The following is a 144,179-nucleotide window of genomic DNA, read 5'->3' on the forward strand; positions in this document are numbered from 1 at the left end:
GTGAGGAGAACATTCAAAAGCTTTTCTTCTAGCTATTTTGTAATATAAAATAGCTTACAGTTAATCATCATCACCCTGCTATGCAATAGAATAGAACTCATTTCTTTTATCTCATTGTAACTTTGTTGGCCAACCTCTCCCCATCCTCCTTTCCCCACCTCCCCATCTCTAGTAACCACTGTTCTACTTTCCAGGCAGCCTCTCTTGATGATCTAATTTGACTGTGAACTCTCCATCCAAGATTTTGTGCCATTCTTATTGTATATTTTCTTAAATTACACTCCTTTGCACTCATCTTGTTCTCCAATATCTCATAGAGATGTGTGTTTTTATCATTATGTGTGCGCCCTTAGACGGCAAAGGAGTTGTTTTACCCATGGTGCCATTACTTGATGAATCTAATACAGTCATTTTTCTAAGTAGATGCTCAAAAATTATTGTTAAATTGAAGAATTATAACTTCTTCAAATTTGACATTTTTCAAGATCTTTTGAATTTTAACAGACTGCTAGGTCCAGTAAAGCATATAGAGTTGAGCAAAGGGCTAAAGTAGCAAATTTTTTTTGAATTCTGAGTGCCTACTACAATGCTTTGATATTCAAATAACTTTGTTGAATGAATGAATTCTGCTCTGTCTTTGTAGGTCAGAATTTCCTAACCTAACACATTCAAAGTAAGACATGCCTAAGCAAGACACAAACAATCTGCAAAAATCTTGCAAGAGAACAATAAACCAGAGTAAAAGTGGTGGCAATTCTCTAAAATTGAAATTGAAACCTTGAGCAATCAAAAGAATCATCTTGAGAGTGTTATAAAATATATATACAGAGAAATGCTAAAGCCCATTCTAGACACACTAATTACAATCTCTGAATGCAAAACCAAACATCTGAATAATTTACAATCTCAAATGAGACTTTTTAGAAACCCCTCTTGTAGGAGACATGGCTGAGCACTGGTCCAATTTCTTACCAGTAGATAAGATCTCTATACTACATCCACAGTGAGAGACCTCTTTATCTGGGTGTTTTTGATCATCTCATTTGAATAAGCATTTAGGAAATATGATTAAAGCAGTGCAATTTAACAAATCTGCAGGTCTGTGATAATTATAGGTAAGTATTTTAAAAATATACAATTTAATGTGTATCTATGTTATTTTAAATAGATTTATATCATGTATATAATATAGTTTTGGTATATGAAAAATAATTTCCAATCTAGTGTTTTTTCTAAGATTGTTGAATACAAAAAGACTAGGAAATGTGAGTTAGTATGTATTTGATATTGTTTGTTCTTGGCTTGTCATGCAAAATTGTGTCATATGAATAGGTCCAAGCCAAGTAGAGATAATTTAGCAATGTAAAAGTAGCATGACAGCTAAGAAAGATTATTTAAGGTCACATAAGATGGCCAATTGGAATTTTTGTTTGTCAATCTTGGGGTTAATCACAGTGAAATAACACTAATTTTACTTAGCTAATCCACATCTCTTCCATTTGCAGATAAAGCTAAGCAACCACACCTTGTTCTCAGAAAAGATTTAATAACTGAGAACTGAAGTGAGACTAAAATGTCAAGTAATATTTTTCATAATAAAATTAAAAGCATTAGATAAGAGGCAAAACACTGGACATTGTTGAGTCAACTTATTTAAGTTCTTATACTAATTCTACCACTAAACTGCTATGGAGAAAATAAAAGCTGTCCTTTTAAATATGCCTGTCTTAAATTCTGACAATATTTTTAAATCTAAATGTTGTTAAGAATAATAATAATAAAGGACAAGAGTAAATCTTTGTTTCGAATGTGGTAGGCCTAGGAAACTCTGACCTATAAAGACAGAACATAATTCACTCATTCAACAAAAATAATTTGAGTATCAAAATACCATAGTAGGCACTTAAAACCACCCTCCCCCCCCCAAAAAAAAAATGCCACTCTAGTACTTTGGATTCATGATTTAACAGAGAAGGCAGGGATATTAGAAGATAAAAGTGAATATATTTATTAAACACTTACTGTGTAGATATCTGATATGAGTTCTGTGGGCTTTTATAGCCATTAAAAATTTAAGGAAGAGAAAGAATTTAATTGGGCTGGAATAATAAATAGAAAGATAAGGAGGCATGGGGAAGTATTCTAAGAAGTGCTCTGATCTGGTCAATACAGTTTTTTTTTTACTATCACAAGACTGTGGGTCTATTGAGAGTCATGTGATTTTCACAAGCCAGTTAGTCTTTCTGAACCTCAGGTTTCTCATGTGAGAAATAGGGAGAAAAATAATCCCACCTATCTCTTATGATTATAGAGAAGATCAAATGAAATAAGCCTATATAAATGCTTTGGAAACTGCAAACAGCCATAGATATGCTCCGGGTGTTTTTAGTGGGGGAATGATGTGGGTCAAGGCACAGCGGCCCTCATGAGCCCGGTGTACGGAAGTGGGAGTGCAGACAGTAAGAAAGCTAACCAGGTTGGAGTGGAAGACTTATCGGACCCATGTGAAGTCGAGTTCCATAGATTTAATTAGGGGCAAATGATTTTGTTTTCAATCTTGAAAAGATGTTCAGAGTTAGGTGAGTAGGCAACATAAAATCACTCTAAGCTCTTGCAGTTGGAGAGAAGGGAGCAGGTCAAACTGCAATATTGTTCTGCTGAAACTATGCAGATGAAGCAAAAGTAGAAAAACAGATCAAACACTAAATGCCTATAATGTTTCAGAAATGATTTGATAACAATCTATGCTACAATATTGTCTAAACAATGAAAAGGAAGGGGTGGGTCTGAAAGGCTTTGTGAGGACAGGATTAATCTGGCAGAGTAGCTGGCCTGTTGCTAAAGACAGACATTCCTCCATTTCCATCCGTATTGCTGCAAATGACAGGATTTTATTCTTTTTATGGCTCGGTAGTATTCCATTGTGTATCTACACCACAGCTTCTTTATCCATTCATCCACTGACAGACATTTAGGTTGATTCCATAGCTTGGCTGTTGTGAGTACTGCTGCAGTAAACATGAGAGTTCAGGTATCTCTTCAATACACTTGTTTCCTTTCTATTGACTCTGTACCCAGCAGTGGGATTACTAGATCATATGGTAGTTCTATTTTTTGCTTTTTGAGAATAACAAGGGATCAGCTAATGGGTACAAAAATACATTTCGACAGAAGGAATAAGTTCTAGTGTTCGATAGCACAATATGTTGGCTACAGTTAACAATAATTTATTATATAGTTCAAAATAGCAAGAAGAGAAGATTTAGAATGTTTGCAACACAATAAAAATGATAAATGTCTGAGGTGATGGATATCCCAATTACCCTGATTTCATTATTACACATTGTATGCTTTTTTTCAAAATATCACATGTACTCCACAAATATGTACAACTATTATGTATCAATCAATAAATAAATATGTTCCATGAGTATACCCAAGATTTCATACTGTTTTTATGCACATGAATAGAAATGGAATATAGAAAAAAAATTATTTTAAATGTTTAAGAAACTGGAAAGCCTAAGAGATAGGGGAAAAGGAGAACTGGCAAGGTTTGTTTTATCATATTGAGCTACCTGGAAAAAGGAATGTAAAATTTGAATTAAATAGAAATACTGATGTCATGAATGCAGAGTTGATACTGGAAATGTAAGAAACTTTGACTTACCGGTATGAGAAAGAGAAGCATAGGATATGCCAGAATGAGAATGCTTAAGAAATAAATGAAGGATGAGAAAAATTTTACAGTAAGTAAAATTACTATGACTACTCTTTCAGTTAAGAGTTTTAGTAAATGCAAATTTCTTTTACTTTTTTTGTATGTTTATTCATATATAATAATTATACAGATTTATGGCATAGATGTGATATTTTGATACATGCATACAGTGTGTAATGATCAAATCAGAGTATTTAGCATACTTTCAAACATTTATCATTTCTTTATGTTGGGAATATTTCAAATCTTCTCTTCTAGTTATTGTGAAATATACAATAAGTTGTTAACTATAGTTCTCCTATTGAAAACTAGAACTTATTCCATCTATTTAACTGTATGTTTGTATCCATTAACCAACCTCATGTCGTCACCCCACCTTGCTGTCCTCAGGCAACTATTATTCTATGTTCTACTTCCATTAGATCAACTTTATTAGCTCCCACATTTGACTTTCTTTGTCTGGCTTATTTCACTTAACATAATGTCCTCCAGGTTTCATCTATGTAGCTGCAAATAATAGGATTTTATTCTTTTTGTGATTGAATATTATTCCACTATGTATTTAACCACATTTTCTTTATCCATTCATCCATTGATGGACACTTAGGTTCATTCCATATCTTGGCTGTTGTGAATAGTGCTGCAATGAACATGGGGTTACAGGTATCCCTTTGACATACTGATTTCCTTTTTTTTTTTGAACAAATACCCTGCAGTGGGACTGCTGAATCCTACGGTAGTTTCATTTAAATTTTCGCAAAACCTGCATACTGTTTTCCCTAATGGCCATACTAATTTACATTCCTACCAAGAGTAAATAAGAGTCTCCTGTTCTTTACATCCTCACCTGTATTATTATTTTTGTATTTCTGGTAATAGCCATTCTAACTGGGTAAGATGAAATCTCATTGTCATTTTGATTTGCATTTCCTCGATGATTAGTGATGTTGAGCATTTTTTTGTATACCTGTTAGCCATTTGTATGTCTTCTTTGGAGAAATCCCTATTCAGAATTTGCCCATTTTTTAATGGGATTGCTTATGTTTTAGTTGTAGAGTTGTTTGAGTGCCTTGCATATTCTAGATATTAGTCCCTTATCAGATGAATAATCTGCATATATTTTCTCCCATTTTACAGGTCATCTATTTACGCTGTTGATTTTTCCTTTGCTGTGCAGATTTTTAGCTGATGAACATTGAGTGTCAGGCAGGTGGGAGTGGGAAGGAGGGGATGGGTATATTCACACCATCTGGGAGAGGGACACACTTGAAGCTCTGACTCGTGTGGGGCAAAGGCAATATATGTAACCTAAACATTTGTACCCCTGTAATATGCTGAAATAAAAAATAAAAAATAATAATAAAATAAAAATTTGTATGGAACCACAAAAGACTGCATAGCCAAAGCAATACTAAACCAAAAGAATAAAGCTAAAGGCATCACACTGCCTGACTTCAAAATACTGCTGACCCTTAACACAAGATGGGTTTGAATTGTGTTGGTCCACTTATCTGTGGAGTTTTTTCAAGAAAATAAGAATTGAAAATACAGTATTCTTGGGATATAAAACCTCCATATACGATATGGAGGGCCAACTTTTTGTATACATTGGTTCTACAGGGCTGACTGTGGTACTTGGGCATACAAAAATTTCGGTATACATAGGGGTCCTGGAACAAATCCTTCACATATGCCAGAAGACTACTATATACTACAAAGACATGGGAAACAGAATGGTACTAATATAAAAACAGACACACAGAACAATAAAATAGAACAGAGAAACCAGAAATAAATCCACATATTTACAGTCAACTGATTTTCAACAAAGCTTTTAAGGCATACTACTGTGAAAGGACACTATTTTCAATAAATGGTGCTAGGAAAACTAGATATTCATATGCAGAAAAATAAAACTAGATTCATATTTCTCACCATATACTAAAATCAACTCAGATTAAAGACTTAAATATAAGATACAGAAGTATAAAACTACTAGAAGAAAACATAGGGGCAATTCTTCAGAACATTGGTCTAGACAAAGATTTTATGGCTAAGACCATAAAAAGTATAGGCAGCAAAAGTGAAAAATAGGTAAATGTAAATTTTTTAAGTGTTAAAATTATTTAAATGTTAATAATTAATGAAATGAAGACTTTGAGTGAATCTTTAAAGGTATCATTGTAATATCATTGTTTAGTGTGTTTGTAGACAGAGAGAAGGAATCAGGAAAAATAGGAAATTAAAGAAAAAAGTTCCCAAGAGGAACTCACTGAAAGAATGAGATCAAAGACCTTTTTATTTTAGGATATAAAAATTCCCTATTTCTTTCTCTTTTTCCTGACAAATAATACCCATTTTTCACAGTGGCATCTTGAGGTGGAAGGAGCCATTTGAGGAAGAAAAGAAAAGCAGGCATTGCAATCCTTCTTAACAGAGTGGTGCAAATCTCCAGTGGGCATAAGGACCATTGCTGACTGTGGAAGTCAGAGGACTCTAGGGAACTTGGTGAGGTGGAATTTGGGACTCTTTCACTAAAGATTGGGTATTTAAGTGGGAGTAGAACTACTTTTTACTGAATGCTTATTAGACAGCCAGCACTATCCTAGCTGCTTTACATATATCTTAGTGAGATAGATAGTACTATTCTCATTCTTTGAAGAGCCTCATAGAACTTAATAATTGGCCGAAAGTAAAATAGCTAATAAGTAGCAACACAAGGATTGAAATGTGGATATGTGGAACTCAAAAGCCTGTGATCTTTTCCTACTTCACTCTTTCCTTCTCTGCAAAATGAAGATATGGAACTAGATGTTCTCTAAAGTTCCTTCCAACTCTAACCTTCTCTCTATGTTAATTGTGTTAGTACTTTATTGGGCAACTCACCTTACTCTTTCATTGCCATCAAAGCATGGCTCTAAAATGAACTCTCTGACTAGCACTAACAATGCCTGCTTTTCCCCAACTTCCTCTGCTTGCTGAACACCTAATGCCCCATCTTCACACTTCTTTAATTTAAATTTAATTTGGTAAATATGTCATATTTAATTTTAGAAAAAAATATTCCCTGTGTGAATTTTTGCCTTTTCTCTGAAAGGTAGTAGCAGAGGTGAGATGTTAAATAAGAAATGATCTAGATAGTGATGAATATGTGTTGGGAAATTGAGGTAATACAATTTCCTCTTCTACTCCAGAGGCATAGAACACCAGAAGTGCAGCTTTAGAAATTCTATATTGTTCAATAAAATTGTAAAAATGATTCATATCTACCAAATGATTCATGAGAATCTATGCTGACCTTACGTTTTACAGATGAAATGGCCAAGGCCCCAAAGCATTAAGGTAATAGAGTATTCAGTAAACACATGGATTTGGGAATGAGATTGGCAGGATTAAATCTTGGCTCTTAATAGCAATGATTTCTAGGTCTGATTTTCAATTAACTCATCTGTAAAATGGGAGTATTTATACCAGGGAGTTGTTGAAAGGATTCAATAACTTAATGTATGTAAAGCAGTTGGCACAGTACTTGACCCAGAATAATTGCTCAACAAAAGTTATTGTTATTATTACTATTATCTTCATCATTGTCAATATTATCCATATCATTATCATGCTCACTTGTTACTCAGGGATAGTCAGAGAAAACACTGGAACCCAGGCCTCATGAGTCCTGGTGTGTATTCTTTCACATTAGTTTCACTCCATGGAATTTCAAGTTAACGACAAACAGGACTGAAGCTTGAAAAGTGCCTTCTTCTTGGGGATCTTTTTCAACATTGGAAATTGTTTTAGTAAACCCTGCCACATATGTACTTTTCTCAACCCAACCCTTAGCAAAGTGGATTAGGATGAATGCCCTCATAAAAAGCAATTATAACTCTTCATCACAAATAGCAATATTACAGAGCTGAAACAATTGAATACACCATAATTTGGAGGCAAATTGAAGTTGATATTTTTCATCAGTCTAGCTGTTTGCAGCACAACTATTCTTTTATCCTCCCACATTCTTCAGATAGTAGTAACGATAACCCCCATTTGCCTAGCACTATGGTTTATACAAAAGTCTTCACTTGCATAGTTCCATTCAATTCTCACACATTTCTATGCAGTAGACAGAGTAGGTATTATTATCCTAATTTCATAGGTGAGTACACTAAAGCTAAGAAGTAACTTGTTCAGGGTGACCAGGCTGGTAAGTAGCTGAGCCTACACTCAAACCCCAAAATTCTGATTCCAAGTAAATATGTGCTCTTCCTACTATGGAAAGCATACTCCCCTGAGCTTGATTTCTTATATATATAGATAATTATTTACAAGATAGTCAGAAACTGATTTTTATTTTCAGATCCGATTCAAGTATGAAAGAGCTGCTAAATGAATTCTAGAGTGATTAAAATGCACTCTCATCCTGTGAAATAAGTTAATAGACCTACAAAAATAATCAGTCTGGTCTTCTGGAGGGTCAGTAGATTTACTCCTGCCAGAGAGAATTATCTACCCGTAAAGACAGAGCTAAGAATCTTTCTTTACATCCTAGAAGTATACTAGAAATAAACTTTCTAGTTAAAAAAAAAAAAAAGGAAATCTGACAGAGCAAGAAAGCAATGATCATCGTTCTAAGTTGTTATCAAGACTTCTGTGCAACATCTGATTCTGCAATCTGTCATTACCCAAAGCCAAGAAATAGAGACAGTGGGAGTCAAGTCCCTTGTAGAAAGCAATGAAGTTGTTGGGGGCTTTGTTCCCTTCCTTGTGCCAAATGGAATGGGACTCTGGCAGCAACACTTAGAATAAATCGTGAAAACAGTTCTGAGGGCCAAGAAATTACTTCATAAGGGAGAGGGAGGGAGAAAGAGAAGGAGGCGCTGGATCCCTGGAGCAATCAATTTATGTGCTGTGGTATGAGATTTGATTATCTTTATCTGATTTGTATAACTTCAGATGCTGTTGGTCACAAAATACCCTGAGTTTTTAAGATCTCTGACTGATTTTTTAACCTGGTGACCTGTCGCTACATACTGGTTGTGAGTTCCATTTCCTCAAGTAATTTAGTATGAATTAGCTTCACATTCCCTAAGAGTATTATCTTGTCTTTTAAGTAGCATTAGTTTTCATTTTTGAATTGTGCAATTCTAATTCATTTTTCAATATCAAGCTAAAATAATAACAGCAGCGCATAGTGAAAAAAAAAGTTGAATTTGATATACAGAGATTTGAATTGAGGTCCTGGTTTTGCCATTAAGTAATTGTATGACATTGATCATGTTATCTTCACCTCCCAGGAACTCAGTTTTCTCCTTTGTTCAAAAAAATATTTATTTTCAATTTCTAAGGCCATAATACATCCTAAAGTTTTACAAATTTTTAACTTCCAAACAATCCACAGGAATTCCCATGGTGCCAAACACTGAGGTAGTATTTCTGAGAACAGCATACTCTCCTGGCACTCTGATAAGAGAGTGAAAAAAATCTAGAATCTACATGGAATATAGCTAAAGCCATGTTTTATTCTAAAGTTTTCCAAGAATTAAATAAGCAGAAACAAAATCAGTGAAGATTTTATATATTTGTTCATGCCTTGCTTTAATTCACAACTTACATAAATATATAAAATAATATGGAAAAATAAAATATCAAAAAATTAAAATAAGAAACTTGTGAGTAGAATCAAACACTAATACCATAAGGAAAGACAGAATAAAGATATTATATCAGTTGAAAGGTCTTATGTAGTTGTTAACATTGGACTTCACGTCAGTCCTCCGATCATGTTTTTCACATTCTTAAATTTCACAAACTGTTGTGTAGGGTAGCAAAATTATATTTATTATTTTAAAGGTCATATATTTTAAATATTTGTGGTCTTTTCTTACAAAATAGCTATCTCATCCAGAAAAGGCCCCATCTGTCACACACCTTTGTATTTGCTGGGACCTAGATAATATTTGAATCATTGGGATTCGGCAATTCTACATATCTTATGAAAATCATATATTCTTCATACTTTTTAATGCATATATCTGATTCATACTGAAATACATTTCAAATCCAAGGTCTGGATCTTTATCGAACTAGTTTTCAAAATATACTTCTCAAGTGTATATTACTATTTGATTCTTGTGACTGCATTGTCAACCCAGAAGATACAAATCAAGTAAAAGCTTGATCATCTTGTGGGGATCTTAAAGAGGACATTCATGCTGGGGGTAGAGTCTTGCTTCTTTTCATAAGGCTAGGGAAAACTGAGTGTGGACTTCAATCCCGCAGACCAGTTCTCAGGCGTAAGACAGAATCCAGGAGTCTGGTTGGATCAGATTTGTTTTGCAGAGCACTGCAGAGCAAATGTAAGCCAAGGATTAGCACTACTATGATCACAGGAATTACTGGTGACTATCAGAGGAATATTATTGAACAGAAGATACAAGAAACAAAACGTAAAGATGTAGACAGGAAATGAGGCCAAAGTTCATGAAGGAGTCAGAAATCAGAGAAGGAAGTGACATGTAGTGAAATGTTCATGATATTGCTATATTGGGTGTGGATAAATGAAGTAAGGCTGCCAGAGCCTTTTTCTTTTTCTCGTGAACGGCAGGTAGATCAGTCAGGTTAAAGGAATATTAGGCTAGATATTTCCCACCACAGCTATCCAGTAGAGAAAGCATCTAAGTAGAACTTTGCACCAAGAGAAAAATATCAAACTCTCTTAAAAAGTCCTGGCCCTCTTGAGCCCACCTTAGCACCATTTCTCTGGCAGAGTATGTAGTAGCCTTCCTTCTCAGACCACTCGATAACTTAACTGTAGGATATCTACAGGAAAGGAATTTTTTATAGGTGTTATTTTAACTTTATTCTCATATTAAATTCACAGGATCAATAGTTGCTAGCGCCGGGTCCCACCGTCTCATGACAATCCATTGTGTGCATCTTTTCCCAACTTCACGGTCAATGATACCCATTAGTTGCTTGATACTGACTATGTTAAGGGTATTTACACTATAAAAATTGACATATACTAAAGATCAGGGCTTTTAATTTTTGGAATAAGGATTTTTGTTTTTTTATATTTCAGTTGTTTGGGGGTTGTTTTATGTTTCAGTTCATTAGTTCAGTTTTTTTGTGGTAAAACAGTTGTTAAACATTTGTCAGTAAATCACTACTGAAAAGTAATTTATTTACTGTCTTTTAATCCATAAATACAGACCTAAAAATGGAAGAAATGTGGCTTCCAGATATGTATGATGGATAGACTACCTGAATTTACCTTTCCTCCTTTCTAAAATATCACACACACACTCACACACACCCCAAAGTAAAAAAATAAAAGCAAAAAAAGAACAGAAATCAAATCAAAGCCAGAGAGATGTCAAAAATTTTCCAAAAACACACAGCAAAGGGATGGTAGTAACTTTCCTAGCTGAGTGGAGATGGCAAATTCAACCATACTCAACCTTTTAGGTTGACTTCATTGTGCTGCCTGGAGTCCTGTTGACAATAAACTTAAATTAGATGCTTTATGAGACAAATTGAACAGATTTTGCCCTAGCTCCTGTTGATCAGATTAATCAGAGTGGTTGATCGAGTTGCCTAGTCATAGGAAACTTCCATAGACACCAAAATGATGTAGAGAGTGGATATTATTAGGAGACAATTCTCCATGAGTCTCTTCCATTTTTCCACATCTGTGAGCAGAGCCACTTTCTGTCCTTTTCCTAGATTATCTTTTTGAGGATACTTGTAACACAAAGAGCCTGGGTATATAGAGACGGTATCTCCCACCAAGGGGAAGGGCAGGTTTGCTTACTGTCCTGTGTAATAAAAAATTATGTCTATCTTCAGACAGGAATGGCTACTGCCCATTATAAAAGATTTTGGCTCTTTAATCTCAAGGCCCTTCTCCTTTAGTATAACCATGTTCAGGCATTACCTAATTCTTATTTGCACTGACTTATGGAAACTGGGGTACGGGAAATCAGTATCAAGGAAAAAAGCTGATACTCTAGCTATGGCTATTGCTAATAATAACATCCTTTGTTTCTGAAACAAGAATCTTATATCTTTTGCTAGCATCCATGAAATGTTGAACTTGTTAGCATTCAAGCAGTGTCAAATCTCATATAGGATTTTTTTAAAAATCATTAAAAATAGCTTGCATGTAAAAGAACTATGTTAACAGACTCATCTCTGTTAATTGCCTTCATGTGATAAGTGATACTTAGATTTATCATAGGCTTAGGAGAATGTAAATGGGTGGACTAACTAATGTATGTGCTTCATATTGTGTTTGTCTATTATAGTTTAGATACCAAAAATACTGGTTTTATATAACTTCACTTTCAAAAACCTATCATACCTATTAAAAATAAGCCCACTGATATGTAAAGATACATTGAGGGCATTATCTTTATCCTAAACCAAATTTCCTCTTAGTTGATAGAACTTGGGTTAAGAAATCCTATGACTTTGACTCTGAGTTTTATCTCAGTTATCCTTGATCTCTCCTCCAATTTACGCTTAGTTTTTATTTATTTCCTCAGGATTTTCAATACAGTTGCAAGTCTCAAATGGTACTAATAATTTATAAATGAATTATACTGGCATATTGTTTTTGGTTATCATGTCTACATTTAATTTATTTGTCCAGGGCAAATAAAGCCTTTTATTAAAAACTTTTAAGCCTTTTATTAAAAACTCTAGAGAACATGAATCATGTCTTTATGGTACTCTTTATCGAGGTTTCTTAGAATTAAAACAAATATCCTTTCTTAAAGAATTTTTAAATCAGCATTATATCTAGATCGGGGCAGTCACAAGCTAGAATATAGCTTGAGAAAAATGCAGATGGAGATGATGAAGGATCACAATATGTAAATGAATATTAGAGAAGAAACAAAATGTAGGAACTCAAGTAAACATCAGACAAAGAGGAAAAAGAGGTCAATACGTTCCAGAGAAGTCCATGATGGGAGGAGACCAAAGTGGCAGGGGTAACAGCGTAGGTGGAGACCTGAGGCAGACATGCTAGCACACACCAGGCTTGGATTATTCTGTTTTATAATTTTAATGCTCTGAACAACTCCATCAATACAAATGCACCACTTCAGCAAATCTTCACAAACACTCAGTTTCAGTTTAAATACATCACACAGATGTTTACATTCAGTAGAGAGAGAAATTTGAGAATTTTCATCAGGATATATAAAAATTGAGTCTGGAAGTTTGTGGTCTAACAAGTCCTCCTACTCAAAAGCAAAGACTTTATCATGAAAAAGGCTGTTCAAGCTGGGACAAAAAGACTGAGAGGTTTCGGAGACAATGGGAAATAGTGCACCCACCCAAACTAATCTATGCTGTCTTTCTGGTCACACCAAATTGGCCAAGGCCAGATTTATGTGCTTACTCAACTTAGTGTCACACAAAAGATGAATTGTTTATTTCAATAACTGCACATTGGAATTCATGGTTTTGGTATTTTTCAGGACTTCAGGATAGGGCTCTGGGTAAGCAAGTTCTTATTTCTATCAATGGAATTATTTCCCTAGAGTTTATGACATTTTAAACCATAATTTTCTTTTTTGTTTAAGTTTTTCACTCTCTGCTATTTATGCAATAAAACTCATTGATCATCTACTATATTTAAAGCATTGTGCTCAGCATGGGTACAAAGAGATGAATAAAACAAAATCCCTGCCCTAAAGGAATATAAAGTAGGCAGTTATCTTTGGAAACAGACCATCACAGAAGCAAACACATATTGCCACTCCAACAAAAATATTTAGGTTGTTAGTTGGTTCAACTTGCTGCATTTATTAAGCAATTTCACCTACCAGAATAAAAGATATTTTATAAATATCTATATGTATAATATAAATAATTTTACTATACTTTTGAAAGTGAAGCAAAGTTACAAGTGACCAGGCTCATTCCTTTCATTCATTTTTATTAAATTATAAGGTACTAGAAATATAAAAATTAGACTGGATTAAAAATTAATAATGATAATAACTTGTGGTTTTTCTATGACCACTATAATCCTCATTCTCTAGTCATGCATCCACTACTTTGACGTGGTCATTCTGTTCTGCCTGTGTAAAGGAGCTGCTAAGTCGATCTCATTTTATTGTGAATTCACTGCCATCATAAGGTTTGTATTTTTTAAAAAAGTGAATCCAAGGAAAGCTTCAGACAGCATGATCCCAATAAAAGATAAGATAAGATGTTGAAGATTCATCCAGCTATCATCTCCAACAACATCTGATAGTCATCTAATTTATTTGTTGTTGGGGTTCATCCTAATAACAGCCACCTCTGTTTTCACACACAGGATAATTATTACATTGAGATATCAGGCCACAGACAAACTGCAACTAAGAAATCTGCATCAGATGTAAATAGGTGATCTTAAACCACATGGACAAAAACAGAAAGACCATATTCTATAATGTATTGTCCTTTGCTTCAGACAGTAAAGCAACTTTATGTTCATTCATATATGATCTGTACTTAATATGTGGAGCAGCCTGAGATGGGAAGAGAATAAGTATTAATAAATGAAATCTAAAAACAACCATCTAATTTTCACCACTTTTTACAAATCTTATCGTCTCTAGACTTATTTTACAAAAGCCAAGATACTCAATCTTCAACCAAATCAAGGTCCCATCCTTTCTCTCCTAGAATATTAACTATTCCACCCCATATGCATTGTTCCAGTTGCTTCTTTACACAGTCAATACCCCTATAGTCAAACACTTTTATGTTTTTGCCAGTTCACGGTCCCTGGTCCTTTTGCAATGCCCAGTTAGAAACCCTCCAAATTTGTTTCAACCCAAGAAATCCACCTTTTTGCTTCTTACTCTCAGGAAAGAAGGAGAAAATCATTTATTGTGAAAATTGTTTCCCTGCAAGTTTGTGGTTTCTGGCCTCCATTGGGCCGAAAATGTTTCACCTGACCCTTGTCTTTGCCCTCCCTCCTGCTTGCTCATGTTGGCCATTTCAAATTTTCCAGCTTTTCTTAGGCAGATGATTTCCTCCTAACCACCTCCCTACCATGGTCTTGACTGCACGTTTCACAGAAGCTTCCTGAAATGTAATCCTGTCCTCCCTTTGCTTTGTTACTGTTTGAGAGAAGTCAGTGATCATTTCTTTCTTGGATTATTGCAATTTTCTAACTGATCTCCTTACCTAAGGTCTTGTCTTTCCCTGGCATCTGTCCCTTCATGTGCAGCCTATCCATTCACTCTAATCCTAGCTCCATATGCTGTCAATTCCCAAAGCCGTATCTCCTATCCTGACTGATCTCCTAAAATACAGGTCCATAGTTACAACCACTTCCTGGAGATCTCCAAATGAACGCTCTGCAGATTTCACATCCCTAATATGGCAAAAACTGAATTTTTAATTTCCTGCCCTGCAACTTACTCTTCTCCTGCACTAAGTTTTTGAATCAACAGTGCAAGTTAAAATCTGTTAGTCATCATGGGTTGCTTCCTCTTATTCACCACCCTCCCCCAAACATCAAGTATAATTACTAAGCATTGTTATTGTACTTGCCAAGTATCTCTTGCATACTTGATCGTCTCTCAATGGTGTTCAAGTCTTTGTCATTTTCGGTTAGGACCATGAACATAGCCTACCAACAATTCTTGCTTCCTTGTCCTCATACCCCATTAATCCATCTTCCCTAGCAACACCAGAGCAGTATTTCCAAAATATACATAGAGAATTCAGTATAAAAAGGCTGGACGATCTCTGATAAAGCTTCTCACTATTTATATTTCTACAAAAAATGAAAAGATGACATAATACTGGTAATTAAAATGGATAGTAGGCCAGGCGTGGTGGCTCACGCCTGTAATCCTAGCACTCTGGGAGGCTGAGGCGGGTGGATCGCTCAAGGTCAGGAGTTCAAGACCAGCCTGAGCAAGAGTGAGACCCCGTCTCTACTAAAAATAGAAAGAAATTATCTGGCCAACTAAAATATATATAGAAAAAATTAGCTGGGCATGGTAGCGCATGCCTGTAGTCCCAGCTACCCGGGAGGCTGAGGCAGCAGGATCGCTCAAACCCAGGAGTTTGAGGTTGCTGTGAGCTAGGCTGATGCCATGGCACTCACTCTAGCCTGGGCAACAGAGCGAGACTCTGTCAAAAAACAAAAACAAAACAAAACAAAACAAAAAACCTAAGAAAACCAAATAGAAGGAAAAAAAAAATGGATAGTAAACTAACACCAGAATTCAGGAAGCATTCAGAAATAATCCTTACTGATGCAAAGTCAATGGCACTACCAAAATCTGGGGAACCCTGCCCACCAGAAAGGAGGAAGGAATATACGTGTGTTGAGTACCTACTGCATGTCAGGTAATCTAGTAGGTACTTTAGATAGGAAACTAATTCATCACAACTCAATGGATCAGAAATGTACTATCCAGAGGGAACCACCCTATATCCTTAGTAGTTAGGATAGATTTGGGAGGTAGATAGAGGGTTTCTTCTCACTTCCACCTCCTAATCCCACCATTAGGAACCCCACCCCACTGTCCACCTCTGTTCCAACCTATCAAATTTTAGGAAACTGGGAAGGAAATAGCAGATGGACATAATAGTAATGGCACATTTAATTCCATAACATATACTTCTTACAAGTGAGTCATTACAGACATAAGTAGAGACAAGCTTTGTGGAAGAAGGCTATATTGAAGATTATAGTTTTTAACGTATATGGTTGTTCAAAATGGCATATAGCAGTCAGCGGAATGTAAAAGTAGATCACATTTTAGATAATGACACTAGATAAACAATTGCAGATAGTAATAGCTGGGAAATAACTCCATGCACCAACCAGCCACTATAGCCACCGGCCTAAGCAGTAGACGTAACCATCACTAAAGTAAACAGACTCTGAAGACAAAGGGAAATGCACATATTCAGTGTGTTCTCAAACATCAAACACGAATAAATAGAAAAATAAAACAAATAATAAAGAGAAAGGCTAGACATCTAAAAAAATAAATAAATAATGACAACCTGGGGAAGGTTATATTAAATTGAAGTTAGAATGGAAGAAACAGAACTTTGAAAAAAATAAATTTAAAATGTATACATTTGGTATATTACCAAGAATTATACAAATATAATAACAAGAATTTACAACAAGAACAATAACAAGAACAAATAACACGAATTTACAGCATTTATAAAATAGAAGAGAAAGCCATAACAGTAGGATGAAAACCCAGCAGAATCACAGAAAAGAGATACAGATGAAATAAGGAACGACCGCTTTCTTAAGGTAAAATGGAATAACAGTGTTAAAATCCACAGTAGAAGGTGTAAATGACCCTACTAACACTATGGGAACTCAAACAAGTAATGCAGTGAGAATGTTTAAAATATTCTCCCAAAATACTGTAGAAAAAGAAAAAAAAAAAAAAAACCCTAAATGGTAGATATATAGGAGAAGTAACAAAGATCTAAATAAGCAATAATACTTAACACAAAGCATCTTTCAAAGCACTTTAGATACACTTAAAACATTTAATTTCCTCAAACAAACCATCCTCATATTTGTAGATATAGAAATTGAGTAGAAAAAGGTAAAATGGTTAGCCAAGGTCAACAAAGCTAATAGAAAGAAAGAAAAAATTACAAACCATTTGACATCAAAGTTTGCTGTTAGTAACTATGCTATAATTTCCCTCAAAAAGAACATATAGGGGAAAAAAAGCCAAAGAAAGAGAAGAATATAACTGATAAAGGACTTGAAAAGTTATACCAAATGTCAGAATTAATCCATAAAAATAAATACAAACTAGACAAAAATTTTATGTGATGAAAATAAAGAAAAACAGCTTACATAGCTTTTTTCTGCAATAATAATTGGCAAAAGCTGTTGAGAGAAAACTTTTTGAGCCAATAATTTAATATTCAGCCAAGTTATTATTCATCTGTGAAAGCAACTGAAGAACATTCTTAGATACTCAAAGGCTCAGAAATATACCACTCTTGTAACATTTAGGAAAAAAAATAATGACATACTCAAAAAAAGTTTGCATTATACAGTTGTGTTATAAACAATAAGTATTAATATATAACATTGTACCCTATAAATATATACAATTATTGTCAGTCAAAAATTTAAAAAATATAAAGTAAAATAATATTTATTAGGCCATTCTTTAAAAAAATATCTATCTTTACAAATATATGAATTAAAAATACCTAAAAGTTAAATGCCAAAATCTTAATATATATGAAAAGCTTTGCTTTTGTTTATTTCGGGGGATTTTGGTGGTTTTTGTTTGTTTGTTTGTTTTTTTGAAACCAAGAAATGAATCAAAATTAGGAACTTAAGAATGGACAATCATAAGATTAAAAACGATGATAAATGCTGAACTGTATTAAGCATAAAATCAAGTTGAAATACTTGATAATAAAACTAAATGAGAAAACACAAGGAAAATAATTATGTGCTAATAATAATCTAGTGTAAAATCTAATTTTAAGAAAAATCAGTGCCTCAGTAGCACAAAGAGCTAAAGAGAATAAAATATTCCCATGCATTTCATCATACACGTGGGCCCAAATGATATCATGAGAAAAAAATAAAAACAGGCACTTTTAGAAGAAATTTTAGTGGCCAGTAAACGTGGAAAGCTATTTGTCACTCTTAATTACAGAAATAAAAATGAAAGCAACAAAGAAATGTTATCTTTTCCATATGAGCTTGGCATAAAGATTTATAATATACAGCACTGTTAAGAGTATAGGTACAAATGATCACAATAAAAATCCGTAGAGATGATGAGAAATGTAGGACTTGGAAGTATCTAGTAAAATTTACAATGTGCATAACATTCCACCCCAGCTTTCTCACTCATAGTATTTCTCTATCCCAAAGAAATATTTGAATGTGGGAACATAGAAGCACTTACAAAAATATTTATCACAGCCTTATTTGCAACAGTAAAAAATTGGAAACACATAAATGTGAGTTCAAAGGGCAATAGAATAAATCAGTGTGGTACATCATGATGGTGACATCCCAGTATTTCACACTATGGAATGCTGTGTTTACAAGAACAAGAACACTATGTACTGGTATAGAACAATCTCTAAGATCCATTGTTTAATGAAGAAATAAAATTGTAGGAAAATGCATACAAGATTATTTCATCTATAAAAAAATTCCATAAAGCAAAAAGGATACATTATCTATCTTAAATATATATGTAAATATCTATTAAAATATGGGGAAATGGAGAAAGGAGAGGACGTGAATTTTTTTTAATAATTCTTACATTTTTATAATTCCATATAGAATTTATTTAAAAATAAGTAGATATCTCTCAAAACCCAGGTTTCCTAGAACACTGAGGCTAAGGTAAAACTTGGAAGTCAGTGCTTTATTGGGAGAAGAGGCGGTCTTGGGGGAGGGTGTGTAATCCTGGGAGCCTCAAGAGTGAGAGAAATAGGAAACTGAAGCAGGAAAGCAAGGAAAGCAAAAACAACGTGGGCCAGTATAGAGCTGGCATAGCTTCACCACATAACATAGCTCGGGATATATAGTTGCGAGCCATATGGAACGCTTGGAAGTGGGATAGGGAATGGATTAGGGAACAAGCCCTGTCATCTCCTATCCTCATTGGTCAACTTTTTTTCACAAGTTAACTCCCCTGACCTTCTGTGTTGGATTAATCATTCCCTCCAGATAGTTGTGAAAGGCAAAGCTCTGGCCCACTGCTCAGTGATCTGAATGCAGAACCAGTGGGAAGAAACAGAACTGTCAGGCATTCAGTTGAGTTGAGCCCAGTTTAGATGCTCCTGGAGGTCCTCCTTTCATCAGGTGCAATAAAGCCCAACTTCTTGCCAGGAGAACCTGAGACAGCAAGTGATATTTGAAATGAGGTGACCCCACAGTGAGACAGCCAAAGATCTCCCTTGAGCATGTTGCCAACACCTGGAAAGCAGGTGGAGTCAAGTGGAGCCGGGAAGGTCCATATATGTTTCATTCTATGATGTGTTTATTAAATTATGAAAATACACAGGTTTTAGAATTAAAAACTGAATAAACAAAAGTTGCTAATATATTTTTACCTTCAATAATAAAGGAAAGAAGGAAACTAAAAAGTTTTTGAAAAAATGAAAGTTTTTCACTAGTAGAATTAAAAATGGGATACTTACTTTCCAAGTTCCTAGACAAGTAAAAACTAAAATATAGTTCATAATGGAAATAAAAAAGGACTTCCAGGAAGCACAAAAATTAGGAATCATAAAACAAAGTACCAAGAAGAAAGATCAGACATTTCAATTATGCTAAGTGGTTAACACCCCATCGGGAGACAAGGAGACGTAGATAGTATTAAAGCAAACAAACAAACCAATATCCAAGTATTTGTTGGCAGAATACTCTTCATCAGTTCTTTTTTTTTTTTTTTTTTTTTTTTGAGACAGAGTCTCACTCTGTTGCCTGGGCTAGAGTGCCATGGCGTCAGCTTAGCTCACAGAAACCTCAAACTCCTAGGCTCAAGGGATCCTTCTGCCTCAGCCTCCCGAGTAGCTGGGACTACAGGCATGTGCCACCATGCCCGGCTAATTTTTTCTATATATTTTTTAGTTGTCCAGCTAATTTTCTTTCTATTTTTTAGTAGAGACAGGGTCTCGCTCTTGCTCAGGCTGGTCTCGAACTCCTGAGCTCAAAGGATCCACCCGCCTCGGCCTCCCTGAGTACTAGGATTATAGGCATGAGCCACCGCGCCTGGCCTCTCCATCAGTTCTTATACTTCTCAGTATACAAACTGAGATATTACTTTCATCTAATGCAAAGTTTCTCTAGTTGTCAATAGAGAGCTCAAGAAGGCATAGATGAATACAAATGAAAATTCTTAGAACCTATTCAGAAAATCTGATGGCCAGAGCTGAGCAACTTAGAAATCTCAATCTAAATGCTTAAATTATTTGTAATGACACCCAAGTTAACCACAGCAGTAGAAATATGAGTCCACTTCCTTGGTTTCTAGTGTGGCGGGGAACAAAAAGCATCATTTTCCAAATCACAGAAACCATAGTGGCATTGGGATTTTTTTGTGGGGTGGAAAGAGGAAAGGTGGAGGAAGAGTGTGAATCCTAGTGCTTAAGAAGAAGATTCTTTGAAAGCTTTACTTTTTTGTTTTTGTTTTGTTTGTTTTTGATTTTTAAAATTTTGGCACAGGACTGAACAGAAATAGAAAGACAGCAAGAGAACTTCACCAATAATAATTTGAATAAGACTTTTAAGAGACTATACTATAATTAATGTGCCTCTGCATCAACACAGCTTTTTTTCCTACAAACTGTTTTTTAATATTTTTTGCATTGCTATAAATAAAACCTAATTTTTGTTCTCTCTAGTTCAAGGCTCCTTAGCAAAATTTTCAAAGTCAATATCTAAATGTTTGAGATAATTATTGCACTTTAGGAATGTACATATGCCTTCAAAGTCCATCCCATTTATTTTTAGAAAAATTTGCAGTTAAAATGCAAACAGTTATTTAATTTTTTCTCTTCTTTTATTTTTATCCTTGATATGAACTGCACCCAGAAGCATATAAAATATAAGGAACAAAAACCATACACTCAGGAAAAAGGCAGCAAAGACAACTAGAAATTTTTCATGGTTATAAGTAGCTAACATTTTATTATGGAGACTATTCTATGGCACTATTTTTTCCCCAAGGAATGGTCCCACTGGCTTTATGTGTCTTTGTACATAAGCACAACAGCTATAATGTGTTTAGTTCTAGATTCTGAAAATAATTTTATGACATTTATATCTCCTTATTTCAGGAGACTTAAGCACTAGCATTATCAGTCATCTATTTTAGTAGCTCCAAAAAAGATTTGAGTTCAGTAAACACACACAACAAACACACACACACATCAACATCAGGTATTTAAAGAAAAAGAAAGAAGGGGAAAAAAGAAGGAAGAAAGGGAAAGAGAGAAGAAGGAAGGAAGAGAGGGAAGGATGAAGGGAGGGAGGAAGATTTATTGAAAAGGAAGATTTGACCACAAAACAACAGTAATCCAGGGCAGAACATGATAGGAAAAGACAAAAGCAAAATTCAAGTGAAGTTTCTCTAAAAAGGAAGAATCATTCCTATAGTGTGTTGAAAAGGGACAAGGATTGGGCCTTGAAGAACATATAGGGTTTCCATTGTTGTAGACAGAAGTTAAAGAAATCCCAGGAGAAAGAAAAATACAATAAAAGGAACAAATGTTGAAAAAGCATGGGAGTTATTTGGCAGAAGTATATGTAGTCCGGTTGTGCATGTTTAGTGATGATACAAGTATATTAAGAACAAAATGCTAGACTTCCAGTATTTCTCCAGGAACGACTGGCTCATACCCAGAATTTCAAGACATGCTTTCATACAAACCATAAACTATCTTTATAGAAATATCATAAAATTTAGACCTGGACCTTCTAGTTCAACCCTGTTTGAGTAGAATTGAGAAACTGAATTTCGAAGAGGTTAAGTGGTGTTTCCAAGTTCACACAGTTAATTAATGGCATCATTGAGATCCATATTGGAGTTGGAGTTTATTATTCTAGTCTGGGAGGAAGGTTTTCCCTGGCCCATAGCTACTCTCTTACTCCACACCTTACTTTTCACTGTCTTCCCTTCGTGCCAAAGTGTGCACTGGTTCACATGCTGATCCAAGCAGTCTGTGACCAAGAGAGAGGATATATTTTCTCTGTAAAATGCTAATTGGTTCACAGAGGGAATCAGTCTCTACCTTGGCTTCATTAGCTCCAGGTTCTAACTAATTCCCAGACTCGATCTTTATTAACTAAAAGAGTCAAAACAGCTTGTCACCAAGAAAAGAAATACACAAAAAGAACCAACAGCACTTGAAATGCATTAAACATAACTTTCTAAGATTTGACTCCCTCTAGAGTATGTTGAAGGAAAAGACGTGATCCAGTAAATTCCTTTTCCATACACATTTTAAAACATGGAAGGTTCATGCTACAAAAGTATCCCTCCTCCCCAAAGTCTACAAGTTTTTCTAAAAAGAAAAAAAAGCAATAACAATTCAACATTTTTTAATGGATAAAAATTAAAATGTTTATGTTGAGTAAACTACTGATTTATATCTCTAACTCATTCACCTACTGGTGCCAGGACTAGAGCTCTCTAAAGTCAAGTCATTAAATACTGGCCCTGTGACTTAAAGTATTAAAATTCCAAATTTATAGTAATAGCTTTTGTATGTGTCAGATGGTCTTTGTTTTTTAATGAACTACCATTTAATAAACATTATCAAATCAAATAAATATATCATAGAGCCTTTATTTCTACAATTTAAAGTTCACTAACTGAATTCAATGAAATTCATCTTCTCATATCCCTGATGAAAACGTATTCATTTGTAAATGTGCCAGTGTTACATGTTTCTTTATGGCAGAATACACATGTATTAGTTTCACATTGCAAAAAAGAAAAGAATACAAAATCAAGAACTTACCTAATTCTCCTAAAATGTTGACACTTGAAAACATTTGAGAAAGTTGTTTCATGTGTTTTGCATTTACAATCTCAAGTAGACTTATTCAACATAATAAAAATTTTCTTAATGTCACCAAAGCATTATGGATCCTACATACATTATAATAGAAGTATTTATGAAATCCATCATAGGAATAATACCCATTTTAAGATAATCAAGTTACATCAGATCTTTTTTGCCCATTTCCATTCTAGTGTGGAAACTACATAAACTATATAAACACACACACACATAAATACACATATATGATGTTTATCTACAATATATTATGTATTTGTGGATTTTAGTGAGCTTTGTTTCATGAGCTTCTGCTATCTTATGTTACACTGATAGACCCTATTGTAGTGGTATTTTAGTGTCTACCACCCCCAAATTTAAATAGTTACATAAAGAAACTTGGAAATAATATTGAAAAAGAAACCAAAAATCTTAATTTGAATAACGTCTTAACCCTCAACTCTATTTATGCAGGAATTCTTCTTTGTAAAAAACACATTTCATTTTGGGCAAAATGACCCCCTATATTATTCTTTCTCAGTAATGCTCCTCCCAGTAAAGAAAGCTCTTGTTTGGTCTTGGGTCTCCAGCTATTAGTTGATTAATAAAGTACTTTGGCTTGTCTGCTAGTATTAATAATTAACTTGTCTGATTAATGTACATTGAAGTGATAAAGGAAAGTCATGCTGGAGGGAATCTATAAGGGATTGGCTATTTATTTGAACACTATGATGCATTAAGGGTTCATTTTGACTTCTATGAATTCTGTAGGGCAGATAATTGCTCACCTTCTGCAGGACTGAGAAAAGAACTCCAGTTTTTCACAAGTTGCAAAATATAGTGACTAATCCTTATAATATTGTATTACACAGTTGTGTGATGTCTCTTGATGTCAATAGACCATTTCCCATTCCACAGACTGGACTCACTTGACTTTCTGTTTATTTAAGTGACACTTGTTTGAAATGCTGGGTGCTTCTTATCCCTTTGAGTCACACACTGTGTCTGGGAGCCTCTCTGCTCTGGCACTTTTAGCACCTCATTAATTACCAACTCTAGCAAAGTCCTGCTGTTTTGCAACTCCCTTGCTTTTGTTGGGAAATCACAAGCCCTTGCTAGAATGAGAAGGCGGGACAATAGTTATCAGCCAAATGTCCAGTTTGGGTGCATATTACAAAGGCTAATTATCTTAGGGTCTTGTAATTTTGCTAGGTATTCAGCTAGATAAGATAACCCATTGTGTCTCTAAATTTCCTTTAAGTTTAGCACCAGGAGAAATCCAGGAAGCACTTTTTTTTTTCTGTAGCATTTGCATTCCGCTAACCAATATTCCGAGAAGTTAAATAATCATTAAAGTTTTACAGTGAAAATTGGTGATGAAATAAAAAATAGTCTTCTAATTTACACAGTTTTAGAGGGGGAGCACAGAGTACAATATTCATAGACATAACAGCACTCCTCAACTCCTATGGCACTTACTGTCTGAATCTCTCATTGGCTATCAATATATATGTGCTCCACTGTTATTTAAATTTTGGGCATAGAAGTCATGACATTCCCACCCCAAAATAAATTCTAAGCCCTTCAGAAGCAGGGGTTGTATCCCCTAATATTTTCTATCTGTAGCACTTAGCAGGTGTTCCACTTAGTTTTGCATGTAGATGCTTAAAATATGGTGGTATTTCTCCCATTATGAAACACAAATAAAATTAGAAATAATTCCACAAATCAATGCATGGTATTAAAAAATTCTTGAAAGACAACTAGCATAATTTTATACAAAATTAATGTGTCAAACCAACCTGGTGTTCTATGTCAAGACAGAAGATACATTGAACAGATGCAATGAGTATAATCAATACCAATCTTAGAAATGTGCTGTTGCTCTTTGTGTCACATTTATCAATAAAGAGACTACATATTCTTGAAATCAGTATTCCTCAATCTGAGGATCACATACAAATAAAAGGAATCCAAAGGATGGATTCCCACAATCCTGAAAAATACCTACTCATTCACTTCTTATTGAACCAGAGGACTCTCTGTCAAGTTAACCATTCGATTTGCTTTCTCTCTTCCCTCAAAACCATGGTTATCTTCCCTGAAATGTACCCTTTCAACATCAGTCCTTTCCCAAACAAAGAGATTTAGAGTTGTTGAGAATCATTCACTGATTTAAACGCAGCAGTGGCTCTTGATAATGACAAAGGGATTTGGGCTTATTTGAGTGCCACCTCCACCTCTGCCCCCGTCCTATCAGATATTTTAGAACCTATGTCTCATCCCACATTCTCTCCTTTCCGTGTTTGTCTCCCTGTTTCGGGTGTCTACTGCCTCTTGTCATCTGGTGAAGGATCTAACAACACTGAGACAAAAATCAGCTCCCACAAGGTCACCGGATGAAAGGAATGAAACCTGAGCTGCTTGTTAAATATACAGATGAACAGCTTTCTCCCCTGGAAATTCTAATTTCTGATACTGTAGACTCTAGACTCTGGAATCTACTTTGTTAACAAGGGCTCTAGGTGATTCTTATCTTCAGGTCTTTTGGGAAACAGTAGAACAGTGTGTCTCAACCCTGAGAGCACACTATCATCTCTTGGGGAGTGTTTAAATCACACAGATACCCCAATCACCAGAGATTCTGATTTAATTGTGTTGAAATAGAGCCCATTCAACTGTCCTTTTAAACACTCCCTCGATGATTCTATCTTGAAGCAGCTTCTCAAACATTAATGTACATACTAATCACTTAGGAAAATGGTTAAAATGATTGAATAGATTGTGATTTAGCAGGTCTTGGGTGGGGGCTGAGATTCTACATTTCTAACAAGTATCCAGATGATCTCAGTGCTGCTGCTTTGAGGACCACCTATAAGCAGCAGGGCCTATGAAACTGAGTATCTTTACGAATGAGGCCAGAGCCGAAGCCAGTACTTGCTCACACACACACCCCCACTGCCCATCAACACACATTATGTAAATACTTCAGACTCCAGTGGTGAGTAAGATGCATAGCATGGAAGAGAAGGTTGAGAATAAACTGCCAATCTACCTAGATGGAAGAACTCTTAGGTGCACAAATGGGACAACATGCCATAGTACCTTGCACAAGGCCTGGAACATGAGCTCTCAGGAATTGCTGCTGAATGGGAGACTGAACATTTTGAAAGGGCATATGCAGAGAGTGGGTCATTTAATTGGTCTCAAAAAGGAGAGACCAAATTAAATGGCCATCCTACCTACACCTTTCCTCGAACAGTAATACTGTCAACACCTAACCCACCCTTTTGCTGTATCTCCATCAGATTTAGACTTAAGTTGCTTCAAATTCTGGCCTACCACTCAAGTCATCAAAGACTGGCACTTTAACTGGACCGACCTAGTTCTGCTCCTTTCTCTGTAGTCTAAGAGTGACTTTTCTCTAGTGATAATATATATATAATAACATTTTTATTGTTGATATATTTCTTTAGGTCTCCTTCATGACTTAGTTGTGAGCTCCTGGGGACCTGTGCCCTTCATTTCTTTGGTGTTATTCTCACTACATTTAATAAACTTATGTCTGTTATCCACAGGATAGGTAATGTGGCATGCTCACTGACAATGTGGAAGTAGAATCCCAGTGATTTTTAAACAGTGCAGCAATTTAAAAATAAATGAATAAGTTTCATCATACAAAAATAGGATAATACATAAATGCATTGCCTTATTTGAGAAAGGTGATTTTATTCCTTAAGTGTGACTGAAAAAAAAAAACCTAGGGTCAGTTTGTGCAGCAAATTCATATGGATTTCCCTAGTTATACAAACAAATATTGATTTCAGTTATCAAAGTAAATGCAGAAATATTAGGGCTTCTTTCTACTATATTCAGAACCCCCTGACCCTAGAATTTGCAAATAAGAAGTACATGAAAGTCAATGAAGAATTATTAAAATAAGAATTAAAATGTTTAACCCAAGAAGTAGATAAATTCATAATTGTTTTAAACTTGCTGAAGGGTGCTTAGTCTGCAATCATAATGAGGACCAAGGACAATGCCCCAAGAAGGTAGGTACTAGAGGAATATTAAATAAATGTGAGTAAATGAAAGGATGAGTGAATTGGTGAATGAATGAGCTATTCTCAGACTCCACTGATATGAAATTAGGATATGGATTTCTAATGTAGAATGAGTGATTAAACACTGAATACTGAATGAAACAGCATTCGGAATCCTAGTTAGTCTCCGTGTTGCCGGTAGGAGCTTGGGCAAGTCATTTACTCTTTCAGGTATCAGTCAAAATACAATAATATATACTAGATGATCTCTGAGAGTACTTCCAGTTCTAGAAGACTGTAAATTTTGTAAGTCAAATTAAACTAGAACTTTCCTTAAGAATCAGAAGTTTTACCAGTTTTAGGCAAAGATCCTAGTTTGCCTTTAAAATGTCAGTTCAGTACAGAAAATTTATGCCAGCATAACCTGCCATTGGAGGGAAGTGAAATTTGTTCTTGTGTATAAAAGCTTCTAAAGAAGATGGGAAATTCCTTCCCTGAAAAGTTTTTAAAAACAGTATACATCTTTGTCTCTCAAGGATGCTTTAAATGTTCTCCCATGTCAGGTTCAGGTGGCAAACAGGTTTCCATATTGTATTCCAGCTCCCATCCATTGGCAGTGACTGCATAGAGTGCTTTGCATAAAGGATTCTGAAACCCCTAAGGCGTTGGTGGCCCAGAGGGCCAAGATCACATCAATCATGTGCGCTTCAGAAGGAAGGTGCTATGGTATCAGACTGAAATATTTGCCCAGTGTGAGAAATTAGACTAACCTCTCTGTCAAGGACCCTTCAAGTTCTCTAAAATATATATTTCTCAACTTGGTATTCAAAGTAATCATTCTTTAACAGTGGACATAAAAGAATCCATTCTTATATTTAACTTTTAAATACCTATTAATTCAGAGACAGTCTCTTATTCCAGTGGACTCAGCTGCTCCATTTTTCCGTCATTCTTGCCCACTATCAATGAGGACCTACTGAATTTACTCTGTAAATTATCCATTACTTCCTGCTTTGGTATTTTGATGGAAATCATCTACCTTTATTCTCGTATCTATTCCTCTTCTGCACACATATTTTGATTTATATATGTGAGGACCGAATCTGACTGAAGTATGTGGAATTTGACTTAAGGGCAATCTCAGTTGTGTTTCTCACTCATGTTATGTGTACAGCAGGGGCTACAGAGGGAGAGGCTGCTCGCTGTAGTCACTCCGAAACCTAGTGTGATGAAAGCTTCCGTGATCACAACAGCACTAGAAAAAGAAGGTGTTAAATTCAACCCTGGCTCTTCAAACTTTTATTTTGAAGTGACTAATGTCACTTCTGATCTCATTTCTTTCAACTTAGATGTCCCATGCTTAACTTTAAAAGGGGGTGGGGAGAGGCAGGGAAATGCAATCCCTGCATGTGTCCAGAAAACAGAGTGAGAAGAGAGACAGAACTAGTTGCTGAAATGCCCTATGGTGACCACACGAGGCCATGCCAGGGCCAGCATTACAGGAAAAATTCCTTTGGTCACTTCTCACCCATATTTGAGTATTGTATAAGATGTCTCTGGCCCCAAGCAGATCTGCCACTGAACAATTATATTAGTTCCCACAAGCACAGGGATGAAGTTCAGTTCATCCTCTGATCTTTGATTATAAGTTTGTTATGGACATTTTATACAAGGCCCTAAATGTGAAATCCCTTTCTCTCAGCAGATCCGTGGCAAGACTATTATTACTAGGGTCTCATGGAAGGCAGCTTTGAAACTCAAGGCAGAATATTAAAATTGTACTATAGGGGTTGTCTGCCTTTACCCCAAACAATAAATGCCCCTGATTCAATGGGTAGAGTAGTATAGAGCAACATAATTTTCACAGAATGAAAAATACATCTGATTAGCATTTTCAAAACTAATTCCTTCAAATTAAGCAATGTAGAACATTAAACTTCAGGGATAAATTAAACAAAATGTCTTTCATTAGGTGGGGTGGTCTTTACATTAGAATGTAACACAGGTACTAGTATCCAATCAAACATATCTATGTTGCCACTGAAGTTTTCTCCAAGGAAGAATTTAGAAGTTGGGCATGCAGAGAAAATCCTTTCAAATAATCCTTTCTGACAGGTATCAATAATAGCAGCAATTTTGATAACAATTTATTTTAAAAAGAAAATGGGTGAAAAGTAAAAATGGTATATGTGTTTTGCCTAACTTCCTTGTGTTCAATAGTATATATGCACTCACTTTCAATCTCCAGTGCAAATTCTGAATAATTTTTCTTCTTTCTTATTTATGCCAATCTCAGGTGAATCTATGTCAGGGAATTTTAAATTATTTTTACAACAATCCATGTGTAATCTTTGATATAATCTCCCCATAAGTTTAGGAGATTGCAATAGGTGTCAAATTTAAATTTATATTAATGTTCCATAGGGCCATCTCTAAAAAATAATGTTCATCCCTGGAACACCCACACTTCCCCTTTTGCTGCTGCTTTTTCTTGCAGATTCTGTTTCTGTCTTTACTTCTCCACCTCCCATAGTTACTCAGCATCCTTATTAAACACAGGTCTCCTTCAGACTCACATTTCATAATGCCCTGCACAGATCAGAACTTCTCCCCTTGTAAAATGTCAAAGATTTGTTAAGAAGAAAACAATCTAATTAAAATAATTCACTCATTCTTAACTTCCTTGGGAATATTTGCATTTAAAATAAATTTCTAAATGTGATGATTTAAAGTAGTATGAATAGTGATGTGAATGATTCCATCAATGAGAACAGAAAGAGGAAAAATATAAATACACATGCACACCCACATACAGAGGAAAAACAAGCTATCTACATAAATATAATTATCTGGGGAGAAATAATCAAGGTATTACTTATCTATTAGAAAGCAGGCTTACCCTGAATTTCTGACTATTATACCATGTGTCTTGGTTCATTGGGGCTGCTACAACAAAATACCTTAGACCAATTGAGTAATTTATAAAGCAACATAAATTTGTTGCTCACAGTTTTGGAAGCTGAGAAGTCCAGGTCAAGGCACCAGCAGAGTCATTGTCTGGTGATGGCTTACTCTCTGCTTCAAGGGTGGTAGCTTCTTGCTTCACGCTCACATGGGGCAAAGGGTAAGGGAGTTCCCTAAGCCACTTTTATAGGACATTCATCTGATTTATGAGGGTGGAGCCCTCATGATTTAACCAGTTCCCCAAAGACCCCACATCTGAATACAATTGCATTGAGGATTAAGTTTCAACTTTTGGGGAGATACATTCAGACCATAGCATCATGTATTTTTATAAAAACATAAAAGACACAATATTGTATGAAATTTACAATATTTCTTAAAACAAGTATTGATTCTTATGACTACAAATAATGAAAATTCGCCATAAAGTCATGAAAATCCAATGTATCATTCTTAAGTAAATCAGAGAATCAAGTTACACTGAGGAAGTAAATCCATTCATTTACTTGTCTTCTTTCCTAAATCTTTAACAAAAATTTATTTTGTAGGGAAAAATGATTGTATCTCATTTCATTAAATTATAGATTTATAGAATTTAATGAGATAGTGCTTCATGTTTCTGCACACTAAAATGATAAGTCCTGCTGCCAGTGGTAGTAGACAAAAGGAAGGCCCCCCCAGCAAGGAGGCATTCACTCAGGGGCTCTTTTTAGAATTATGAGGCTTCTTGTTGTATTCTCAAACCTTAAGTAATGGTATCCTCGCTCTTAGACAAGAGAAAAAGGAAGGCAATAACAGATTGAAATTTTGTCTGCACAAGGAAAACTTTTGTGACTACCCCCAAAATGATAGTACCACAAAGATTTTTCTCTGTGAGTTCCAAACCATAATTGCTTTTTACTTATGGATCTAAAACTGAAAATTTGTCCCAGAAATGGCCAATAACTTTGTACTGCTTTGATATTCAGAAGCTTCAAGTCTAGAATTGAAACTCAATTCAGAGAAAGAACTGATCTAGAACCTTACACTCTCCACAGGTGGTCAGATAAAGTATATGGTCAACCCCAGTTTTGCTTTCTTGTTTCAATTCAGTGTCAGTTTTCTGACTGGCCATAGGGTTCAAAAGTTGATTCTGTACATGGGTCAATCACCTGATCATTAGTTCTTTGATAGATTAAAAATAGGCAATAAATCTTTGCAATTCCTCATATCAAATGATGGGGTCTGTTGGGTAAACTCTGGAATCTAGGCTGGCCCTGTAGCTTGTTTTGACCAATAAAATGGAGTAGAAGAGACACAGGAGAACTTCCAAGGAGATTTGCAGCTTCCCCTCTCATACTTCTGGAACCCAGAGAGTTCCGTGCCCTGAGGATGAAAAACCACCTGGGAAGAGTGGCCTGCTATCTCTGCCATCTCAACTGAACCAACAGCGGGATGGAGCATATGAGAGAACCTGGGGGAGACCAGCAGAAGAATATATCAATCTACAAAGTGGTGAGAAGCCATATATAGTTGATATTTTAAGCCACAAAGTTTTGTAGTGGTTTGTGATACAGCAATACATAACTGATAATACATAATACATAACAGCAATACACAATCTCTAGGAAGAGCGTCCTTTGTTTCCCTCTGTATTCTTGCAGAATTCTTCTCACTGAGGCAATCTTACCTATAAACATAGAGCACCACCTGCCAAATTTGGGAGTGGTAAGCAGGCTGGCAGCCATGTGTCAGGACCACCAGCCAGCAGGAGCTTTATCAATTCCTCATAATGGCTTGAAATCTCCCCCATCTGGAACATATGCCACAGGCCAAGTGAAATCAAAATATGTTTCTGGAAAGAAAGGATTATATGGGGGAAGAGAAGGAGAGAAGGGCAAAGCTAAACTAGCCCTTTATCACTAACATGTGAGCAAGGGTTAGGATTCGGAGTAGGGAGCTTTTAGGGTGGGGAGAGCTGGAAAGCTGAGTGGATAAGACTCAGCAGGGGACTTCGGATAAGGCCTGGTGCACAGAGCACTGTCTGGGAGAACGTGTTCCAAAGGGATAGAATAGGCTGGGGCAGGGAGGTGGGGCAAGAGAACCAGAGCAGCCAGACTCCTAGGAAGGCCACCCTCGTTCTTTGGTGGCTGCTCTAAATATACTCAAACCCTTGTAAGAAACAGAAGAAATGGAATGTCATTTTTCTCACATGAGAAGAATCTGCCCACATTGTCGCTACAGTAAACTGGTCAAATCATTAACCTACATAGACCCCCACACAGGTATCGCCATTAACAACACTCCCACACAGTCAACACTGAGCCACAATGAGCTGCTAGAGGAGGAGGGGGAGGCCTGATACCACTCTTGAGTGTGGCTGCCTCCCTAGCAAGTAGGTAGCCAACCGTGACTACTGACCACCACAAAACAAGACAGAAGAAGAGCTCACCCCTCCATCTCGAAATCGGGGCCAATTAGAAGCAAAGGAAGGAATCCCTCCTTATCTGTATTAAGATTCACCCTAAGTCCTTTAAATGCTGTCCATCTTAGACACAGAGCTTAGCTTTTTCCTCACCTCCCCTTGAGCATTGTTTCTCTTTCCTCTTCCCACAACATACCACAGGGCCCTTATCGTATAGCACTTATCACAAGGAAACTTTGATGGTTTATGTGTCTGCCCCCCTCCCTGAGGGTGTTCACCTGGAGGGCAGGGCCCCAGTCCACATAGCTTTATATCTCTAGGGCCTAGCGTGGCGCTTGCCACATATTCAGTGAATATTGAAATCACAGTAACCAGCTGACCAAAAGTAGCTGCCCAAATGCATCAGCAGTAACCAATGGAAACCATAAATGACAGGTAAGTATATAGGTGAGACAGGTTTTGTTCTATTTCGTCTGTAAATATGGCTACTTTGAAAAGATGTTTCCTAAAGTTTGCTTTGAGTGTGCTCTGATATGCCTTTATATGCCACTTTGTTTCTGTCATAAACTATAGTATTGCTTTTAATCAGAGCACAATACAATCCATAAACTCATCCCTTCAATATTCTTGCCTTAAAGGCCATGTAGAAAACTCTGCTTCACTGTCTAGCGTTGAGTCACTCACAGTAGGCACCATCGACAAATATTTGTGGGATGCATGGATGGCAGATAGACCTTAGCTTCCTTCCGCCTTCCCTGATCCCCTCCCTTCATCCAACTCAGTTTTAATCAGAGTGCATTCCTCTAGAAAGGCAGGATGACATGGCAGGAAAAGCACTGGTTTTAAATCAGATTGCCTGGTTTCAAGTCTCAGCTCTGACACTTAGGGACTCAGCATGAGTTTTTGGAAGATAAATAGTCATATAAAATGGCTACTTTAAATAGTCCAGACAGGATTAAAGAAGCCAACAGGAGATATTGAGGCACCCAGGAACTAGGAAAAGTGGGAGGCCATTTCTACTCCTAGGCCCATAGATCAGGGGAAGTAAATGGTGGTATTAACTCCTGGTTGAGGGCGGGAGTCATGAAAAAGAGGCTTCCTGGCAGAGCTGTAGTCTCCCAAGGAATATAACCACCTCCAGAATGATGCCAAATCAGGGAGAGGTGGCATCACTCTTTCCTCCCATGCTATGATCCTCTGCAGTTGGGGGGCTTTGGCCGAACTAACCAGAACCCAGAGGAAAGGAATTCTGGTGATGGCATCCAATCCATGGAAGTCAACCTCCTGGCAAACAGGGAGGGCAGAGAAAATAAATCTTGAGTTAATACAAAATATCCAGAATACTTTCTATGTAAGCCTAGGTGAGTGACTACCTTTCTGGCTTCAGCTGTCTTATCTATGAAACAATGTGTTTTGAGGCTATTTTGAGATAGATGCAAAAGCAATTGCAAAAATTTACTCATTAATATGTACTCTCATCTAGTATTCCAGATCCTAAAATATTTTTGTCTTTGATAGAAATCCCTCAAACTAAAGCTGTAACGACAGCCACTCAAACTTCACTGTTGATCTTCTGAAGAGGATCCTGGGACAAAAGAGACATGGATAGAAATCCTTATCTGAAGAGATGAATAGGAAAAATAAAAAGTGACTTTTATTTCCTCTTTTTATTCCAAAAAAGAAAGTAACAGCATGCAATAAAAATAATCATCCTCAGTCAGTGAAATATCTAATACATGTTTCTCCCTCACCTATGAATCCTGTAAAAAAACCAAAATGAGTGGCATTTCCAAGAGATGCAGAAATCCTTTATCCCTACTCTCTCTAGGAGTCTGCTCAGAATCCGAGGTTTAAAATTTGGTCTTCCTTGTTGCCCCAAAGTCTACTGACATCTGGACAGATTAAACTAGTCCTAGATTTATCCTGGCTGGGCCAGAGTCATCTAAGATTCTTGTAATGGGTTAGGCATTTCCAGAAAATCAACGAACTTGAAATCAGTTTTCTAAATCTGGACCCATTCAATTAAACACAATTCCGTAAGTGAACGCTGTGATGTCACACAACTAGAAATAGCTTTGACATTTGCAATTACAAGTCTGTCTTTCTTTTTTGGAGATATTACCATTATTTTCAGAGCTAAAAGGGACTTTAGAAATCACTTAGTTGAATTTCCTCATTTTTCAGATGAAGAAACCTGGAACACAACAGCGTAAATACAGAACAAAGACTCACCTTGGCCCTCAGGTTCCTAATCTAGTGCTTTCTTACGGCCACACACAGCCTCTTTATATTAAAGCTCTATAATCACACAAAGTTTTCCAAGGCGTTAAATTCTTTATATTGAGTATTAATAGATATTCACATTTTAAATGAGGCCAGCAATCAACTGATTTGTGAAAGAAAGGAGTTTTAAACATAGGCAAACCAGACAGTGCTCACCACAGTTTTACAAATGTCCCATAACCTCATCTGGGAGGAAGAACATTCTTACGTGTTGACAGCAAATAATCGATCATGGGTCTCGATTTTCTCATTTTCTTAATGCTATATAGTCATTTAATCACTTTATAACACATTAACTGCCATGAGAGTTGTATTTAACTCACTCTAGTTTTGACCCCAGGGTCATATGAAGCATATATAAAATCTTATTTGTTGATTTTCTTGTTGTTACAATTAATATTGACAAATTAATTCTAAAAATATGGATTCAATAAATAGAAGTCAATAAATTTCATTTTTCTATTTATGTTCACCTTTAAATTATACTTGAAGTTTTTATTCTATTTTCATAATGAAACACTGTGGCCCCAAAGAAAAGTTTCTGGGGTTTTTTTTGTGTGTGGCAGTCAATGTGTTAAATTGTTACAATAATTCTGTCTCCTTTCTTTCTCTAAAAATAGTAGTTGTCCTTCACTTACTAATTTCAATGGCTTTCAAATACTGCTGTCTGCTCTGTATTTCAGGGATGACTTCTAGCTGCATCAGTCACACAGACCCCGCCAACAGTACCCTGTTTGACTTACTGACTCAGATGCCTCCAGATCTCAGCAACTGGAGAGCTGAGCATTTTCAGAATCTGCATATTAGCTCTGTGGTATAATGACTGATGTCAGCCCTGACTTTGCCAAACATCTCTCATCACTACTGGTTATATCCCATTCCAAACTATTGGGCTTGCTCTCCCTTTCTGGAGCACACCCCCTTCCACATATTTGCAGTATGGATTCAACAATATGACAATCATTTTCATTCCTTAAAAGTGCCACTGCTGCAATGGATAAAAATAACTTTTACTGTTGTCACTGCCTGGTTGGGAGAAATGGTAAAGGAGAGAGGAGAAGTTGTAGTAACTAGTATGGGTATGTTTCATCTCCTATCTTTGTCCAAAACTATTCTATTCTCCTGGCCTGAGTCTCCTAAACTCTTGGTTATCCACACTCCCTGGGACTAATGTTTTTTGGAGAAAAATACCAAGCAAATGTTGACCTTCTATGCTAAGCCTATGGTTTTTAACTTGCTTTAGGCTTGAGCTCTGCAATCCACAGGCAGCCACAGGCTTCTGTGAGTGTTATGTTTTTGATTGAAGAAAAGAAAATTGGGGGAGAGCATAGTATGTTGCACAAAATATGCCATGGCATGCTTTCCATAAGCTTCTAGGACAGTTGAGGGAATGTAAGACTCAGCCAGGCAAGTAAACACACATTTAATAGTACGGCAACATGGATCAGGAAAAAGTTATTCTAAAGCATAGCGTCAAGAGAGAAAGAATACTCTCCCCTTTTATGTAATGTTTTCCTTATGTTTCCTTCAAGCAGAGCTTATTCCTTGACAAGCTTTTCCTTCCCACTGCAGCTAGCACTTCTTTTCTGGGATGGCTCAAGAATTGTAGCTTCTCACTGAGTTTGTTTATTTATTTACACTGCCAGTCCTGTTCTCATCCAAACTAACATGTGTCTGCACAACACACGGTAAAAAGTAAATGTCTTTCTTCATGTTTATTTCCCTGAAGTTGTTCACCAAATTGCTTTTTTACATCCCTTTTGCAATCTCATCCCATCCGGCTCAAGTATCCCAGATTAGAAAGGCTGTCTCTGGAGTCCTTTTCAAAGGGAGCCTCCCATAGCCTTTAAATCCCCCATGTTTTATGGCGCAGATATTCAGGATCTGAGGTATTAAGCAAGAAGGAAAGCAAAGCTGATGGGGACAGGCACAGAAAAATAGAGTGGCTTCTTTTTTGGATAATCATTATTGGAATTGTCCTGTTATCTGTACCTTTTCTGGTTCAAAGTGATAAACTCAGTCATTTACAACTAGACATTATGCAACAGATAAAGGGCAGAGAGGCTCTGTGTGTGTGTGTTTGTGTGTGTGCACACATGCACCTACAATGTACAGAAAAAGACTGTTCCACTACAGAAAGAGCAATGTTGTAAATGAGAACTCCTAAAAATAAGGCAAAAATCATCAGGTTATTCCCTTCATCATAATATCAAACCTAAAGAAAACTATGCCTACTTTCAACATTCCAACACACATATACAAAATAATAAATGATATTTAATTAAGGAATTAGCATTGAAAGGCCAGTTTCTCAGATTCTAATTTTTAGCACCTTGAAAAGAATGCATATTTCAGGTTCCCTTGCATGCAGGCCATTGTATCTCCTCAATTCTACTTTTGGGATGTATGTAACAACCACACCAATGAAGGACTCTAGAGACATGCAACAATCTGTAGCATTGCAAGCTTCCAAGATGGTATGAATAGGGACAATAACTTATTTTTCTCCCCTAACTTATCAACACATAAATTGAAGGCAATCTAGTAATAAGGATTACAAATAGAGGCTGGAAAGAGAAATACAATTCTTACTTGTTTTCCCACAAGGCTTTAGTGATTTCCTAAACCAAAATTATGTGAGCTTAAGAATTAGCAAGGTGTCTATGAATGGGGACTTTTTCAAAGTGGCCTCCGAGAGGTTTGCTGCTGCGCAAAGCTGTAGCGCTAACAGAGTGTAGTCCTTCAGATATTTTGTTAAATACAACACATAGGACAGGTTTATATAAAAATCACTTTGTGAGCTTGTGACTTTCAACTAAATACTTCTTTCAGTAACTACTGAAAGCTCAACGGCTTGTGCTACTGGCGAAAAGAGGTGGTGGGAAGCTCACCATTGACTAACAGCCAGGGTGTACACTGCTCAGAGGTGCTGGCCCTCTGTTCTCAAACCCCTGGGTGGGCCAGTGAATCCTATTCTCTGCTGCCATGGGTCCCCAGTTGCGCTAGGAATAGAAGAAAGTCATGGACCTTCCCCTTCCTCCTCAAGACTGGAAAAATCTTTCCAAATATTATTCCCAGTCCCCTAGATGAGAAATCAAAATGCACAACAGATCCTCTCAAGAACATTAGGAGACAGAGAGGGTCAGAGAGAGCGCGCCAAGCGATGGCGAGCTGACTACGGAGGGAATTGCCTAACGGGAGGAGGAATCTTCCAGAGCCACAGCAAAAGCTTGGTTTGGAAGAAAGCCCTAGCACAATTGCATTTCCAACCGAATTATCCTGAGCGCACACACCTCTGGGTCCTCCCTCCTCAGAGCAGGTAAACCGCGGTGGAGCTGACTGGTAGCGCCCATTGAGTTTCTTCTGGACGACCAGCACAGCGACCAACTGCAGCTACTTTTATTGAAAGAAAGAAAGGCAACAGAGGAGAGGGTCAGGAAAGCTGAGAAGGAGTCCGCAGCCAGAAACCCTCCAGCGATCTGCCAAGGGGGCGAGGAGCGAGCTGCCCTGGGGCCAGTCCTTGCGCCCTGGCTTTGGAGGTGGAGGTGGGGGTGGGGGTGCAGGGGAGCGAGGGTGCTCCGCTACCAAAAGCTCGGGGCGCCTAGCCTGAGGCCGCGGAGAGGAGCCGGACGGGGGGTCGAGGGGGAGGACTCTCGCCCGCTGAACCTTCGGCCTCAACACTCCCAGCCCCAGCGCGCCCACTCTCCCCGCCGGAGCTGCCCTTCTGGGGACTCTTCGCCCACTCTCCCAGCTCGTGTTCTCCCGCCGTCTTTGCGGTGTCCAGAGATGCTCCGCTGCAGACCCAGGACCCCTTAGGCGCCTCTTCCCGTCCCTCTGCCAAATCGCAACGCCTGTACTTTTCCAGCTCCCTCTTTCCCTCTTGAAATTGAAAGTTATTGAGGTCGCTCAGGGTTGTTGCTCCAGCAGTTTCCTTCCCCGCCCCCGAGCTCCCCCCGCCCCCCGCAGCCATCCCCCCCTTCTCTCCCCCTCCCTCCCCTCCTCCTCCCCTATGGGGTGCTCCCGGGAGCCCAGCCCAACACTGGTGCAGCTCCTGCTCGCGAACGCCAGAAGCAGTTCGGGGTCTCTCCGCCGCCCCTTGGCCATGGCCGCGGTGCCCACGGCGGCCGTTCCCCTGCGCTCCCGGGGCCCCCGCCGCTGCCGCCGCAGCTTCTGAGCCCAAGGGGCCGCCGCCGCCGCCGCCGCCCGCCAGCCCGCCTGGATCCCTCCTGCGGCCCCTGCCGCCCACCATGCTACCTGCGGCCGCCCCGGCGGCTCCTGGAACGCTCCTTCGCGGGGATGACAGCCACCCCAAAGAAGCCGCCGCAGTTCTGTGCTTGGACAATTTGAAAATACAATAGTTGGTTGCCCTGTCCACCCGCCCCGCTTCGCTTGCCATCACAGCACGCCTATCGGATCTGAGTGGAGAAGTCCCGCTGCTCGGGTTCTCTACATATACGCCTAACACCTACATATATTTTTAAAACATTAAATATAATTATCAAAACTATAAAGGAGAAAAGGAAGGGAAACATTACTGGGTTACTATGCACTTGCGACTGATTCCTTGGTTTTTTATCATTTTGAACTTTATGGAATACATCGGCAGCCAAAACGCCTCCCGGGGAAGGCGCCAGCGAAGAAGTAAGTGCAGGGTTTTTACGCATTTGCTCCCTCCCGCCGCGTTCACCTGTCGGGTCGCTTTGCCTGTCCTGAGTCGGCTCCCAGAGGCGGCGGTCCACCCGCCCTGCACCCCACGCCTCCCAGAGGAGATAACCGTTTGGGCTCTGGGGATACTGGCGGCGTCTTCCACGCCTGCCTCTCCGCGCCCCTCTCTTCCCCGGCATCCTGGTCGGGCAGACCCGGAGCTCGTGTGGCTCCTGCCCCCTCATAACTCAGGTTCGCGGGAAAGTTCTGTCGGTGGTTAGACTCGCTCTAGGCATCTGTGCTTTCCTTTTGAAGATCGGACGGGGACCTCGAGTGCCCGGGGGCGCGGCCGGGGCAGCAGCTCCCCTTGGGTCGCCGTCTCGCGCGAGGACACCTCGGCTGGGCCCTCAAGCTGCGCTGGGATGGCCGGCGAGCGAGCCAGCGCCTGCGCGGCCGCATCCCCGACACGCACGAGTGGAGCAAAAGGGCGCGTGAGGCGCTGGAGGCTCGCGTGTCCGCGCGTTTGCTGAGCCGCCCGACGTCCCACGCTCGGGGGTCTGAAGACAGCCGAACCTCAGCCGCTGGGAGTCGGAGGTGCCGGGTTTCCAGTTACTCTGTTGCCTGTCACGTGTGAGCGCTCTTACCATCTCAGGCCCTTTCAAGTGTGTCCCCTGAGACACACACATACTGAGGGTGGGGTTCCCCCTAGACACTCATGCTCGCCTCCTCCCTGTCCCTTATCCTGTTACTTGGAAGGTTGGCTTGTGCAGGCTTCTTAAGAAGTGCCCTAGCTGGGATTAAACGGGCACCCCCAACCAGTTTTCGTGTGTGTCAAAGGTGGCATCTTCCCGAGATAAGAGGACAAAAGCGAGGGTGGCACCTCACCCTGCTCCGGGGTAGTCCGCTGCGCTCGCTGCTCTAGTGCCTGTACTCGCGTGGGGAGTCCCTTCGCAGATCCCAGAGCCCCCGGGAGGCGACCCTGGCTCCATCGTTGGGGACGCTGTTTGGGAGAGGGAGGAATAAACCTCTTTAGAGCTCTGGAGGCGCAGAGAGCGATGTTGCTGCCTTGGCCCCTCGGACCTGGCGGGGCAGCGCAGGACCAGTGGCCGCGCCTCGTCCCCGGCGCGGAGCCCTCCGAGCGCGTCCCGCCAGGGAAGTCCCTCGGGGCAGCAGCAGAGGCAGCGCGGAGGACACAACACGGGCTTGTGTAAGCTGGAAATTTAGTAATCGCTTCTCGGCCGCTGTTTGTCCCAGCCCTGCTCCTGGGCATGAGGGTCCCCTGAAAGCTCCCTTTGTACCGCTCGCCTGGGCCAGACAAGGTTTGATTCACCTGATAATTGCCTCTAAGAAACGTGGCCCGGCCCGAGCGCCAGGGGCTCTGGTCCGGCCTCGCCGCCTCTAGATCGCGTAGCAGGGGGCAGGAGAGCCTAAACTAAGTATGTCAGGGCATCCGATTTATTATTCTTGGCCTCTGAATGGTGTGTATTCTCTGTAACTCCCCCACCCACGCTTTCATTCAGGCCATGAGGCCCCCTCGCGGAAGGAGCGGCCTGGGGCTCAGCGGTGCCCTTGCGCCTGGCGTCCCTGTCTCCTCTCCTCGCAGGGTCTGACCTGGGGAATTGAGTCGCTAGGGAAAGGGGAGAGGGCGGGCAGAAGCCTTGCCTGCGGCTTTCTGTCTGCTCTTCCAGCCTGTGCTCGTTGACACCTACAGCCCACTACCTCCTTCACTCCACGGAGGACCCCCAGCCGGGAGTCACACACTTGCCGGGGCGGGGCAGGGTACTGAGTGTCAAAGTGTCAGAGGCATCTCTGTTTGCAGCTTTGGGGCCCCTGTTTCTGAAGGAAGACGCCGGAAAGAAAGCTTGCTGTCCATTTGTTCCCACCTCCCCCAGCGAGGACCAAGGTCCAGGAAGCTGCCGCGTGAAGCTGCCCGGGTCGCTGGGGCGCAGCGGGAGGCTGCACCTCTAGGCGGGGACTGGAGAGGAGTCTTGGAGTCCAAAGGGAAACTGCTTTTCGAGCTGTCTTAATCGTGTCACGGCCAAGTCAAAGGCGCCCTCTGGTTGCGTTGAGGGGATGAAAGAGGGAATGGGTGGAATTAGGCTGAAATTCCAGTTATTCTGTGGGAGTGGGTTTGGGAGAGAGCGCCTGCAGGCGATGCTCCTTCTCACTTGAGTCTCCTTTGGCGGCTTGGTTTGCTGTTGCAATCCTGGGAGAGGGGCGACCCCTTGCGTCCTCCGAGGAGACAGACGACACTGTATTGGCAGGTGCAAGATGACTTTTTGGAGAATAAGGAAGGGGTGGTGGTAAACGCCCAGAAACTCAAAGTCAATCTGCATATGCACAAACTCGTATTTATAATTTGTTTGGAAACCTCTTAAAAATGAATAAAAACCTTTTTATCAAATAGGAACTAGAAAAAGATTTTAAAATAAAAAAAATAAGGTATCGGTCAAACATATTTTAAAAAGAGGACGATTTTTCTATTTTTTTCTTCAAGAAACAACCAAAGTGAATATTTAAGAATATCCTTCTGGCCTGTAGATAAATAGCTTCACTTTCCCAAACATTTAAAACCACCACTAAAGATATGGGAGGTAGAAAATTAGGGTGTAAGAACTGTTTTTCAAGGTTTTTTTTTTTTTTAAAAAAGAGATCTCTGATTGTTTTAGTAGAAAAGTTTCTTACAAACTAAGGTAGATATTCATATGCAGTGTTATATGTTGTCAGGTCTAAATAACCATGGCTCATCCTTAGAAAGAGCAAATAAAGCAGCGTCAGTATTGTCCTGTTTCCTTAAAACAACCGTTATTCCATTTGTCTCTACTTGGTTACAAACCAGTGATCCTAGTTGTTACAAACTAGTGTTTCCTCATGTAAAAGAAACAACAATTTAAAACAGGAGTCTTGTGATTTTTAAAAATCTATTAAGTTATGGGTGAATAAATACACAATAACTTTTTATCTATTTGAATTAATATACAGCTCCTAGAGATGACAAAATTGAATTTATTCAAGACAAAAATTAAATATAATTTTTATTTAAAACTCCCCAACTAGCAGTGTTTTTAGGGGCATGCCTTAGCTTTAAGTGTAGCATCCCAAATCAAGAACCTCGAACTCAGTTTTTGTTTTATTTCCAGCTCAGCCTTTGCAGCTTGGTAAAGTCAACCTCTGAATTCCAGGTTGTGTGTTAATAAAACTAAAAAGCATCTCTGCTGTAATAATAACTATAATACCTTCTTGGTGTATCACGTTTTCACTTGTATTATTCATTTGGGCCCTGAAGTAGCCACCTGAAGTGTAGAGGCAGGTATTCATCTTCCCATTTTCCAAAGAAAGGGCCTGAGAAACAGGAATTAAGTGACCTACACAAAGCCATACAGCCAGTAAGTGGAACTTATCTCCTGCCATGAATCTCACAGTTATTTATATATTTATTTTATATGCTGATCCATGTCATAGAAATGATATCAGGCTTATTAAGTAACAAATTTGATTGTCTCCAGACCATCATTTAATACAATATGTTTAGAGAATAGCTGTTCTCCTTGACTGGAAATTTTTGAACTGATATTTATATGTATTATGTATTGGTGACCAATGTCAAAGAATTAAATATCTAATAATAATCATAAAGTTTGCTATATAGAATATAATATTATTCAATTATCCAGAAGATATTGTAGGATCATATTGTGCCAGAAGGCTATTGTTAGAAACATCAGGTGCCATTTAGGATCCTTTTTACTTGATGCCAGCTATTACTTGGGTTTTAGTTGCTCAGATTCTAGATCAATGCAAGCTTTGAAAAGCCATTTGTGCATCATAATTGAAAAGTGCCCATTGTGTAATCTATAAAACTTTTAAAATTCTTTCATAAAGAAGTCTGGGAAAAGAGCAAGAATACAAAGGAAATAATATTAATGCTAATAAAATAAAAACAGACTTACTGGAATATACTGGTCATTGCTCATGACATTTTTTCAGAAGTTGAGCCATTCCTTGAAATTATGATACACGCTTGGTGATTATATTGCTAATCCTGGAAAATAACAAGTTAACTGATAAAATAGAAAAAATCTTTAATTCTACTATGCATTCTGTAATACTAATTTTGGATGAAAGTTGGGTTTGGATATTGACTACAGTGCATTTTTCTCACCTGTCTACATTTGTCACCAGTTTATCTTGTTTTTGAGAGAGACATTGTTTTACAGATAGAGACATGGACAAAATTTGCTAGAGAAAGTATATTCTATTACATGTCATGTGAATATCTGCATAAATCAAAGACAAATTCAAACTCATAGTCAGTAGTGGCAACATCTAACTATAAGCAAAAACTCTCTGTAATTCTAATTTAATCATCATTATACTATCAGGGTTGTTTCTTAAAATGTCTTTGGCTTTATACTATTTTAATTCTTTGTTACAAATACTTTGAAATACTTTGAAATACTTCAATAGAAGGATTTTACCAAGATCATTAGAAATGATCATTTTAAAATCGTCTTTTGAGTCCCAAGTTACTCTCTAAGTAAAGTAATTGAGAATATAAGAATGAATGTGAAATTGGTTTAATGTCATTATTTTAATATTTCCCTAAGCATGAAATATGAACAGTATTTAAACTTGTAAGTAGGTAAGCTTTGCTAAATTATTTCTCCATTAAATATTTCCCTGGCATTTAATATTCTACAAATTAGGTCCCCAGAAAGTGGTGAATGGAAATTACAACGTGTAGTAAAATTTGATTTTCAAATTTTTATGGGGTGAACCTTGCTACACTACTACAAACTGAATTTAGTTGTCGTCTGATCCATTTAGATGATTTGAATCTGGAAAGACATCTCTAGATTGCTATTAAATGTCTAAAATATTTTCTAGTTAAATGGTTACTCTATTTTTAGATGCAATAGTTCTTTTGAATTTTATGTAATGTTGATAGAATACTACGTAGAGTTGTCAGAAGCCTATGAAGAGTTAAGACCTAAAGATCCTTCTGTAATTATAAAAATGAACTATCAAAAAATAAAACCCTTCTAGATATAGTGATTTACTAAATCATCTTTTCCCCTTTATCTCTATCCAAATGTTTCATTCTGGACATTGCCCTAACCTCTCTCTCCCTCACTGTTCATTCACACAACCTATCCCCACCCCCAAAAAAATTCTTTTCCAAGTAGAGAATTCTTGAAATGCCATCAGAGTGGATATTGTGTTTCATGAAATGTAAGAATCAACTTTGGTTACCATTAGGAAAACATCATTCAGTTTTGAGAGCATGGTAAGGATCATGCAAGACAGTGTGTTGAAATTATATGTTTGATTTGGTTAGGACTATTTCTTCTCCTAACTGTGCATTGTATGTTGGCATTCTTTTTAGAATGATAATTTGAGAAAATGTTCCATCATAAATTATAAAGGCTTTTTTGTCTTGCATTTGATTGTGAGAGATGTAGATTGCTTTCTTGATTTTGGATTTTTCTCAGGGTTTAATATGCTTGAATTATCTTAAAATTTATCATCTGTTGGACAACCTAATACATTTGAAATGCTTTGCAATTATACCTTAACAAAATACCTAAAGTATAAAGTATACGTCTGTAAGAGGTGCTGCCGATTTTTTCTGTTTCTTTAATTCTGACCATCAGATCTTTCCATTCAGGAATATTAGTAGCATTCTGATTAAAACAGTCATTAAGTAATACTGAAAAGAATGGAATGTTCCATTCTCAGAGATGGTGGGGGTGCTGAGAATGCTAAATATGTAAGTGTCGTGAGTGCTAAAAAATCCCATTTTTTGCTCCAAAGGTTTCAATAACATGAAACTTTTAAGCAAAATACCTTAATTATTTTCACATGTGAACAGTTTGAATAATTTTAAAAATTCAGTTTTTTAAAATATGTTTTCAGGTGCCTCTTATCTGATAAGAGCATTTCTGCCTTATTTATAATCTCGGCAAAGGACCTAGTTACCATCTGCTGCAGCTAAAATTCTTCTGGAAGTATTTTAGGGAAAATTCAGTGGTACTAAAGAATATGATGCCCAATTACATATATTGAATAGCTTTTAACTTTCTTTATATTTTATGTAAAAATCTGATCTAGTCTTTAAAACACCACCTTATTCATGTTCTATCTGACCATTAAGAATTTCATTAATAGCAGGTATCATAAATTTGTGGTAGAGACTGAGACCTGAGAAGGAAGACTCTCCAGTGTTTGTTGGGTAAAGGCAGCCTGAGAAGTTGAAGACCTGAGTTCTAGATCCAGTGCTGCTACCAATGTCTGGCTAACCAAGGCATTAACCCAGGCAAGTCTCTAACCACACTAGGCTGACAGTTCTTCTGGAAAATGAGGAGGTTGATCAAGAGTTTATATCTAAGTGACCCCTATAGTCTCTTCAACTTGTAATCTTTTGGTATGAGAACAGTAACTTACTTGCCTTATTCAACTAAGTTTAACAGATAAAAATTAGGAGTACAAAGAAATATAAGTGTTCATTTATTATAAGTAAATTCGTCACATAGATATTAACTAATGAGTGATATTATCAATGTGAATAATTAATTTATTATGATATGCCCCATCCTTCACAATTTTTAGTGTCTGAAAACCATGGCCACATCATCAATCAGCATACTAGGTCTATAAGCAGGTTTTGTAGGAAATCTCTTTTTCTTTTGAACTATCTTTACTTTGAGGAGTCAGAAGAATGTTTAAGAATTCAGAACTAGTTTCAGAGAGTATCAAGGGCTGAAAACGAGTACTTCAGAGTCACCTACATAAAAGGGATGTTTATTATTATCAAAAGTGTTTGCAGTGCCGACATTGAGACTCACTCTTCTTGGTAGTGTAAAAATAATATTAATTACATTAAGATTCTTTGTCTATTTTCAATAGTTTAACATATCATTCTGAACTATGGTTTCCCATTTTTATAGTACTCTCTGTATTACATAAGGGAATGGTCACTGGTATGAGCTATAGATGTTAGTTGCCAAATCTTGCAGCTGAAGATTTATACTTAGAAGTCTCATTGCCTGTGGAACTCTGTTACCTGGCCATAGATCATAAGGAGACTTGAAACACTTTATGGTAATGAAAGGCAAGTTTCCATAAGGTGCAAAAATGAATTTTTGAACCATTCAATTGGGATCTAGTATCTATTCATAACAATAGCATTCTACTTTCAAATGCTGTCTCTACAAAATGTGTTCTCTTAAAAGAAGAGAATCTTAGGATAGGCTAAACTCCAGTCCATCTACACAGTGTGGGGATTCCCTCTACAACATTTCCACTGAGTAATTTTTCCATCCTCAGTAGCAGGGAGGCCCCAAGCCCGCGCGCGCGCTCTCTCTCTCACTCTCTCTCGCTCTCGCTCTCTCTCTCTCTTTTTCTTCTTAACCCATTTTGGAGCTGCTGTACCAGAAGCAGTTTATTCTCCTCCTAGTCCTCTTCTGAGCAGTTGGCATTGGCATAGGATTAGATTTAGTTCCCTTAAAACACCTTTCTAAAACAAATACACAATAACTCAGTGTACTATATTCACTCCCAAAAATTGTCCTCAGAAAACTAGCTGGTAAGCATATTTATAATTATACCCCAATACAAAGCACATTCCTGAGAGTAAGTGGTAAAGCAGCCCCCATTTTATAACCACATTATACAAACCACTACCACACAATATAAAATAACAGAATTTGTGAGCTGCTTATTTTAGAACACTGTTTTCTTAACATATGCTCAATAAGTTGGTAAGAAAAAGACCAGTAGTTTCTAGGGATCTTATGAGTATGAGCAGAGTTAACCTGACGAAGGCTGTCATATAAGTAAAGGAAATACCTGTCACATTTTGCTAATAAGAAAGAGGTAAGATAATGTGCCAAAGTATGTGTGAATATTTCATGGCACACGACAGCTTTGTAACTCTAGGGCCCCTGTCCTATTTATATACATTTTTATCTTAATATGCATATATGTTTGTTAAATTGAATGTTATATGATAGTAATAATTACTTAAATAGCTCCCATGTTTTAATCACCTGTGAGTGCCAGACCCTATACTTGATGTTTTTACAAAAATTATGTCATTGAATCTTTACACCCACACCTACCTGTAAGGAATGTGCCAATAGTCCCACTTTAGTCTCTCATTCAGGGAAGATGCGATGGACCTGGAATTCCAGTCTAGGCTTGATTCCAGAGCCCAGGTCCTTGCTTGAGTTCTTCACTCCACCTTAACTATTGAGATTGGTACTTGAGGCAATCACGGGGGCCTCTTCTGAAACTCCACCTTACTTTTTCCTTTTCTTACTCTCTTTTCTTTCCTCCTTCCTCTTTTAACAAACCACAAGTTTTTTTTCAAACACTTACTATAGAGGTTGCTTCTGGTATTCGAGTATACCCCCCACCCCAAGATCGCCTTCTTTTTTCTACCCATTGTCCTCTCTTTCTTTAACCTACTCTATTGATGGTTTTTAATAATAAAAAGTTGCTGATTTTTTTTTATTAGAAATAATAGGATTGCACAGTTTATATGAAATACTCTAAAATTATTCTTTCTATCTACGGTGTGCACATCCAAGAGAAGATTAACATAGGCATGAGGATGTAGACAAAGTCTATAATTTTGCAGTTAAAAATCAAAATCTTTCCATGTAATTTACAACCACAATAGATATTTCACTGGCTAGTGTTTGTTATCCAGAAAAGTCATCTTTATAGTGCTTCATAAAATCTGTTATTTATATTACTTTTATCATGAGCATTAACAGTAACCTCCACTCTGAATTCTTGCTTTATGGGACTTGGTACAGAGATGCTCAATCCTGAGTTCACATTAGAATCACCCAGGGATCTTTTAAAAAAAATACTAATGCCCAGACCCCACCCTAGACAAACTGAAACGATTTCTAGGGTTGGGGCCTGGATATTCATATTTCTAAAAGTAGTCCTGGTGTGCAGGCAAGACTGACAAATATTGTCAGACCCTTAATTCAAGAATGACTATTGCAGCTGAGCAACTGTTGAAAAGCAACACCAGTTTTATGAGGGTTAGACAGGCAAAATAAACATGTGTTGAGTGTGATAAGACATGAGATATTAACATATGTCATTTGAACAAATAGTAGTTTAGCATATAAAGTAATCTGATAGCCCCGTATTGTTTATCAATAGAGTATTGTTAAACTTGTAGCACTTACTGGTGCAGACAAGACTATCTGATATGCGGAGCAGCTATAAATACAGATGAAGCTTCTTGCTGGCTTGCCTGCCACTCACCTCCTGCTGTGCATCCCCCTGCCCCATTTCCTAGGTTCCTAAGTTTCATGGAAGACAGTTTTCCCACGGGAGGGGTGGGGGGCAGAGGGGCTCTGTGGCTGGTCCCTAAGAGGGCACGGACTGACACCAGTCCGCAGCCTGGGGGTTGGGAACCGTGGTGATAGAGAATCGTCTCAAAGAGTCCAAGATAAAAGAGCGAAATGCACACAGTGGGACATGATAGTGAATCGACAATAAAGACTGGCTTCATAGAATAAGAACACTGCTGCTAGGAGAGGTGCAAACCATGGGTGGTTGGGCTTGCTGCTGAAATGTGCTGTGGGTGGGGGATGAGTAAATAAAAAAATTGTAGAAGATGGGGTCTCAGACATACTCAATTTTTGTTTGAAGCTACTTAATAATAAACAACTGGTTTTTTTATGTCTTACCAGATGATTGGTAATGTGCCCTAGAGTCCTCCTTGTTTTTAGGAAACACTTAATGGCCAGGAAACTGCCTAACAAGAAATAAATGTCCCTTTCTTTTATAGTTTCTACAATTCCCGACTCACTTTCGATTAGCTACTGATGATCAGTAAAACTACTATAAATAGCATAGTTTTAACTCTAACTTCATGGGTTAAGTTTTGCGGTAGGTGGTTTGGTCATGAACTTAATGTTTGTACTTCACTTCTAATGTGCTCTTCTTTGAGTAGTTATCTTCATTAAATCTTGTTTATTAGTCTTTTCTAGTCCATGAAGGATTTTCAAATCTTGCCATAAACCGGGAGAGCTCCATGTAAAAGGGAGGTGGAAGTCTGGGCTTCCTGTCAGACTTAATTCTGCTTGTTAAGGGGGCTCTTTGGGAAAATTTGGGTTCCAATGAGTCACCAGGCCAAATCCCAATAACCACAATTGCCAAAAGTAATTAGACTGAGGAAAGCCAGGCTCCTTGGAAGGAAGGTCATCACAGCAAGCTTAGCCATTGCTCCGCGGTCAGACCTCGTTACTCCTCCCTAAGGATTGGGAGCAATCATGAGTTACAGAGAGCAGGAAATCCATCAGAAAACAATGCTTTTCCACCCATTTTTTTTTTCTCAATAGGTTATTCTGCCTAAGCATTTAAGAGATGGAAACATGCTGTCAGGACGTGCATAGTTCATGTCAGCATCCTCTTATAAACCACCTTGTCTGCCTGCGTGAGTGCACGTGCCCACATAGAAAACTCCTGCTGTCATCACGGCAAGTTCTCCTCCTCCCTTCCTGAGTAGATAAAAAGAACCCAAGGAATTTAGTCTAGGTCTTCATAAAAGAGGTGTCTGACTAGGATGGAAAGGGAAGGGAAGGAATTCTTGTAAACATCCTTAGGTCAACTTAGATACAACATTATTGAAGCAACATTTGGCAACAAGAAAATGGCAATACATTACATCAGGACAGGAGTTGTAAAATCTCTAGAGCTAGAAAGGTCAAGAGCAAACTCATGATTTCTTACATTTAAAACAATACATTTTAGAAACATGATGTTATAAATAGCTAAGTGGAAATTATCAGCAAATAAGTGATGTTGTAACTTTAAACCTTTAATATTTGAGAAATTAAAAGACTTGTTAAACCGTTCCATAGGAAAATATTCAAGTAGTGCAAATGTGTCTGTGTTTAATAACTGAAGTGAAAGTTTGTCCTTGACACTACTGGCTGGAATACTTAGAAAGGATAGTCCACCAACTCATGAGATGAATCTTTAATTGAACAAAGGCACAGAGCTACAACTGGTCACAGTCCTTATAGTGGTTAAGTTTCAAATTCCTTTATGTTTCAGAATGACCTCAGTATATCTCAGTATTCCTTTGAGCTTAGACTACTAGTTCTCTGTTTAAATATGTGGATGGGTGATATTGCTTATTTTAAATCTACAGAAAAAAGTCATATTCCCTTTCTGGACAGCTTTTTCTGGCAACTGGTAATCTCCAGATATCATTTAGCAAATAAACCCTGTCCTTATGCACTGGGCACACCTAAGAGTTATAATGACCTGCTTGTCACTATGACCAATGTGGTGGAACAATATATGTGGCTTTATTTATTCTTGAATTTGACAACAAGATAACCAAAGGATAGAAAAATCCTAATTTTTGGAAACTTAGCACCAAAACTTTGACCTGTGTTTCCTTGTACCACATAGCATGTAGTTTCTGCCATGAAACACAAAATATAAAGACAAATGCTGCTTGGCCATAAACTGAGGATATACTGAGCAGCTAAATATTTGTTTCTTACAGAACTTAGTTTTATTTTAAAATTTATGATGAGTTTTTTGATCTAGAGTCCAAAAGGACCCTCTACTTGTTGGGTAACAAGAAATAAGGCCAAACATGGTATTCTTAGCCCCTCTGGCTTGAATTGACATACTCATTTCATGCTATCCTCAAGATGGTAACTCTTAGTCCCCTTCACAAAGACTGAATATAATTTAAAGGGGCCAGTCTCTCTTTCATATAGCACATTTCTCAAACATTCAGCCAACCTTCCACTTCTGCCCAGAGCCTGATGTGGATCCAAGCTTTTAACATAGATCAGCAGGATTCCCTTGGAGGCCAATTAAGTTTGAGAGATCACATAGATGCATAGTTGGCCCTAGTATAAGCAATGGCACTTGCTGTTACACCCATCATCAAGCCTCAAGGACCAGCTCCTGATTCATGTGTATTTTCAGACCTGTGGGCATTATGTGACCATATCCCAAAGTTTAATTTCTGATAGAATAAGTGAGAGTTCCAGTGAGAAGAGGAGCCCCAAACTACTTCAGGCTACCACTACTGTTTTCAGCATCTATGTGGACATCCCACTGACATTCCAGAAATTTGTTTGAAACAGTTTACCTCTCAACTTAATATGATGTTCGTGCTATAAAAGGAGAGCTTACAATCTCAGAAAACCTTTACATAATAGTTTTTAGCCAAACTATTTAGTTCACAGGCTGTTGGGCAGAAGTGCTATAGTTCGTCAGGTAAGAGCACTTTTCATATGAAAATTGCCAAGATTTTTAGTGCAGGATATTTTCTTCACCCTTCCTAGCTGAAACTCACTTCCTCATACACTCCCCAAATTCTAAAACAGTTGCCAAGATGAGTTGAACACTCTTAATTTTAGAATATTCCAAAGAAAAAATAAACATGCAGACAGCCGAGTTAATTTATAAAACACTGCTGCATTTATCTTGGCATTTATCTGGGCAGATTTCAGTTGTCACTGCCACTAAGTCTTGTCTGCTGGCTCTACTTAGCCACTCAGGGAAGGAACAAGTTTCTTCTACGTATTCACCACCTTGAGGACCATTGCACAGAATAAATTCGGTGTTTCTTCACACTTCTTGTACAAATTTCTTTCCTCATAGACAATTTATTTACTGGGTCTCTGAAACCTAAATAATCCCTTTACTTTAAACCTGAAACAAATGGAGAGTCATTTTTACAAGAGCAATAAACTAAAGTGGTTGTTCTTATACTTTACTTGAATGGCTCTGCACACTGAAGTACCTTTTTGTTAATACGCACCCTTCATATTCTAGCAAGCAGCTCCCTGAAATTCTAGGACTGCTTAAAATTGTATGACCAGGAATCTCCCCTCCTCCACACAGCAGCCCCCTTGCTCCTGGGAGTATGCCAACAATTTTGCAGGACTCATTCTGACAACTGTTCTGGTGTAAATATTTAGAGAAATCCTTTCCATTAAAGATTAAACAAAGTGTAAGTAACTGTTCCTGAATGATAGATCTTATTAATGTTTGCAACAGCAGGTCTGATGCTATCTGATGCATAGATTTTGATACTGTCCACTAGAGAAAAGACTAAAAGAAAAAGAATCAAGAGGTGAATTAGAATGAGTTGTGTGTAATTTGATCTGTAAAATATTTTAAGTTATCACTAAAGAGGTCGTGACTTTTTTCATATGCACAAAATGTAGGAAAATGAGTCCATTATAATTGAATATAGGAAAAATTGGCTGCCGGTGCTTTAATAGTTTAAAAAAGGTGGGGGCAATTACAAATCTTCTAATCACCATGCCAGTTCAAATGCAGTTCTTGGCTATTTCTCCATATTCTCCTCAAAATTAAGCAATGTATCTGAGATCTGATCTGATGTAAACTCTGGTTTTTATGTTATTATTCAAGAACTATTAAAAGGGATAATGACTGAGCTCTTAGGCTTATATTGAATATCATTTATTAAAACAGGGTGGTACCCCAGGCCTCCAAGGGTGAAAGCGTACCAGTGTTCCATTTTCCTGTTTGCACAGCATTTTCAAATGTTCATTATATACTAGGGATTACACAGCTAAGCCATTTAAAGCATCAGAGACTTCATTGACTCAATTTCAAATTAATTCTACAGCATTAATGCTTCCTGTGATACATGACTAGAAAAGGTATACATCTTTTAAACAAGTTATTGTTTCCTCCTTCCCTCGATGTTGTAAGACCTACATTGAAATATAAAAAACCATGAATTTTAATTCAATTTCTTTGTTGATAAATCCCAATCTAAGATTTCTCATTGATAACCAGAATTTTTTTCTCCTTTACAGAAGTAGGATGTTTTTAACTTTATATTAAGATTTTTTTTTCTTGTGAAAAAGCATTTTAGAAATAAGTTCTACATAAATAATATTAAAACATCTACAATGGAATTTTATTCCTCCTTGTTTTGCTTCAAACATATACTGGCAGTTATTCACTGCTGAGTTTCCAATTGAATCCCACTTGAATACTGTATTTATTATAACTTAGCAAAGAAAATAATAAAAAGGGATCTATGGGATATGAAATGGAAACTTCATTGGAGAAGAATCATGTCTTTCTAATGACCTTCTTACAAACTAGGCTTTCTTGGGTTTGAACTGTAGTGAGAAAAATCCCACAGTAGGAGGCAGGGGGATTGATTTTCATTTATACATTGCTAGATAATTTAGACAAATCATTTAGTCTGTGATTCAGTTGTATCCACTATAAAATGGGGCTCATAATCTTTCATTTATCTGAAAGCAGAAAACTGATCCTTCTAACAGTAAGATCAATGAGCTTTCCCTTTCCAATCTTATACCATGCCCTAACCTTAGTTGTCTGTCACAGATTCAAGAATGTGGAGTTGGGCTTGAATTCAAAAGTATAGGTTTCTCTTTGTACTTTCTTGGAATTTTTAGACCATATTTTTCGAAAGTTACCAAATAAGAGAGAAATCTTGTTGGGGGAAAAATATGTGAAAAAAATTGAAATTGAACTTAGCCCTAGCTAAGATATCATATATTGATTTAATCTTTTAACAGCTATTTAATAAACATTTATTATGTGCTGGGATTACAAAAGTGAGCAAAATATATCTGAAACCTCCCCTTGTAGAATTCACGGTGGTTAAGGAAAGAAAATATGAAGTCAAAATTAAAAAACAATATTAATTTAGAACACCTAGATATCATTTCCAAGCTGTATAATATTATGTTAACTTGTTTAAATAGAATTGGAAATTAATTATGTGGTTTACAATGAGCCTACTACATACCCACATTTTTCTCTGGAAAACAGGGATACAGCTGTACTAGACAGTACGTGGGAATGAAGCAGGAAGGTGGAAGGAAGATCAACTGAAAACACTGGGATTTATTAGGCCTCCCAGCATTTTCTTGTCTTAAAATTTATGACCAATGAATGGGAGTCATCACGTAGCATAACGTTTGTGACAATCATCGGAAGTTTGCTATGCACTCTGTAAACGTAGTTGGCATTGTTAGGTAAAGCTTGTAATGGAGTGGCATAGTTTGGCAGAGGGAATTTCCATTTTCGGCACATTGACTAATTTCTATAGCTGAACTTTCACACTAGTTCATTAACTGGAATTACTTTTAGCAAACAAACACTAAAATATTGTATGTTTAAAAATAGTGCATTTTTGTCCATCTCTCCGAGGCATTTTTCAAACCTTTTATGGTAACCTCTTGACCACGACATGGAACATACAATCTAATCTACTTAAAGCACCAGTTTGGCAAACACATGTCAACAAGTTATTTGGATTTCTTATGTAAGTCTGTTGAGGACTGTTGATGACCTTTCCTAACATCAGTTGATAGCTTTAAAGATGTCAGCTGCCAAAATTTAGAGTCTTGAAAATAACTTGATTCAGTTCTATTCTGTAGGTTATCACTAACTTGTGAAGGGTTTTGAATAAACAAAGGAAACTATCAGCTACTTTCGCATGCGTTATGTCATGTGACCCTCACAACCATTTTGTAATATACTGTCCATTCTATAAATGAGGAAACTGAGTCTCAAAACAATTAAGGAACAGATCAAAATGACCTAGAAATGGTAGACCTAAAACGTACACCCAGATCTTCTGACCTCATGATCAGCTTTCTTCATTACTCTCTGCTTTTCATTAAGCCTGTTAAGGGAGAATGCCAGAGGCGATTTAAATGAGGGAGAGCTCTGTTTCTGCAGCTGAGATGGAACTATGAATACTTCATTAGGGGGCCCAGCATGGTGGCTCATGCCTGTAATCTCAGCACTTTAGAAGGCTAAGCTGGAAGGATCCCTTGAGGCTAGAAATTCAAGGCTGCAGTGAGCTATGATTGCACCACTGCACTCTCCAGCCTGGGTGACAGAGTGAGACCAGTCTCTAAAATAAAATAAAATCAGTAATATCTCATTGAAGAAGAAGTAAGGATGAAAGAGATTAAACAGGCCTACTTGACAGAGTGGTTACTTGGGAAGGGCAATGAGAAGCTTTTAAAGCAGGGGCCCAGTAAGTTCACAACTATTGCTCTTAAAAGAGCCCTCTGATGGCTAACTGGTAGCATCAGTGGTGGTAAGAAATGGAAAGATGTTAACTCTATTAACTGAGGAGGAAAGGGTGATTGGAGATGGAGATGAGGAGGGTTCCTAGATTCCTGGCCTATCCAACTAACTGGATAGTGCCATTTACTGAGATAGAGAATACTAGAGAGAAAGCACATGTCTACTCAATGTATAATATGTTTTAATAGCTAGAAAGATTTTGGGGGATGCTGTATGCAACATAGCCCCCTTGTGTTACTGAAGAAGATAAACAGAGGCCAGAGAAGTAAGTGACTTGATTGAGGTCACTTTTCAGTAGAGCCAAGAGTGGAAATGACTCCTGTGGTCACTCGATAACACCTAAATGCTACACAGAAGATGATTCTAAGGACTGACATTCCAGAGAAGTGCTCTGTGGATATTCTGGCAATCTGATTTTTTATTTGTTTAATAATGGTCTTCTCAGAGAGAATTATCTGTTCATTGGCTGAGGATTTATTTCATGATCTCTTTATTTTCTTCCTCCAAGAGATGTCATCCCTTAAAAAGTTACAATAACCTGTTACCCTAAACTAAGAAGACTCATGAGGAGGGCACAATTTTTAAAAACAAACTAATTATATTAATATATAATGTACTCTCACCAAATACAGTTATCAGTTTCCTCATTGAGAATATTCTTATTCTATTCCTGGGAATGAAGCAGGGGTTCAAGTCTGGCTCTGAAATTAGCCGGGCATGGTGGCACACGCCTGTAGTCCCAGCTACTCGGGAGGCTGAGGCAGAAGGATTGCTTGAGCCCAGGAGTTTGAGGTTGCTGTGAGCTAGGCTGAGGCCAAGGCACTCTAGCCCAGGCAACAGAGTGAGACTCTGTCTCAAAATAAATAAATAAATAAATAAAGTCTGGCCCTGAGCTGGAAAAGTATCATTTTGTTCATTTTAAGCAATAACTTATATCAATATAATTTTGTACAGCATGTAGACACTTTCTCATCATTATCTTATTTGATTTGTTTCAATACCCTTTGGAAATGGGCACAGCAGGATTCACCATATTCATTTTACAGATAAAGCTCAAAGACGTTAAGTGATTTGTATAGTATCGCCAGGCTAGTAAGTGGCAGAACTTAGGTTCAGCATTCTTGTAGGGGATATTTGTGTTTTTCTACGAGTCCGTGACCTTTCCTTCACTGACACAATCCCCATATATCTACTGTGAGGTTTCTACTATTAGTATAAATTTCTTTAGTTTTGACAATAAAGGCATGCAGATTAGGAGAAATCTTTGCTATAGATGAGACTCTTAGTGGCTGACAAAGTGAGTTGGCAGATCCTTAAGGTCCTGTTACATTTGAATACCCACGTGTGAGCTCATCATGGGAGAAGGAGTTTCCCGAGGCAAGAGTGCCAAGCATTGTTAGACAAACTATCTTAAGGAAAAAGGAGAAAACTTATTGGGTCTTCTCTATGGTGCTAGAACTTCTTGAGAGACAGGTTGAGACTTGAGATGAGAGGATGTTTATTAATAAATATTGCTATAAAATAATTGTATGGGTTGCCCCCAAATATCATATTTGTTTCACTAGACATGATCAAGTAGACTGTTACGGGGAAGTGGTTTGAACTAGATCCCCCAAAATTCCAAAGGTTTATGATTCCATCAGCTGGGAGCTAATTAACTGTGTGGATCTCAGTGTTCTCATCTGACAATTTAAAGATGGAAGAGCTTTAAGATCCTTTTAAATTCCACAGTTATATTCACCATCCTCTCAAATATTTTTTATGTATTCCTATATAAAGAATTCTGTTCATAACATTTCCCTATTTTTCCCTTTCCATTTATCTGTTACTCTTTTCCTTCAACCCCCATAAATATTTTTAACTGCTCTAAGTCTTTGAATTCCTCAACCATCATTAGTTGCTCCTGCCTTTTAACTTGTTGCATTAAATTCCTAGTCTATATATTTATGGCCTTTATAATATAAAACGATTATGTTATTAACTGTATTGTAGGCTTCTTGAGACAGAAACCGTGTTTTGTCTCTCAGTACGATCAATACTTAGAAAACTTCTTCCAGTAATCACTGAATAAATACTTATTTGTGAAGTTGTAATGGTGTGATACTGAAAGTATAGTATTTATATCGCCTGTGTTAGATTTACCTGGGGTGCTTCTTATAAATGTGGCTACCTAAGTGAAGATGGTGGCATCTTCACTCCCAAATAAAATGCATCTGCATTTTAAACAAGTAATCCAGGTTTATTTTTACACACGGTAGAATTTTGGTACCACAGGTATAGACCTTTGGGTTCTCTGCACCATACTGACATCATTTTTATGGCATGTCTTACCTCTTTCAGTCTGTTTAAGTACATGCTTGTCTTCAGTGAGTTGCTAGAGCCCCAGAGACCTTCTTGCCCAGAATGTTGTGTGCGACTACCAACAATACCCATTAAATTCTGTGTCTGTAGTCCTTAAAAAGTAGCCAATCTCTATGACTATTAGTGAGTACCTGGCTTCTAATACAGGAGTCCGTACATCTCCTGTATTAGAAAGAAACATCCACATCTGCCCTCTTTTTAGCCTCCTTGCTTAGAAATTTTTGAGAGTTATTTTTGCGTACAGCTGCCGGCTGCCTCAACTCCAGATGGAGACAACATAGGATGGAGTTAGTGTCTCTTGAGTAAAACAAACTGTCTTGTACCCACTGATTTTTTTTAATGATTGCCTATAAGAGTGCTAGGGACTTTAAATAGTATCTTACTTCATCTTCTCAGTATAATATATCAAGCAGATATTCCCAAGTTACAGAGAAGACTAGGCTCAAAGAAATTAAGCAAACTTTGTCTAAAGAAATAATCAGACTGTGTGTGAACTTCTGTGTACAGATAATTGGTTTTATTCTTCTTTGTATGATCGCTCACTAGTACAGTCTCTGGATGTTGAATACTTTAATTTTTTAAAATAGCTGGGGAAAAAAAAGATAAATGTTGGTAATTCATCTAGAAAATGTCAGGACTGAGATTCAAAACCTGACTCTGTATGAGTCCAGAGCCAGTACTTCATCACCCTGTCCCTGTGTCCTCTGGGAAGTGTGCAGGGCCCATTTCCAAATGAGGTGGCAATTCAGGGAGCCATCTACTAAGTGAAGAAATGCATCATATTCACAGAGGTGCATGTATATTCCTCTTCTGTCAGCAATTTTGTAAATTTAGGAGAAAAATTGATTTATTATTTTTGCTGAAGACTTTAGATATGACACATAAAGCTGGATTTTTTTTAATGCTATATCCACTATTTGCACACCGTCTAGTGCCTGTTAAAATACCACAAGTCCCTCGTCTGCTGTTTGCTTATGCTAAGGCTTCAGCCACCAGATACACTACTTTAGCATGCTATGTGGCAAGAAGATCCGAGTTTATTCATAATATAACAAAGTAGAGTTTGTTTTTAGCACAGACTGAAGTTTGTTTCATTCAAGAATGTGAAGTTAGTAGTTATGGACTCACACCCATGCAGATTCATTACCATTAAACTATCACATTTTCTGTTTATGTTGATTTCTAATTATTTCTCCCCTTTAAAAAAAAAAAAAAAAAAAAGGAATGCCTCTCTCAGCCAGACCAGAGCACATAATGATTCCCACTGTTGGATGAACACAGTTGGATCTGTCTCATGAAAAACTCTGTTATTACCACCCACTAACTCATCAACAGGTCCTGGCTCTCTGCAGAATCTGGGTCTCAGTTACCCCTATCCACCCCCTCTTGTCCTCTATTCACCTCCACTTGGGAACATGGCCACTTGGAGAAAGGGAAGCTTTCCCTCACTTAGCGACAGCTGGAGATGCTGATTCAGTACCTTATGTTTACACCCATAGCAGAGTGCGTTAGCTTTATGATAGATTTTCTACTTGTGATTAGGAGGAAAAAAACTATTTTGGTTCTACAAATGCTTTCGTTACAGTTTCAGCAGCAGTATCAACTATAGTTAGCTGTTCAGTCACAGGAACATGAATATGGTTTTCACTACTTTTGGAGAATCAACTTGGAATTTAGCCCATCAATTATTAATTCGTTTAATGATAAAAGAACATAATACTGAGATCCTAAAAGAAAGGTTATTTTAGAAGTGAAAATGACAATGTTGTTCTAAATTATTTAGACTGTTGCAATATGCATTGCTAATGGCAGGAATTTAGAAAAATATAAGAAAAGATTATATGCAACACTATTTTTTTTATTTTTTATTCTTTCTTTGTTCTTATGACCTTTTATATATTTCATAACTTTCCTATTTCTTCTCCCTCATCCCCTACACACACACACACTCCACTAAAAGAGAGTGAAAACTTAAAACCTGGAAGGAAACTAAAATTACTGCTAGAAGAAGATGGGGAGGAACAGAGGAGAAATGGAATGTTCCCAAGAGCAAAGAACATGTAGATTGATGCACAGTTTCTTCAAAGAGTGGAATCTTGATGTAAATTCCCAAGTTTGTTGCTAGTTAGAACATTCTTCTCTAGTATAAAAGTTAATAAGAAAACATATTTTCATGGAATACAAGATGCTGGTTCTGCTCCAAGGCCCATAAAATTAACAAAAATTATAGTGAATAACTATCAGGCAAAATGTGTTCTTTCCTTTCCTTCTGATATTAAAAATGCAGAGTCTAAATGTACTTAGGCTCTTTACTTCGGCCCACAAAGATCTAGCTCCGACCCCCTTTTCTAGTCATTTCCTGTCACTCTCAGCTCTGTAGCCTTATTGGTTCCTGTTGTGCTGTTCCCCCTGCCTGGTTCTTCCCCATGGCCTTCAACTCCCCTAAAATACTCTTCCTTGGGTTTTCATGACTGAATCCTCCTCATTCCCCACGTCTCAGCTAAAGAGAAACCTTGAAGGGCCTCTCCTGACCACTGTATTTAAAGGATCTCCCCAGTGTTACTCTCTGCCTTATCCACCTGTTTATTTCCTCCACAACACTTCATCACCACCTTTAATCACTTAAGTCTTTGTTTACCTGCTTATTAACTGATTAATATCATGACATCAGGAACTGGACGTCTTGTTTGGCCCTGCATTTTCTGCATCCTATGTAGTGTTGGGCACATTGTGAGCTCTCAGAAAGTTTTGTTAAAAACCTTACTTACAGTCTACACAGTATATCCATATACCAGCAGTCCCCAACCTTTTTAGCATCAGGGACTGGTTTCATGGAAGACAGTTTTTCCACAGACCAGGAGAAAGATGGTTTGGGGATGATTCAAGTGCATTACATTTATTGTACAGTCAAACCTCTCTGCTAATGATAATCTGTATTTGCGGTTGCTCCCCAGCACTAGCATCACCGCCTCAGCTCCACCTGAGATCATCAGACATTAGATTCTTATAAGGAGTGTGCAACCTAGGTCCCTCGCATGTGCAGTTTATGGTAGGGTTCATGCTCCTGTGAGAATCTAATGCTACTGCTGATCTGACAGGAGGTGGAGCTTATGCAATGATGGGAGGATGGGGAGCAGCTGTCAATACAGATGTAGCTTTGCTGGCTCACCTGCCACTCACCTCCTGCTGTGCTCCCAGTACCAGTCTGCAGCTGGGAGTTGGGGACTGAAGCCATGTAGAATGAAGCCCACTTTTCTTCTATTTTTCATTTCTAGTACTGATTCTGTAGCATGTGGTCACACACAGCATAGCGCCGGGCCACTAAATTGGCATCTAGCTACCAAATATTCATCATATCTTAGATTTCAGGAATTCTACAGCTGCCATCATTTGCTAGCCATTTTCTTAATATATTGAACTGACTTGATTTTAGTGGAAAGTCTAGCTAATTGCTGTTTAATGTTAGGTTTGCCCTATTGCTGTGGTTTTATTTTAAAGTATTTATAGAGTATAAATATTAGATTCCCTGCAGGAAATTATTATTCAGTAAGAGAAAAAGAAAGACTTTCCAAGTTCTCAAAGAAACCATTTCCATTAAAAACAGTATGTTTCCCCACATAATAATAATGGTGGAGCACCAACTGGGCTGTATTCAACAACTGGTGAATACATTCCTCTCTGAGACTATTAGGAATTCTGTGAACCCATTGGTGTAGGCACAAGCTTTCAGATTCAGTGGGACAAAAGATACAACAGACTGTTATACTTGCTGTTAGAGTTCAATTAATGTCTGTCCTTATGCCTTTGGTAAAAGACCAAATAGAATAAGTGTGGAGGGATGTGTGTGCATACATGCATGCATGCATGTGTCTATATATGTATATACATACATGTATACATACATATGAAACACACATATACATATGTATATTTAAATATCATAGGTGAATTTTAATTCATTTAATAATTAAAACATCGGTATAGGAAAACATTAAAACCATCAGGTAATAAACGGTATTTCAAAAATAGCAAGATCTATATGTATATATATTCAGACATACAAACATGTGGCCCTTAGAACAAATTATTAATCGAAAATAATAATGGAGGACTATGAGTAGACCTCTGTTCATCCAGATACCCTAGTTTGAGAATATAAAAAAGTGTTATATTCCAATAAGTAATTATATTTATTCAGAAAAGCTTTTGTACATACAGCAGAAGCACTGCCTCAGTAGGGGGAAAAAAAGCCTTTGTACACATTTTTCTGTCTATACCTAACTCCCCCAGATTGCCTGAATGGTTGTGGAGACTTAGCCATTGTCAATTCTACTTTGGAAGCTTTAACTAATAAACAAATATGAAACATAGACTTGCAATATTTTCTTGGATCGACCCAACAGAGTTTGAAAGAGACTGCCAAGTAATTCAAATTTTTAACATTATATTTTTCTTAAAGTGAACATTGCCAAGTATTCCAGAGGAACCAGAAAACATCTCTTAATTTTCAGTGACTGTAATATTATTCTAAACATAAATATGATTCTGTAACAATCAAGTCCCAAGATATGGTAGAAATGTGTTGTCCTAACTTAGACAAGAAAAAAAATACGCTACATTTTCCCTAGGTGAACAGATTATTGAAGTAAATGAAATCCAAAAAAGCTTTTATTATTTTATTTGGAATGATTTATTGTATAATTAAGCATTCAAAATGTATATAACTTGGAATTTGATTCTTTTACCAGATATTCATAGGCATATCCCAAAATCAATTATTGTAGATACTTTATGTTACATATTTACTGCTTTAACGTCTTTATTATTTTCAAAAAGCACAGATAAATAGCTTATCATTTGTATTTATTGCCTTCATTCATTCAGTAATCAAGAACAGTTTATTGAGAGCCTATTCAATAAATAGCCACCCTGTATAGAAGCTGGGAATTATCAAGAAAATTTTCAAGAAATTATCAAACCAGCCATACCCCTACCCTCAAAAAGCATACAATCAATGTGAGCATCTTGTAAGAAGAGAAGACATGGAGGAAAGAACAGATGTAAAAATAACTTTGATTATGGAATTTCTTTGGTTTCTTCTCTAGATCCTTTAAGGCCACTACGTACAGAAGAGCAAGCAGTGAATGCTATGAAGACAAAATACTCTAGGGAGATTCTGTATCGTGTTTTTTAGTTAAAAATAACTTTTATCAAATTTGAATCTATTAATTTTTAATTAAATTATAAAATTGATAAGTTACATTCATGTATTTGGCACATCTTTAACATCAGTCAACCCGGTTTTATTTAATATTAATCTAAAGTCTATTAAATTTTATATTTTTGGAAATTCTCTAGCCTCAAATGAATGACCATCAGAGGTAATTGGCAGCATGTGATAATAGATTTCTCTCATATAGCAATTTACAATAGATGTTAGTACATTTGTAATTGAGCTTTATAGAAGGAGATTAAAGCAAGGCAAATCTTTGAAGCTTGCACTTAAATTGTTATGGAAACAGATGTAGTTTCCAGGACTGCATTTGGTTTGATACATCATAAACACTGAAAATCAGAAGCCAAAGGTTGCATATTTACCAAATGCTCTGATTCCATTAAAACTCTGGATGTTTTATCAAAGTTCAATTAACACTCATGACTATAATAAGTCCCTTAGGAACTGTTACATCAGTTATATATCACAAGTTGAAGGTTATCAAAAAGAGAGAGAGTGGCAAGCCTTGTTTAATAGCTAGAGAAATTGAAGTCCTTATTCAGGGGATGTTGTCAGTTCTGACACTGCAAATAGATTTAAGTTATGAACAAGCATGTACTCTCTTAGTACACTTAACCTTCATAAACCAATTAAGAAAAGACACTTATCTCTTTCTTAATTTTAAGGAAAGACATATTAATTTTACTGTGTATATGACACATTTATGATGAGGAGGTCCCACTTTAAATTTCCCATGAATTCTGTCCATCTTCCCACTCTTATCTGTCCCCTGTTACGCATCTAATGTTTATTTATGTAGAAAGAGATAGGTGCCAGGTAGCAAAGATCTAAGTTCTAAAGTTTGATCTAAACTCACTGTTTGTCCAGTAAGTTACAGCATTTCTTTGAGTCCTAGTTAAGGGTTTCAAAAATCAATGATTTTGATAGCTTCTACTTATTTACTTAATCATAGAACAATTACCACAGATAATTTAGCTTTTTATGAGGATGCATTCTTTGAAAGCAAAAGTGGTATAGAAATTCAAAGTATTATAAAAGTCTGCTGATAATACATTCTTACCGAATGTTCTTTATTTTGGATTATGTTTCCTTTCTCTGTCATTTTCAGCACCTCCCCCTTTCCAGGTGCCTTTTCTAATTAAGTAGCTACCACCACAGACTCACACGTACATCTCCAATAGCCCCTTCAAAGTAAGCTCTATCTATTAAGCATCATTCCCTTGATATTTTATAAAATCTGAAAAATTCCTGATTCCAAGCCATATTTATATTTGTAGTCCACTTTATTTTATGCACCTTCCCCTACCCTCCAACTGCAGGCTTTTACTCCCCTGCCTTGGTAGCTCTTCTTCTCTCTACTGACTGGCTGAAACTAGAACACACATTCTCAAATCCTTTCTTGCTCAGTCCACATTTGGTTAGTCACCACGTTTGATTGATTCCACTTCCTAAATATCCTGGAACATGCATCCCTTCCTTGTCACATTATAGTACCTCTGCTATATTGTAAGTTATCAGCAGCCTTTTACCTTGTCCACTACATTAGTTTTTTTCTGGTTTCCATGCTTGCCACACCGCCAGGGAAATTACCTTTCTAATAGTATGAATATCACTGGAGTGAATGATCATATATCACTCATATATCATATATCACTCACTGGATTGAAATCGTCCATGTCTACAGAATAATTTCCTTGGCCTATTCCACAAAGAATTTTATAATCTAGATGTACCCTATGCTTCCAGTCGTCTTGATATGCCTCATAACTCCATTACCCACAACTTATGCACCAGTTGCATCAAACTCTGCCAGTCTTCTTCTCAATTTGAGTAAATGTGTTTCCTCTACCCCCACAAGGCCACTAATAAACTCCAACACATTTTTTAAGACTTAAGTTCAAATGCTGGCTATTCTATGAAACCTCCCTACCTCTCCACCACTACCATCTCCATTGCTCATATAAAATAATAGCAGGAAATATTGTTTGAAAAAAAGTGAGTCAGAAATGCAAAATGAAGTTAGTATTAGAATGGGGAAAAAAGAAAGAAGCATGAGAAAGTAAAATCCTGTCTTAGAATCACAAGATTTTATGGCTAAAAGGGTTGTTACAGTCAATCTAGACCAAAGTTTTCTGTGGTTTCCATATAAAAAGTAAAAGCTCTTGCCCTAAGATGAAGTTTGGGAAATTTGTATCTAGTTGTGTAATACTGACTGAATAATTTGAGTGATCTTTATACAGCATTCAAGAAAGCAGTTACTCCACTACTCAACCATAAAAAGAAAAAACTAGAATCATAGAATCTGAGCTTCATAGTCTCGATTTCTCTCACTTCCCACAGCTAGCATCTCAACCTACATGAAGAAATAAAAGTTTTCCATCGTTTCATATTCAAAATCCATTGCCTGTATTCAAAATTTATTGTTTAAAAACAAATAGAAAAATTATTTTTGTTATATGGATAATGTATAATGCTGAAGCCAGGGCTTTCAGTGTATCATGTATCTATCACCAGAATAATGTACATTGTACCCAACAGGTAGATTTTTATCCCTGGCCCCCCCACCTCCCTCCTTCTTAGTTTCCAATGTCTTTATGACCATATATATCCTTAGTTTAGCTCCCACTTATATATGAGAACATGTGGTATTTGTTTTTCCATTCCTGAGATACTTCACTTAGGATAATAGTCTCCAATTCCATCCAAGTTGCTGCAAAAGATGTTATTTCATTCTTTTTTTATCACTGATTAGTATATATATATATACATATATATACACACACACACATACATCACATTTTCTTTATCCACTCATCTGTTAATGGGCACTTAGGTTGTTTCCATATATTTGCAATTGTGAATCATGCAGTAATAAATATTTGGGTACAGGTGTCTTTTTTATAAAATGACTTCTTTTCCTTTGGGTAGATACCCCGTAGTGGGATTGCTCAATCAAACGGTAGGTTTATTTTCTTCTTTAAGGAATCTCCATACTGTTTTTCACAGAGGTTATGCTAGTTTACATTCTCATCAGCAGTATACAAGTGTTCCTTTTCACCACATCTGTGTCACCATCTATTGTTTTTTGACTTTTTATTAATGGCCCTTCTGAGCGGGGTAAGGTGGTATCTCATTGTAGTTTTAATTTGCATTTCCCTGATGATTAGTGATGTTTAGCATTTTTTTTTAATTTTAAAAACAAACAAAATTTCCTTGTAAGTTGGAACTAGGTCTTTCTTGATTTTTCTAAAAAATCTATTTTCCAAAAACCTTTGTCAAAAAAGCCAAAATATTAAAAAAGGAACTATTGTAGCACGATGTTGACTGTGCTGAATTTCATCAGTAAAAGTTTTAGAGAAAGAAGAGAATTGAGCAAGGTATTTTGGCACATCTCATAATTTTAGTGGAAACTGTTACCAATCATAAGTCCCATGCAGAGCTCCCTCTTGGAGAAGTTTCAAAATATCAAAACCTAATTTTTAAATGAAATTTATCCTAAGAAATACCAGTTTTTGAGGGTCTAAATGTGTAAACATGTCTATATTAATAACTGATCTATATAAAGTTATATCATAATTGATAAAAATTTATGGGTGTGTAAAATTACAATTGTGTGTTTCCTTTCCATAGGCACATTTTGGAGACAGGGGTAGATTGGCCTGGACCAATCTGATCCATCTTCATTAAACCCAGAGTCACTTAGTGCCCTGAGTCGGAGTGATTTTCTTTTAAGTTAAGGTCCACTTTTCCCCAGAGAAGTGGAATTCCACAGACAATTCTTTTCTATATTTTTCAATTCTTTATGAAAAGGTTTTACAGGTTTTTACCTACATTTCTTGCTTCTTGAAATGGACCTAGTAGATTCTGAACACATGGAGCTCTCTTGCCCCTTTTCCTTTTAAGGGTGTTTCCAACCTTAAAATATGTACACATTTTCTGTAAGTCTCCAATGCTAAGTTACTGGCATGAAAAATGACCCTGTAACTTGGAAAGCAGTTTTCACTTACAAGTCCCCCAGGCCCCATAATGTCTAAACCTCCTGTGCCACTTTATAGGACTGCCCCACCCCACAGAGGAGCATGTACAGGAAAAGCAGACTTCCCTTCCCCCACACATTTCCTCAGTTTATTTACAAAACGTCTTGGAATGAGAATGAGCTGCTTGTGGTTCCTGCGGCTGGTCCAGGGATGGTTTCCGACAGGCGGAGGATGCTGGTCAACCGAATGACCTCTGTGTAGCTAGCCCGTGCACTCCTGTGGTAAGGCTATTAGGTCTTACGGGTCGCCCTGCTACCTAATCCTGGGGGATTTGTTTTTGTGGTAAGAGCTTAGGAATAACCAAACATCCCTGTAAAGACAGATTTTAATAATGACAAGGTCCATCAGAGCTTATCTTTTCCACCACCAACAAAAGAAGTCAGAATTGTGCTAGGATGCCTTTAGACTCCTGTGTGTGCATCAACCTTCTCTTCTTAAAGGACTATTTCTCCCTTCTGGCATCCTGAAAGGATGATAAAGCTATTAGCATTATATTTGGATAGAGAATACATTAAGAGAGGAAATCGTCCCAAATGCCAGCTACGTGGGAGACCCTGTAGTCAGCAGTTTCTACCAGCTCACACATAGGTGATGATGACTAGTTAATAGTCATAAGAAGGTTTAAAGTTGTAAAGATCTCAATTAAGTGTAAGTCTCCCAAATATTCATTTAGATTTGCTCAGACTTGCTACTGAACACTCTTACCTCACACACTGGTGACTCTTGGAAACCTTTGAATGTGTTTAGCAGTGATCCTTAAAGTAGATGGGTCCATCCTCACCAGACATACATTTAATTTGAGTAGGTGAAAAATGAGAGCATAGGAACTATAAGTCTTCTCTCCCCAAAGATAAAAATATTGTACATAAATTACCATAGTTACATATGATCCATGTGAAAATATTGTTAAGATAAATATCACATTTTTCACTATTATATCAGTTTGAACTAGTAATTATTAAACTCATGTGAGAAGAAATATTTCAGGAAAGCATTAAGGGGGTTGCTGAATAGCTAATATAGTCTCATAATAAATGTGCATTGGATCAAAAAGTAAAATTGTGTTCTCTCATAGACCGTAGGTGAAAAAAGATATTATAGAATTTAGTGTCCTTACTCAAGTTAAGTCCCAGCATATGTTTTACTTGCTGAAGAAATGAAAGACATGTGCTTATCATCTGATATACAAATGAAAAGCAAAATTAATGTGTATTAATTTCAATGTGTAAATGAGCACAAAATTACCAGTCCCAGATCTCCCAGGGTGCTAAGTCAGTAAGGATATCATATTTATACATATATGTTCTACAAATCCTTTGAGGCAATATATTCTTACTTTCCAAAAGCTCAACTTTTAAGAAGTTTGAAATCAACAGCAATAAATGTACTAAACGGAAATACAAGATCACAAAAAATGATTGGAAAAAATCCTCCTACCTCATTTACTCATTACTACCAAATTGAAAGCTAATGACAGAAAATGTATCCCCTGCCCAGGAAATGTCATTTAACTTCTACAACTCTGATTTAACCTTTGTTTTTGTCTTTCTGCATTTGTCTCCCCAGTGCATCCTAATGTCAGTCAAGGCTGCCAAGGAGGCTGTGCAACGTGTTCAGATTACAATGGATGTTTGTCATGTAAGCCCAGACTATTTTTTGTTCTGGAAAGAATTGGCATGAAGCAAATTGGAGTGTGTCTCTCTTCATGTCCAAGTGGATATTATGGAACTCGATATCCAGATATAAATAAGTGTACAAGTAAGTGCCTACACAAAATTGTATTTTTATCTCATCCTTGGGGACTTTTCCAGGTTGATAAGGCCTCTCATATATTTTGATATTTGATGTTATGTAAATAATAATGTTTATCTGATACTTAGACTCAACCATATTTGGACTTAGCACTTAGGGCAGGAAAATTTTCACCACTAACTCAGGAAAAAAATCACTTAAGTTTTGTTTTATTTAATTTGTAAAAGCAAAGACTGAGAACATGACCATTACTCATTGAATTTATAGAGGATTACTATAATCCTCAATTCCATCTGAGTTCCTATTATCATCACAAAATCCAGCTATTTAATAACCTGAAGATTCATTTCAGCTATTTTGGCTTCAAGGATTCTAGTATAGGAACTGAAACATTTATTTATTAATTGGAAATAAATGTTGGAAGCACTCTCATCCAGACCCTGAAAGTCTACTCTCTAGACTATAGACCAAGTGACCTTTTAAAACTATAAATTAGGAAATATCATTCCTCTATAAAAATATCACATGTAGCTCTCCACACTTATCTCCTACGACTCTCCCTCAACCATTTTGCACCACCTTTACTGGCCTTCTTACAAGATCTTCCTACATCAAGCCTTGCAATTATTGTTCTACAATGGCTGTTCTAGCAGTTTGGAAAGCTCTTTGCCCACACCTTTGCAAGACTGGCTCCCTCATTTCATTGAAGATTTTGCTCATATGTCATCTCAGAGAGGCATTCCATGAGCATTGTATCCAAAATAATTAGCCCGTTTCCCTTATTATTCATTCCCCATCTCTTTTTCCCATCTTTTCCTATTGTTATTTTCCCCCACCTTTTGCTGCTTTTTGTTTTGTTTTGTTTTCCAGAGCACTTATCACTGTGGAACCAGACTGCCTGGTTTCAAAAACCAGTGTGCTCTGTGGCTCTGGACTAGTTCCATAACCACTTTGAGCATCAGTTTCCTTATCCATAAAATGGAAATCATTATAGTGACTACCTCATTGAACTGTTGTAAAGTTTAAATGCCTTAATATTGTAAAGCACTTGTAGCATTCCTGGCTTACAATGATTGACCATATAAGGGTCAACTATTGTTGCTGCTTACTGTGTTTCCCCTCCTAGAATGTAAACTTTGTGAAGTCTGCGTCTTATTTCTCTTGTGCACTGCTGTCAACCAATACCTAGAATAATGCCTGACACATAGTGGACAATCAAATATTTGTTGAATGAGTGAATAGCTCTCAAGAACAGCACGAAGGCAATATCTCAGTATATTTTAGTAAAGTTCTGATGAAACATTTTCACTATCATTTAATATAAATAGATAGTTGGTCTTATAAACATTCTTGGCTGTACATATACTGCCAAAAATTTTTATAAGGCAATCAGTACAATGATTCTGAAATCAATGACCAATGCACATCAACTAAATGACTGTGGAGGAACCTTAATTCAATTTGGCAAAATAATTTTGAACTCCATGTGTTTGTTTGACACAAAAGTTGCACATACCTGTGTTGGACACATGCAGAACTGGTAGTTAAGAGAAGAGAATAAATCATATTTCACTTTTCTTTTTTCTCTTTCAGAATGCAAAGCTGACTGTGATACCTGTTTCAACAAAAATTTCTGCACAAAATGTAAAAATGGATTTTACTTACACCTTGGAAAGTGCCTTGACAATTGCCCAGAAGGGTTGGAAGCCAACAACCATACCATGGAGTGTGTCAGTATTGGTAAGGAGAACCTCTAAGAATTTCAGTGGATTATACCTCTGATGATAATGCCAGTCTCCATGGAGGTACTTCTCAGAGTCCTATTTCAAAATAACCTGAAGGACTGTCTCTTACAGGCTCTTTCCATCCTTATTTACAAAGATACAATCTTAAGTGTGTTCCCATAGCCTTACCCATCTGGTACCACAGTACAATTTAACACCCAGTGGGTGCTCCATTATTTCTTAGGGACTGTCGATAATTGTTTCAATTCTGATCACTATAGATTTATTTTGTATTATTATTTAATGATGCTTTACTTACTTTATATATACTATATATGTATATATGGGATATATATGTGTGTGTTTATTTTTATATGTGTGTGTGTATATATATATTTAAAAAATGTCTTGAAACTAAATTTTCACATTAGGGCAAGCAGGTCTAATTTCAACCAGTGCCCAAAATTATTTTCCAAAGGGGAAAAATGTATTCTTTTGATACAACCCATTAATGCTCAATTGATGGATCAAAGACCTAGAGAACTGGTATTGTTATAGTTAAAAATCTCATTTTTTTCTTTCACACTGCTTTGCTGAAATGTTCTGCTTCCACAGGTATTCAGAAATAAGAAAGAGAGGATTGTGGACTTACTCAAACTGACAGAATGAGACAGTCCCAGGGTCTGATTAATTGCAGGCTGAGTTTCCCGGGGCAGGGGGAGGTCCCTCAGACAAGTTGTTTGTCTAAATAACAGATCACTGTCAGGCTATATTTTCCCTCTTTTAAATGTTGTGCAGCTACTACAGCTACGAGTTTGATGAACACTTGGGGAGCAGATGCTAAACCAAATGGGAAAACAGCTTACAAAATTTCAAAATCCCCTGGGCAAGAACTACGAGAACCTTTGATGCTGCAGTGATGTTGGAATATGCACACAAATGCCCTCCTGATTCAGTACAAGACAGTCTCCAGAACTCCCCTGGGGTCCCCACAGTCAGATCCATTAGAATCTGAATTGCTGGAGTCATAACTCTAAAGTGGTGGTTTAACCGCTTCAGGTCTACCGCAGAAGATTTATTTCTAAACAAAATTTTTGGTAGGATGAAATAAATAGATGATATTTTAAAGATATTTTCAGAAGCATCTGGAAAACAACAATCCTGAAACAGTTCATGGCTCATTTTGGTTAAATCTTTTCTTCACTAGTAATAAAAACACAAAAAAAAACAACTTAGGAATAGGGTACAAGGTACAAGAGAAAGCACTTGAAGTTCCTCTCTTTATAGGTCCTGTGGGCTGATGATTAGAAGTAATAAGTTCCAAACAGTGGGAAAAAATAGGAAACATTTCTGTGGGATATTCAAGGGTAGAAATTCAGGATGAGTTGCAGAAAGTTTGTGGGATTTCTCTACAGAGATAAAAGGACACATATTTATATATTTTTAGCTGTTTAAGGTATAGCATTCAGTCCTCGGAAGGCTATTTAGCTTAAATTTATCAATGCTTTTCTATAGGGAGAGCATTTAATACTTGACACTGTTGGATTAGCCTTTAAAACTTACTGGTAATTTATATTTTTTAGAATGGGGTGAGCAGTCTAAAGACCATTTACTGAATCGGGCTCATTTAACAGGTACACCTAGGACACGGTGGTAGTGCAAATCCGCAACATTTGTTCAGGGCCAGCTCTTATTGTTTGCTCCTTAAGTGATGTCTCTCATCATGTGGTGCCTGGCCTATAGCCACTATACTTGCCATGCCTACAGGCTTGTCTCAGAATTTCAGAGAAAATGATGACTTGCTTCCTTGTCACAGAGGGATATTAAAGCCTATTCCCTTAATAAGTATGAAAACTAGGACCAGAGAGCTGAAATAATGAGCCCTAAGGGAACATTGTGAGTTACTGTCAGTGCTATAATCAGTACCTTGACTTTAGTTCCCCACTGCTCACCCAACAGGTTAAAGAATGTGTCTTTCTCTTTGCTACCTACATTTTATACTAAGAGGAAAGATCACAAATAGATGCTACCCTGATATAGAGCTGGGGTGAAAGACTTATATCACACGAGGACTCCCCTTGGTTTGCAGGCCAAATTAAACATAAACATCCACTGAACCCCATTTTATAAGAGAACATATTCTTTCCACTTTGTGCTACAGAAATTTGTTCCTTTTCTGCACTGTCATTTTGTTATCTTTACTGCTTCTCTGGGTGAGCAAAATTGTTCAAATAGTAACAGAGGGAAGATGGTGCACTCCAAACAGGAGTGGTAAGGGACGTGCCCTTGCTATGTTCTCTATGTAGCTAGACACTGGCAATTAGAGCAAAAGAGCAATGGTGTTGAAAGGTCAATACTGGTAGGATATCCAATTCGACTTTGCTCCCAACTCAGGAATCCCTTTTAAAGCATCTCAGCCTGATGATCAACTACAGCATGACCATTCCCAGGGACAGGGCTCTTATTACTTTTTCTGAGACATGTGTTTCACTGGTGAATAGTTAAAAATGTTAACTGTTAAGATTTTTCTTAATGCAGAAGATAGAAGGAACACAGAAGTTGAGTAGTTCTGTTTTTTTCTTATCTACCTCTTAACCACCTCTTAACCAAGTAGTGCCCGAGTTCTACATTGTTCATTAAATGACCTGAATACAACTTAAATCACCCTTTCTGTTGTCTTTAGCATTTTTTTCCAAAGTTTCGATTTTTTCCTGGAAATATTCTTTGAATGCTAACATTTTATGTTCATTCTACAGTATTTCTCTAACAATTCACTGCCTCTCATGGCTTTTTAACTATATGGTCTCATTGGAGTTTTTTGCTATCTAAACTCATTACTTTTGAATATTTTCTCTCCTCCAATGGAATTATCTAAGATTGTCCTTGGAATTTGATTTTTAGAACAATTTATCCTCTAACTCTACACTAATCATTGCCTATCATTGCTGTAATTTTTACAATCTGTTTTTCTGAAGTCTAAGTATACATTTGCCTAGACCTTTGCTATTATGAAAGAGCACCAAAGTTCTGATCACTTCCACATATGATAATTTTTTCTAATTTAGCCCTCTTAATTCTGGCATTAAATAAACACTGGACAAAGTGACGGCTCACAAACTTTGTCCTTTCTGATTTGCTTTCTTAGAGGTGTTTTTATTTGTATGTGCTAAAGATCCAATAGTTTTTAATGGTTAATATCAGCATGAGATGCTGGTATAAAAATCTATAACTGGGAAGAGATTATAGTATTATCAAGTGACTTGGTTGCTCTATTCTTTAACCAAAATTATTGTGGTATAATATAACTGAGCACGAAAACTATTTTGAAAGTGGTTTGATAAATCTCATTTAATTTCACAGAAAGTGAAATTCACTTAACTAATCACTACCATTTAACTCTAGGTACTTGAAAGTGACGGAAAAAGCCTGCGAAAAATGGGTGACAATTGGATTTAAATTTCCAAAACATTTAGTTTATCTTTCTTGAGGTTGTGATGAGAATATTCTGCTCTAAAATAAGGGTTCATTAAATCAGAAAGCAGCAAGAGAGGTCACTAGAAACTTGTTTTTTGTGGAAAGAGATTCTTATAGTATCTGAAAGAGCTACTGTTGCAAGCTGTTTCCATTATATGTTAAGTTTTATGGACGTAAATATAAGAATAGCACCTCTCAGATGTTACTTTTCATTAGAAGTGCAGAAATCTATTATAAGACCCGAGAACCCTGTAATTGAAATATGAAGAGACTAACACATTCAGAAAAAGGAAACAAATTTACAAAAGAAGCTTCAGAAAAAATACATTAGTTGAAGTGCAAAAATCTGTTATAAGACCTGAGAACCCTGTAATTGAAATGAAGAGACTAACACATCCAGAAAAAGGAAACAAATTTACAAAAGAAGCTTTAGAAAAATATATTAGTTCATCGTAGGAATCACTCAGTCAAGTTAATTTTAGAATCAAGTTATCAGCTGAAACGGACCCAAACATCACTCTAAATGGATGATACTATGCCTGAACCACACCCAGTAATAAATGACAATATTTAAGTGCCCAACAGCACATGAAGTAGAAATGGCAATGACTCGGAACTCTGGGAGTGAGGTCCCAGCATTCTTTGTTTAGCAAGCCCTCCAGGTGATTCTAATGCATGCTAAAGTTTGAGAATCAGTTCTCTAGTACATAAATAATACCTATCCTATCAAGTTCTGGTCAGGATCAATCAATAATTGCAGCAATACTCTAGAAGTTATAAAAATATTGATCAATTTTGAGTAATTATATTAGTGCCTAGGTTAATCAAATCTACAGGGAAAAGTAAATCTAATGTAAAAAATGAGTTAACCTGATAATATGAGTACTAAAAAACTGAAAACATTTCATTCCTACCTTTCCCATTCTCTTTGTTTTATATTTAAGTCATCTTGCCCAACTTTGATCTGTAAAATTTCTGCTCAGAATTTGAGCAAGTACTGACGGAAGCAAACCATTTTTTTTTTCCTTAGCAATGGTGAGAGTGACCCTGAGCCAACTGAAGCTGTTTCTGTGCTCTGTTTCAGTGCACTGTGAGGCCAGTGAATGGAGTCCTTGGAGTCCATGCACGAAGAAAGGAAAAACATGTGGCTTCAAAAGGGGGGCTGAAACACGGGTCCGAGAAATAATACAGCATCCTTCAGCAAAGGGTAACCTGTGTCCCCCCACAACTGAGACAAGAAAGTGTACAGTGCAGAGGAAGAAGTGTCAGAAAGGAGAACGAGGTACAATCATAATTACAAAGTGTGCTGTGTGAATCCTCATAACTCAATGCCTATTTCATTTTATTTCTTAGGGGAACATTTGGTATTATTTCTCATTTCTAAAACCCTAAAATGTGTACCAAACACATATGATGGCTGTAAATTATATTACACAGATATGGTAAATCTGAAATATGGACCCTGATATCAGAACTTTAAACTGCTATAGAAGTGTGCTAATTGAATTCTGATGAATGAGGCTGCATGATAAGTATTTGGGCCATTGTCTTTAATATAGTTCACCTTCCTGGTGCCTAGGACCCTTTTGGGAATTCCCAGAAATCCAAAGTCTAATGGCATTTGGTACAAGTACAAGATACCACCATCAACTTTATTCCTTTCCTCATTGTCCACAAACCAAAGTATGCAATTAGGTTGTAAACTTTTGTAGCTAAACATATATTTTTAATACTGATTTTACATTTGAATTAAATGACCAAGGCCACATTTTATGAATGTAGCACAACAATCAATGACACTCTATCCCCAGATATTGTTCATATTATAGTAACCTTATAGACCAGATTATAGAACCGATTAGATCAGTATTAACTGTGTCAGCCCTTGTTCTGAACTCTTATGAGTGCGAAGGAGAAATATACCATTTAATATGATGCTTGAGGGTAAATGAACTTCCATTTAGAAGTACCACAGTTGACTTTTAAAATATCATTTTTTCATTTGTCTCACTAATGTTCTCAGCACCACTGCCTACAAATATGTTGTATAATTTTATACAACTATTGGTTGTTACCTGGTGATCCCATAAATGATTCTCTCCATTAACTGCAGCTTGAAAGGAGCTTGGTTACCTCTGCATTTTAACTTCCTTAGCTTATTTCATTCATTTATTATTACACTCTTACTTTATGGCCATACACTGTGTTAAACCCTAGGGATTCACAGCTGAATAGGGTACTGTCTCTACCGTGAAGGTACTGTCAGTTTAGTGGAGTACTGAGATGTAGAAATAGATAATCACAACATCATATAGTGTCTTAGTCCATTTGTGTTGCTATAAAAGAGTACCTGAGGCTGGGTAATTTATGCCAAAATATGGTTTATCTGGCTGACGATTCTACTGGCTGGAAGATTGGGTATTTGGGGAAAGCCTCAGACTGCTCCCAATCATAATGGAAGGTAAAGGGGAGCCTGGTGTGCAGAGATCACATGGTGACAGAGAGAGCGAGGAGGTGCCGGGCTCTTTTTAACAACTAGCCAACTAACAGAGTGGGAACTCACTCACTACCTTGAGGATGGCACCAAGCCATTCAGGAAGAATCTGCCCCCATGACACAAACACTTCCCATTAAGCCCCACTTTCAACACTGGGGACCAAATTTTAACATGAGGTTTGAAGGGATCAAACATCCAAACCATAGAATATAGTAAGGGATGTAATAGAATTGTGAACTACATTCAATGGGAGCACAAAGGAAGACACTGTGCAAACTTGAACGTTACTCATACAGAAAACAACTTGGTCACCTGTACTTTGCAAAGTATCTTTCACTATACTGGAATAATTGGACATCATAAAAATGTATAAATCCTGTTATTGGCATTATAATCAAGTAGTTAATGTGATAAAATTCTTGAAGACATGGCTTATTTTAAAGAGAATTTCAAACCTTTATAAATTTGTAAGAGGTTTTGCTTAAAATTTAGTTTAAGGAAAGAAAATTGGCTAGTGAAAAAGGTCTTACTGCCATTTGTTACCAATTAATTTAAAACATCTTAGATTTTAAAAGTTGGATTTAGAAGTCAAATATTTCATCACTCCTCTTGTTGGTATGCTCCCATAGCCGTACATTTACTTATGTTTACTAAATTTTCTTAACATTTAATGACTTACAGGTGGTCTTTGTTAATATCATTCTTTCCACAAAGATTCTCCATTACCAATCAATATTCACTATTCCTTGCTTTTAAAATATAAGTGAAGAAAAGCTTATCCAATAGAAAAATTAAATTGTGAAACTACATTTTATTGCTTTTATTTGAGAATGTAGCCTTCTAATACAGTATATTTTGCGAGCACTGGACTTAAACATTAACATTAGAAATGTCAGTTGTTAAAACTAGAAACTGATAAGATAAATAATGCCACAAGAAGTTTCAAATAGTGACATAAGTAAAAGTTTCTGTCTGATCATTTTCCCTCACCTCTAAGGGTACAGTGGCATCTTATACTTACAAAGAGAACTTTATACAGCTAGAAAAATGTAAACGCTTTATTCTTTTTCAAATTTAGTAAAGTATAGACCAACGAGTAGGAAACGTGTATCACATTTATAATTAAATTCCAGGCAGTTCTACTTTTACTTCCTCCTCATTTATCTTCCAATGTGCTCATCAGAAAATTTTCTTAAGTAGCCTAGAAACTTAAGGCAGGAAGAAAACCACTTCTCTCTTCATTTTTTATTTCTATAAACTAATGGTTTTCTTATCTTAAAATTTACTTATCAAATATCCTATTTGAACACAAAGAAACCAAATAGAAAAGTAATTATGACCTATGGATATCCTACTATGTCCACTATATCAATCATCACATCAAAATAATAACATTACCCAGAATCCTCATTAAAGCTTTGATATAGATGTATGTAATATAATAATATATAATAAAATATATTTCATGTATATTGAAAATTTACTCATTGTCTTGAATTTATAATCTAAGTGGTAAGAACCACAAATATATACAGAATGAAGCATACTATCAGACCATATAAAGCAGAAGACTTTCATCTCTCTTTATATTTTTCTTTTTTTTTAATTTCAGAATATTATGGGAGTACAAAAGTTTAGGTTATGTATATTGCCCTTGCCCCCCTTCCCCCCCGAATCAGAGCTTCAAGCATGTTCATCCCCTAGACAGTGCACATCGCACTCATTCTGTGTGTATACACCCACCCCTCCCACCCCCACACCTGCCCGACACCCGATTAATGTTATTCCTAAATATGCTCTTAGGTGATGATCAGTGAAACCAATTTGATGGTGAGTACATGTGGTATTTATCTCTTTATATTTTTCTATATGAGTTAGTATTTCTTATTTTAAGTAGGGAAAACATTAGAAACATTTCAGCAACTTTAAAGATAAACACATGTAAAGACATGATTTCTCCTACCACTTAAGATAGCTATTATTTGAGTGCTCCTAAATGTTTATAGATTCATAAAATAAAAAGATTCTTTTAGGTTCATTCATTGAGAATTTCTAGATGAGTAAGCTAAAAGATAAGATTTTTCTTGCAAAATTTTGCCAGAACATTTTGAATTTAAACTTACATTTATGATCCCTGCCTAAGAGGTTAACAATAGACAGAGGTAGATAACTCATATTTGGAAAAGGTATGGAGCATGTGTTCAGGATTTTTTCTGCTGTTGTAATTGCCAAAGGCAAAGTCTCCAGGGAAGAATGATAAGATCCAGAAATGATTTTCCAAAATGCACACAAAGAAGAAGTTGAATAAAAGGAAATAGTTCTTAGTAACAGAATGGATTATTCTAATCATGAGATGCTTTTTAATATGTATGTGTTGGAAAAATAGGTTGCAAAGTCTTCTATACACACATTTTTCTTTATTACCATTATTCTCAGGCTTAGTGCAGGATAAATGAATCTGAGGAGATAAATGTAATTGCAGCCCCAAATCTAAATTTTTACCTGATGCACTATTTGCTTACACCATTTAGGATTATTTCCCTTTACCTGTCATGCTCCCTTTTAATCAGCCTTAACTTCTCCATCAATTACTAGCTTTAATAAGAGGTTATTACCAATACAATTGTTTCTAGCTTGAACCTATCTCAATTGAATTATATATTCAAAATGTCAAAAGTATATATTTTAAGAGATTGTACAGGCTAAAATTTAGACGAGTGTAATATGTGGATTAAAACAACATATTGAAATAGAAGTAAACAAGGAGAAAATGTACTTTCAGTAGCTGTCGATTGATATTTATTGATTCTTTTGATACGCTGGGTATCCATCTCAGATAAAAAGTGAAACAGTACAGGGAAATGTGTGTGCACCTACATCTGATGCAAAATGGTTTGTGTGTGTGTGCGTATGTGTGTATGTATGTGTGTGTGTGGTTGTAGAAAGAGAATCAACAAACACATTTCTCATTCATTTGTACCTTCCTCTCATTAACGGAAGAGAATTTCTAATAGATGGTTTTTAAGGAAGTTCACAAAGAATGAAAGAAATTTTCTTCTTTGGTTAATTTCATGAAGAAGATTCTCATTTATTACAGGTAGTGTATGCTCTTGGGATAGAATGGAGAGAAAAGAGCAGAGTCATGGAAGAAATGGGGGGGGGGTCTACCCTCTTGGTACAATGATGAGCTAGCATCCATTCCCCCAGAGAATTGAAAAAAAATCCTTTAAAATAGAAAGACATCAAATGTCCAGGGACATTCCAGGAAAGAAACAAGAGTGAGAATCATTACATAATTGTACTAATTGAATGTGTTATATGTTGCTTTATGTGCCTTCTCTACATTAAGTATAGTAAAAATCTACTAGGCATTATGTAAAGAAAAAGTCTTACATATTAACTTATAAACTATTATTAATCGTGCTCTCTAATACCAGTATTACAAGTGTGCATTATGTCTATTATGAGTATTACATTTAAAATTACAGCAAAATTGGTTTTTAAAAATCTTACAAAAAATGACAGTGAGTCTGCTTTGTTCCTAGGTTTGCTCCTCTATCCTTTAGTTTACTTCTTAAAATCTTTATAATGACTCCAGTGCCATATATTTGAGTTCTACGTGAAGGATTTATATTAAATATTAATTCCAATTCAAAACAAGATACTTAGCCAAGATTCCCAGAACAGTTCATCAAAATTCAAATAGATGGATTCATTAACTCAAAATTGTAGATGCCAACTGGCTTTGAGTAGCTCAAAACTGTAACTGCCAACTGGCTTTTGAGATTATGTCCTCTGCCCACTTTCACCCCATGAAGAGCAGCTGGCCTAAAGACACTCATCCTGTGTAAGCACTGAAGGTGGGGGGCAGCTTTCTGCTCTTTCCCTACATCCCATTAGTAGACAAGCCTCTTGACATAAGTCAGAGCAAAAAAAATCAACAAAGTATGAGATGAGATACTAACGTCATTAGAGACTGTGGTTCTCCACTGGGGCAACTTTGCTTCCCAGGAGACATTATTATCTGATAGTAGTCCCAAGGATGAGAAGCCTTGAGAAACCTTGGTGTAAACTCAACAATTTCTCTGTAATCCTTCTTGTGGCCCAATCATTCTCTACCCAGATGGGTTGCTTGTTCAGATTCTGGAGAGGACCAGTTGCCACCAATGAAAATCCATACATGGTAGGAAGCCTTGATAACAAGGGCAAAATGGTGGAACAGAGAGGGAAATTTTGCTACCCAATATAAAGGTAACAATCAATTTTACTTAAAAATCATAGTCTTTTAATGTAAAATATTCCAGTGCCACACAAAAAATATTCAACTATATTTAAAACCTCTAAGAAAGGTAGTCCAACTATATTTAAAACCTCCAAGAAAGGTAGTCCATTGCAGTAAATAACAACCTTCTCTCTCAGAGAGATACTCCCTAATGCAAATGTATGTATTTCCTCTTAAAGGCTAAGCCAATGTTTGTATTTAATGTCCTCAGTGGACAGGGCTGCCAGTTGCTGAATTATTATTTAGCTTTCTCTTCACCAAAATTAATTATGTAGCTGAAATCATCTCTTATTTTGTAAGACTGTCTTATCTATTAGGTTGAACTGTATGCAACTGCCTTGTTTGTAGATCATATACGGTCAAATAGTAGCAGTTTTATATGGTTCAAACTAAAACTTTAAAATTTTTTATCTCTAAATTTTTCAAATATTAGAACCAGACCAAGAGTGTGGTTGTGAAGGACTGAAAGATTATAGTTTGTATGTGCTACAACCTATTTTAAATTTTTAGGCTTTTAATAATAGTACAGGTATATAATTGTCTTTAAAAGAATGTAGGCACTGCTAATCTCTAAGGACCCTCATAAAAGCATGTTTCATCTTCAGATTCTTTTCAGTCATGTTCATATATGCCCTATTCCCTGTTTTTATTTGATTGTCGTTTTTCTCCACAGCTGTATTATTCATCTTACTTCTTTATGTTTCTTTCCTACCAATTCCAATATCATTGAAACATCAAATCAGCTTGCAAATCCAGTGGATATGTGTCAGAATTTATTATCTGTATAGATAAAAACATTTGATAGCCTCAGTGACAAGCCCCAACCACTTATTGTTTCCTCTGACATTGAGATTATAATGGCAGGATCTTTGTGAGGATTCTCTGTTGCCCAGGTTTGTGGGTTGAAGACCAAACCAAGATCCTTTATATTCATAATTTAACTTCCCTCTGTCATAATGAAGCAGTAGGATCAGAGACAGCACCTGGATAGATGTAGAAAAAGTGAAATGACAGTTATTGAGTGTCTTGCCACTAACACATTTTACAATCCTATTGCATGTTCTTAAACTTCTCAAAATTAAAGAAAAAGCTCTGAAGAAAATAAGAAGCTTTTATTTCATGCCTCACAATCCTGGGAATGATATATTCTTTTTATAAGTCAACCAGGAGTTATTACCTCTTTATAATTAAGACCAAATTTGTATCATTCCATTTTTGTAGGCTCCCTAAGATTTTTGGCACATTATTAATAGTGGTCAAAATTAAGTGAGAAATGCTTAAGTATTACTATTATCCGTGTTGTCCCTTCCTTCATGGGGTGGTAGAAAAATTATCTGAAGTCTTCTCTGCTGTATTGGTATGTACTTTAGCATCCCTCTTCTAAAATGAACTTTATGATAAATGGTCTTTGCACATACCTGTATTCTCTAAGATTTCTTTGGTGATGATTATAAATATTTAATGCTTTTGACCCATTGGTGCATGTGGCATAACACACACTGGTCAGATTATTTAATAGAGTAGTAGCTGTACTATTCAAAGCACCCTTCAGCCAGTAAGCAAGCAATGACCTTGCCATTGTTTAGATCCTGTTCATGAGGGTTGTTTCAATTAGCTTTTACTGAATAGCAAATAACCTCAAAACACAGAGGCTTAAAACAACCATTTATTTAACAATCTGTAGCTGGGCAATTTAGGCTGAGATCCAGTGGGCAATCTTGATGTTGGCTGCATTCCCTCACATGGTTGGGTGGTGAGGACTGAGGAAACCACTGTATTTCTATTGTCATCAAGATGGAAGGAAGTTCTACAGGCTTCCAAGAGGAAGAGGAAAAGTGACTCTTCCTGAGGCTAGACATAGAACCTGGCAGTTTTATTTTCACTATATTCTGTTAGTCTATACTAGTCATAAGCCCAGTCTCTTCAAGAGTTGGAAGAAAGAGATTTCCCCTCTTGGCAGGAGAAGCTGCAAACTTACTTTGCAAGGTGGCATGCAGAGAGGTCTTTCTCTTGTTTGTAGTTGGACGAATGTGATGTCTCATTCATTCAACAATCTCTTACTGTCTGAAATACTGTCTCTTCCTTTGTGAAAACACAGTCAATTGTTGAAACAGGAGATGGTGCATAGGGTATTATTCTATTGTACTTTCCAATTTGTAAAGGGCAGAATGCAAAGAATAAGTAAAATTCCAGGCCAAGATAACTTTATACACTCAACAAACATTTATTAAAGCACCAGATATGTGCTAGGCACTCTTAGGTGCTGAGAACATAGCAGAGAAAAAAACAAAACAGACAAAAGTCCCTTTCATTGTGGATTTTATATTCTAAATGTCAGCATTGTGGCTGTGTCAGTACACAAGGCAATAACCATCAGTGATCAGCTCGCTTGTAAGCATGTACCTATGTCAACAATTTCCATCTTTGCAGTTTGTACCACCAGTAGCTGCAGTGTTCATTAGAGTTTGCCAACACTTTACAAAGGCATTTGTTTATGCTGGCAGAAATAAAATCTCTCTGCTTATATTTTGTTTTAGTCTCAAAGCAAATATATGTACTTTTTTCTGCGACCACCATGTTGATTTGCTAATATGTGCTTGTAAGATGGCTAAGTAGGGTTAACGGCACAGCTTGTGGCTGTGGAACAGTGCTGAGTTAACGGGCTCTTTGGAGAAATGACCCCAAGACCTTGGCTTCCTTTGCAGACTGTTCTAGCCAACCAATATCCCTGCCAATTAGGAGGGTTCCCTAGAGAGGGACTCGGAGAGCATCAGCATAAATTTAAATTCTGGACCCCCAAATATAGTTTCCAAACGAGACTTCTTGTCCTTTACTAATTACAAAGTAAACATTTCTCCAGCAAAAAGACACTCCCTCCTTTCATGCTTCTGTCTCCTTCCCACCTCCCTAATACAGTCACTCCTTGAAACTGCTGGTGTGGCTGAAACCTCTTTGGCACAGCAGACACCCAGCATTTGAAGGCACAAAAGAATTATTCTTTCCATTGATCATTATCTTGTTCTCTTTTTATCTCTCCAGCAACTTCTCTGTAGAAGCATTACAGATTTAACTTTGTAGATGTTACAGCCTGCAGAAAGGACTAGATACCTTGTCCCTAGCCCTCTCAAGAGGTGTCACCAAGCAAATACAACCAGGTTACCATTAAATTCTGTGACATCATTGAAACAGAAACATTCTCAAACTTGTTTACATTAAAACCATATACTTTTGACATCACAAATGGGAATGCACCATTCAAATGTTTTGATCCTTGTACATTGCTGTCAAACTAGACTTCAGATAGAACAAGGTATATTTTTTTACTGATAGACAAATCTAAGCACAAAGATAAGCATAGAGTTTCTAGCATGGTATCTTGCACCAGTAGGTTATTATTATTAGCATGACAAAATAGATATAAATGGAAAATTCTTTAAAATCTCTTAATGCACCATATTCTCACTGTCTTCTACATGTACTTCCCTTTCAATTTTCAACTCAGACCCTTTTACCTTTTGTTTAAAACATCCCATTTATAATGTCCCAAATTGGAAATATTTTTCTATAATTTTTCTCTCTGTTTCTCAGCTTCTCTACAAAAATCATTTACATGATATAGGTACTTTAATAGAAAAACAATAAATCCGTGTGTATCCCTCATTGATAGCTTCTTTCCACCCAGCTCACTGTTACCTCCTCTGTTACCTTCTCCTCACGATATTTTAGTCAAAAGTGACAAATTCCAAATTATCTTAAGCAAAAATAAAACTATTGGCTTAAAGCACAGAATTGCTCTAGGTGCTCAAACAATACCATTGGGTCCATCTCCTTCTGCTCTCTCTGTTTCTCACCATTTCAACTCCCCCTGCCTGCATTCCTCATTGTTTATTGGCCTTGTTCTCTGCCGTGGAGTCTTTCTCCATTTAGGAGGAGAATGGGCTCCAGGCAAGTCTATATTCATAGTGTTCTAAATCTAAAAGGGTAGTGTTCTGTCAGTGTCCATTCATCTAATCTCGCGAATGAATTCAGACTGACCCTGCTTAGGTCACATGTCCACCCTTGAACTGGTCACTGTGGCAGGGGAATTGTGAGTACAGTGATTGGTGTAAGTCACATGCCTGCAGTTGAATGGACAAGTGGGCCATCTTTAGTGGCAGTTCTCATTCTCCTTGGAAATAAATGTGCTAGGCTGACAAGAACAACACATGTAAATAACCCCCTCCTGAAAAAAGAAGCATAATTTGCTAAATCTAGAAATTTATATTCTTCTACAAGATACTCCCCATTCAATCTTACTTATGAAAAAATTTAAGTGAGGAAGAGTAACCAAGGTCTTTCCATCTAATTCAGATGGACACATAGGTCCAGCATAATGCTAATAATATTCTGGGAGTGATTGGTGCAGGCTTAAGTACAGACATGTCCATTTCCATTTCTAGCTGCTGAGCATTCTGTGTGAAATGTATACAGAGTGTGGGTAATGACCTTTTGCTTGATTATGCACCAGGCCACTGGAACTTTAAAATTAACTCAAACTGATTACTGAAGTCTTGTGTTTATATTGTGTATACACCACTGGGTCATAGCTCTAGCCTCTGTGAATCCAGGCTGCCATAATTGAGAAATATGCCTTGTGAAGGATTGTTTTGTTTTGTTTATTTGTTGTTTCTGCTGGAAGAGCCTGCTTTTCCTATTTTTGTAAGGAATCAGATTTTGGGATGGATTTCTGAACAAAGTCTAATTACTTGTTACATCTCAATGCAAAACATGTACATTTTAAAATGACACATTCTGTTCACTTTTTAGTACATGAAATATTATATCTGGAATCAAATGCCACTTACTTTTTACTTTTTTGAATAATATCATATTTTACACCAGGAAATACCAACATACTAGACTTATACTTGAGAAATATGAATAATTGCTAATTCCAGAAATAAAAGATATACAAAATGTGTGCATCCATAAGATCAGCAATTAATATCTAATTAACTGTAATTCATGAACAAAAATTACGGTCCTATTAACAGAAATAACTAAGTTTTTAATAATGTAATTAGTAGAATGCTAATTAGACAGCTGATTTTTTATGGAATATGGACATATAATAGTGAAATATCTCTCAGAATAATAAGTAAATATTGTAAACATCTGCTATGCTGCTTATCTCTTCTCTGGCCAACACCAAAATCATGAAAGGATTTTGTTTTAGTTAAAATTTGGTTTATCTCAATAGCTGAGATACAGTTACTAAAGTGTTTCATGGACTTACCTGTAATGGATTCACCCTTATCCAGATTTTCAAGGTTTGTTTTGAAATGTGTAAGAGAAGGGAGATTTTATATTTCATTTCTCTCCTTCAGTGCCTTTTCTTTCTACCATGTTATATACCCCAGGCTTATTATCCTGCCCTCCCTTCCCTGCAGGTTTCTTCTATTTTGAATAAGAATTACCTGCCCATAGAATCACTGTTTCTTCTCATGTTCATAATCTTCTAAAACTATGTTTAATATGTCAGTCATGTCAGCCTAGTGAACTAAAAAAGCCAGAACCATCTCGGTTCAACTAGGGGTTTGTCATTGGTTTTGTCTTTGCAAAAGCTTCATTTTTTAATATCAGTAATGGTATACATTCTCTTGTAAAAACTCAAAAACTTAAAAGATATACAGATAAAAAATTAATAGTCTCACTCTCCCTCAGTCCAGTCCTATGCCCTGAGAAAAGCACTGTTAAAGTGTGTTGTATATCCTTTCGTATTATTCTTCTGCTTATAAGTACATACCTATATAAAACATATTCCCATGGAGAATTAATATATTATTTTCTTTTTTAAAAAAAAAATTGGCCTGTTCTTTCTCTGTCTACAGAGAAAGAGAGAACTGTACACCATGATAGCTCAATTGTGTGTGTGTATCTATTTGCATCACTTTTTAATTTACATGTCATAGACCTCTTTCCAAGTCATCCTTTTTAGTAGCTGCAAAATGTTACATTCTGTGAATATCACATGATTTACTCAACCACTCTGCTATTAATGGACGATAAAATTATTTCCCAGTTTTTGCTCTTACTATTAAAACAAAAATCTCTACGATGTTAATGAACTGATACATTCATTTTCCTATGAAAGGTAAAGGAGGTGATGCATCATAGTATTTAGAACGCAGGCTTTGAAACTATCTGTTTCCAAATTTCAAAGGTGCTTTTAACTAGCTCACTTTACGTGGATTATTTAGCCTTTGTAGATCCAATTTTCCTCATCTGTACAATGGGGGTGATAACAGTAACTACTTCACAAAGTTGTAGCGAGGAGTTATGCATGTGTATAAAACTCTCCTACTTGTGCCTGGCACATAGTAAGCACTCAATAATTGTGAAATCTAATGTAAAATGGAATCCCAAACATTGGATGGATAAATCAAAGGATGTGAACATTTTAAATATTAATATATTCTGCCAGATTATTTTTCAAAGAGGCTTTAATAGTTCACATTTGCAGTATATCAGAAATGCTGGTTACCTTATATTCTCGTCCAAACTAGATACTCTAGAAAAAGTAACTAGTCCTTTAAACTCTTGCCAATCTAATGGAGTAACAAATGGAATCCTATTGTTTTGTTATTGGCATTTTCGTGAGTATTAATAAGGCTAATCCCATGGTTATTGGCTATTTGAATTTCCATAAAATGTCTATTTATATGGTTTGCCCATTTTTCTAATTTTTCTGTTGAGCGAAACATCAGTTGTAGGAACATTTTGTATAGTAGGGATATTAACCTTTTGTCATGTGTGTGGCAGATATTTTCTTATTCTGTTACTTATTTGACTATAGTGGTGTTTGTCTGTCTTTTAAATAATTACAACTTTTCCTTCTGGAATGCTGATTTTTAAAAGAAAACCTGTTATTAACAGATACTGTAATCTTACAGGTATGGATATTCAACAAATATTTAGGAAGTGGGAATTTGGGGATTGTATGCTAGCATAGTGCTAGGCACACTAGTTTAAATTTATTTGTGTATATAAGTGATGATGTATATATGTAAGCTATGTTGCCCTATATTCTGCATAGACTCACTTCTGCCTCTACTGATAAAATTAAGAGGACTTATGTTTGAGCTAATTTTATTTTAGATTTCCTCCTCTTGCATAATAATAACAAAATATGAGACATCAGAATAGGTCAAAAGGTACCTTAGAGATGCGTAATTCATCAGTCTTTTTTTTTTTTTTTTTTTTGAATAAATGACACCAGAGAGTTTAAGTGACTTTGCCTGAGTGACCTTATCACAAGGCTGGTAATGAGAGAAAAGGAATAAGAATCTTAGTGCATTATAGTTTATACTACATCATGCTGCTTTATGGACACAGTATAGTGTGCTTTATTGTTTTCTATGAACCATGTTGATATATTAATTCAATTTGTGGAGATATCCACATAAAATGTATCACCATACTATTATAATTCCAACTGCTTTCCTTTCAAAATCACAAGCCCTAGTTTTAAACAGCAAATGGAGCCACCTACTTGAAAAATCTTCCCTGTCGCAATGGAAAACAGACAGTCTCCCTTCAATGAAATGGGTCTTCTAGCAGTTTGTTATCAATGTCTGGGGTGGCTTGGGGCCAGGTGTTCTAGAAAGCAGACTTAAGCATTAGGCTACGAGAGTGCTCCTTGAAATGTGGTTCTGAGAATGAGTACCAAAAAAAAGTGGAACAAAAAAAATAATAATGAAAAGACAAGTGGGAGTAATAAGAAAAGCCTTTTAATGGACATTTTACTGGGACTTCTTTTGCTCCTGGTAATAGATTGCTTGTTTATCTACAGATGCTTACAAGATGAGAAAATTGGATGAGAAAATTGGTTTTAAAATGGATTTCAGTAACAGAACCCTCTGCGCTATTGAGACTCTATGCAGAGCCCAATATGTAAAATAGGTAAAAAAAAAAAAAAAAAAAAAAATAGAAGTGTCTTGTTATTGGCAAGGATAGGGAAGGGAGAAATTGAAACTCTTATGCACTGTTGGTGGGAATGTAAAATGGTACAGCAGCCATGGAAAACAGCATGGCAGCTCCACAAAAAATTAAAAATAGAATTACCATATGATCCAGCAATTCCATTTCTGAGTGTATACCCAAAAGAATTGAAAATCAGGTCCCAAAGAGATATTTGTATACCCACGTTCATAGCAGGATTCTTCACAATAGCCAAAAGTTGGCTTGGGAGCAACACAAGTGTCTGTTAACTAATGAATGGATAAACAAAATGTGGTATGTACATACAATGAAATATTATTGTCTTAAAAAGGAAGGATATTCTGACACATGCTACAACATGGATAAACCTTGAAGACGTTACACTAAGTTAAATAAGCCAGTCACATAAGGGCAAATAGTGTATGATTCCACTTATATGAGGTACCTAAAGTAGCAAATTCATAGAAACAGAAATTAGAATGGTGGTTTTCAGGAGGTGGGCTGGGGGGCAGGCAGAATGGGGAGTAATTGTTTAATGGGTCCAGACTTTTCAATTTTGCAAGATGAAAAGAATTCTAAAGGTGGATGGTGGTGATGGTTATACAACAATATGAAGGTACTTAGTGTCACCGTACTGTACATTTAAAAATGGAAAATAAATAAATAAATAAAAATGGTTAAGATGGTTATGTATATTTTACCCCAATTGAAAAAAAAAATAAAGTGTGCTTGTTGTGAAGTAAGGTCTAACCAACCAACAGCCCTGTACTGAAGTACTGTATTTAAAAACTGTTGAACAAATGGTTCCTAAAACCTTATATTTTTCAGTTACAGTCATGCTAAAATCTGAATGTGACATTCCTATGGACCTTTTGCTACAGAAAAGCATACTATACTTTTTGTAGGAAAATTGCTTGAATCTCAGAAGGGAAAAATATGTCAGTGTGCTCCCCAAGGCATTGTGCAGAGGTTATGTCAGAAGTCTTGGAGTCCATTACTCTGTAGCTGTAGGATGTTGTAGAGTGGCAAGAAATACGTAGTTGTGAAAAGTAGCTCTCTCAGGATATACTGACATATTGGGCTTTGTATATTCGTTATTTCTAAGTGTTCTCCTCAGGCTTGTATTCACTTATACTGATTTATGGAAATGGCCCTTCCACATTTGTCATCTGCAACTATAGTAAAACTATGGAAAACAGATGAAATTTTGTACCATTTCTAACACATATTCTACACACATAAATTTTAATTTGTAGGAATGTTTAATGTATGGCACCATAGCATTTTGAGCAACATCTCTTCCTACTATTGTCCCATGTAATCTCCTGGCATAATGCTGTTTGTCAGGATTTTTGTCATTTATCCCTCCTTTCTTGATTGCTAAATACATAATCTAAAACATTAGGTTGCAAACTGGCCTTAAATTGGCAAGGAGCTTAGAAGAACTACTCTGAAAACTTTTTATGTAAACTCGAAGGAGGTCAAATTTAGAAAAACATCAGCTGCTGGACTTGGATCCCATGAGCCACTGATCATTTAAAATTAATATTAATAAATGACAGATGACAGATGTTTATTGCTTAACTGAAAATGTGTGTGCAACACTAAATTTTAAAAAGTTAGTTTAAGACCCAAAGGACTTGAATATATAAATTGGAATAATGAAAAGAATAAAACTGCCAACATGTGATCCAAAATCCTCTAACTAAAAGCACCTAAAGTTCCATAGGAAATATAGAAGCATTTTTCATTTATCATACTAAACATAGGATTGCCATGAAATTCTATTCCTTTAAACTAAAATGTCTATTTCACAAGCCTACATTTCTTTTGAAAATAGGCTTTAAATCATTTTATATGCATATATATGTATGCACTCACACATATACACACACTTAACTATTTATCTCACAGTTTAAAACCAAATTGTTTAGCGTATACAGTTTTTACAATCAGAAATTTAAAAAAAAAAACACCCAAATGCTGAGTTGGTTTAAATCCTTTTGTTCCGTAGAGTCTCACTAAATAATATAACTGGCAGGGATTTATTTATCTCTGGACACTAAGGAGTTAGGACACAGTAGTTTGGTTACCTGATTATATAATTCTGGAGATGTGATAAGATGATTAAAATAGAAATGAGAACTCCAGTTATTGCAGGCAGAGCAAAATGGCTTTCCAGGTGAATTACTCTTACACTCAAAATTATCTTACAAAATCCAAAAGACAGGAAAATAATTTGCTTGGTTTGTATGTCCTCATTCAGCCACATCCATTACCATAACCATATCCATTCTTTCCAATTGAGCTGTGATTTAATAATATTATTTGTTTAAATCTTGGCAGTTTTACATAATTATCTTATTTAGTCCTTTAAATACTCCAGGCATGTGAGGATTATTGTTACAAATACCATTTTAAAGATGAGGAAACTGAGGCTTTGAATGCAAGTAGATGACTTCAAATCCCACAAAGTAAGTGCAGACCAGGACTCACACCCAGCTCTGACTCCAGGTGCAATGATATTTCCAGTAGCTGAGGCTGAAAAGAGCATCTAAGCACCTTAAGAGTGTCAGTTAATAATTAAGTTAGGACTAGAACCTGGATCTTTTGACTGTTAATCTAATCTTCCTTATTCTGTCTTCCTCAACACTTGCCACATGTTCGAGATGACCATTTATTTCCATTTGTCTGCCCTTTTCTAATTATACTCTCCACACATGAGGGCTAACATTAATCATTATTTCTTATTATTGTCATTGTCATGAAATTGAAAACGTTCTGTTTCCACCACCAAATCTTAGTCTTTCTTTCTGTTTTATAACCATTTTTGTTGTTCACAGAACAAACTTCAACTTAATAAGCAAATTGGCCAATGATTCTCCTTTTGCTTCAAATCACAGTGATGTTTTAAAGCCAAATAGTTTTCACAAATTGTCAACATCATATTCAAATGCAGTAAATGGTTATGTTAGCATATCATGTTGTCTAAACAAAGAAGCTGTCAGTAAATAGAGTCAGTGACCTACAGGCTGTAAGTGTTTTGTGCAATTTTCACAGGGTTATGTTTAAATATAAGTCCCAATAAAGAACCTCATTTGGTTTTTTAAAAGGTTATGAAAATAAATACCTAATCTGAGTACTACAAAATAACATTGAATACATAAGTAAAATTTATTAAAAAAATATATTTCGAAGGTTGGGATTTTCTACTCAATTTATGATGCATATATGGTCTCCTAAATGTTGTGTGAATCAGTGGACATGCCAGACGTGAAGCAAAGTTCCCACCCCAGGAGGCTTCCCAGCCTGAAGCAAGATGTAAGTGGGTAGAGTTCCAAGAGAGAACACAATGTGCAAGTGTGAATAAAGCAGATGCAGCATGACTTTTGGTTCATTCTTTGGGAACACACGACTATATGGAAAAATCACATGCTGCTCTCAATTGCTGTAGACATCTGCTGAAGGCACGTGAGATTGAGACTAGGGAAATGGTGCAAAATTTCTCATAGAATATCACAGCTTAACTTTGGAAACAAAGGAAACTGGCTGTTAACAGAGTAAGAGTTTCATTCTAACATGATAATTCTACATCAAGTTCATTCATGTAGGCAAACAGAGGGCATTAAGCTATATATTTGCAAAAAGATGAGAGCACTTAGTTCCTGGAGTGGTTTTATTTGGTATCTACTTACGCCCTTTACTTTGGGTTGTTAAAGATCAGTCCATTTCTAATAGCGTGCGTGTTTGTGATATCTTGCTCTTGGCAAAAGCTTAAAAATTTAAAGAGGCTTTTAAATACTTTTTAGGCATGAAATTGAGCTCACAAAATAAGCTTAATGGCAAATTAGTCAGAAACACATGGATATGCTTTCTTTATATTATATACAGATTTTCAGAATTAAGATGTGGTAGAACTTACTAGTGGTCTATTAAGCCTTCTAAATCACTTGAAACGTAATTAGAGATTTGCAAATTCAAGGTTGACCTAATAGAAATGGGAACAAATTTGTGGTTGCATTTTGGCATTGTCTGCATATTTTTACAAACACTTCATTTAGCATAGTTTTGAAATGGTGGATATGTTCTCATCAGAAGAAGAACAAGAAGTGAGAAAAGAGAAAAAGAAACAAGGGATGTTAAGAAATGAGGGTAATAAGAACACATTAAGAAACTACTTCTATGCTGGATTTCATTTTGTTGCTGTCATCCTATGGGAAGATGAGGACTGTGCTTTTCAGGTTGACCTAACTGCCACCATATTCTTTAGAGCCATTAGAATGGAACTAGTCTTACTCCATTTTCCCCAAAGTTTGTGTGCACGCTACACAATCATTTATTACTTTATAATAAAATAATTAAAAGGAATATGTATGGAGTCATAGAACTGGAAGCAGTCACCAACACACTTTTTTACCAAAGATTAATTTATGATCCGTTTGTACTTCTTCTCAGTGATACAATAGATTCTCATTTGAAGTACTCAGTAAAATTTTCCTGGGCCAGTTTGAAGGGATGCCTGACAGAAATAGTGTTTAGGTTGATAGAGAAACTTTCTACCTTTGGGCAACTTTATCTTAAATTTTAAACTATCCATAGAATCATATGAGTGAGAAACTCTTAAACATCTTTCATTTTTATCCCTGACTTTAAGTACAGATGCATGAGAAGTTATTTGATTTTTAAGACTTCCTATGAATAGATTTTCTAGCGCATTTTGATGTGAAGAGAAGTGATTTTTCCCTGTTTATCAAAAGCATTCAGTGCTTATTCACTTTACATTTGATAATTCATTTGTCCCCTAATGTATACATTCTCCAAAAATAAGAATTATTTATTGCTTTCTATGATTTTCCCTGTATTTGCCCTATTGTCTGTCTTATCTTCAGTTTGCTCATTTGTTTTGTTGTGTTCATTTGTCTAACTTAGACAATAGAGTTTTTGCTAGTCTGAATTACAGAGTATGTTTAAAAGACATGCAGTTATGTTACATTCTTCAATTGCATACGGCCATCAAGTGGAAATTAGGTACATGACTGCTTCAGTTATCAAAAATAACCTGATCAAAAAAAAACCTGATAACATTGATTTTGTTCATAAATGAGTATAAAATGCTGGAAAACTTTATACTTTTTGATCATTTAAGTACCTCTAAAAACGGCTGATTGTTTAAATATAAATTTCTGTAAGATCCTTTTTCTCTCTGACAATACTGGAAAGGTCAATGTCAGCACAGTTGTGACAGTCCTTTCTAAATCACAAATTCCAAATTCAGGAACTTAAGCTGATTTTTTTATTAGCCAGACTCATTTCGCTTCTCCAGATTGGTCTCAGTCTAAAAACTAGTAAGAATAGATCTAATATGAAACCTGGATATTCTTAAGACTGTATTCTTTACAACTGGTTCACCAAATTTTCTAATACTGGTAAGTGTGGACACATTATATTGGATAAGGGTATTGTTAACCAAATTCTAAGATTCATCTTAAATTTTTTCCTCATAAGCATTGTGTATTTATCATCAAAAAATATCACTATTATTTTAAAACACAGAGTACCCATCTGAAAATGATATGCTGTTGGATGCTCTGTGATGTTAAACAGATCCAGACCTAAAGACAAAAGCAAATTCCAGAGTATTTTTGTAGCCGTGAAACCACCATAAAAAGAGGTTTGTGACCCCAGTGTTACCTTAACATTGTCTTCAGCGTTTCATATTTAATTACAGTAGATTACTCACAATATAATAAATATAGATTTATGAGATACTTTAATGTTCTTAAAACAAATGAAAACCACCCAAGAGGAGCCTCACCAAACCTGAGGTTGTCCAGATTGCATTGGCTAAGATTAAGTAGAAGATCATTCATCTCCAAGGGTCATGCAATTAATCTCAGAGTGGGAGTTAAAGCAATGACTAAGCAGAAAAGGAAGCCGGAGAAGTACAAGCCTGTAGCAAAAGGAGTTGGAGCTCCAACATCAAGAAACTTGTTATTTCCTTTTTTGTAAATAGACCTAAAACACTCACTTCTTACTACTGGCGTCTTTGAGTTCTAACATCCCATTCGGTTAGGTTAGCTACTTTCCATGACTATTTTTGATATGGTCTAACAGATAAAAAGAATAAGCTTTTAAAAGAGCACAATGGGTTTTAACATCTGGGAAGAAAAAAACGACACTTCATCTTAGGTGTTACCAGAAAGTAATTTAAGATAAAGTTATGACAATCCAGGGTTTGGACAATGAAAAAGCTCAAGGTAAACTTTAAAGAAGAAATATTCTACTCCAGGGTTTGTATATTTATTTAATTTCAAATAAAAGCCAAAGTTCACTTTATTTAGCTCAGGTGACACCTGTTGCAAAATACTGAGCAAAACATTTTGACCACCATTCCTTGTAGCTGAATTATCATACCCTTGATAATTCCTAGGATTCCCCGTGGCAGCAAATTTTTATTTTCAATGAACATTACCTGTGTTCCCCACCCCCTACCAGAGAGTCTCAAATCTTACATTTTAAGCCAAGGATTCTTTTGAACTTGATCTTTCCTTACCAATAGGGCTTTCTCCTAACTGGGGTGAATTCTGACCCAAGATTGGCCTGCCTTTGGGGTTTTAATGTGATATGCCATGGCTGATAGCCCATGAAAGTGACTGCTAAGTCTATTGCTCACGTCAATGTTCCCACTGGATATTTTGCTCATTCCTTGGGAATTTAAAAGAATAACAAATAACCAACAAATCATCAAAAACTATAACATGTTACCCAATTCTTGGGAATAAGCCAATGAGACTAAAATCTGCTTAAATATCACAAACGTGAATTCCTAGCCTTTCAACCTACTAAACCATACCAAACACTCGCCAATGACAATTCTATATTTCAGCTGTACAGAAGGGGCACATTCATCTGGTAGCTGTCAACTATGAGCTTCCACCTCCTTCTTGAACCCAGCTGGTCATACAAGCAGGCAGGAGTTGCATGTTTGACCCTGAGACAGAAGGTCAAACATGCAGCCCCAGAGGGTAGTGCCCTGCCGGGAAAACGACATGGATGCAAATGTAATCTGGGATGGATCTGAGGTTGGCACCAGATGTTCCATGCCAGTAATAAGCACTAATCATAAGAACTTAACTGTGTATTCTATTAAAATTAGTGGTAAGGTGTGAGCATAGTATGCCATAAATTGTAGAAATGGGTAATAAAAGCAGAGTGAAAAACTAAACTGGTAAAACAAGAATCAAAGTTTTAAAAAATATAAATTGAAAAGATTTGTGTCTACTTTCTCCCTTTTTATAGCTTAAGTAAAAGGGTTGAAAGGCAAAGGAGAAAAGGACTGGGAAGAAGCCAAACATTTTTTTACAAATGTGTTTATTTTTTCTCAAAAGTCAACTGTAAATGCTGTTCAGGGAAGGGAGTTGGAGGGAGCCAAATAGTGGTCTTAAAGTTTTATTTTTGTTATTAAAGTTTTGTGTTGTTTTTTCAAAAAGAGAATGGTGAAACAACTTTTATTACATTAGCTTTAGTGTCATAATCTGTGGTGCACAATCCTTTGAGTCTGAAATAGAAATGGGTATGAAATGAACCTGGTATTCATTGAATATTAACAGATACACTTACCTGCAGGTATTCTATGAGACCCTTTACTACTTATCTTAAATCCAAATGTTGAAATGTTGACTAACTATTTCACTGTGTAGATTTTTAAATAGTAGATTATATTTTTATAGTCAACAAGGGGAAACATTTTGCATTATTTAGGCTGGACAACAATTAATATCACAGACAACTTGAGATTCTCTAAGTTCTACAAATAAGCTTCTTAATTACTAAACTCATAAAAAGATATATATCTTAAAGTAGCTTTAACATGAATCCTATTTTTTCATATAATTATAAAAACAAAAGACAGGTACAATTATTAAATTTGGTAGAAAATAGTTTTAAGTATCTCTTCAAAGATTTTCCTGGAATGACTAGGAATCTAACAAATAAAAATATTCTCCATGATATAAATATGCTCAGTAATAAGTCAGAATAAATAGTAGGATACCAAGTTCCTGTGGATTTTCAAAGGAAAACATGCTGGGCTAAGAGTAAATATGATATAATATTTATTGCCTTGTATTACATTTCATATATATATACACACACATACATTTGTATATATGTTTTTGTGAACTTTAATAAATGAAATCAGTAAAATATGTGTATATATGAAATACATATTGTTCTAGATCTCAACTAGATTTTTTCAATTATACTTCAAAAGTATGAAAATATTGCTGAGAAACGAGCATCTGTGTCTTTTCACATATAACTTTTCTTGATTATTTCTAGGAAAGCAGACTAAACATGCAGTTCTGACATAATGCAGCATCCCATTTTGATTTCTGGTTAGCTCAGAAGATTTCACAAGCTGAAAAAAGTCTCTGAAAAGGGCAAAACTTTCTGACCTCAGGAGGTTCTGATAGGAAGAGCTAAAGCAGTGAACACTGAGAGTAGAGAAAACATTGAAATAAATTCCCCAAAGTTCTGTAACCACATTGGTGTGGGTGCATGGAGGAAGGCGTAATTTCTTTCTTAAAGAATCTCCCTGTTTTCACATTCTTTCATTCTTCTTAAAGCTGATCTTGCAGATGATATAATCCAGATGAATTTCTGCTTAATAGGAATTCTTGTTCACAAATTGACACAAAAAATATACCCACCGTGTATGTAAAAATAGGGTGGAGAGTACCCAAGTGTACTACGATACCGTCTTCATAATTCAGCTAATATTAATTAGATCATTTTTAGGAAAAGCAAATTTTTGCTTCTCATAAGAATTGGATTGAGAATAGAAACATGACCTTATAATAAAAAATTAAGATCTGGCTTCTTTCTGATGCTCACCTGCCTTTGATTTATCATTTTGCATCTTATCAACAATAAATTCAATTTCTTCAAATTTGCTAGAGCAAAGTTTCCAGAAAAAAAATTAAGGCTCTTATGTTCTGATAGTCCGTGTAGACAAGTTAGGTGCTGCTCATAACCAAGATGATCTCATTCAGTTTACGCTAGGGCATTGGAGTAGTGGAATAGTGGTCTTTAAAACTGTTTCTGACATATATGAACTGAAATGTGAGAAAATCATTATAAACTTGAGCTTGTATTAGTTTTCTATTACTGTAATAGATTACCAAAACTTAGTGTCCTCAACAGCACAAATTTATTATTTTACAGTTCTGTAGGTCAGAAGTCCAACATAGGTTTTAGCAGGCTAAAGTCAAGGGCTGTGTTCTTTTCTGGAGGCTCTAGGGGAGAATCCATTTACCTGCCTTTTCCAGATTCCAGGCTGCCCACATTCATTGGCTCATGGCCTCTTCCTCCACCTTCAAAGCCTGAAATGGCAAGTTAAGTCCTTTTCACATGGCATTTCTCTGATGCTCTCTTCTGCCTCTTCTTCCACTTTTAAGGATTCATGGAATTAAATGAACCAACCTGGATCATCCAGAATAATCTCCCCATCTCAAATCAGATGATTAGCAACGTTAATTCATTTTGTCATATAAAATAACCTCTTCACAGGTTCCAGGAATTAGGACGTGGGTATCCTTTGGAGGCTATTATTCTGCCTACCATAGGACTGTTCTGGAAGAATAGATCATGCTTCTTAGAAATTTGAAGAGACCTCAATGTCCATCACTCTCTCTTAATGGACCTTAGGTGAATGGTCACCGAGCCAAGGACAAACATTAACTGCCATTGCTCATTTTTGTGAAGTAGACACTCATGGTGATGATTTTCTCCAAGAGAAATTGTTAGCAAACTCAGCTAAGTCTGCCCAGTTCTTTCCTTACTGTCTTTGTGCTTCCCCCTCTATTTTTTACTGATTTTAAAAGGAAATGTAATCCTTCTCATAAGCATAGTGTAGAAGAATGTGACTAAATCTTTTATCCCTAACTCATGCATGATTGTGTTGGGCACATTTATCAGAGGAGAAACTGAAGCCTAGATCTTGGATGCGATGGTACTTTGAGTAAGCCTCGTGTCTTCACTGCTCCCAGCTGGGGCAGTGTGATGACACCTCACTCATAGAGAGCAATGTTATTGACTGAATCACATCAACACCAGCAGCAAAGATTCCTTTACTAAGAACAGCATAATCATTATAAAAAATTATGCCTAATAAAATGACCTGTATTACTATAAAATGTGTTTTTATGAACAGAATTGTCATTAAATTGTAGCATTATTTAAACCGTATAAGATCACCACTCATCTTGCTTTGCCTGATTCTGCTATTGAACATTCTGTCTATGCATTCTTTCGTTTGACTTTTATCTACTATATGTAACTACAATATGCCAGGACCTGTGCTGGATGCTAGGAGTGAAAATAACAAGGAAGACATACAAATATGTATGACACTCATTTGGAAGTTCATGGGAGAGTTAGTTATAAACAAATAAATACCGAATAGACAAATGTGCCTTCTGGAAACAGAGAAAGTAAATGGTTATTGGCTCTTGCAGGCCAACAATAGAATTTTTCCAGCTAATGAGAGGAAGAGGAACTTTCCATTGAGAAGGATCATTGAAAAAAAAGCACAAAAACAAGAAAGAGTATGATGTGATCAAATAATGGTGAGATATATAGTGTTGCTGAGGCAAAGGCAAATTAGAGAAGAGATAAGGCTCTATAAAATAAGCTAGAGTCAGATTCTGCAGGGCCTTCTAAGCCATGCTAAGAACTGGGAGTACAGGCACCGGGGAGATTTAAAAACAAGAGACCAGCCCTTTACACTGTAAGAAAGTAACATGATGGCAAGATGAAAAATATATGAAAGCAAAAAAAAAAAAAAAAAAACAACAGAAAAACAATGACCTGGTTTTTGCAAAAATACATTCTAGAGGTGATAGAGCCTTAAACTAAATGAGGACAAAGAGAAAATGACACATTTAAGAGATATTCAAGAGGTAAAATGTTTTATAATTTTACTAACACAGATGGACTTGAGTGGGTTAAGGACTTTCACCAAACATCTTAAAGGAATTAAGCGCTTCTGAGATTTTACCCAAACCAGATTAAGCCTAATGTAAAAAAGATAATTTTATATTTGTTTCCATTTTCTACTACTTATGTATCACTTATTTCTCACATCTAACCCAAATAATGAGAATAATATAAATTGTTGGTTCTATCTTATAAATGAGGCAACTGAAGCACAGAAAGTGCTTTACTTCAGGCCACATTGCTGATAAGTAATACAGCCAAGTTTAAATTGCACATTTCCTGATACCTATTTCAGATTTTTAAAATTTAATGCCACACTTTTTTTGAAGCACACATTTTAAAAGATGAGGTCTTGAGAGTTTAAATGACATCACCCCAGAATAGACAATGATTAAATGGCTTGGCAGAAAATCAAACTCAGATCTTTCTGACTTCAGAGTCCAAGGTCGTAGCAGCTATACTTTACTGCATCCTTTCTTACCTGCTGGAGAACGATCAGGGAAGATTTCATGGGGAAGCAGCCTTTGAAATGTATCTTGAAGGATGTATGTAGGCAAGGGGTGATTTTCAAAATATTTAACAACTAGTGAAGTAAAATGTGTAATTATAGTAATCCATATATAAATAAAAGTGTTAACTATATTAGCATACATAAAGAATACATTTGTTTACCAGGTATTATAAGCATTACTGTTTATAACAAATAATTTATACTGAAATGATCATCCATGAGATCATTCAGTGATGTCTGAAATATTTGCTGATCACTTGGTACTGTTTGCTGTTTGTTAGGACGATTCACACACCCACACCCAGATCTGTTCAAACTCAGGGAAGACTGCTCAGGAGACATTTTGTTCTTGATTCCTCAAGTCTTCTGCTGCTTAAAAGTTCCAACAGAGATCACAGGGCCCCAAAATTGTGCTTGATTAAGGGTGGCCAAGATGTAATGGAGAAGAAAGGATTCTCCCTCCTTTCTCCCAAACCCAGGCCTAGCGGAGGAATGCCAATCTGACTTCTGCTCGCCTTCAATATTTTTACTCCCTGATATTTTTTATCACCCCCTTACTATTACCCTTTCTTCTAAAAATTCTCTGGAGATAAGGAAAGGGCTTATAAACAATCATTGGCCACATATCTCCCTTTCTACCTTAACATGGTCTTAAGACACATAGAAAGATTGTTTACTTTGCTCAGAAAATAAAAACCACACACATGCGTTATCAAAAGCTCTTTACCCTTTAAAACTTTTTTCTATTTCATTTGCCCTTCTTATTTCCAGGATCACTTTATTTGATTCTAAATACTTCAATTAAACAACAAATATTAGTTTTCCTGGAGATTGAGTAAGACAGCGTTCATTACTTCAGGAATTGTCACATTTCCTTTAATTTTCAGCTCATTTGCTTGTCTTTCCTAAGATTTTCTCTTCCCATTAGTTCATTGCACATAACATCTGCTGCCCTTGCTACGCACTCTTAAATTGAAAGTTTCATCATACTACCCAATGGTCCTTCATTTTAGTGGCATTCCACTGAAAGCCAAATTCAGTGGATCACAACAAAAGCCACAGTCATTCAAAACTCAAGGGGAAGACATGCTTCTGAGACTGTTGTGCCACTTCAAAAGAGCTTACAAAAGCCCTAAGATTGGGGCAAGATGGGCCAGGGTCATATTTTACGACTTTAAAAGAAGACTACATTCCCAACTCCACCAAATAAAGCATCATTTATGTCTGCTATACAAGATAATTTAAGGAAGAAAAGGTTACTTTGGCATCTTTCAACTTTTGACAATCATCCTAAGTCCCTTCCTCTCTTTTCCATGTCCCTTTTCTGTCCCTTTTCCTGACCACCTCTCTTTCTCCAAACAATCTCAGACATTTTTGTTAGGCTACTATTTTCCAGTTTGGGGCTGGGAAATGGACTCTGGCCCACACCTCCAACCTCAGGGAAGCTTTAGAGCCTTCAAATCCCTACAACTCATCTATAACTTAAATTCTTTCTCAAAATAAGAGAAAAGAATGGAATCCACTGTAACCTTTCCATTGCAACCTGGACTTTCTAAGGCCTCCTTGAAACAGCTTTAGGGATACTCTAGTTATTCATCATTGACTTGGTTTCAGAGATGATCTACCAGAACATGACAAGTCAAAATGATTTCCCTGAGACCGGACTAACTGGCTGAAGACTCCAATAATGATAAATAGGACTTATTAAGACAAATTGGGACACTGGATAATGATGACATGCTTACATTTGAGAAAGTAACAACAAAAGCATCTCTGTGTATGCCTGTCCTTCCCCAACTCTCCCTCAAATTGAGTGATGGCCATGAAATCAAGAGAGGGAGCATTATTCATCTTTTTAATTTAATTCATTCAGCAAATATCTATAGAGTAGCCACTGTGTGCAGACTTTTGCTGAAGAGAAAGGCAGTATTTGGGGGGCAATGGTCACAGTATTTACCAATGTACCAGATATGTGGCCTTCATATACCTCTCCTCATGCACAAAATTAGGCAAATGGATCAGGAACCCACTACTAGAAGCTCCCAATACTATCCACCCCATCCTACCCCAAGGTAACCTGTCTTATGAATTCTATTTCCTTTTCAATATTTTATTAGAGGAATCAAAATTACAGTTGAATTTCTATAAAGAGTAAGTTTATTACATTTTCAGTTGTTACAACATTAATAGTTTCTTGCTAATATTATTTAAAAAATAGAAACGAAGTTCAATGTCACCTGCACAAAATGTAAAAGGTCCTAAAGCTATAGCTCAAAATTCAGTAGACAATATATTGTGATGCCCATAGAGACCAATCAGACAATGGAAGGAAACACACTAGCTAGTAGCAAAGAAAGAGGAAGGGAATTGGGCTACTGATGATAAGGTCAATACTAGGATACAAAGTTCACATGCAAGAGGCTGAGTATCCAAAGAATGAAATTAATTCTTTGATTTCTTCTGTATCAATCAGATGTTTATTAGAGAACCATATTCTATTTTGCCCAGAACATTTTGAAAGTTTATGAAGAAAAAAAAGTAGATAGGGTGCAAGTGCTAATTTATTAATAACATATGGAAAATATGGTTGATAAGAAAAAGTTAAGTCATACATGAAAAGTCATATGACTTCTTAATTTAAAATTTCAAGTTTCTGAAGGACTCTTGTAAGAGGATGAATCTCATTTCAGAATTATTAAAACTTAAATTGGAAAACAGGCTGCCTTGGAATTGATATTTAAAATCTACCAAAAAATAGAACTTTTCCATCTGTCATGGGAAGGGACCTATATATAAATATGTGCATATATATTTTTATCTATCTATACACACAAAGGTACCTACACATTTGTTGCACATGTGTCTACTCTTCCAGCCTCCCCCATCCTAATATGCATTAATAATGATAGAAGAAGTACAGTGAAAAGCTATAAAATAGACACAGTAAAATCTTATCAATCTTGCTTAATTACAGGGTGGATATTTCTGGATTAGTAAACAACTGCCAAAAAATTCAAAGAAATTAAATCAGTTGTGTTCCGCTCAAGTTCTATATGTAACCACTATTGATGAAATAAGTACAAGGAGCTATCTTGCTGGTTGTGGGGATGCTTGTGGAAAATATATCTAATTAAGAATAGATATTTACTCCAACAAATAGAATGGGGGGGGAAGTACTTAGAATAATCTGCATTATCTGCTGCAGGTGAAATATGCCCCTTATGATCTTATTTACATTATGAATAAAATTAATTTATCACGAATTTTAATATAGTCAAGGCTGAGTGAGATTTTCTATATTTTTAAAACTAGTTAACAAATTAATAGTTTGACAGGGTCTGCAACAAAGAAAATTAAAAATTAAAAATTAAAATACTGAAGCAAAGTGAAACCAGAATGTATTCACAAGTGCTAAAAATTAACTTCACATAGGTAGCCAATAAACAGGTGAAAGCCGGGCGCGGTGGCTCACGCCTGTAATCCTAGCACTCTGGGAGGCCGAGGCGGGTGGATCGCTCAAGGTCAGGAGTTCGAGACCAGCCTGAGCAAGAGCGAGACCCCGTCTCTACTAAAAATAGAAAGAAATTATATGGACAACTAAAAATATAAAAAATTAGCCGGGCATGGTGGCGCATGCCTGTAGTCCCAGCTACTCGGGAGGCTGAGGCAGTAGGATCGCTTAAGCCCAGGAGTTTGAGGTTGCTGTGAGCGAGGCTGATGCCACGGCACTCACTCTAGCCAGGGCAACAAAGTGACACTCTGTCTCAAAAATAAATAAATAAATAAATAAACAGGTGAAAACATTAAATGACAGCTATAAAAGTGTGTGATATCATTACCTAAAATATCATGGCATTGCACATGTGATATATAGAGTACCACAAATAAGAAACTTGGTAGTTGAGTAGTTGTTTTTCCCCCTGCGATGCAATTCCAGATTAGAGTTACATTTTTTCTCTATAGACCAGTAAAGAGCTTCAAAGAAAAGAAAGGGTGGGCTATGGTACAATGAGAATTAGACAGCAGAGTCAGTCAGCACATAAAATGATGAAAGAGAATAGAATAATACCAAGATTTCTTGTCTAATCAATCACTGCAGACGTGTCAGCAAGCATGAGGCCGTCACCTCCCGTCAATACAACCGACCAGACAATCTGGGTAAGGGAGGGAGGACTGCACAAACACGGCTATCAACACATCTTTTTCTGTCTCAGAAGAATAAAATTCTGAGACAAATTCTTGGAGCAAATGGAAATTTATCCAAATGAAAATCAAATGATAAATGCCCAGAGAATATTCTTTCTTTGGAATTCTTTCAATTCTTTAATTTAACCAGCTGGAATAAATTTTCAAGTAGCATTCTGTTCAGCCTTTTGAAATGAAGGATTTTCCTGTTAATTGGAAAGCTATATTTCACCAAAGATGAAGACAATGCTCTTGGCTTAGAGATTCTTTAAAAAGAAAAAAAAAAAGCCATTTGGTGGATATTTACCATAAACGGGTTCCAGATACAGAACATGTATTTCAAGCATGAAAGAATGAACTGTGAGCCTACACACCTAACTAAATAAAAATGCAGAAAATTCAAATACAAGTTTTATTCTAAATTCTACATGAAAATTCACTATCACTATGCTCCTTCATAAGAGGGCGGTGTAAAGATAGAAAAAAATAAAAAACTATTAACTTTGAGAATCAAATATTGATCATACAACTGTGGTTTCTACTTTTCTGAGGCAAATGGATTAGATAAGTCAACACATTTAAGCATTCTTTATTGTGTTGCTCGAATATATGTTATTGGGGCTAAAAGAAGCATGATAGTCAACTTGGAAAGATTTAGAGCAAGAAAATAAAAATTCATAGGGAGAAGAATTATTTTGAAAACATGCTTTCAAAGCAATCTGTACTGTAGGCAGTACTTTCAACTTAATTGTTGATTAGTGATATATTAAATAAAGCTACATTTACATCTTAAATTAGACAAAATAATTTATCACAAAGAATGTGAAAGTTTTAAATAATTAATATACTCAAGTACTGAATAAATAATTTTTCCAGACTTCTTAAAGGAGTCACTAGATAGATGGACTGAATGATAATCATGTGTTCTGGTTTAAAATAGTTTTATCGAAAACTTATAAGTGATACTATTTATGTACTTTTAGTCTGGCAATATATATAAAATAAGAATTTTCAAATAGGCTGTTTCACTATTATTTTTAATATTTAAATGGCTGAGAGAACTTTTTAAAGGGTGATAGGAAAGAAATATTTGATATAAACATTCCGTAGACACACATTTTCTCTAGTTTGAGATAAAAGTTGGTGGTCTAAAGCAGCAGGGGGCGCCACCGGGCATGGGTGTGAGAAAGAAGACAGGGTAGGGTATGAGTGTTTCAAAAAAGATGAACACATCAATCCATTTTTGAGATAATCGTTAATGCTTTGAGAAGACTAAGCCCAAACTGAAAATTTGGGGTAGGAGACTTGACAGTGTTGCTAAGGCAAGCATTAATGGTCTTGGAATATTAGAGATCAGCCACACAACCCTAAATTTCTGAAGATAAACAAGAAAAGCCCGATATTGTAAGTTCTTAAACAGTATATAAAATAACCAAAATATCCTAAGCAAGGCTTTTTTTTCCTTAAAGGGACAACAATATTCATTTCACATGAATATTCACAAGTCATGAACAAAATTTGATTGGATTTAATAGATGAAATTTACCAACACACCCTTTGACATCGAGTGAAAATCAGAATAAATTTACATGCTCATCCCATAGATAAAATTGTTTAAGACCCAGGATTTGGTTTAAAATGCATCATGCAAACGTGCTTAAAGAAATTTTCAACATGTAAATTAATGTGTCTGATTTAATTTCTAAAGAGTTTTGTGATCTAACCTAAGGGGGTAGATAGGATTTCAAAGTCAAATTAAGAACTTTTGCACTGAAAAAAGAAATACCGAAATTACTAATTTCAAATGAACTTTTAACCAAAAGGCAATTGGTTCAATAGAAATAAGCCCATATAAAAGAATACTAAATTTAAAATATTATCTAACATGAACTGTAATACCCTGCTATGTTTTTAAAATATTATACAATAAAAAACAGGATACCTTTTACTTTTATAATGAATATATTGTAAATATTGTAAATAGTTTAAAGAAATCTTTGGGTACTTTCTCTTCTTTGCATTTTTAACTATAGTTTTAATACTGACGGTTTACAGCAGGCAAACGTCCTAGTATACAATATTCAATATCTTTAACACTTTGTTTTGGACTCCAGCTAATGTCCCTTTTAAATGCAAACAAGGATTCCAGGCTGGGGTTCAGGGCAGCAGAAACAATGAAGTGTAATGGAGTTACCTTAGGTAAAAGGGTCATGGAAATTTCTGTCAGGACAGAAAGCCAAAATTTGAAATTTCAAATTTGAATCTTCAGTGAATAACAAAATTATTTAAACAACAGAGAAAAAAATATGTAAAAGCCTACTGACAATAGTCAATTTATGAGGAAAATGTTTGGGCAAAAGGAAGTTCATCATGCTTAAAGCAGACTGAAAACACAGATTCTAAAATATTGTGATTATTGATATTTATGATGTCTGCCATAGGACGAAATGATTTATAATAGGACTGTTTTCAAACCTCAGCAGGATTTTTAAAATTTAAATCCATAACGTTTGTCTTTCTCTTTCTCAGTAGTAAGTATAACAAAATATAAAAATACCTGATAATTTCGCTGGGGTTTTAAAAAAATGCAGTGGTGATAGTTCAAGAGTAAAATAAAGTTTCTAAGTTTGATATAAATGAGATATAAATAATTTTTAAATTACATATATATCATACCTCTATATGTTGAAGAGAGTGGAAATACTAAAAAATAGACTTGTAGCAACAAAAAGGAAGTGGAATAGAGAATGAGGTAACTGAATTGTGCTGACACAAAACCTCTTTTCCAAATGCTGTTAGGTTCTGAGTTAGTCTCTGATAAGCAACATGCTGCCCAAGAAATTCAAATTTCAGGAGGTTCAATAAGCACATCCCAAATCTTTATTTTTATCAAAATCCTCTGTTTTAAAAAGTTAATCCACACTTGGGGCACTTTCTTTGTCTCAGTTTTTATACTCAGTAGTTTAAGTGTGAAATAAAACAAGGACGGCAGGTCACATTGTGCTCTTTTGAGAAATAATGTGGAGGAAGCAGAAGTGTTCCCTGATTGGGGGCCCCCATTGTCCTCATCTGTGAAACGGGAGTTAGAACAGAGCTTAAAGGACACGGTACACTCACTTAGTCTGCCTGGTACAGAGAAGTGTTGGTTGAATTTGGTTATCGTTACTCTTACTAATTTTAAAAACAGACTGCCCAGGCCATCTTCACCTTGATTATTGCAGCAGGATGGATCCTACCTGGGAGCTGAGGACACAGAGAGAGGAAATGTAAATAACCTGGCCTAGGAAGAGGTTGGAAGATGCAAGGAGGTTTCCCTGAAGTGGGTGATGTGGCCAGAGAAGTAAACAGTAACTGAGTTAGGGCAAGGGATGCTAGAAACTGCATTTTAGGTAAAAGTATCAAATATATAGAATCAGTATACATTATGGTGAGACAAGTCCAGGGGTGGTGACTAACAAGACAAGTATGAAGCCAGTAAAGAGGGTGGGCAAGCAGGGGCCATGTCACAGTGGGCAAGAACCTTGCGTGCCATATTAAGAAGCTTGAGAGTATCTGCTTTCACCGCCTAAAATTTACATTCAGTGCCTTACCACCAGTGCACAGAATTTCCCACAGAACATGATACAAACAGATAGCATCTCTTAAATTGGCCCTTTTCAAATGGTAGTTAAGTGCTGTTTCAATCTTAATATATTATAATGATCAGAGCAAGATAAATGAATCCAAGGTAATATGCCAAATTAACAGTATTTAGTAGAGTATATAATAAGATGTCAAATTATTTTTCTTTGAATAATTAATAAGAACATCTTGGAAGTTCATAGAAAAGCAATTGAATTTATTCATGTGTAAACCCACAGAATAGGCAAGTCAGGTAGCTTTAAATTTCAATTTGAAGAAATTATCTGCCTACTTATCAAAAAGAAAAGGACATCCATTCTTTGATATTTTTGCTTTGCATATTGTAAGTTCCTAGGTTAAAATTATAGCAAGGGGAATAAGTTTTTCTGTTTTATTAAAGCACACAAAGACTAAAGGTTTGGACACATTTCTCATGTCAGTCCTACTTGGTAATCATATGGCTAAGAAGGAAATTTGGTCTTGGTGGTTTTCAGCTGTGTTCTTTCTTCATCACCATCACTGGGTCAGGCCGTCCTGTGCTTAGGTAGCCCGCAGTTCAAAGACATTTAAACGAATATCTACACAATTGATTACAATTGCTTTTAAAAGGGAAAAGAAAAAGTTGTACTGCAGCAATTTCCCTTCCTTACAAATTTTCCTCTTAATTAAAAAGAACAAAAAGCTGTAATTTTCATTCTCTATGCATAAAAATCAGATCCATCTATAGATTCAAAAATCATCAGATTTACCTCTTTCTCACACATTTATGTTTTTTAGAAGATACAAAGCCATACCCTTCCAGCTGAATTTCATTCCACACCAAATAAAAAGACCTAGCAATAAATTTTATATTTTTGATGTAATATTTATTCAATTGCTTTAAATAATAGAATCAGTGATATTTAGTTTCAGTCTACAATAAGGGATACACTTTTAGCTCTTTAGGAAAAATTATAACCTAGTTTGTTTTAGGATGTGGAGCTACTTAAAGCTCAATGGCTCCCCCTAGTGGCACCTTATAAGAAATTCACAAAGAAGCAGGCTTTTATGAAAACCTATGGATGGATTTTATCTAAACAGCAAGAAAATAGCTAACTGATATTTGTAATTTAAATAATTCTCAATAAATGAATTAGATTTTTGATTCTAGGGAGAACAACCCTTTTATTCATAACCTCATTGCATTTAAAAGGTATTAAACATGTTCTATGGTTTGTATTTTCACTTAGAAGGTAAATATGCAATATGTAACTTAGGAAAAATAATTCAGGATCATTTCTTCTCTCTTTGTTATTTTTACATGTATATTCTTTTTAGTTCATATCTGTATTTGGACAAGTTTTAGGAAGACAATATGAAACTAATTTTCATTTTATATCTGGGTATCTATTCCAAAAGTGCCTTATTAGAAAATTTACCTTAAAAATTAGTAGCTACAGTAACACAAAAACATATTTTATATCCATTAGGAAAAATTAAAGAAACAAATCAGTAACCATGTGATTTGAATAAATTTTCAGAGTATATATTTAAGGAAATTGGGTCTTCTATTGCTCCACAGCTGTGGTTCTTAAATGTGGCTGCACATCAGAATAAACTGGGGGTGAGTGAACTTCTTACTAACTACAGATTCCTTGGCCCCTCATAGGAACTACTGAATCATAATTTCCAGGGATAGGACCTAGGAATCTGTATATTTTCAAATCATCTATGTTTGGGAACCTGGTCTGCAGAGAACCCTTGGAAGTGCTTATATAAAAAACTATGTATGTTTGTATTAATAGAAAACAATTTCAGAATCTCAAAAATGTCAATTACCTACTCAATTGTAATATACTAGTTTGCAACCAAGTCACAAATAATATGTGGCTTTATAGGCTACATAGAAATTTTACTCTTTCAAAAATTAGGGCTCAAAAATAAATACCAGCCATCGACTACACTCCTTCTATGGCTTTTATTACTCAGCCATTTTCTGAAATAGGAAATAAGGTCGTGTTTCAGAAGATCCCATTGCTTTTTTTCTAAACTAGTCACAGAAATATTCAACCTCTGCCCTGCTCTCAGGTTCTGATACTTGCCCTTCTCCAGTTTTCTGGTCCACAGGACAAACTCCCAACATGGTAATCGAGTCCTGTATATCTTTCCAGCTTCGCTGGGTAATATCCTATATATAGACTCTGATCAAACCAAGGAAGTCGACTTTCGGTGCCCCAGATTCACCACGTCCTTGCATGCCTTCATGCTGTTAACATATTGTTCACTGCCTGACATGCCCTTCTTCCCTCATCAGCCTGGCAAACTCGCAGTCATTCTTTTAGGCTTAGCTCAAGCATCACCCCATCTGGGGAATCTTTTTCAATCTCTATTTGCAGACTTCAGTGCTTTCCCACTGTGCTCCCAACAGGACCTCGTGCATACCTCTATTTTAGCATTAGCCTGCAACTATAATTATTGCCAGGCTCCGTATCTCACTTGTATCCCAGGTTTTATAACACTTTGGGCCCAGAGTAGGGGCTTAATTCATGTGATGAGTTAATAATATTAGCTTTGTCCCATGATTGACATATGCCAGGCACTGTACCAAGTACTCTACAAGCATCTCATTTAATCCTTACAAAGTTTAGCAAGCAGTAGTGGTTATTCGTATTTTAAGTGTTAGACAATTAATCCTGAGAAATATCAACAACTTGCCAAAGGTCACACAACTAGTTGGTGACAGACGTAGAATTGGAACACAGTGTTTTTCTGCCCCTAACAATAGTGTTCTTAAATGTCACACTGCTGTGCTTTCCTGCAAGGGCCAGATTGTGCTTGACAGCTAATAGCAATTTCTCTTTGATGGTTTCTGCCCAAACACCCTCATAGGTGGAACACTGAGGGAAGATGAACATTATTTTAATCATCAGAATGCTCCACAACCCAGTTCAGAGACGTGTGTACATGTGCACATACACACACACCTTCAGTGAATGACAAAGCACACACAGATATGTTAGATTGTTATACCTGGAATGCTTAGTTTGCCAAATTGCAAAAAAACAAAAAGTTGGAAAATAAGTATTAACCACATCAATGAAAAGTCACTAGAATAAAAAAAAAAAAAGTCTCCTTTAAAGAAAACCTTACAAAATTATTTCAAATTGCACGTGATTTTAATCAACTACAGCCACTCTTCTGCATTTCTATTTTATTTCTTGGACAAGAGCAAAATATATTTATGCAAAAGGGTAGTTAGCGTTTCCAACCACTAACACATGGCCTGTAAAAAATAATATTCCCATTTTTCTATTGTGCAATAACCCTCTGTTGGGCAGCAACAATGTACAATGTGCTAGTTTCCTGTTACTTTACTAGGGCCTCCCCTTTCACTCACCACCCAGACTAGTTATTCCTTGGATAATGAAGCTACAGTACTGAGTTTCAAGCTACTTCCAAAAATGTTTCTGCCTGTCTTAGGAAATAATCGTATCAGTTTGCTAATAAGCAGAAGTGCACTGCAAGTTGAGTAGTTGTCACAAGTGGCTAAAAAACATATAAATCAATCTGTGACTCAGGAAGAAACAATATATTTCTTATGTGTCCAAAACATTATGGTTGGGATCACAGCTGTAAGATGTTGGACCATCATCAAGAGAACAATGTCAAACACTGGACTTCTGGATGATTTCCATAAAAATAACATTTTGTTTGGGGTCAGTAGTTTTTATGGAACTTTGGAATGATTTTTGCTGACTTTTTTTTTTGGAGCTGAACTTGAACACCTCCAAAATGCTCCTCAATATGGAAATATTATGTAATCCAACCTTTGTAGCCATCTCCTTCTGAAAACCGGGCACATACCGTGAAAACCAGTATTTCTCTCTTTCACTTGTGCAGCTTTACAAAATTTATGTTGAGGAAGGTAAATTTACACTTCAGTTTTTCCTTGTTTAGTTACTGCATTCAAGTCGGCACTTGAAATGTGTGGTCGTTAAATCCAGCATGAAAAGGCGGCCCTGGATTCCTTCCGTAAAAATTTTATCAACCCAGTGATATTCTTTTAGGTGAAAAGAATAATGGATTGGGCAAATCAGTGTACAAGTAGTTCAACTTAGGCATAATAGTTAACTAATATTTTTTGTTCATCTCTATGTACCCCAAAACAATTTGACTGATATTTGCTTCACCCTGGGCTGAATTCTCATTTTTGTCCTTTTAGAGTCCAAAATTTGGAGGTGTGTAATGTTGAGCCCAACGAGACAAGTTTTCATAAAGTAACTGGAAGATTTTGTAAATATAGTCTCATGACAAAGCTAGTTGTGGTATAAAATCATTAATCCAAGGAGACGGTATTGGCCTAGTATACCTATGCAGTATTAATAATACCACTCCCTAGGATTCCGTAACCAGAGCTCAAGAAAATGAAAGCCAAACCACGGAATTCAATATTTGCAGCCTGTTTCAGGACATGAAAATATTTTGGTTCTCTCGTGCAAATAATTTCTCCAGAATACTCTTGTCCAAAGTGACTTCTTTTCTGTTTTTTTTTTTGGAGACAGAGTCTTGCTCTCTTGCCTGGGCTAGAGTGCTATGGCATCAGCCTAGCTCACAGCAACCTCAAACTCCTGGGCTCCAGTGATCCTCCTACCTCAGCCATCCAATTAGCTGGGACTACAGGCATGCGCCACAATGCCCAGCTAAATTTTTCTATTTTTTAGTAGAGCTGGGGTGGGGGGGGGTCTCACTCTTGCTCAGGCTGGTCTCAAACTCCTGACCTCAAGCAATCCTCCCACCTCAGCCTCCCAGAGTGCCAGGATTTCAGGTGTGAGCCACCGTGCCTGGCCCAAAGTGACTTGTTGTAATCAGACTAATTTCAAATTTTACATGGCTCCCTATGCAAGGTTATGCATTCAAAATTTGTCCCATATCAGGGAGTAGTTGGTTCCTAGTTTTCATTTACTATGATATTGATTTGAATCTAAGTAATGTCTCACTGGGATATATGTGTTAATGAATGTTACTAAAAACCATGCATTCAGAAATTGTTTTAACTATATATTGTATGTATATAATGTTTACATGATAATAAAACATCTAGTTAATTCACTATTTAGAAATAAATTAAAATAATCCATCCAATTTGATTCCAGGCTATCCACTTTGATCAAATTACTCTTTTCCTCTAAAACTCTCAGCAGTTTTTCAATGCCAGCAGAATACAATTCAGTTCTCCCCCCTGGTTACGTGTTGACTACAATATGCCTTCCCATATCAAAACCCTTAAAGTCATGTTGACTCTACTTTTAAAAATTCCTCATAGCATGAGTCTGAATTAAATCTATGCTTCAAATCCAGCTCAAGGTCAGAGGTCTCCATGGGATCCAGTATACATCTAAAAAATAACTACTTGTTTAATTTATAGAGACACAAAATTCCTGTCCTCATAGCTTGTACCACAGGGTCATTGATAAGTTATAGTCACCACGACCCTGCATATAGAGAAATTGCAATGCAAATTAATTTCAACATACAAAATATTTGTGTTAAAATAAAGTTATCCTAGTATTCATCATGAACTATTATTTCCCTATTTGTTATATAAATCAATTTTCTTCTATTAGATGGCATGCAAATAACTTGATAGATTGCAAATATGTATTTGCTACTTGGAAATATTTGAATACTAAAATGGTGCCTTAAGGAAGAGCCAGATAAAATATACATATTAATAAAGTTTTTAAATGGCAAGAAATCCATTTAAAACTTGCTATTAAATATGTATAACTATCATATAAAATAAATTCCAAACTTGTAAGAATAGAATTCTCTAGAGTTCAAAATATCATATATTAGTTGCTTCATTATATTGCATATGTGTTTCATGTTTACAGTGTTTAGAATATAACACAACGTCACAGACTTAGTATCACAGACTTAATAAAGAGTAGTTGATTTAAATAGTAGATATTTGGTATCTATTGTTATAGTATGCAACCTAAGAAAATTTTAAGTCATTTTTTAAAACTTAGAATAACCAAACAGAACATAATTAAATATAATTTTTAAAGGAGTATCCTTTCATTTCAGGAAAAAAAGGAAGGGAGAGGAAAAGAAAAAAACCTAATAAAGAAGAAAGTAAAGAAGCAATACCTGACAGCAAAGGTCTGGAATCCAGCAGAGAAACTCCAGAACAACGAGAAAACAAAGACAAACAGCAGCAGAAGAAGAGAAAAGTCCAAGATAAACAACAGAAATCGGTATCAGTCAGCACTGTACACTAGAGGGTCCCATGAGATTTTTGTAGACTCATGATGCTGCTATCTCAACCAGATGCCCAGGACAGGTGCTCTAGCCATTAGGACCACAATGGACAACATATCTATTACTGCTCTGTCTAAACAACATTCCAAATAGTTGCTATATTCTTCATACAAGCGTAGTTAACAACAAAGAGCCAAAAGTTCAAAGAAGGGATACTTTCAAATGGTTATCCTATGTGCTTCTGTGCATTTTTAAAAGACAAGAAATTTTGTACATAATTATCACTAGGCTAAAAGATGTAACAACGTAATGATGGCATCTGGAGAAGAAACATCTTTTCCTTATGAAAATATGTTTTCAAGCTGTTGTTTTAAGAAGCAAAAGATAATTCTGCAAATTCAAAGATGCAATATCCCTTCAAAACACTAAGAGATCAGAGGAGAGAAACATCGTTCAAAGGACAGTGTTGTTTTGTCCTAGAGATCTATAGAGTGCTCAGAATTAGGGCCTGGCATTTGGAATTGTAGGATTTATCATCACAGAGACAACTGTTTTAAAATTGGTTCCACTGCCCTCATCCCGTACGTTTGCAAGAAACATGAGTGTGCATATCAGAGTTAGATAATATGTATGGGATTGGAGAAAGGCAAAATGTGGAAGAAATCATAGAGTTGGAGATTACTTTTGTGCTTTACAAAACTGTGAAGGGTTGTGATCACCTGGAACAGGTCTCCAATCTATGTCAGCACTGTGTGGTTCAGCCTCTGCTGCCCCTTGGATTACACAAGTCTATAAACATGTGCCTGTCTGTAATTTACTTCCCAAAAAATCATACTTATTAGAAGAAAATTCTGATTTCATAGAAAACAAAACATAGAACAAGGAGAACATAACATGTTTGCAAAGTCATGCATTTTGTTTCTCAGTGAGGGAAAACAATTTTATTACCTGCTTAATGGTCCACCCAGAACTAAAAGGGATACTACTTTCTAACAAGGTGTATCTAGTAGGGGAGAAAGCCACCACAATAAATATATTTGTTAATAGTTTTTAAAGTTTTGTTTACTTTGTTTTGTTGTTTGTTTTATTGGGAAATTGTCACTCTTAGAGACTCATGAATTAGGAAAGAGAATTCTGCTAAATCAGAGAACCTGTGTCCTGTGTAATACAGAATATATTACATCTCTCAGTGTTCACTTTTTGAATCCTCCTTTATCTGAGCTGATGGCGACTTACTTATATTAGAAGATATTTATTCAACTTTCTTATTTTAATCAACAAAATTCTAGAGATGGGCCTCCCTAAATGATTTCACTGCACCTCCTTCATTGCTTAGAAATGAGCATCTTTTCTTGTATGTCAGTTCCCTCTGCATCTTCAACATTTAGCCTTTTCTTCTCCGTATTTTCTCAGTCTGTGGATCTCTTTGGGGGATTGAAGTCACCCTAGCTGAAGCCCTGACCAGTGTTTCACAGAGGACACAGCCAGCCCAGTACAGGAGGAGGCATCTCTGAGTGTGCAGCACAGATTCTCATGACACAACTTAACCTTCCTATTGTAATGGAAGGACACACGGCTGCTCTGTCCACCATGATTCCTAGCCCTCTCAAGATCACTGCTTTCTGAAGAATTTGCAATGAATCTGCCTTCTGGCTGTTTCTGGGCACCTTTTTTCCACCAACTGTAATGCTCATGTGGACTGCTTGGCTTAATTGACCTTCCACTTCTCTTTTCCTCTTCCAAGATATAAAGATTTTAAATGATGTATTCCTGTTTCTTACTCTGGTGTTTCTTTCCTTATCCCCATGTGATAAGTGTTTCTACTACCTAGATCTATTCCCACTGTATAAAATCTACTTTCAATTAAAACATACATTACTAAGGAGAAACAAACCTTATCCTATAGAATTATGTTAGGTGGAAGTATGTTCCCATGTTTTAGAGCTTTTGGATGATTTCAAACACCAAACACCAAAAACCTTTGTCCTCAGTGTTACCCAGTCAAGTATAAGTAGCCAAATTATTTTTGCTTATCTTTCTACATTTATCATTGTCTTCATTTTTTCAACAAGCACTTACTGGGAAGGTCTACATGTGCACATGTAATGCTGGGGAAAAAAGATTAAATAAACCAGAACACAAGGTGACAAATGACTGTCATGTTTTCCCATGTATTTTGGCTTAAGGACCCTGTGGTCCTCCAGACAAAGGCAAAGGATCTAAATCCTTGATGCAACGCTTAAATAAAAGTAGAATTATTACAAAGAAAAAAGAAATGAAAATTAACATTCAGCCAAAATAAAAAGGAAGACAAAGATAATATCAATTTTAACTGCAATTCTCTATCCACCTGTAGATCCTTAAGTACATGGCATCATACAGTATTCAAACGATCAGTCTTCTCAACTTTGAGCAAAAACTCTTCATCAACTTCTGTAAAGTTTCTGCAACTTTTTGCTCTGATTCTGTCTCTGAGATCTGGTAAATTGTTGATGGTCATGGATGGAGGGTAAATTCTTGAAACAAACACAGAGTCGAGAGAGTGCAGCAACATAAATCTGTTGATATCTGATCTACACTCCTTCCCTGGTCTCCAAATTCTGCTGTATAACTGAGGGGAGGTCTCTTTTCTATCCTCAGAAGATGTAAGTTCTAATCCCAGGTGTGTGACCATTGGTAAGTCACTTAACTGATCTGGGTCCCCATCTCTCATGTGCAATAAGAAAGAGAGAGACTGGAGATGATCACCGTAGTCCCAGCAAGGGAATATCTGAATCTTCTTTTACTTAAGAGGTTATGCCCCTAACGAGTCCTCATTAGTGACAATGTCCTTTGGAAATTAGCCCAACCTTTTTTCCCAAAAGTGAAAATATATAGGCTCTTGGAAGAGAAAAAATTAACTCTGCTACTCTGATGTTATTGAATTAAAAGTTGTTCACATTAGTAGTTATTAAAATATTGAGATGAATAACACTGGGAAGAAAAAGAACATGTAAATATAGCTAATGCCAAGAATAGAGGCTGATCTCCACAAAAGGAGAAAGTAAGGACAGTGTGAAGCACACCGTAGCTTGTTAGACAGCTTATGTCAATGTCCCAATACTACTACTAACTGGTTGTAACTTGTGTGACCTTGGGCAAATCATGTGGTCTCTCAGAGCCTACATCCTTCCTCTGCAAAGTAGAAGTAGCAATACCTCTCTTGCAAGGTTGTTATTAGGATAAAAACGTTCATAATTCAATATGACAATAACTATATATTCTGTATATAAATAAATGTCAATAAAAATTATGACTAATTCCACAAGTCACACATATAAACCAATTTTATTTCTTGATTAATGGTGATGTGGTAGCATCCATATAAGGGTACATATGTAATAATTTCAAAGAACAAATTAGATGTGAGAATCATGGAAATGAAATGAATCATGACCAGTACCTAAAATGTAAATACCAATTTTGTCTGGGGTCCTCTTAAAATTAAGAAGTTACTTATTCTTTAAAGTGTACATTTTTTATAACTAGGCATAAATAAAGACACTCCATCTTTTCCATGGATGTATTTTAATAGCAGAGGAACTAACCGGATTCTTTCTCAATACAACTGCAACTATTTCTGGGCAAATTACGGAGAAAAGCCTTCTTTTTATGGCTGATCTATTACGAACACAGTGTAACTTGATGTAACACAAAGAGAATTTGTCTGGAATCCATCCTTCACTGAAAGAATAAGATTAAACAAAGCTGGTGGTCAGATCAATTGAGACTTTTCCCAATTCAAGCAATAACTCCCTCACTAATTTAGGAGATTACTATTGTTTTATTTCAAGATTTCTTAGAAAAACAAAAACAAAGCAAAACAAATGGCTGTACCTCCTTGATGGTAGCCACTTACCCTTTGACTATGATATATTATATAAGTATCCCAAAAACTCTCTGAGGAAATTATTGGTAACCTTCTTTTACAAAAGGGGAAACTGAGGCACAGAAAAGTGCCCAAAGTCACACAGCCAGCAACCAGTGATCCTGGAAGTTACACCTGGCTCTGGCTGACTCCAAAGCCCATGTTCCTTCTTCTTCATCATATCTCTTAAAATCATATTTATTATTAGCTCCAAGGTTGCCTATGTCATGCAATATTGAAGTGTTTTCGCATGATCTGAAACAGTACTTTAAGAAGAAGCTGGAGAAGTCAAATCATAGAGCCCTCAATCCAGGATAAGACTTAACTTTGAATCTGAACTCAAAATGTGACTCTGTGTGTGTGTGTGTGTGTGTGTGTGTGTGAGAGAGAGAGAACGAGAGCACTGTGGGGAGCCTATGGGCTGGCTGGTGAGGCAGTGGAGGCAACTGTATTGGGAGGCAAGAAGAATAAAAAGGAGAAGGGAGAATTACGTGCCACTGGAGAAAGACCACACAGTTCATACAGAAAGGGAACAGCAGGTCTGGCTCCTTGGGAAGTCCTGGATTGCTATAGCCCTTTATGACTGTGGAGTGGCTGTCAATTCAGTTCTTTTCTAGTATTAGAAGGGCATTTACCGGCACTGTCATTTTCTCCAGAGTCCTTGTTCAGAATTGCAATGATCCAGGAAGAAACATCAACAGATCTTCGCCATTGGAACTGCCAAACAACCTCCTTCAGATGATGTCTTTCTCTCCAGCTACTTTCAGACACTCAATTATCAGGATTTTAATTGTCACACACCATTTTTGCCCATCCTGTCCCTCAAGTAATTCTGAGGCCAACATGTCCATCACATAAACAGGTACCAAAAAAAAAGGAGGAAGGAAAAAAGGAAGGAAGAAGGGAAGGGAGGAGAAACAGAGGGGTGAGAGAGAGAAGTAGGAAAGAAGGGAGGGAGAGGAGGAGAGAGCCAGAAAACAGTAATCACTTTTATTCATAGTCATTAAAATACAGTGGTAACACAACTTCAACAAGTAGAAATATTTCAGTAACTGGAAAACTGACAACATCAAACTTCCAGAGACAGAATTACATGACTGAAAAATAATGAGACATATAAACAGTTTGTAAAATATCTTACACTTCTGTATCTATAGTTGTGTGCAGTGAAAATTGTTGCTCAAAATGATGTTGAGACTATCCAAGATACTGAATCACCTACTAAAGATTAAGTTTCATTTTTAAAAACAGAGAACTTGAAAATACATATTAGAAAAGTTTTTCAACAAAGTTGAGTAACTTTACTTACCAAAGTTTTCTGGATTGAGGTTTAATTGATGTATTAGCTTTTGTACTATTAACTCAGTTACTATTTTATCTCTCCCTAATTCCCATCACAAATGGATTTCAAGCAAGAACTAGATTATTTCAACCAATTTAACAACTCCTTACAAAATTTAAGAGGCATCTACCTTTATAATAAAATCTAAAATAATCCAATGCATTATAAGTGCTCTGAAATTGTAAAGCACAATAAAAATATAAGCTATCATTGTTGCTAGGAATTCACTAGCTTCAGCAACAGATTGACTTTCTTGTCCCCATTTCTCACACTGCAGCCCTCACTGGAGATTTTAGAATTAGAATAAATTAGCCATATTCTCCCCAAAAAGGAGTCAATGGAGGTACTAATACCTAAGGCAACCACATATTTGAGAATGCAGAGATGCAGCCTTTTCTTCTAGTACATTTTTTTTCTGTAGCTGCTTACAATGGAGCTACATCAAGATGAGATTAGACTTGCAACTTACTTCACCTTGTAAATTTTGTGGTACCCAAACACAATAAAATAAGCTAACACTAAATGTTGAATCTTGAACTGGAGACATTTCTGAGTCAGTTAATGCTACCATATGTGGTCTCCCCAGACCATACACACTCCAGGTTGGTCCCAATCTCCCAAGAGGGAGGAAATTCTGCAACAACTCAGTCAACTATCTGGCCATGATGATCTCAAGGTTTGGAAAGAAAGAAAACATTCTGATCTCAAAAGACAAAAAGAATGGGATCTTTACTTTCATCCTTACAGCTACTCAGTGGCCACCGTGTACTGCCTGTCCCCCAGAACACCATGCCGTGGGGCACTGGGCTGTCCCTGGCAGCAGTCAATCCATTTTGGCCTTTGACCTCTTTCCCTACTTTGGTTCCATACTTTGCCGACTTATGTTTTTTGATTGACTAGTTTGAAAAGGGAAAAAAATACTACCTAATGATTTCAAAATTAACTAGGAATAAACTGGGGAAAAAATAGTTTAGTAAAGTTCTTTATTCTTAACGTAGAACTAAGGAAAGCATATTATTTGCACTTCGTAAAGCAGTAGTTTAATAAAATAAAAAACCAGAAAAACAAAAATAAAAACACTTGGTATTAACATCCAAGGGATTTTCCTCATGTGGTAACTATTTAAAAGGTCCTATTTATCACTAAGTTCGCCTCTACTGATCTTTTTCCCATAGTAAAAAATGGTTATGACTCACTTTAGGAACACACCAAATGCTACAGGAAAATAGATTTTAGTTTTATCCAAACCAGCAGTGAGAATAATTTACGATTCCAAAAAAGACATAGACATGCAGAGTCAATTTAGGAAAGTGAGTCAGTTTCATGCAAATAATTTCTCGCTTTCTTGATTGGCAGTCTCCCTTTTAAATGTTGAAGTTTTCGGGTGAGGGAGAAGAATGAATTATTGTGGTAAACCAATATTTCCACTTGTTGACGATGGACTATTTAAAGGCTTATTTAATATGCACATGTGAAAGGGTCAAGAGAATAGAGCTTAATTTGAATATCCAGATGATCCAGTCAAATCCAAACTGGTATTATTTATAGAAAAGAAGAGATCATTAAAACATGCTATTCTAGGATCTCTAGATTTTTCAACTTTATTATGGGAATTATCTTTTCCACAATCAACTAAATAGATTGCTTGGTCATAGACAGCCCTGCAGCCCTAAGCAATTGAAATGCAAGGCCCGTATCAGTTTCCTGGCCCCCACCATTCTCACCCCCCAAAGAAACCTATCAACTAGATAATAGATAAATTAAGACTATATTTACAAATAAAGAATAATATAAGTTTAATAAGCTTAATGAGAACTTACTATATAATAAATCACTGGTTTGAGGTTTAATGTAGTCACTTAGGGACAGCAAATTAAAACAAGTCAGTTGATTGCCCTTCCCATCCATTAATAAGGTGTCATTTGAATAAACAAATTATCTGTAGATTCTTCCATGCTTAATGTATATAGCTAATGGGCAACGGTGCTTTGAGGCACCAGTAGAGCTGTGAGATTAGAGTTGAGTATCTTCGTACGTACAGGCTATGTAACATTCTCCTAAAATTTCAGATTTCCAGGTGAAAGTTAAAATGTTCTTTTGTAATAATTGATACACTAAGCCCAGCATCCACAATCAGTATTGATGTTTTCCTTTCTGTGAAAATGATATGAAAATGTATTATTGCTTTTATGGTTGTATAACTTTGTGAGTTTTTTATACCAAGAAAACCTCGGAAAATATGAAAATACAGATGGTTATCTAAGTATAACTTTTCATAGATCAAGAGTGAATTAATTATCAATTTGAAAGAGAACTTCTTTACATGCAACTACAATCATGACTGAACTGAACCGACTAGCAAAATTAAGGTCTAATTCTGCTACTCAAGCAGTGTTTCAAATGACTAAAATTAAATAAGTGAAACCTTTCAGTAGCAGTTCAACTGGAGAAGTAGCCAGAAGTTGCATGTAGCCACATGCAACATGTTTGCAAGGAGCCTCTTCAAGAGGTATAAGATTATTTCGGAACCTCAAAGAAAAAGCAGCAGATGGTCCTGCTTTTCCTTGTGTCACTGGCAATATTATACAAGACTCAAATATTAAGTTAAAAGTGAATTGAGAAGAATACTTCAGAAAACAAATTCATCCCCAAATCACCTCTTAAAGTATGGAAAGAAAAATAATGCTAAAGTGGAGGAAGAAAATTAAAGGTGGAATTCCCTATACATTCCAGTTTGCAAGATGAAGCTTCCATCTTACTGCAAAGTACTACATCATGGTTCTAAAGATGCCACACTAATTCTAACCGAAAACTGTCCTCAGTGCTTCCCACTGTGATATCTTTACTAGATATCACATTGTCAGCTTCTATTTTGTCCTGCCCCTGCACTCCCACACATTGGATTTCCCAGTAGAAACACTAAGCACACTCTGATGAACTGAACAAAGCAGAGATAAGGAAAAACAACGTTTAGGAGGAACAATTCTGTTTTCAAAACAATTTTTGAAACAAATGTTATTCAATATTACCAAAATGGCATTAAAGTAGTCATAATGGGGTAAACGACAACTTGGTTGAAATTTCTTATACTGGTTTCACAGTTTAATATGGTTTTATTTTGCAACACATAAAGAGATAACACTCTTTTAACAACCTTGGTCCAGCCCTGCTACAAAAACACAACCACCTACTGCCTCCTTTCTCTCCAGTTAACCAGTCAGTCCCAAGCCCTGTTTAAGAACAGCAATGATTCTATCAAATTACAACAAACTGTTCTCTATCCTGGATGACTTGAGAAATTTTCCAGCTATTCATTCCTGTTTCACCTTTGACGGGAGCCAGATTTGTAAGCAAAGGTGCCAAGGCCCTATCACTTATTCTGCTTTGTGTTTCTTTCATTTCCTGTGCAGGGTAACTGCTCCAAAAGCTCAACTATTTCTCACAGTGTAAACCACGTAAAACCTTACAGGATTAAAAAAAGAAAATTAAAAAAAAAAAAAAAAAACAGAGTCCTCATAATGAAAGGAAATGAAAGGAATAATAGAGAACATACTGGAGGAAACCAGCCACGCCCATTCTTCCTAGTGCTCTGTAGTTTAACCCACACCCAAAGTAAACTCTTCACTTCAAGAAGCTGCCTCTGTAAATAAACTGACCAATGTATCTTTAAGACATAAACGTCTTGGACTGCCATAATAAACATTGCAAAATAAATACAAAATAACATCTGGAGGCAAATTTTTGCATGGAGTGGGGTGAGAGTGAGTGCTAACTTTTCTTAGTACTGTCAATAAAGTATGAATTTCATTTTTTTAGTTTGGGAAATGCTCTCCATTATTAGCCAAACACAAACCAAAGACTTAGCTGATTTTACTTAAAATTCCAAAGAATGTAATACTATCTGTTCATAATGTGTTTTCATAAGTTGGGCTAATCTTCTCAGTGATATTTTAATTCCCTTGTTTTCTACTATTTGAAACTAGCACTCAGTTACTAAGCAGTTCATTTAGCTATGAAAATGGTTTATATTGAAGTCTAATTATTATTGTACTGGTAGACAAGAAGACTTTTCTTTTTGCCTTGGGAAACCAAAATCTCCAGTGTAATGTACCAGGAAAAGACAACAATTTCATTGCAAGAGAATATGATAATGGTTATGATACTTAACCATTATTTCTCATTGCAATGACAAGCAGAAAGACCAAGTTTCATGTGCTTCCTACATGAGTCCAACTAGTGTGTAGTGATCTCATTCAATTAACATTTATAGTGGGTCTACAGCAACTTGGTTGGGCTCTCTTCCTGTGAAAAATAATTACATGGAATGCTTGAGTCATTCCTAATAAATTTAAACATTATGTAGATACATGCCCTAGGAATCACTTCATTAAGTAATGCTTTGATAAGATTTTTCTAGGCGACATAGTAAGCATTGAAGTCCAATGCCAAAAAAACAAAAGCATTAGAAATATATGTAACTTGTGAGTAAATTGTAATACCTTCGAAGAAATCATTATGCCTAATTTATAATAATTTATTCCAAATAATTATTTCTTATTTCTGCTCCCATTGCATAAATCTTGACTTTTTTAAAAAGTGAAACAAACTTGTTAACTACCAATGGAATAGTAAATGTTTCCCCTTGAGTCAAATAAATCTGTAAGGATATCTAGTCTCATAAAAGTGTTTTCAAAAAGTGTACTTATCTCTCTTTTCATAGGAGTAGAGTTTGGCAGAAGAAAACTGCTGAGCTATGTCTGAGATAGTTTCATCTGCTAGCAGTCTGTTCCTGATGACACGCATTTATTGTATCTCTCGCATGGCCCAAACTATATGAGCAAAATGAGGCACTCAGTTTTCCTTTAAAAAAAATTCTCTTTTGAAAATAAAAGGCATTTTATTAAATATTTTTTTCTTGATTTGATTAACTAAAATACCAGTTGTAGGCAGGCTGCATAAAGGATATTCTAAATTCCAATCTCTCTTTCATCAGTTATTCCAAAGGTTGGAAGTAAGGCCAAATTTATTCCAGCTACAAGTTGAAATAAATTTAAAGAAATCATACTCAGTTTCCATGATTAATCATTCCCTCTCTTTCAACAAAAGAAAATTCAACAAATAAAAATAAATAAAAATCTCTCTATTTTAAGCTTTGGAAATAGGACGACTTGCATTTAAACCTCTCTATTGCTGGCTGTGCAATCTTGGAAAATAATTTAATTTCTTTGATTCTCAGTAACTTAATATATATTAATAAAATGAATATATTATTACAGACCATATGGAGTTGTGAGGATTAATGGAAACAAAGTGTGTGACATGCCAAGCACATGGTAGCTGCTCAGTAAATTGTTGCTTGTTAGATTTTATATGTGTTTTTCTTAAAATGGAATTTCCAAGTTACTCTTAAATATAAGTATATATACACACATATATATACACACTATATATATATACACACATATATACAAATATATTTCCTTCAATAATTAATCTTCCTAAGATATTCAGTTTAATCAATGAGTACTTATGGTATACCTACTATTTGCCAGGCAATATGCTTGATACTGCTGATGCAACTCTATAAGACAAAATGCTTACCTGTGAATCTTCTTAGCAGAAAAAACACATAAGATACCCAAGTATTATGAATGTATTTTTACCTAAGTATATGCCTGCTGGTTGGAGGTCAAGAGGAATGAACCCCTAACTCAGCCTTGGATGCAGGGGCAGGAGAAGGTGATGTCCAGTAACCTGAGCTAATTCCTGAAATATGAGTAGTTCTTTGCCAGTGAAACAGGTTAGGAGAAGAATGCTAGGTTGGGTATCACAAGCCACAATAAAGCCTGGTATAAAAGAGTGTACGCAGGTTGGAAAACTGCAAGTAGTTTTTATGTCTTCTGGAAAGAGCTTGGGAGATATGTGGGCAGGAAACAGATAACAAATGGCCTTGTATGTTATGGGAAAGAATCTGGACTTTTTCCTGAAAACAGTGATGAGTCTGTTAAGGGTTTTATGAAGAACAATGAAATGATCCTATTTGCTGTACAAAGTTGCCTTTGGTGGCAATGAAAGGATGGATTTTTAAGAAGGAAGACTCAGGTGAGTAGCAGTTTTAAGTATAGGAGTATAAAATAATTATATTAGTCAACTCCAAAATGAATAGAGCCTGAATTAATGCAGGGAAAGATGAAGGAGGGGAGGGGATACATACCAGGGATCATCTGAAGGTAGCAGCCATGAAACCTGGCCACCAAGAAAAGGAAGCAGGTGAGTAATGAATCCCATGTCTCCCCTGGGTACGAGAGAACAGTGTCATTAACTGGAGAATCAACCACAACCAAGAGTGAGATTGTGTCTTTGTTTTGTTGATATTCAGGTATGTGAGAGACACTCAATGGAGATGAACTCACGGGAGTCTGAAATATAGGTCTGTCACTGATTAAACTGTATAAAAGGTGGAGATATTGATTTAGAAGTAATCATCTCATAAATAAATCAAAAGGCCTGGGTGAGTGAGCCTAAGGAAAATACAGTGAAAGAAAAGAAAAAAGATTGAACACAATTAGCAATATTTAAAGAGTGAATACAGGAAAAGGAAGCTACGAAAGAAATTGAGAAAGGTGGACCAAAAGGTAAACAGGTCAAAAATAAAGAAAGCAAGGATACAGAAACATTGGGAGTGTGATTATATCAAACGTCACAACAAAATCAATCAGTCTAAGGAGTGACAGGTGTCCCCTGGATTTGCCAATATGGTGATGTTTCAGAACTTGTTTCAACAAAGTTGTAGACAGAATCCAGGTCTCAGTGTGTTGAGGAAAGAATGGGAGGTAGGAAATTGCAGATGTGGAATGTAGGCAACTCAGTAAAGAACCTCTTCTATTAGTAGATGAGAAAGTATACTCAACTAGGGCCTATATACAGTCAAGGTCTGATTCACTTGGGTCTGCTTTATGAAGAAAGAAACTAGACTAGAGCAGGTTAACCTGCTAAAGTAGAGAAGAAAAAGGAATAAATTTCCTAGCTTAACAAACAGTAGAATTATGCTAACCTATAATAAAACTACCAGTGCAACTATAAATACTAAGCATGACGGACAAATGTCAATTTTAACAGGATTTCCATTCTGACCTGTTTCCTTCAACACATCTTTCCAGTTTTCTCTCTAGATTACCCATATCACTGCACATTCTCAGCAAGATAATTTTCCCTTCTCCTTTATTTTTCTGTCTTCTCTTCTATATAAATGTATTTGGTAGTACTACTTCATCTTAACTGTTTTTTTTTCCCCATCTAAAACCAACCTATGTTACTGCCCTCTTTAATACCTAGGTCAAGTTTTTCCACTTTTAGGCAATATTGCCTACTCAACTCTTTGCGCAAAACTCGTACATACAACATTAATTTCTACTTTTATAGTTACTTTGTAAATGAATTACAAATAAAATAAAAATCAGTGTAATCATATTTTTAAAATATAAAATGATATAAAATATAAGGTATGATTATATTATTGATCAATTTAAGGATGCCTTATCTCCTCCTCAATCAAGTTGTAAGCCAGGATTGGAATTATGGATACAAATCATTGACAAGAAAAAGAAAACTGTTCAAGTTGACATCTCTACTTAGTAGAAAAAATTTACTAATAAAAATTTAAACGTGTTCATTATATTTTATATAATTAAAGCATATAATTTTTCTGCTCCATATTTGTTTTCATTTTTTCAACTACATGCAGTAGCAGTCTACTATGTGCAATCCTGTTATATTCTATAACAGTTTGTAACTCTGTCTTTCACATATTGATACAGTTTCAGCTATTCAATTAAAAATGAGATGTTTTATTAATATATTCACTTGCTGATATAAAGAATCTTGTGCTAGCATATTCAGCAAAAATAGGGCTAAATTGTCTCTGTTAACTTGTTATTTAATCTTTAAAAATAGAAACCTAATGTAATATTTATAGTAAGGATCCAATGATAAACATAGCATTCTATAATGGTTTTCTGGCCTGTGGAAACTCAGACCAGTAAAAACCACACATATTCATAGCTTCTTCTAAGTCAATAAAAGAGAAATGCTTGCTTCTAAGTTAGATTCTAAATCATAAAGTCAGTTAAACAAGACAAGAAAATCAAGCAATTTTCTTACATCTATTGTCCATTTTTTGAAAAAAATATCAATTCTGTTTCAGTACCCCTCAAAAACTGTTCATTTTTAAAAACTATTTTATTTTCAAAACATACTTTCTTTTGCCTAAATAATGGGACTTTCCTGGAGAAACAAATATAGACTTTGAAGACTACACTAAAGCTGTGTGTTGATATCTGGCAAAATTTTAAAAATAATATTAAACTATCAGTAAGATGCTAGAAGGCAAGACTTTACCATTTCCTATTGTGGCTTCTTCTTCTTCTTCTTTTTTTTTTTTTTTTTTTGGTTTTCTAGAGTTGTTAAAGTAATAAATTAGGAAAATTTCATAGAATGTGTATTGACTTTAACAAAGGATTTGACAGAGCTTTTCTGGATATCTTTATGAATAAGATTTACAGAAGTAACTACAATTAGATGGCTCCATATCTGATTGAACAGCCCTATGGAAAGAGTGTTGATAAAATTATCAATGTCAACCTGCAATTCCTATAATGGTATACTAAAGTCTTTATCCTGCATCCTGTTTTGTTAGCTTCATCTCAATAGCCTAGATAAAGCTAAAGAAAGCATTCTTGCCTAAATTTGAAAAAACCAGGACATCGCTGAGAGAAATAACCTATACTTTGGAGGAGAAAATCAAAACTGTAAAATAGCAAACAGGCTGAAATGATAGGCTTGGCCCAAAATGATAAATTCAATAAGAAAAGAAAGCAGAGGCTTACATCAAAGTATTACTATAACAAACTACACAGGAACAAGGGAATTGGTAGCAGCGGGAATGGAAAAAGTCAACCCTGAGAGGTTTTATTTGACCACTAGGCACAAAGAAGCTGATATGGTGCCCATCGTTGCTAATGAAGCAATGGTGCTGTGGACAGCTTGCCATCCCCAGGGCTGCTGCTATTTCTACTTCAAGGTCAAGTCCTGGGAACTAGCTAATCTGACTGCCTGCATACCTGGACTAGAATTTCTTCAGAGGCACCATAACAAAATCTTCGTACCAGCTAGTTTGGAATCTTGAAAAGTGACCATTTATTCATGTCCTCTACCACAGCCCGCTCAAGTTCCCCCCTGAGCTCCATCGGGAAATGTGAGGCCAGGGAATCCCAGCACATGAGGCGGGACTTTCACAGGCCACCCCTGTTTTTAAGAGAATTATTCAGATTTCAGCTAAATCAAGGAAATAGCTCAATTTAGAATAGTTATATGTTGGATTCTAGGTATGGGTTTGGGAGAGAGATGGAAGTGAGAAGTGGACGAATCAGACCTGAAACAGTACAGAATAAATAGGAAAAGGATAGAACTTTTAGGGAGTGATGAAGGATGAGCGGGATGTACATGCAAGAAACAGAACCAGAAGAATGGATTTCATGTTACTATTTTTAAACTTGAACTTCTCCCTTGAAGGCCAGGACATCTAGCAAAATTATTCTTTATGCTGTGCACCATTGTCTCACTTTCTCTCCATGCCCCACACAGTTGTCAGAGACTTGAACAGATCAATCACATGGTCAGCTTTTCACCCCAATTTCTTATTCATCTTGGGCAAATGACACTGTGTAGGCAATATATTCACCACTCCAACCTAACTTTATATGTTCACATATACTTACCTCTATATGGACACCCCAGACCATATCATACCCAGAATTCATCCAGCTCTGGGTTTCTAATTTCTGCATTATGACATTCTGTTCACAATCTCGTAAGTTTTCTGCTTCCTCAAATTTTTGGTGCACTAACAATATTTTTTCCATCTCATTAATCTCATTGGTCCTTCAATTTATTTTAATCTCTCATCCTCTGCCTGGCTTTATTAAATTATTCAGCTGAGCTTCATTTCCCTCATTTGTAAATGGGAATAGTAATACCCACCTCACATTTTTGATATCAGGATTAGAGAAAAATTATGTAAAACATAGCACTGCTCCTTGTTAAGAGTAGACATTAAGTGATCATTATCAATGTTTTGTTTTGTCTTGTTTTGTCTTGTCTTTTCTTTCCTTTTCTTTTCTTTTATTTTTTTTGAGACAGAGTCTCACTCTATTCCCCGGGCTAGAGTGCCCTGGCGTCAGCCTAGCTCACAGCAACCTCAAACTCCAGGGCTCAAGCAATTCTCCTGCCTCAGCCTCCCGAGTAACTGTTACTACAGGTGTGTGCCACCACACCTAGCTAGATTTTTTTTCTATTTTTAGTTGTCCATCTAATTTCTTTTTGTTTTTAGTAGGGACAGCGTCTCACTCTTGCTCAGATTGGTCTCAAACTCCTGACCTCAACTGATCCTCCCACCTCAGCATCCCAGAGTGCTGGGATTACAGGCATGAACCATTATCAACCTTAGTCCACGTAAACCTCATGATATGTTACTTATCTCTCCTGTCAATACCATTAGTTCCTTTGTCCTTCTTCTGCACCTAATTAGCAAAATTCGACCCCTGGATCAACCGGTCACTCCCTTTCCAGTCACATATCTGGCTGCCAAGCACTGCTGAAAACAAATGCCACAACCGCGTGGATGGATGCCACTACAAACTCACGGTCTCCCACATCAGTTGAGCTATTAACACTACACAGTAAAGCTTCTAGTCCACTTCCTTTCTCATTCCCCACAATAATATTTTCAAACTTTCACCAGTCTGATTTTGGCCATCACTCTCAGCAAATGAACTCTACTTTAGACAGAAAATAAAGATCATCTTGCAAAGACGTTCTCCACTTCCTGTTTCTCCCCACAACACAAACAAGTGTAAATACAGCCTTACCTCTTCCCTTTCTATTTTAGCTAAATGGTCCTACATTTCAAATGTTAGTCCTTCCATCTGTTCGTTGAATCACATCTTTCCATTTCTTTGAGAACCTTACTTAATATGAGTGTATTTCCTCTCTTTTGGTATTTCAACTTCTCTTTTTCTTTCAGCACCTCCTACTTTGTCTCTCCATCTCCTTCTAATGATCACCTTAGTTTTCCTTTCAACTTAGGGCCACATTTCTCCAAAGAGCAATATGTAATTACCTCCATTCCTCATTTCCTGGGACTGTCTCAACCACTCTCTCTGGGTGTCTCTACCTCTATTACAGTAAATTCGATCTTGCAAATACCTCTCTAGTTGCTAAAAATAACAAATGTGTTTCCGTCCCTGCCTCACATTACCTCTGTACTGCTCATGATGTTGTTTATCATCTTCTTGGAATTCTTTTCTCATGTGATCGCTATGGCATCACTTACTCTTGATTTCCCTCCTTTATCTCCCATATAGATAATCTCATTCATTTACATGATTTTAGCTACCATTTAACATTAATTACCCAACATCTAAATTTCCAACCCTGGTCCTCTCCAGATCTTTGTAGCTAATGGATAATTCAAGAAAACAAATAAACAAAACTTCCTAACTTGAATGTCTTAGCACATTTCAAATTCATTATGTCGCAAATTGAACTCACCATCTCCCGTCTGCCTTTAAATTTGTTCATCTCCTGCTTTTCCTATCTTGGGAAACTACACCACCGCCCATCCATTTTCTCAAGCCAGAGACTGCATTCAATCCATTGATTGAGTCCTGTCTATTTTTTTCCCTTAGTAGTCCTCAAAACCATTCTTTTGTTGTTAATGTTGTTCTATGATTACTGCTTGGCTTTCTGTGTAGTTTTCTACAAAAGTTTCCTCGTTGTATCTGCCAAAAGTTATTGGAGCCATACTCATCATCCACACTGTGCCAGGTATCCACCCAACCAAAAATTTTCTCCAATGTTTCCCATTATGTTAAACTTTAAACAAAATTAGTAACAACTGTAATTTATTAAGTACTTACCATGCATCAGTAACTTTTCATATATCATTTAAGTTAATCCTAAAAATAATCCTTGAAATGGTAATAAAATGGGACGAGAATAATTAAGATAACCAAGATTTAATAATGAATAGAAGGAGCAAAGCCAGAATCCAACCAAGAGAATTTCTGACCAGAAAAAGTAATGCTCATAACGACTGTTATAAAACTGAGCCAAAGATGGCCTCTGTATCTTGGTCCCTAGGTTGTTTATTTCATCACTGCAAGCTGAAACCTATTAGATCAAAATCCCACCAGCACCAAACTCAACTTTTCATATATGTGATTTTTTTAAATAGTCCACACAACCAGATTTTTAGCCATTTACAGACTGCCTGCTTTGCATGCCCTGTGAAACCTCACCCTACAACTGCTGACCATTAATAAGATAGAGCCTGTGGTCTCAAGACCCCAACATGCCATGGCAATTTCAAATAGGGTAGACAGAGAAGACTTCAGGGAGGTGACACTTGAGTGAGTTTGGGATTTTACTCTGTGATAAATGAGAAGTCACTGGAGGATTTGAGAAGTTCCATGATCTGGCTAATACTTCAACAGAATCACTCTCGCTTCCAGGTTGAGAATCGACTTTAGGGGACAAAGAACAAAGGAAGCAGCTGAGAAAAGATGTGTCTTCACTATGGTAGCAGCAGTGGAACTCTTGATAGAAGGTCAGATTCTGGAACTATTTTGAAAATAGAGCTAGCTACCAGATTTGCCCACAAGTTATGAGTGGGATGTGAAAGAAAGAGAGAAATCAGGAATGACTCTAATATTTTTTGGTCTGAACAACCAGAAGAATGCAGTGTCCATTAACTGTAATTAGGAAGGCTTCAACACAAAAAACAATGGTGATCTAGCACCTCTTGTATTATCCTGCATAGAGCTGGAGCCTATTCTACTAAGTGAGGTATCACAAAAATGGAAAAACAAGTACCACATGTACTCACCATCAAATTGGTATTAACTGATCAACACTAATGTGCACATATAGTAGTAACGTTCATCAGGTGTCAGGCAGGTTGAGGGGAGAAGAGGGGATAGGTATATTCACACCTAATGGGTGCTGTGCTACTGTCTGGGGAATGGACATGCTTATAGCTCTGACTCAGGCAGGGCAAAGGCAATATATGTAACCAAAACATTTGTATCCCCATAATATGCTGAAACAAAAAAAAAAAGGAAGGCTTAGAGTGAGGCCTTAGAGTTTATTGTTTCTCTCTAAGCTTAAACCTTCTCCCCAATGAACAGAAATTGATAGCGTACATAAAAGCTTTGAAAAAAATATCTTGATCCCTGGAGAAAAAAATAATCTGAACAAAGCAATCCCATCTCAAATTGTACAATGAAATACAGTAATGACAGTTGGATGGATCAGTGTGTTCTAGATACTTTGATATTCCATATGGTCTAAAGAATAGTACAATCCAGACTGCATCCATAATAAATGAGTCACAAACAGGGACTGTTTAAGACTTGCAAAAACACAATATAAATACCAGAGTGGATTTTAAGATTTATTTTTGAAAAATCTATTTTTCTTTAGTTTTCTTTTATAATCCTTCTTCTTTCCCTCTTCCTCCCTGCCCCCTTTCTTCTATTACCTTCTGCTTTGTTCTTTTTTTCTCCTTTCTAAAATTGCATTTTTTTCTTGGTTGCTCCATGGCCCATTAAATTTTTAAGGCATCAGCTTTATCCTGAAATTAAAATGTGATTTCTGGAGCATGTGCAGATTAGAGCTCATCCAAATCCATCATGTTTTATTTCAAGCATCCTCTTCCTATTAGCAATGCAAAAAGACCCAAATCTACTACAAAGCCTAATTGGTAACAGAGGGGCATGCGCGCATCTCTCATTATGAGTAGGGGGAGGAGGTGCTTGCCTCATGATTTGCCTGAACAAAATACACATACTGCTTTAAAAATAGAAAGCCCTAGGATGAGGAGAATCAAATATTTATGTCAGCTTAAAAAAACTGCATAAATTTTGAAGTCAGAAGACTTGGGAACTGTGCTTTATACTTTGCAAACTGAGTGATTTGGGGCAAGTCACTTAACCTCTCTGAGTCATAACTTCCTCTGTTGTAAGGCATCACTGTGTAGTTTTTGCTTTTCTTTTCTTCTTGTTTATCTTATTTTTCCTTACTTTCATCTTCATTTTCTTTCCCTCCTTCACTCTCTTCCTCCACCGCTCATTCCCTCTTTTTTCCTTCCTTCTTTTCTTCCTTCCTTCCTATTATACCTCACTCCATATAGGATTTGAGAGAGTTTCTGTGAGAATATGTCCAAGAAAATAATGAGAAAATGAAAAATAGGTGTAGGAAGCCAAGAGTATAAATAAATAGCTTTAAAAATACTTACAGAGATCTCTAAGCAATTAAAAGTTGGAAATTTCAGCCCAGACTATCATATTTTGGTTAGAGTTAAGGTATCCCATTAACACTGTCAGCTGGATGGAAGCAATCCCAACACATTGTGGAGCTGTTTGTAGCCTCGGCTCTTCTACCCCTTGAACACATGGTCTAATATTTCCACCTGTCATATGACCTTTCTCTAAGTCTTCCTGTTCTTCTGCGTACTTAATAGGTACATAAACTTTGGAAAGATATTTAACCCCTCTGAGCTCAAAACATAAATCTATGTATTGCTATGAGAATAAATAACATAATGTATGTGAAAGTATACGTATTCATTTTCTATTGCTACTTTACAATATAGCACACACTTAGAGGCTTAAAATATCTCTTGGGTCAGCAGTTCCAGCCTGGCTTGGCTGGATCCTCTGCTCAGGGCCTCACAAACCTGAAATCAAGACGGTGGCCATACTGCTGTTCTCATTTGGAACTCAGGGTTCTCTTCCAAGCTTATCTAGGTTATTGGTAGAATTTAGCTCCTTGCGGTTGTAGGACTGAGGTCCTCATCTCCTTTCTGAATATTGGCTCATGATCACTCTGTTTCTAAACACTACCTGCAGTTCCTTACCATGTGGCTCCCATAGGCAGTTCATAGCATTTTGTTGGCTCTTTCCAGGCCAGCAGAAATGTTTCTGCTGATGCTTTTTATTTCTTTTAAGAGCTTACCTCATTAGGTCAAGTTCATTGAGGACAACTTTCATTTTGAAATTAGTCAGTCAATTTATTAGCAACCTAATCATGAGAGTGATGTCTCGTCATAGTCAGTCTCATCCACACTCAAGGGGTAGGAGTTACACAAGGTCATGGGTTATTGGGGGTCATCTTAGAATTCTGCCTGTTGTATGAAGCATACGTGACACCCATGCCCTATAAACAAAACAATTGAAACAAGATTTTATAAGAAGTGCCACTTGGCATAATCTTTTCCATATGCCAGAATCTTAACTATAATAATCAATTCGGTCTAGGTACCATTAAAGAACAACATTGCCTCAAGGATTTCTCAAATTCATGCATTTTTCCTGCATTTGTTCTTTTTGTCATTCATTTAATATTTAATAAATATGCATTGACTATCTAATGTGTGCTAGGCACAGTGGTAGACACTGATGACAAAACGAGATAGTCATGGTCTCAGCCTCTGCAGAGCTTAGAGTTAATACAAAGAATAAAAAAGCTAAACAAAAACTCCAAACAACTAAGGCAACAAATAGGTACAATGTTTGTTAATTATGTTCAGAGCTTCTATCATTGTAGGGCTTTTAGCAGGTTAGTGACGTTATTCAGATGGTATTTTTAGAAGATGACTCTGACTTTGTGTAGAGAATTGATGGAACATTATTAAGATATTAATGTTTGTTGAGAATATCTGAACCCATTCACAAAAAAAGAATTCCATACTTTTTACTACACATAAACATAAGGAGGACATACTTGTTGTCCTCCAGGAAAAACTCAAACCTCTTCTATAATCCTACCTTAAATTCTACTCACAATGAGGAAGAATAATACTCATCTGACTTTTTCAAGACTCAGAGCACTATTAGGCCACCATCATAGTAGGTGGAATTAAGATGTGTCTACACCAGTCTAGTCACTGAGAACACTTCTCATTATTCCCTGGGCCTTCTTGCCATTGGATGTGATCTCAACTAGAATTTTCTCTGACTGGAATGGTTCATCACTTAGGATTAGTTGGCTTCATATAACAAAATTATAAGGACTTAAACTAGATAGAAGTTTAGTTCTACCTCATGTTATTTTTTTTTAAAAAAAAAAAAAGAGTCTGAAAATATGCCTTCCAGGGCTGGCATGGGGCTCCGTGATGTCATAGACCCAGCTCCTCCCTCAACCTCAGCTCATGACTCCCATCTCATGATACAAGAGAACTGTCAAGTTCCACCTGAACTGCATTACAACCACCTGAAAAAAGGGAGGCTTGAAGAAGAAAGGGAGCAAAAGCCATATGCCAGGTGACCATTAAGGAGGGTTTGCAAAGCTGTTAAAAAAAAGCCTAAAAACTTACACTTATATCTCATTAACCAGAACTTAGTCACAAGGCCATACCTAGCTGCAGGAAAGATTAGAAAATGGAGCCTTTTTTTCTAGGTGGCCATATGTCCCAGGGTTTTCATTACAAGGAAGAAAAGGAGAATGGAAATTAGAGTCAACCACTAGCAGTCTCTGCCATGTGGTAAAAGTCACGAAATAGATTTGAGTGGAGTAGGCCAAGTCCACAACTTTTGGACAGTTTTGTTTTGGGTCACTCAGTCTAACCCACTGGACAAAAGGAGTCCTCCAAAAGGAGTTGAGGCCCAGCCTCAACTAGAATTCTCAATATAGAGTTTGAAGCTGAATCTCCAGTTAGAATGGTTGTAGCAATGTTTCTGTGGATAAAATGAAAGTCTTGGCATATTAGGCCTCTATCAGATACATGTGACAGAAATCCACCTTGAACTAGCTTAAGCAAAAAGGGAGGTTTTACTATAAAGATATTTGTTTACTATTCCGAACTTAGAAAATTCCTAAATAAGCAAACTTTGGGAGAACAGATATTGAACTAGCCTAAGGGATAAACCTGATACTGAAGGAATCTTCTAAATATAGTAATATTCTTAAGACATTTTCCCTACATCCCATCATCTCTATTTCTCTGGGGAGCCAGACAATGTCAGCTTTATTCTCCTGAATTTCCCAATGTGATGAATATGTGACATGGCTCCTAACTAACTAATCAAAGTTTACGTTCCATAGTTCCTGATCAGAGAAGAGATAGAGATTTAATTCCTAGAAAGGGACTCTGTTTTCCCCAGTTTGGGGAATATTCTCATCCATGGACTAATTAATTATTCTCAACCACTGATTGAACTAGGTGGATGAAAACGGGAATGAATGGGAGCTACACAGGACGAAGGGGGAAAGATACTGAGCGAATACGTTCAACAGAGATCTGCTAAATCTGGAGTGGACATATTATTAAAGCTTTGAAAGTCCTGAACACCAGTTCCAACAGCAGGATAAGAGACACAATGAAAATAGATAGCTGTACTATTTTAGAATTTTAATATTTCTTTAGGAATAATTTGAGGGTAAAATCCATTTAAGGGATTTTTCATTTCTCCATGGGAACAAAGGATGCTCTTGATTAGGAGAAGGGATTTATTTTGTCTAGTTTTATAGAAGCATGAGAATTTTCAGACACTTTATATTTCTCACCTTATATAACTGAGCTAAGCTTTTATCCAATGTATGTTATATAACCCTGACTAGTTCTCCCACCAGCCGCACAAAAAGAGCCAAGGAAGCTCCCTTGAGTTCCCCTCCTCACCACCCAAAAAACACAGAGGGTGGGAATCCAACCAGCTCTGCCCTACTCTGTGGGCCAAATACTATCTTGGTTTTCTGTGCTTTCTTCCACTGCTTGTTGTTAGAGGTGTGCTTTCCTTGAATCAGGGAGTGCTGACTTTCAGAATTTAGATTCAAACTTTGGAGCAGAAGCAAAGAAAGCAAGTAGGCCCTCTACTCAACTTTGGTCCTAGACTTCTTAGGCCCAATTAACCAAGCCAAAAACAATCAGTGAATTATCAAGGCTAGCCCAGTGCACCAGAGCTCCATGGGAGCTTGGAGCCAACCCCAGACAGTAATAAAGGTTTGGTTTTATTTTTTGTGCATATATTTTTCTGGATTTGTGGGTATGGCTACCTGTTGAGAATAGAATTAAGGTGCTTAAAATGCTATTTCCTGACTAGCCATATCTCTTTTCATAAAAATCTCTTGCAGTTCACACATACATATATATATATATATTCATGTATTTTATTATAACTACATATATATGTACATATACAACTAAATACACATATATATTATATTATAACTAAATACATACAAATACATGGGTTTTGATATACTAATATAGTAGGGTTCCAAAATTGACTTTTAGTTACATTTCACTAAGGACCTTATTAGACCTCTTAACCTGTTTGGATGAGGATATATAGTATCTGTACTGCTCCAATCTTGAATCCTCTTATATTCTCTTCTAGTGCCCTGATAGTTTTTATCAGGCCACCTACACAGGGATTTGTGTCTTTCTTATATAAAAGCCCTCATTACTATTTTCAGAGTAGTCTTCATTTTTGTATCTACAAATGCTCAAATTCTACTCTGAGTTGATTTCTATAGAGAGTTGACTCCTCTAATTTGTTTCATAAAATACTTTCAGCCTGCTTTATTTCTTAACCTTGACATGCTCATGTGTGCTCTCACTCCCCTCCCCCAGCCCAACCCCGTTTGTCTGTTTCTTTCTCAGATAGGTGGATGGATGGGTGGATGGATGGATGGACGAAAAAGAAGGAAGGGAGATAGGGAGGAAGAAGGGAGGGAGGGAGAGAGAGAAGAAAGTTCTTAAGAGACCATTGGTATTATATTCTACAAATTTAGCAAAAAGTTATTTCCAGGTGGAGTAATAACTTTTACATTGACTAAGACATGAACGTGATCTATGACATGTCCCATGTCAACACTGACTACAGCAGTTGGGGGTGTATCTAGTTAGTCATTTTACACACAGTACCATCGCAGTTCTAGTAGACATAGCTAAAACTCAGGATTCGTTTTCTTCTCTTTTGGTAGAAGAGAAGCACAGAGGAAATAGATTCACATGAGTCCCAGAGGGAGCAATAAGAGACTCAGCAAAAAGAAACTGTGGCTGCCAAATACAAAGCTTCACTACTTCACTGCTTCATGCCTTGGCCTCAGTGGCCCAATGTGCTTTAGGAACCAGTCATTGAAAGGCTTTGCAGGGCCTAGGAGTGGGCATAAGGGACCATGTGGCAGCTCTGAAATCAGGGAATCAGTAAGCAATGACCTCTCTCTTAACTTGATTTTTTCACAGTGGCCTGAGTCACTTCATATAACCTAAGAGAGTCAGAAATAGTAGCTATTGCCTCCCCATTTGAAAGTCTTACTGACCTGAAATGTTAATGAACCTATGATAGCAATTAACCTTGGAATGAGTCCCGTTCTCTTTCTTACATCATTATTACTTGTGCCAACTTGCAAATACAATCATAACATAAGAAAAATGAGTTTGAATTAAGGCACAGATATGCTATGTTACTATTACAAAAAAAAAAAGAAAGAAAAAGAAAAATTGAACTAGTATCTAAGCTAGTTGGATATAACCATGTTGTGTCACAGAAGGTAGAGCCACCAGATACGGAGAATGCCACCTGCTATGTGTTAAAGCACCAGCACTTGTGAGTGACTTGTTTTTAAAAAGTAAAGTTGAACAGATTCAAATGTTGTTCTTAAAATATTGTTACTCTCATCCTTGCATTTTGATATATGTAGAGCCAGGACACCCTCGGTGTCCTGCCTAGATCCCTTTAGACCACGTTTATCATTTCTGAGCAGCCCTCTGCCAGTTTCTGGCCCGTACCTAAGACTTATGAATACTGCCTGAGGCCAGATGACGCTATTTTGCCCACAGACTTAGAACAAAAGAGCTGAAAGTTCCTGAGAGTCTATGTACCACCCACGCCCCAGCTCTTCTCAGTCAATTACTTACTGATGCAAAAATATGAAAGTCCAGTTATTTTCCCCTCCAATCAGGAAAATACTATGGTAAATTTTACATTCCAGATTATTCGACATTCCCCACAAGGCTGAGGCTCTTACTTAGTTTCTTCTGCATTCCTGCCCTGCTGGCCCTGTTCTCTTCCTGGTATCTCCTGTGAGTATTTCCTTTACAAATCACTCATACACAAATCCTTGTCCCAGGTTGATATGCTTCTGAGAAACTTTACCTAAGGCAATATGCTGTCTTGAATAGAAGAGAAAATGGTCAACTTGGAGATGCTCTGTCATAAATTGCGCAAGCCTCTCAGTTCACTCACAGAATTGTCCCTCCCAGGAATGTTCTCTGTCAGATGTGTCCCCCTAAAAAGAAGAAGAAGAAAAAAAAAAAAAAGACTGACATCCCTCCTTAAACTAAGCTTGGAATTTTTTATATTAATATATTGTACCTCAAGAGAAAAAAATTAAAAAGTCAATGTCCGTACAAGTTTAAAGATTCTGATATCAATTGGGGAACTTTTTCAGAGAGAGAAATGTATCACAATTTGTTCAGCTTTTAAAATTAATAACGGGAATGTTGAATTCCATTGATTTACTCAACAAATAATAAAATTCCATGTCAGTTACTATCCAGGGAAATGAGAGGAGAAATAGAAGGAAAGAGCAGGGGACAAGGAATGGAGACAAAGAAACGGTGAGAATCAGAACTTACTCTGTCTACTGCTTCGGTAGTACTTACCGTGGGCCAACTGTCATTCGAATACACACACATATATGTGTGGATACATGGACACACATGTACTTTTACAGACACAGATATATATTTATTATTTACGTATTTATTGATTTATCCACACAACAACTCTATGAGTTGGGGACTATTATTATCTTTATATTTCAGATGAGAAAACTCTACAACACTGAGATGTAAAGAAATTTGCCCAAGGTTGCCACACAGTGAGTGGCAGAGTTGAAGTCTGGCCCCAAGCAATTAGGCTCCAGTGTCTGTTCTAATTCACTACCTCTAATCTATTACAGTATGCTATACTACCTGTGCTGGGAGAGAGTGAAGGAAATTAGTAGAAAAAGGTGTAGGAAGAAAAGGAAAAGTAGAAAATTAACTGTACAACAACTGACTCATACACAAAGCTAAAGATCAAGCATAAAGGCGTCAGCAAAGAGAAACACACACACACATCCCAGAGAGGCAAGGGGAAACTGATATAAAGAGAGTTTCATTGTAACATAATCACAGGGAAAGATCCTTTTACAAGAAATGGCATGCATACTTCACAAAGACAGGCCAATATGCAAACCAAGACAGGAAAGGATGTACCTATAAATAGGCAGGACTTGAGAAGCTGGGTCAGCTCAGGAGGAGCTGGGAACTGGAATTCAGGCAGAAAGGCTTTAAATATTGAAGGAATGGCTGTGGTGGTGTGCTATGATGGCAACTGGTCATCTTTAGTGCAGAGAGAAAAGGAGAACTGACATGAACCATTTCAGAAGAGAAAATTAAGTCTCAGATTCAGAAAACCCATTTGTTTCTATTATCTACTGCTGTGTAAAAACTACACCAAAACTTAATGGCTTGAAACTATTTCAGTATATGTCATCATTTTGTAGGTCAGGAAATTGAACACATTCAGGCAGATTGTTTTGCTCTGCAGGGTGCAGACTCACTAGTTTTTCACCTAGAGGCTGCCCTGAGCTTGAGGATCTAGGATGGCTTCACTCCCATGCATGACACCTTGCCACGGGCAGCCGGAAGGATGGGCTCAGCTAGACCCTTCTGTCTCTCTCCCTTTATTCTCAATGCTTTCCATGTGGTTTCTCCAGCAGTGTGATCTGACTTATTTTGTGCCTTGGGGCTTTAGGAGACTGAAGCAGAAGCTGCCGATCTCATAAAAGCAAGATCTAGAACTGCCAAAATTTCTTTCATTGCACTCTATTAGTGGAAACAGCTTTATGCCAGCCCAGATTCAAGGGGAGGGCAAAGAGACGCCATGTCCCCATAGGAAGAGCATCAAATGATTTGTGGCTGTTGTTCATCTGCCACACCATTCAAGCAAAACCAGGCTACTCATATAAAGATGTCTGAGAAACTAGCAAGGGCTCAAGCTTTGGATTCTTTCCAGAAGGAAAACTCATGGGAAGCTAGAGTTTAAGAGCAGAATTGTCTCAGAGACAACTGGTAAAACTGAGGATTGGATAATTGTGAAAAGAAGAAAGAAATGAAATGACAGATTTGTGGTTATAATCACATGCTTTATTTGGAACTAACTAAACATGCTGTACTATGTGGCCCAGAGGTTTTCTTCATGTCATAGAAGACATGTTTACATTGTGCATATTATCTTGACTGCCCACATGGCTTTCTTGTTCTGCCTCTACAACCATATTTTTAAGATTGTAAGTTCTGGTACTTTTCACTTAACTTTATGTTCCTGAAGGTATGTTCAATCTGTAAATGTATCTGGATACATATGAGACTTAATTAAGAGACATACAAATAGGTGGGAATGGATACATGCCTGGTGTAGCAGGACTAACCATTAAGTAATTAAATCAGCAGTAATTCCCCTTCCCAGGCCGAAATGAAATACAGCAAAATTGGTGGTATGGCCAAAACATTAACCGTGTAGTCAAGACGAAATCTGCCATACCATTTGCAAGATGTATAATTGTTTAAGTCATACTTAATATGAAGTTAGTACTACCTATTTTCTAGGGTTGTTAGGATTATTCAAGAAAACATATATTATTTAGATAGCACATAATAGGCATTCAATAAATCATAGTAATTATGAATATTATTACAACTATAATACAAATAGGAAACTAGAATAAAAGATTAAAACTCATGGGTGGAGCCCATGGGTCTGGTTAAATCTTTGTGCCCTAGTACTTAATTTATAAGACAAATAAACAAGATAATATCCATATATAGTGCATATGATTATGTATTGTCATTAAATTTGAAAATACATGTTACATTGTGGTTTTTGACCAAAATTTATTTTTAGAAGTATTGCTTGTTCTCTTGGGGATTTGATTTGACCAGTATTTGATTTGCAAATTTTCTGTTTGCTTATCCATTTTTTATGTACATTAAAATTTAGAAGATATTATTATTATAGAATGAATAGAATGAATTTAAAAGTTAACAGAATAGAATTTTAAAGTAAATTTTTTTATGGCTGTAACAACTGCTTTTGTAACTAAGTGTATTCTTTAGATAACAATTATGTCTTAATAATTCTCAAAATTTAAAAGTAATATACTTAAAAATGCATATAGTACCTCAAAAGAAAGTTCCCAGTAGGTTGGTTGTCTACTAAAATGGAGGAATACTTAACACAGATCTTCACATCTATTTTATAGATTTCCTTTGTCTGACATTTTCTATTTTTTATGGCTCCAGAATCTGGTCACCACATCTGTTTCCTCTTATTTGCCTTCCCCCCAAACCCCAATTAGAATTAATCTCTCCCTCAGACTCCCTTGTTTTTATGGGGAGTATGTTGTGGGGTTTTTTTTCTTTAATAACTAGTTTAGCGTTTCTGTTTGATGCTTTATTTATGAGTTGTTTGTGTTTGTGTCTGACTCCCCTATTTGATTATGAGTTCATGAAAGGCAGAAGACCCTGACCCTGTGTCCCCAAAATACAAACCAAAAAACTTTGTACATAAAAGATACTCAATAAAAGGGATTAAATTTACTAAGGCACACACATAAACCAATCATTCACTTCATTAACTAACCAAACACAGATAACAATATAAAACAATAAATACTAAGTTTTTGTACAAATACAAATATTTTTTATGCTGGGTTATTTAAAATATTTAGCTTTACTAGAGTATTTCTGACAAGTATTCATCCAAAAATACATCATCTAGTGTCTTAAAACAGAATTGCAACTAGTATAACCTCTAGTTTTTAAACTAGTGCTACTCCAAATAGAGTCTGAAGACCAGCATCATCATCAGGATCTGGCCACTTGTTAGAAATGCAAATTACCTCACTCCATCCCAGATCTACTGAATGAGAATCTCTTGAATTCCTGACTCTCTCACTGGAGTCAAGAATCTGTGTTTTAACAAACTCTCCAGGTGATTCTGATGCATGCTAAATTTGAAAGATACTAATCTAGATGCTTATAAAATCTCCAAGCTAGAAGAAAATCTGGGAGTCTTTTAGTCTAGCTAGCCCTTTTGTAATTGGATGAGAAACTGAGGCTAAGGTACTTGTCTAAGTGACAGAACCAAGATCAAAACCAGAACTTTTGATTCCAGGCCAGTGTTCTTACTT

At 36.4% G+C, this 144,179-nt stretch overlaps 1 protein-coding gene across 1 annotated transcript; it reads left to right on the top strand.

Moving 5' to 3' along the window:
- Nucleotides 1-39,499: 39,499 nt before the first annotated feature.
- Nucleotides 39,500-115,639, top strand: RSPO3 (R-spondin 3). Its single transcript, XM_069488232.1, has 5 exons — nucleotides 39,500-39,607; nucleotides 68,930-69,121; nucleotides 70,709-70,855; nucleotides 75,398-75,595; nucleotides 114,457-115,639. The coding sequence occupies exons 1-5, from the start codon at nucleotides 39,511-39,513 to the stop codon at nucleotides 114,648-114,650; spliced, it is 828 nt and encodes a 275-aa protein (XP_069344333.1). The 5' UTR covers nucleotides 39,500-39,510; the 3' UTR covers nucleotides 114,651-115,639.
- The last annotated feature ends 28,540 nt before the right edge of the window (nucleotides 115,640-144,179 follow it).

Source organism: Eulemur rufifrons, chromosome 15 (assembly GCF_041146395.1).
Source record: "Eulemur rufifrons isolate Redbay chromosome 15, OSU_ERuf_1, whole genome shotgun sequence".
NCBI lineage: Eukaryota > Metazoa > Chordata > Mammalia > Primates > Lemuridae > Eulemur > Eulemur rufifrons.

What these genes read in the sequence shown, in the direction of transcription:
- RSPO3 (XM_069488232.1), top strand. Translation starts at nt 39,511, where the DNA reads ATGCACTTGCGACTGATTCCTTGGTTTTTTATCATTTTGAACTTTATG. An exon ending in AGATATAAATAAGTGTACAA is followed by an intron (nt 69,122 to 70,708) that starts GTAAGTGCCTAC and finishes TTTCTCTTTCAG; the next exon opens with AATGCAAAGCTGACTGTGAT. An exon ending in CATGGAGTGTGTCAGTATTG is followed by an intron (nt 70,856 to 75,397) that starts GTAAGGAGAACC and finishes GCTCTGTTTCAG; the next exon opens with TGCACTGTGAGGCCAGTGAA.